General features: G+C 37.9%; 1 protein-coding gene across 7 annotated transcripts; it reads right to left on the bottom strand.

Moving 5' to 3' along the window:
• Positions 1–7,731: 7,731 nt before the first annotated feature.
• KLHL32 (kelch like family member 32) lies at positions 7,732–101,872 on the bottom strand. Of its 7 annotated transcripts, XM_062488684.1 has the most exons (10): positions 101,850–101,872; positions 99,635–99,815; positions 80,974–81,081; positions 70,311–70,409; positions 46,407–46,622; positions 24,040–24,766; positions 14,582–14,640; positions 12,005–12,197; positions 9,709–9,803; positions 7,732–7,893 (listed from the first exon to the last, which is right to left on the bottom strand). In XM_062488684.1, exons 1-10 carry the CDS (start codon positions 101,870–101,872, stop codon positions 7,732–7,734), a joined length of 1,863 nt encoding a protein of 620 aa, XP_062344668.1. The 7 variants fall into 7 exon arrangements, with proteins under 7 accessions (XP_062344668.1, XP_062344673.1, XP_062344670.1 ...); XM_062488689.1 differs by lacking the exon at positions 46,407–46,622; XM_062488686.1 differs by lacking the exon at positions 70,311–70,409.
• Between the last annotated feature and the right edge of the window lie 14,672 nt (positions 101,873–116,544).

Here is a 116,544-nt window from a genome sequence, read left to right as displayed (position 1 = left end):
ATCCCTAAAATCTTGTTCAGAGCAGCTTTCCTTTCATTACAGTATCAAGTTGAACTATATAATCTTCTTGCCTAAATTGGCTATCAGTACTTCAGATAATGCAGTAACTAAAAGCCTCTTTAGGCTACTTAATAGTGCAGAACATGGGGGTTCTTTTCATTATGAAAGTGACTTATTGAGTTTGCATTGTAGCTTCTCATAAGCTTATGTACCTGGGAGTTTTATTCAGCCCAGGAGGATTCTGCTTCTGAAAAGCTTTTTTTTAAAAAAATAAAAACATCCCTCTCCAAGAGACATTAATTGAGATGCCTTCAAAACTTGAGTCCTACCACACAGTAGATCCCAGAACAGATGTCTGACTGTAGTATTACTTCATGCAAGTAAAAACTGTGATTTTAAAGGATAGAACATATATTACAACAAAGCACTTAATGATGTGTTTAGTGGGTTATTAAAGACATATTTAATACTAGCTGTAGTGGTTGGAAGTTTCTGAAAAAGCAACAGGACTTTATGTAAATGCATAGCAGCACCTGCCACATGAGAAACTAATTTAAAGAGTTTGGAAATATCATTCTTCTTTGTCAAAAAAATAATGCAAACAGAAATAAGGCATTTTGTATCATAGTCATCAACCATTGCCAAATGGGTGATCTGAGGGGTGGTATGGACATTTGCAGATGTGACTGATAGTTCCAGTAATATTAATGAGAGGAAGACTTGCAGAGTGCTAGTTTATGCTGACCATACCAAGCATACACCAAAACAGAAGTCCAAAATCAGTTAGGAATGAAAAAAATGCTGATTTTAACTGAAATATAGAAAAAAAATGTATAATGTTTTATTAGATGCTCTCTGCATAAAGGCTGCTTAAGGCAATAAACATTATTTAAATTAAACCTTTCTACCTTATTTTACATTGAACAGTTTGGCTTTCAAAAAGGGTATATTCTGACTAGATATATAGAGGAATGTTTTTATTACGAGGATGGTGAAACACTGGCATGGTTGCTCAGAGCTGGCAGACACTCTATCCCTGGAAACATTGAAGGTCAGGTAAGGTGAGGCTCTAGGCAACCTCACTCAGTTGAAGATTGCTACTCACTGTAGGGTTGTTTTACTATAGGATGGCAATGGTTTCTCCCAGTACATTGTTTAAAAAGAACACTGCTTGCATGGATGGACATTTCTTGCAACTGTAAATTCTGCAAGTGATGGTGAAAAGGTCCTGCAAATAATATTGTAGCTAGAGTACCTAGTTCACCTCATTTCATCATTCAAGCCCATCTATATAATGAAAAGTTGGTAGTATTAAGCTGTTTTGAATAGTGTGAGGGTTTAACCCCAGCCAGCAGCCAAGCCCCACAGAGCAGTTCCCCCACCAGTGGGATCAGGGAGAAAATTGAAAGGGTCTCTCCTTGGTTGAGATAAAGACAGTTTAATGGGGAAGGCAAAAAACATAAATGGGAATGGTAAGCAAATAAAGCAAAGCAAGGGATGAATTCACTGCTTCCCAAGGGCAGGAAGGTGCTCAGCCAATCCCCAGGACAGCAGGGCCCCATCACAGATAACACTAGCACATAAAGTGGGAAGACAAACCCATCACTTGAAATGTCTCTTCCTTTTCCCCACTTTATGTACTGAGCATGATGTCACATGGTCTGGAATATTCCTTTGGTTAGTTTGGGTCACCTGTTCCAGCTGTGACTCCTCCCAAACACCCCTAGCCCCCTCTTCACCAGTACAGCAGTACAAAAATCAAGAAGGGCCTTGGCTTTCTGTAAGCCCTGCTCAGCAACACCAAAAACATGTCTATATTATCAGCCCTGTGTTCAGCACAAATCCAAAACACAGCCCCATACCAGCCACTGAAGAAAATAAACTCCACCCCAGCCAAAACCAGCAGACATCTAAATTAATTGCTCATAACTATAGAATCACTGTTTGTAATTGGAGTTTTAACAACATTTTAAATTTCAGTGTGTTTTTCCTTGCCCTAAGCCTGGTGCCCAGTCTGTGACCAGACTGTCCTTTCAGCTGGAAATGCTATTACTGGTGATGGGAGACCTGTCTGAAGTAAGAGTCATTATAAGCCTTGCCAGATTTTTCCAGATTGATCTCCTTGGCCATAGGACTGTTCCAGGATATAAGAGGACTATGTGTATACATACTAAGCACCCTTTTTTTCCTGCAGTGTATAGAATTGAGGTCTAAGAGGCAGTATTTAATCTTTATATTTCCCCTATTCCAGAATTCAGGGTACCAATCACCTTTGACACATTATCATCCTTTTAATATGAAACACATGTCCAGCACATGATGAACAAAGGCAGGCAGAGGGAAGTCTGGCTTATCTTTCCTTTAGTAACCTTAACAAGATAACATGAAAAAAAACTCCTGCTCAGAATTCACATTTGACTTCCATTAGTCCCACAAAGCTGTCCTTCTGTTTTGTAATTTACTTTTTTTTTATTGTTATTGAAGAGCAGAAACACGCTAATTTAAATTACTCTTTGGTTTCATTTTCAATGAAAAAAAAAAAGTGGGTGGGGCATGTGTTTTGATAATAAGGATGTTCTGAAATAGAAAAATTCACACCTTTTATGCTGGACTAGACCAGTAGACCTATGGAAAGAATAAGGTCCTGGCTTATCTGTTGTAATTGAACAGAACAGGAGCTGCCACTAACATAAACTGCTTGGTCATCTAAGGAACTCTAATAACTCTGCACTTATATGCAATACAGTTCCCTCAGGAAACAAAATAGAGGCTTTACTGCACTCTGGTTTTCCTTCTTTCAGAAGCTTTTTGAAAATTATGTATGCAATGGGTATTTCCAGTTTAATCATATTTTAGAATTTTTAACTATACTTAAAACTCAAATTCAGTGTAATCAGCCCATCTGTTAGCAATGGTTATAAAATTATGTTGAAGATTAAAAATCTGATGCAGTGTCAATATGTCCTAGCATAATTAAGCTTGTTTTATGATGAATGACTAGGATACGGCTTTTGTCTACTTGAGCAGCTTTAAAGTGGTAAACCTTTAGCAACCTTAATGTACAAAGTGCAAAGGTATGTACAGAACAACAAGAAGTCAAAGCTCAGATCCTCTATTCGTAGATGTCGTGTCTTTACAGGCCTTTAGTAATGCTAGCAGAGTAATTCCACATTACAACCAAATTCACTGCATTTGTCAGTCCATCAAACATTATCTTGGCTCTACCCTTCTCCTTGAAGAATGACACCAAAACAGACATTAAAAATGCAAATTTGCTAAATTAATTGTTTTAGAAAGGACCAGCATGACCTGCATAGGCACTGGTGGAAAAATTAGCACAGCACTTGCTTACATGAATTGAGGGTACCGCTAAAAATACTTACTCTATTCTTCAGTACTTGAAGCACTGCAACATTAACGTTTTAAGCATTTTAATTCTGGCATTGCTGTGAAACTGCTATATATAATCATCTCTATTGGAAAACCATTCTTTATGTGGACACTTAATCCCTTTATAACGTGTCCTTGGGGGGAAAAAAAATCCGTAATTTTGCAAAAATAGAACTGCATAAGTCCTTTATACACAGTCTGCACTAAACTTCCTGCAGTCTTCCTCCCCTACAAACTCTGCCTGCAGATGAAGTGTTTTAACCTTGCCCTCTTAATTTATTCTACATTTTAATTTTCAATAAACAGATGCCGCCTCTTTTCGCGCTTGTTTCCACATTGTTCCACATTCTGCCTGGGTTGTTTCTGCATGTGTGAATATTCAATTATCTGTTTCTCCATGATTTGCAACTGATGTACTAAATGTCTGTACAGGTTTGGGGGAGGGTAACTGGGGAAGGCAAAATTTAGATGAAAAAGTGTTACAGAAGTTTCAGCTCTTCTGAAAGTCAGGAACTTGGCTCAAAAGCTGCTAAACTAAGAAAAGAGTAAATCACAACTAGAAGTCAAAGGATTACAAAAACATTACAGAAGCAGAACTGCTGCACACTGGCTCACAACATGAGAGTGTTTCTTTAGTCAGCACTTGGGTGTGAAATGCTCAAGAGACACCAAAGTGGCAGAAGAGGCTGCTGGTGCTGCTGCTTGTGAAAATCAGGCATTTTATGGATTAAAAGCAGAAAGCAGCTGATTCACTTCTGGTTATTTATAGCTAAAAGCTGATAACACATTTTAGGACTCAAAGGTAAATTATATATTTATATATTTTAATTAAAGCTATATAAGGGATAGGATATTATTCTTTATGGGACTGGCCAGAAAAAGATCAGCAAACAGCTCTTTCAGTACAGCTCTTCAAGACCTTGCGGCCCAAAAGTCTTAGCTGCAGATACAAAAATAGCCTTAATGTGTAAATCTAAGGAGTTCATGACACAGAATTTCACTTTCTTCTAAACAGGACAGTCAGTAACTGCTGTATTATTCACAGGTAGAAACAACATTTTTCCTGGAAGCAGTAGTGAGTTCTCACTGCTTGCAACTTGCCCCTTACCTTGCACACTCCTAGCTGGATAAATGAATTGTGTTGGCATCTGTTCTCACAGTGTGATGATCAGACCCTGACACCAGAACCAGCAAGCATGGACAGCTTTATGGCTGTGTGGAAAAACTGAGCTGAACTGTGTGTCAGAGGTACGTACCAAAACTGGTAGGCTGGGTAGGGACGAATGTTTGGTTCACAGTTGTATGTCTGCCCGTAATAGTAAAAAATTTAGAACATCACAGGTGGATCAGGAGGTCATGCACAGGATTCTGCTACCATGGCAGTTTTAGAAGCCAGAGACATTCAATGGAAGGATGGCAGAGCGAGGACATGGTGATTCAGAAACTTCAGCTCACCAGGCAGTCTTTGCAGGAGTCCTGCACAGCAGCTGGTGGTAGGTGAAGCCAGCCTTGCTCTCCCATCCTCACTCCTTCCAGCTGAGACCCCTCAGCCACTGGTGCTCGCTGTCTGCTTTTGTATCCACACTGTTCCCTTTACTTACCTGGCAATAATTAACTGGGTTGTGCAGACCTGGCAAGGGCTACTAGGCATTTTCTGACTTCAGGTGCAGCAAAGCACCCTCATCTGTCCTGTAGGTCCTGCAACAAAAGCAGAAAGACCAGATAGGAAAGCATGACACAAAACCTTAAATGACTAAGAGGTTGCTTTGAAAGACCTCTGCAATCAGTGGAACCTGATGATTAAGAGCCAGAGGAGGATCCTGACACTAATAGGACCATATGTGTTGTCCTGAGGCTCTGTGGCAGAGGGACCCCTAACCAATATAATGCAATTGCACAGCTGTTTAAAACTGCCATTCACAGCACAGACAATTGGTGACAACAACCAGAGCAGCAGAAGTGTCTAAAGAGCAGAAAAAAGACATGATAAATAACCTTCTTGCTTTTCAGACCTCGAATCAAGAGGCACATGCTCTTTTGCAAAGGAAGCTGCCCCCCCTCTGCTTCTCAGATCCAGGCCACTGCTGCCACTTTCTGCTGCTGCTCAGCAGTCATCCTGATCCATCTTAATCCCTCCCCTTGCTCTCCAGTAGCAGCAATTTAGAAATTACTCCATAGCTACAGCTGTGGTAAGCTATGAGACGTAGGAATAAAAGTCTCCAAACTAAGCTGAGACATAGAAAGCACTTAGCACAATTGTCCAGAAGTGCCCTGGGCTTTATAAACAGGAAGTGTCAGTTCTGCCCCCAGAACAAAAGCAGATCACTCATGTGGAGTGGTACCTCTGGAATAAGATTCAAACCCCCTGCACACGTTTTGATTATTTTAGCCGCCCTCCTCTTGAAAATGAGACTTGTACTCCATTTGTGTCCCTGAAAGCCACACTTAAGTCAAAGTTTGAATACTTGCCTGGCTTGGGATCTGCAGACCACACAGGAAAATTTCTGTAAATGGACTGTTCAGAGAGCTGTCCCTCGCATGCAGATTTTCAGGAGATCAAACATATTGAAACAAGAAATTAAAATGTATCTTGACGTGCAGCCTATCCACTTCCCATGCAGCATAGAGAAAAGTCCTGCCTAGCTATAGGCGTGCTTGGTGCACAGAGGGTGCTAGCAACTCAAGCCAGTGTGCCAGCCAAAGACTGCAGCTGCAGCTCTGCTCAAGGCAATGAAAGTGAGAAAGCTCAGCCAAAACAAAAAAAAAAAAAAAAAAAAAAACAAAAAAAAAACAAAAAAAAAAAACAAAAAAAAAAGAAAAAGCCATCATAAAACATTCTAACCTGATAAATATGGAAAAGGAGAGGTGATGTTCCACCAGTACATTGCCCAGTGGGAGACAGGAATGATTATAAAGATTGCCTCCCTGTAATCGGACCCTTAAAAGTTAAAAGATACAGTTTTGATGAGAAAGTGCTGCTCACTGGACAAAGTCAAACCTGTTCCCCCATTCAGCAGGCAAGGGCTACTGCTGCAGCACATTCTTCATGTGGCATTAGCAGGAGCATCAGCAGGAATTTGATAGGTCTGTTCAGGCAGCACAGTGGCAGGAAGCTGATCAGTAGGTAAGGCAGAGAAGTGCAGAATAACCATAAATCACAAATAGAGAAAGATTTAATTACATGCTTGGTTAATATTTACAAACATTGACATTTTTGTTCAATATGTAAATAAAACACAGAGATAAGAGACAGGGGCTGCAGTAGCCAAGCAAAGCCAAAATACACCAGGTTAGAGTATTTGCTGTGAACTGGCATATGCCTGGAGGGTGGAATGGAGACACACTATATAAACTGAAAGAATAAATAAATAAATATTGACATTGTTCTACACCTGTTTAGCCTCTGGAGACCAGTGATTTGTGGGACCATATGTTGGACAAAATGAGACTGTTCACTGATAATTGTAGATGTGGTGACCCCTTGCAAACTGGATATCAAAAATAGTAAGTAAATGGCAGATTTTAATTATACAGTAAAGAGGCTGATCTCCACCATTAAAAGACTGCAGCTGTTAGGGAAAATTGATCATATGACAGAAGGTAACATTTATTTGGTAGTAGACCTTGGTAAATGACATCCCAAACAATCTTTAGATTCTCAGACAAACACATTCAGTTCAGACTTGAGTTTAACCATGAGGCTTCATTTTCTTTGCCTTTCAGATGAGACATTTTTTATCTGTTCCTCTGATCCTATAGGGCTTGTTTGTTTCTTTTGTTTTCATCTGTTTTGAAGTATTTAAATTTCAGATGAAGTATTATTAAATGAGAAACTGTAAACGATGGAGTTCAGAATTGGAAGTCAACACATTTGTTATTCCTTTTGCTAAAGGTATTAAGTTGCATAATTAGCACAGTATCATATCATCTTTGTCAACATAAACAGAGCTTTTTTATTGTCTTTGAAAGCGCCACTGGTGAACAACTGAATGTGCAGACTCCAAAGAGCAGCAGCCCAGGAAGAACTGAGAGCATCCACAATGCCAGATGAAGTTGCATAAGGAAATGAAGAAGACACGTAGCAAGTAGTCAGTCACCAGCAGAAATGCACAACGCTCTCACAGATCTGTTTCTACATCTGAGGCCAAGGAGAGAAACCACACACAGGCTTTGTAACTCCCTTCCTGCCTGCTGTGATCCAACTGTAAGACAAATGTGTGATGGTATAAAGCAGCAGCCCAAGTGGATTGATTCTTCTCACTGACCCAGAGAAACCCTTCTATACACAGGGTCTGATGTTTTCCCCCTCCACTTCCGATTCTGTGAAGCACAAGGAATGTGTCACATTGTGCCAATCCTGTGGTGAGGCACTTGCAGAGTCTGAAGGTTGGGGCACGTGAAATAAGGAGCTGGAAGAAAGCAGGCTGCTATTCCATTGGAAGCGAAGGGGAGCGTAGGCCCATAGAATACTTCTTCCTTCCCCTCCTTGCTAACATCCAGCACCTGCATGGCAAAGCATACAAAATATTTTTGGGATTGCAGAAGAAAGCTGAAACAAATTTGCTGGCACCCACCTCATGTATTTGCTATTAATCCCAGAAGAAAGGCAGTTTCAGATAATTTTTAGATTATTTATGGATCTGGTGATCCATTTGCTGTTCTCATCACCCAACCCAAAACCTGAGTGCTCAGGCACTCGCGAGCAAGCAAAGACATTGGATCCTGCTTCCTGGCAGGAGAATGTGCAGCTGTGCAAGTGGGTTACTCTGCACAGAAGGGCTCCTGTCAGCACAGAGCACAAATCTTTTGGCAGCTCCAAGGTATATAGGGGGCACATAATCCCTATGGAAGATGGGAATGCCAAATAAATTACTGACTTTAAGTAAGTAAAGGTATTTGAAAAAAGTGGAATTTTTTCTTCCAAAGGAGAAAGCAACCTCAGTTTTCCTCAAGTGGAAGATAAAAGGGCTAGTTTTGCTGGTTAAAGCCAGGCACACTGCCAACAGCTGAGCAGGGACGGCACACACAGCTCTGCCAAATCACTCATTTTATTTCTTTTCCCTTTTATGTGGGGACTGTGACAGGCAGGCTGCCAGTTCACGACCAGTCTGGGGACGTGGACAAATGTCCATTTAAGAAAGCAAGATCCCAGGATTATTTTTGATGTCACTAAGCTGTATTAAAACCCAGGTGCAATACTGCAAAGTACCTGTTGATTATATACGAGCTCACCAGTGGAGCACAGCTGCTACCTCTGTACTTTTCTACTACTCCATCTAAGCATTATACGTCAGCTATAACCAAGCCAGCCTGAATCACTTTTTCCAATAAAATTTTTGGTATGGTATCCAGCAACTTGCTAAAACACAATTATGCTAATGACGAGAACATGTTTTTCACTGTTTATGTTGCATTTATCTTAGTCTTTATGAATTCATGCTACTAAGCGTTCAATATAGGACCAGCAGCTTGGCAACCTGTTATACTCCCTTCTTATGCTAAACTTAACTTCTAGTCTTATGGGACAGTTTGGAGGTGAAATTCTAAAATCCAAAAAGTTGGAAGCTAATAAAAATGTTGTTTATCAGCTAAAGTGCAGAAACTGAGATAAAAACAAGAGTTTCTGTCTTTAGCTGCCCAGATGGTCACAAAGCAGTGCCTGTCATGCAGAACTGCTTCACTCAGAAACATGCAGAAAGATAAGAATTCCTAATTTCTGCATCAAAATACCTGAAAGCCATGGATCTGTGGGTGAGCTGCTTTTATAAAAGATGGGAGAGCAGAAGAGTTTATTGGACAACCCATTGCCTAGGGCAGGGATCAGAAAACTTCCACTGAAGCTTTAAAGCACTAAGCAGTAGGGCAGGTAGCAGGCTGACTGCGCTTGGTCAATGAACAACTCGTAAACTCTGGCTGCCCTTCAGAAACACAAGTTGGAAAGAAAAGGAAAGAAAAATCCCAATATGGGCTGAAAAATTCTTAGCCCCATCATCCATTTCAGCAACTCTTTTAATTTTGAACTTGACTGTGTAATTGGTGAATATAGACACATTATTTTATCCAAATCTTGCCAAAGGAAAGACAATTCAACCATGGTTTACTGGAATATCTTAAGAGGAATTGTATCTATTAGCTCATCTGGAAATACTTTTAATGTCTACAGTACTTCCTCTCTGTTTATGCAGGTTCAGTGGCTGCATAAGAAATATCCTTAATCTCTCCTCTTCACATGTATTTTCCTTTTTTAATAACAACTGTGCAAAACTTATACTTGCAAAATTATTGGAAAAGATTTAAAAAAAACCCTAAATCGCTCACCTGGATACATGCCAAAGGCTCATTTGTCCAAATCGAATAGCCACCAACTAAATATATTCTACCATTGTGGACAGCAACTCCAGACTCATTTTGACCTAAAGCAAAGAAGGAAATAGAAACCACTTTCAGTGTTTAATTAACCCTTTTAACACCAAGCGCTGCAGTTCTGTAATGGGATGCAAACACTCCTGCCAGTAACTTGACTGTTTCAGAATTCCCAACATGTTGGAGTGAAGGTGAGGCGTGGGGACAGTTCCTTGCTCTCTGCAGGAGCCCTGCTTGGTGCTGCCCAGATGAGTAATAAGCCAAGATAAGCATTTATGTGGCTGTGCAGGGGACCATCTGCTCCCTCCTCACGTGTGTCACAGGTGACAGGCATGGTCCCCACCTGCTCCTCAGTCTCCATCAGACACGAAAAACCAAACAGCCACAGAGGCTGAGTGCCCCTCACGTGCTGCCCACACCTGTTCAGCCCCACTCCTCCAGGTACAAGTACGGTGAAAATCACAGGAGCTGCTGCACAAGTTCATCCCCATAGCAACAGTCTCCCGACAAGTATGGAAGTTTTGAAGGAAAAATACAGCCTTAAATAAAAACTGCACTACACAGTTCACCAGGCACATTTACTGCCAGTTGTACTGACAGAAAGAAAGGCTTAGGTAGCTTCTTAAGGCACAGGTTGTGGAAACAACCTGGAGGCAGTGGAGAGAAGGCTGCCTCACAGTTTTTAGTGGGGCAGGTCAGCTCCAGAATGAGGAGGGCGCCTGCAGTGCCAGGGTTTTGCAGTTGCAGATCAGATGACATCCTTCTCAAAGGCTGTCAGTTCCTCCACATAATAAAATAATTAACTAGTGAGCAAAAGACACATGAAAAACTCGTTCTGTTTGATCATGTGTAATTCCTTCTTAATCTATGCCTCTCTCCCTAGTGTCCATCAAGTACTCTGATGGCCTGACTTGGAAACCAAGCAACCCTACTGCTGGTGCTTCTCTGAGCATGTGTCACATGCCTGTCTGGAAGCGTGGCCAGCAGGTTCAGGGAGGTGATTCTGCCCCTCTACTCCACTCTGGTGAGACCCCACTAGGAGTACAGTGTCCAGTCCTGGGGAACCTTACTACAGGAAGGGTAGTGACCTGTTGGAGTAAGTCCAGAGGAGGCTACCAAGTTGATTAGAGAGATTGAGCACCTCTCCTATGATGAAAGGCTGAGAGAACTGGGGTCTGTTCAGCCTGAAGAAGACAATGAGCTCCTCTCATTCCTCTTGGGTTCAGTGTGACCTAATTGTGGCCTTCCACTACCAGCAGAGAGCCTACCAGAGAGATGGAGAGGGACTTTTAAAAAGGGCATGTAGTGGCAGGACGAGGGGGATTTGCTTCAAGCTGGAAGTGAATAGTTTTAGATGAGATATTAGGAAGAAAGTCTTTATTGTGAGGGTGGTGAGGCTGCTCAGAGAAATTGTGGATGCCCAGTCCCAGGAAGTGCCCAAGGCTGGACGGGGCTTTGAGCAACCTGGGTCTAATGGGAGGTGTCCCTGCCCATGGCAGAGGGCTGGAACTAGATGATAATTAACATGTCTTCCAAACCCAACCCAACCCAACCAAACCATTCTATGATTCTATGTCTCTGCCTGGGATTCACAGGGATACTGCATCTGGGAATTGTATCAGATGGAAGTGAATTTGGTGGACTGAGTGGCAGGGACAGTGAGCTGCAAGTTTTTGCAAGTTCTAGGTGTAACAGTTCTTCCCAATAAGTCAAGAAGAACTTTACAGATCCTATGGTTGACTAAGTGCTCAATTGATTTCTGACTTGATGGAATTCCAACAAGGACACGTCATTTTGGGTAATTTATTAAGAAGACACTGTTTAGAAATAAGCAAGAGTTAAGAGATTTCAGTGAAAGCTTTGCCCTATAATGCCAGCAGAAACCACTACAAAGGGATGTTACATGGCGAAGATACATCAGTATCTTGTACACTCAAACAGGGAACTAAGCCAATACCACAGGCAAGCTTTTGGAGAATTAACAGTACTGGTAATATTATGACATATTATTTTTGACTGCTTAATTAAAAAACATTTATCTGCACCTTCTTCAAAATTTAATGTACAATGTGCTAAAACAAATGTTCTATAAACCACTGAATGCCAGAACTGTAATGGAAAGTGTCTTCTTGGCTAACAATGGTCCCTAAATTGGAAGCATTTGTAGCATATTCATGGAGTTCCACGTAATAAAGGCATCTAGAGGGAAAAGATGTTTCAGCAGTGAGTTCCCCTTTTGTGCAATGCTCACCTGTCAGCATGTTGAAGCTGCAGCGGGTCCACTGGTCGGTGTCTATGCTGTAGGAGTCTATGTGACGCACCAGGATGCGATCGTTGTTGTAGTCGAGGTCGTTCCCACCTAACACGTACAGCTTCCTTTGGACAGCAGCCATGGAGTGATACACTCTCCTCTGCAGCATCGGGCTACGGCTTAACCACTTGTTCTGGAAGGAGAGAGAGCTTGTCTAAGCACTGCTCAGACACACGTATAGGGGCAGTGCAATCAACAGCAGCACAGTACTGGTTTCTTCTTACCCTTGGTGAGGAATCAGAAGTGCATATACTAGTTCTGTTCCTATACTAGACACGTGTGTTGGTTTTAACACTGAATAAGGATAGTGGACTTTCAACACACAGTTTACAGTTCTCACATTTAAGTTCATTAATTTAATGGCATTTCTTGCGCTATTTATTTTTTTTTTTGTCTAGCTCATCAGGTTTCAAAGGTCTTTTGTTTTCTTTATAACTCACTAGAAAATTCTCCTTAAACCAAACTATTAAATGTCTCCCTTGTATACAGTGTTAAAATTATCTGTACTAGTGAGTTCTGTTAGGAGAGAAATTCATCTGCCTTTTGTTATTCAGAAGCTTATTTGATCTTATCCTTGGGGAATAAAGCAACAGGAAAAATAATTTCCTAAAGAATCTTCTCAAATGATTCATTTGGTCTAATGTCAATCCTTTATTTGTGTCAACTTACAAAGTTACAACTTTTTGCATATTTTTGTTACTCATTAATAACATTCAAGAATTTTACCTGTTTAGAGAAGAGGCAGGAAGACATGGAAGACAAAGCAGAGTATTTTATATATGTGAGAAAACAATTGCTCCTGCTATGCCTACCAAATCTAACAACCTGGATAGGATTAACTTAAGTAGAGGAAGTGAAAAATCTGTGAGGATTTTTTTTGGTGATACATGTTCAGCAACTCCAGAGTTTCTAAGCCTTCTGCCTTTTAACCTCCACAATATATAGCTATACATTTCAATGTGTAATAGTTGAATATTAGGCATTAATGTTTGCATTAGTAGTCCAGTCTCTTAACACCAGACTATAGACACCATCTGCTTTGCAAAGCCTGCCTGCATCCCCTGATTATATCTTTAGCTTCCTCCACTGCAGTGCCTGCCAGGTGAGCCTCAAAGCACTGCAAAGGCAGCGAAACAGAGGGGCCTGGCAGGGTCATTTCTAATAAGGCGGTGTGTGAATACTAATCAGCATGTGGGGAAGCAGAGGTCAGCGCAGCCGGCTTGTTGGCAGGTAGCTGTGTGCTCGGTGGCAGATGGCAGGCATTATCGACTCGCCACAAAGGCCTCGCGCAGGAGCAGGCGCCGGGGCTCCGTGATAGAGCTATTGAGATTCCGTGCGAGATGCGAGCAGATGTGATGGTTTCCAGTACCCACCGTAAACAATATGCCAGCAGAATTTTTAAAGAGAGCTTGTGTGTACAAACACGAAGCAGACGACTTTTGAAGAATGCGTGTGCACAATTCCTCTGTAACTCTTCACTCGCCGCCAGCATGGCATGCTGAGGCAGCCCCAGCAGCGGTATTTTGGGGTGTAAATTTCACATTAGCAAGTGAAGAGTCCAGGTGAATGGTACACAATAGAGACATGCTATCCAAATAGGTGTCCACCTCACAAGCAAAGTAAGGTTGCTGCCTGTAATTGCTACCTGGATTTAGGACAGTCAGCATTTGTTGCCAATGATAACACTGCACCTCAGAAAGAACGAGGCTGGTGTGTTATCTCCTGCTTTCTGCTTCAGGCCCCATATGTGCTATGCTTTAAAAAGTCAGTGGGAACCACACAGAAGTATCTCCTGGAACAATTTTGTTCCAAATACAGCAATCAAAGCCTCTATCCTACAATCAGAAAAGTCAGTACTCTTCCACGTGGGTGTAAATCAGGCTATGCAACTCTGATTGCAAGCCTGGGACTTTTAATTCCTAACACAAAGCAAGAGGGCACAACCATGCCCTAACCCTCAGAAATGGTTACTGAGCCGTGCTAACCTAATCAAAACACATACATAATGTATGAAATAATCCCTAAAAGATATTTTAGGTGCTTGGGTAATGAAATGATAGGCACCCTTGCAGTCAGCAGAGGAAGTCACAGCCAGGTAGTACAGTTCTCAAAGTATACAGGAAACAAAAAGGCCCATATATGCAATTCAAAACAGAAATGCCAATGACAAGGAGCCGTTTTGGAACACTGACTTTGAGTACACATTGTACACATTGCCCAGGGCTGTTGGATTACAAAAAAAAAAAAAAAAAAGAAAAAGAACAAGCAAAATAAATACTGGGGATTTAAAGAACATTTCCGTATTTAATCTAAGATGTTTCCAATTCCTACAGGCGTAAAAAATGTAATAAGTTGTCAGGGTCTCCATTACTCTGTTAAACTCACACATCAGTACAAAGTGAATTGAAAACACCACTAATTCAAATGGTCAGCACTTTAGCCTTACAAAATCTTTGTATGTATTTGACAAGAGATCTGTTTGAAGCAACACAAAACATATATAACACAGATACTCACTTGCTTAGGATCATAGACCATGAGTCTATTTTGATATTGTGCAGTATTTGTTACTCCTCCTATAAAAGAGTTTACACAGGTTACATGTTTTCATAAAAGCAAAGCCAGGACCAATATCAGGTACAGCAAAATAATCAGTTCATTTGCAGATAACAATTACATTATGTACCACCACTTCTGCTTACATTCCACTGCACTTCTTAATCTGGTTACAAGGGAAAAAGCAACTCCATTTGTCAAACATATAGAAACACAGAACAGCATGAGTTAACACCCCTCAATACATTCCTTTCTAGAGCTAATTCCTTGGGCCAAAATGAGTTAAAAATTGACCTGTTTAACTGTGCATTAAGCCTTCATCAAGATACAAGGATAGAACCCATTCCTGTTCCAAGGAACATAGGGTGTGTGACACAGTTTAAAGAAGGAAGAGGTCAGAGAGAAGCTCTGCCTTACCAGAAGCATGACAGTTAGAAAGCTCAGTTCACAGCCTGTGCAACTGTACTTATCTGAACATTTGAAAGAAATTCTGTACTTAGTTTGCATTCTAGAGAGAAAATCTCCTCGTTTAGTTGTAAACTTAGGTTGGAAAGTTCCTCCACAGTGACCAGAAACAGCCCTACCATTTACTTTTCAGTAAGAAAATAAGAAAGCATGGTGTAAAGCACCTCAGAAAATCTCAGAACAGTCTGACCCAAGTAGATGCTTCAAACCATCTGTTTACCTCAACACAGTAAAGAGACAATTAATGGGAGATTTCACTAAGTAAACATGGACAAGTTCTTCAGTCTGTTATCTTACCTGTGCAAACATGTTTTTGAATGTGCTCAGGCCTTCTGGGGACATGGTGTCACTGCAGCACTGCCACAGGTCCCAGTCCCCCTCTGTCACCACGCTGGGCCCATGGGAAGATGGAATCGGAAATAAAACCTGCAAGCTGCATCTCACCTTCATCCTGACATGAGCTCTGGGCAGAACTAGGGCATGTCAGTGGCCACTCACTGACAGACAAACTGTTTATATTACATTTTTAATGGTACCAATAGTGGACAAAATCCACAGCAATGAGAGGAAGGATTTTCATCTTATTGCATTTCATTTTGTTGACGCTTCCCTTTTTGTGAGGGTATATCCTGTTTCAGCCAGGACAGCAGCACAGTGACATACATTCCTGCTGGCTGAGCTATGGCCCAACCCCACTAAGCTTGCTGGGTTGTTTTTTTCCCTTTTATCCCCAAGCTCTGTGCTGGGGAATCCTCATTTTTCCATCCTCTAGTTAGGCCAAGTGCAGTACTTTGGTTCAAAGCCATATTGTGATTTTGAAGCAACTGTGACACCTCCCCCAAGCCATTTTAGGCTGTAGGTTGGGACTGGTGTGCATTGAAGTTAAACCAGAAGCTCTGCTCCAGATGTGCACCAGCTGTGCTCCAGTTCCTAATGGCAGCATAAGGGTGTGAAATAATAGCTGTTTTTTTGGCTTTGTACCATCTGAGTACTGGGAACATTTGAGACAGAGGACCAGAACAAACCTAGTCCAAAGCAAAAAATGTCAAGGGTACATGGAGTAAACGTAGAGAACTTGGTGCCAAGTTGGTTTTACCTGCTGATCTGCTCCTACTGGGCTGAGCTACTTACTGACACAGAAGTACCCTCTGATCACTCAAAGAAACTTGAATGGGGCCAAGAATAGAAAGCAGAAACTACAGATGCATCTATTTTAGAGTCTTTTCTTCAGCTGTAGCAGCAAGGAGTAATGATGCTGTTACTTGGGTGCATCTCTGCAAGCACCAGCCTGTACTGGGCACCTACAGAGGGGTGGCAGCCCGAGCTCCCAGCTCAGAGATGCTCACAGGCTGAGAGATAGCTAGGATGAGATGTAGTCTCCCCAAACTGTTTCCATCACTGTGCCACACCCTGCCCATCATAGCACATGTGAAATGCACGCACAGGAACAGGCACCGGAAAGCAAAGAGTGCTCCTGTGTCTGATCTCACAATCTGTTATTTGTCTCTACACTGTTGTGCCAGCCTTCACATTCCTAGTGGTCATCAGCCACACAGACAAAACAATATTTTCTAACATCTGTTTTGTAATCTGATATTTTTTTCATACAGTTATTTTCACTCCCATCACAATGTCTAAAATGAGACATCAGATTAGTATTTTGAAAAGTAAGAACTACAGGAGACACATTTGAAACACAATGCTTGGCCATACATTTCCATTCAGAAATGACGCCTTAATTTGGGGGGAAAAGATGTGAAGGAAGAAGAGAATGAAGAGTGTTGCCTCCTCATAAAGTAATAAAATAAGCAAATAAGCAAAAATATTTCTTTCTCTTCACAAAGGGTCCCTCACACAGCTTACATCTTTTCCCCTGCAATATTGCTCATCTCTGGTGTTTTATCATTACATTCCCTTCACATACCGCTCTTCACTTTTAGATTAATCTGCCAAAATGAGATGCTAAGGATTTGCATACAGATTTGACTACACAAAAATAGATTTGGAATTAATAACAGTCTCTATATGTTTTAATTTCTTCTAGACTGGAGTACCCTTGCCTCCAGCAGTATTCTTGGCTTTGAAAGTCATCAAGCTGATTTGTCTGCTCTTAGGTTATGATGCCACATGCTGCTACACTGTCCCCGGCAATCAAAGTGCTCGCAGAGATAGATTCCATGCCTTCCCCTAACAAGTATATTTTATAGATTGGCAGTTTTGATCTCCCCTCCCCAGGGGGATAATCTGCATCTTAACAGGTTTCTATAGATACATCTGTCATTAAATATGCCATCTTATATCTGCATCAATTTTCAAACTCTGGTTCCTTCTAACTTTGAAGTGCTATAGCAAAAGTTTAAAATTTTCTGCCAAAATTCAGATTTAACAAGTCTGCAATGTCCTCTTGAACTATTTTTTTAAATACTACAGACAGTTGGGAAAGGGCAAAAGAGCCACAGTATGTCTCTTAAAAATAAGAAAAGAAGGGGGAAAAGAATTTAAATGGTACTAAAAATAATACATGCTTTCTTAGAAAAGAAATGGGGTAATTCTGAGGGAATTTCTTAAACTTCTCTGTCATGTTTTCTATGAGGAAAGGAGAGGACAGAGAGGCATCCTAACGGGAGAAAGCAGTTAAAAATACAAACTATGCTATTAAATTTGATGTCAAGCAGGAACAGCTAATGTGGTAGTAACCCAACAGTTAGAGAAGGAGAAAAAAAAAAAAAAGTCTGCCTGGTTAAATGATGGAAAATTTACAGTTTGGTCAGCATTTGCTGTTTTTATATACAGAGTGGTGATTACACCACTTTAACATGAGCAGCTTGCTTTGAGGACTCCAGTTCCTGGGAGGCAAGGAACATCTTCAGGACAAGACTGTCTTTCTTGCTCTTACAGACAGGAGCACACCCTCATGGAAAGGCCATCATCCAACCCATGGGCTCACAGTGTTTTTACATTGCCATAATAACTGTCTCTTACTCCCTTTAGGCTGTAAATATTTCTTTTTAAGCCTTCCAAGACCTTTAAGTTCCCAACTCATGCAACAGTGCCACTCTATGCGGGGAAATTGCTCAAGGATTCCAAAACACACCTCGTCCATCCCTTTCCCATACTTGATAAACATTTTCTTCCATCCCTTTCCCACACTTGACAAACATTTTGTGTTACTACAGTCTCCAGAAACACTCCACAAACCTCACTGAGAAACCCCTTCAAGACACACTTCTACAAAGAGAAAGGTAGGAGGCATTCAGCATTTAACATTTTCCTAAATGTTGATTCATTTAGGATTCAATGTTTTCTTAAATGACAATTTATAAGCCATATTTATAACGTGGCCTAGCAAGGCCCCCATATGACTTGAAAAATCTAATCCAGTCCAAATCCCCCAGAAAATATTACAACTCTCTCTGCAGTCCCCAAGTGCTAGGCTGCGTGCAGGAATCCGAGTTCAATGAGACGTGTAAAACTACATGTTGGCAAAAAGCTCCCATGTGTGCTCCTTCCAGAAAATCCAGGGAATATATAGAAACCCACGACATGTACCCTAAGTTGCTCTGCTATTTTAAAACAGAAATCTCTCATTTCTTAGGTGTCTGTGTGTTAAACACAAGATAATCCTTCCTCAACATGTAAACCTGCTGCCTCTTACTGCAGACAGCCCAGGTGCAGTGAGGACAGCTGAGCTGGAGCTTCTCCTCCAAGGTAAGGAGTCTCCTGGAAGAGGCCAACACCAGCTCTGGTGCTCTTTGGCTCCAGATGCAATCGAGCCACAAAAAAGAGGGGCACAAGCCCTACGTTTGTTTAAATCATTAAAGCTGAATGTTTACATTCAATCTAAGGAGAATCAATGATCAAACCAATAATGTCCATCACTGAAACGTGTGAGATCATTCATTCAAATACAGTAAAGATGAAGTCCGTATATATAACGAACATCCAGAGACTAAGACTGGGCCACTAAGGCAATTTTGATATACTTGTTAACCTCTCATTTCTAGTAAATCCTCTGCCAGCCGCACTGTAAAACTTAATTTGGATAAGATTCTGTAAACTCCTATTATACCAGATCTATTTTTCATAAAATAATTTCATAGGCTTTTGCTGAGAAAAAATTCTTTACTTCATGACAGCCTACAGATAGTAAGGTCATACTTTTCATCCCAAATCACTTGCAAACTCAGAATAAGTCTTCAAGATATGTTATCACCATCATTTCCTTAGTCAAAATCTCCACCATTAGGGAAAAAACGTCAACAATTTAAAAACTAAAGTAATTAATCTTGAAGTTTGAAAATAAATATGTATCTCCTATATTAAGTACAAAGCAACTGTACAGGGATGGCTTGTTTACCCCCTTCCTCCAAGCTGAGTTTTTATGTGCATGTCAAGATGTTATTTTAGCTGACACACTTAAGGTCAGACAAGTCAGGCCTCTGCAAAACACCAGTGTAACACTTTGTTTTAAACAAGACTTTTCATGTGCTAATCTCTGGAGCACCTAAGGCAAGGGGAAGTGTCATTATCCCAAGATGCAGGTGCAGGGATGGCCCAGAGCTGCAATGCCTGGCAGAGGTTCCCTGCCCCTCGATGTCCCCAGGGGCACCAGACCTATACCAGTGGAGGAAGGTTAACTGGATAGAAAAGGAGGTCTCCAGGTTTGCATGTGCACTCCACAGAGGATGCTGGGAAATGGGCACAGTTCAAGTCCTCGCTCTTATGGAAAATATTCCCCCGCTTTTATAGATAGTGATTGTTAGTCAAGCTGAACTCCAATGTAGTACAAAATGTACTTTGTTTATATTTCACTGAAATATTTCACTCTTCAAGCACTATGGCATGCAATTCATTTGTGAAATTGGTCATGGCATCAGATGTTAACTGAGGCCTGGAAGAATCACCTTTCTATAAAATTTCCAAACCATCTGCCCAATGCAGTGTCAGTACAGAGAACTTATTTGTTGTAGCTCAACCACAGTCAGCAACTCAGCCTCACACAGCCACTCATTCACTCCCCCAGTGAGGGATGGGGGAGCGAATTGGGAAAGTGAAACTGAGAAAATTCTGGGGTTGGGATAAAGGGAATTTGACAGATAAAGCAAAAGCCACGCACACAAGCAAACCAAAATATGGAACTAATTCACTGCTTCCTATGAGCTGGGAGGTGTTCAGCCATCTCCAGGGGAGCAGGGATCCACCAAGCATAATGGTGATGTGGGAAGTCAAATGTCAGCATTATGAACACCCCCCCATTTCCTCCTCCTTCCTCCAGCTTTACATGCTGAGCATGACACCACATGATCTGGAATATCTCTTCGGTCAGCGGCAGTCAGCTGCCCTGGCTTTGTCCTCTCCCAGACCCTTGCCCATCCCCAGCCTCCTCACTGGTGGGGTGGCATGGGGTGAGAACTATAAAACACTTTCACTCTGTAGAAACACTGCTCAGCAATAACAGAAACATCCCTGTGTTAACAGGGCTGTTTCCAGCACAAATCCAAAACACTGCCCAGACTAGCTCCCATGAGGAAAATTAACCCCAGCGCATTACTTCAATAAATTTTCATGTTTTATTTTTCTTTAAAAAGAAAATAAAATAAGGACTGTGGGGGAAAAGCAATAAATAATAACATATATATGAAAACATAGAACTCAGAAAACTCAAGGGCTGAACCCACTTGTGCTGAGCAGAGGGACTGACTAGTTCCAGTGTGCAAAAGTCTCCCTCTTTTAATCTGCTTCTGTCAGGTTAAAAACCCCAAAGAGGTAGTAGCAGCTTAGGAACACTTAGGAACTTAAGAACACCAGCCTGAACACCAGCCACTCACTTCCTACTGCCAGTGTGTAAATTCATACAGCAGTTTGTTTTGTCCATTTTCCTTTCCTGCTGCCTTTGCCATGATTTTATTATCTATTATTTTTGAATCCTTGTCATATTTGCCCCAAAGGAGCAGCAAAGCAAAGCTGAAAATTAATCCAAATAATAAGAAAAATCCCTTAAGTGTAGTTAGCTTTCGATCAGCAAAGCCTTTAAGGGGGCATGCGGCTGTAGCAGAGGCACTGAGAAAGTAAATGGTCAGTGTGCAGATCAAGCTTTGATGATGCTCTCTACAAATAGAAGGGCTAGAAACTTATATTATCACTATTTAATTTATTCCCTCACTAAAATACTGGGCACATTTCCACGGTTCCCTTGCCAGCTGGTAGTAGCAGACTGACTTTGAGAGCTCTTTGCTGATGACCTGTATTTCCCAGAAAAAGCAGCAGGGATACAGCTTAGAAACATTTCTAACTCCGACTAATTTTTTAATTACCTAATTTTAGGCCACATACTTCAAAATTAGGTTCCCTCCTGCATTACTAATTACTTTTATGCTAACATCTTATATGCAATGATGAACAGTGGATTTTCCTGCAGTGACTATGATACAATAAAACATCTCACTGTACTATTCCCCTGCCCCTGAATGTACATGTACCATGAGCTACATTCTGGTCCTAAGCAATTAATTAATAATAGAAATCTAGCTACAGTTATTACATCTACTTTTCTTTTTAAAATAACTCTATTCAATACACAACCAGGCTTCAGGGTGGGAGAAAAAATTCAGATTGATATCTACTGAAGTGCAGTGCAGTAAGTACGCTCTTGTACTTCACAATAACCTGTCATAATTGAGCAACTCAAAACTTCTTAGCATTTTCTCAGAACCTATCAAAATACAACTGAAAAACTGAAAGTGTCTACCTTATTCCACTGTTGGTAGCATTTTCAAATACAAATGGAACTATACTGATAATTTTTTTTTTGTTGTTTTACTCAGTCTTAAAGAATTCATCCAGTAGGCTTCCACTTACCTCTTTCACTGATTCTACAGCTCTGTTAGAGGCATATCCTTGAACACAATATCACACTGCATCATTTTCTAAACACAAGTGGAATTTAAAACACACTGGCATGCATGCATTTCACCTACATAAATAAGCACATGAATTAATCTTCAGGATAATTTCCCCTTTCCTAGCAAATCTGGAAAGATTAAATTTAATCTTCAACCAGCCCCATGTTTGAATTTTAAATTGCTATCAAATACTTTCTTGAGTTCTGATTGCTTTGTTTTGTCGTATTTTTTTTTCTTTTAATGAAATTAAGACAAAAATTATTACTGTCTTTCATTTACTGGAGGAAAGGCCACACTGATGGATTTTTAGTGTACATTCAATGATTTTATGTGAGATTGTTTAACATAATTTTTAAAAGGTCCTATTCTTCATAAATACTGACAAATGTAAACCACAAAACAGGAAAAAAACCAGCAATCAAGACACAACAGTAGTTACATCCATGTATTTGAAGTGCCCACTGCAGACACACTACCCTCTCCACTAATAAAGCAGGAAAAGTAGTGAATAATCAGGATAATGCTCTGAATACACCCAGCTGGTAGCCTAATGCAGCAATCCCGTTCCTGTATCTGGGTCTAACCTCAGGATTCACACAGCACAAACTCTACAAGACTCTCTAAATGATGGTCACTAAAGAAAACGACCCAAAGTATCTTCCAGGGATCTTGGCGATTTTCTGTGTTCTGTCCTGCTTTTAATTACAAAGCCATCATTCTTGACTTTAGTGTGTATGTATTAAAATAGATACCTGCTAATTCCCCTGCCAATGCTTGGGAATCCATTCCCATGAGGCACTTAATCCATAGGAACAGACAGGTACACTAGCCAGCCTGAACTACACACTTTGAGAAGCACAGCGAAGGCCTAAGAAGCTAACTTAAGCTTACATTCATATTCCATCTTCTCATCGGAGGCATTCCAGACCATATTAAAATCCCCAGAGGGTATCTACAGTGAAGATGTCAATCACTGAACATTTACCTCAAGGGCTGGCCCCATTTACTCATTAGCTTCCTTAATAAATATTATAACTATATAACCTTCCATGGCACACTTCTTAGTAAAGAGGGAATATTTTTCTGTCAAATCTTCTGAAGACATCATTGACTGTATTCCAGAATAACTAATACCCACTAGGAAGACTGAGGAAACTAAGTCCTCCCACCCCCATCAATGGAACATAACAACTGAAGACACAGTTGCAAACTACACGTTATTTAAGGTCTATACATTCATCTATTTCTGCCATAAAGCTGTGATTACATCCAGACAGCCTTGTGCAGTTGTTATGGACAGAGCCATGAATGATTTCTAAAAATGGTCATCTTGGCATGTTGCAATATCCTCAAGAGCAAGTGGGACCAAATCATGCATCTGCTTGCAACCCTTGGAACAACACAAGCTAACAAGTGCTTAATTTTCCATTTCATACCAGGAATTAGTGAATTACAGAATACTCTGAGTTGGAAGGGACCCACAAGGATCATCAAAGTCCAATTCCAGGCCCTGCACAGGGTCAGGAACCACACCATGTGCCTGAACGTGTTGTCCAAATGCCTCTCAAACTCTGTCAGGCTAGTTAAGGCCACCTGTCTGGGGAGTCTGTTCCAGGGCCCAATCAACCTGTGGGTGAAGAACCTTTTTTCCTCATATCCAACCTAAACCTCCCCTGACACAACTTCAGGCAATTTCCTTGGGTCCTGTCACTGTCAAAAGTACCAGATCGTATTACAGAAACAATGCCTGGTTTTGTTTGTTTTTAGGAAGCACACATAATTTATCATTGGAAATTTGTCCAAAAGTGCATTATCATTCCAGTTCACTATGATTTATGAATGGCAACTGGAGATAGCACATATCGTATCAGCAGCTCTGAAACACCAAGTGCAACGTATACATTACGCTCCTACACTTCTAATGAGGCTTCAGTTCTTTGTCCTCTCCGAAGAAAAGTTATCATGACATATAAACCAAAGATTTATTACTTTAATTCAAGACAGTATTTTGGTATTTTGTTAGTACCTCAAACTGTGTGAAACGTTTTCTACCTGATATCCAAAGAAGACCATCCACCACATATCCCGCATGGCAGGAGAGCGACCGATCAAAGGACTGTACAAAGGTCCACTTGTTCTTCTTGGGGCAGTAGCGTTCAACTGTGGGCAACACTTGACGCAATTCATTCCTGCCCCCTACGGCATAGAGGTACTCGTCCACGGCTCCCAGCACAAAGTGCTCCCGGCAGTTCTTCATCGGAGCTATCTCCGCCCAGGAGTTAGTGCGGGGGTCATATCGACAGACGGTTCTCACGGCACACGTGCGCCCTGTGGAGTGCTCTACCTCTCCACCAGCCACGAAGAGAAAGTCTCCCATGACAGCAACGCAGTGGTGGCTCCTCCCCACCGGCATAGGTGCCAGCTCGCTCCAGTTAGCGATCCCCGCAATATGAACGTTCTCTTGATCTACTGGATTGAAGTATCGCAATTCCTTCACTTTACAGACTTCTCGTTTTTTCCCACCAATAATATAAAGAGTGTCTGACTGGAAGCGAGGCTTTGTCCTTGCAGTTTGCCAGACTGGCTGTGCATAGACACTCTGGTGGTAAGCCAAGGCTTCATTAATGAGTGCAGTTGCAGTTTCACTGGCTTGGACAAGAGGATGAGTAAGAGCTACAGTATGCAGTGTATCCACATCCATAAGGCCAAAGCGCACGTACTGGAGAAGTTCATCCAAATACTGGTAGCGGCAGTTGTGTTCCAACCACCTCACAGCCAGCTAAAAGTGGGGGGGGTGGGGGATGAGGGGGGAAGGAAGGGAAAAATATGACACACATTATTTGCATACAATTCTGTCAAAATATGGTCTTTTGAAATTCGCTTGCACTCCAAGAGCAGATACATACTTGCCTCAGTCGTGGTATCTATCTAAAAAGCAGCTGGGAAAGCCTATTAGTCCACATAAAAAGATACAGTGTGCATACAAAAGCATTGTATTGCACCAGCTCCCCTAAACAATTTCCACAGCTTTATCAGCTGCTATGCAACACTCCCGTTGTGCAATCTGTTAGTGTTGCTGGAGACCATACTATCCCTGAATCAAGCCACTGGAAAAATAATATAAACACTGGGGCTATGGGATCATTGGATACCACAGGTACACTAGAAAGAAGACTAATGTCAGAAGATTACAAAGAAAAGCCTTTTCTGCCCTCCATCTTTAATCCTGTTTATGACAGAACACCGAAGACTTGTAACACATCACATACTGAATCCTTCAATATTTTTTTCTCCTTTATTTTATTTATAAAGTGTAGAAAGGTGTAAGGGGATAAAAAAATAAAGTCAGAGAAGAGAGAAGCACAGAAAAGGCCCTGCTAGTTTGGGGCAGACAGAAAGCAACAATTCAGCAATTGCAGCTAGTATCAACATTTAAAGTTTAACATAGCATACCAATCACATAAAGCTTATTGAATCCAACTAGTCCTAAAAAGAGGTTAGGAACAGCCTAAACCATTTCAAAGACTGTCGTCTAAGTTATTCTTGAAAACATTCAGCAATAAAGATACCAGAACTTCCTCAGGAAAACCATTCCCATGCTCTGATATCCGCTCAGACAGATTTTCCTCTTACATATGCAGAAGCTTTAAACCCTTAAACTCATCACTCCATTTTCCACCTTTGGGTTTATATTCCAGAGCAACCTTTGCAAATTATTCACCCATACAGAATGAAAAGCATTTTGTTACCTTCTTTTTCTTCTCCACCTCAGATGCATTTTAATATTGGTGTGAGTTTCCTCTTCAGTGAACGAAAAATGTATTTCAATGCATCTTAGGTCATATTTTCTAAATCTCTGTTGCTTGGCTCACAGTTTTCTGTTACTGAAATTTTTAATGCTTGCTGTACAAAACTGGACATAATCTTCCTCTTAAGGCTGTAGTAGCGGTGAATAGGTTGGAAGAATCTCTTTGATTGTCACAATCTATGCATTCTTGCTTGTACATCACTGTATAAGACTGTCAGTGCACTATGACGTTGCTGATTTATATTTAAGCTTGTGACTGAGTACTATTCTCACCTTTATTTTTTCTTGGTTGTTTTTTTGGTTTGTTTAGGTGTTTTTTGTGGTTTTTTTTTTTTTTTTTTTTTTTTTTTTTTTTTGCAGAACTTCCACAGAGTATCATGCTTTCTCTGTCATTACCAAACTCTCTATTACTTTAGGCGACTGCTCCAGTCAAGATCATTCCCAATCCAAACTGTATTTTCAAAAGTGCTAGAAAGCTATTTCACCTTCTGATTTTCTGAGAACATAAATCCCTCATTATTCTTTCATCCAAGTCATTATCAAAGACATTGACTAGTTCTGGATAAGGACTAACTAGTTGATACTTCAAATAATTTTGACACAGAACTTGTAGAGTGGATATTTCTAATAAGCTGAGCAATAAAAAAAAATTTCAGCTAAATCTTATGGCCCTGTACTGTCGTTGTGAATGTCACATAAAAGAGCTGAAAATAAAGGCTGCTTTTATTCATGGCTTTCATATATGATGTATTAAATTTATTACTTTTTCTGTATTCTGTCAGAGAAGGAAGATGAAAAACCAAAACCACCCTCTTGTTAAGATTAATTTGAAACATTTTTTCTTCACTGTGAAATGCTGTGAAACAAAGAATCAATGAAGGGCATCAAAAATGCAACAGTAGTTCAGTCAGTTAAATGCTGTATCAAGCTTCAAATCCATGCATTTGGTTTTTTTACCCCTAGTAAAAAATACAGTAATTAAACACATTTTAAAATGGGTTTGGACTTGAAATCATTCAGCTTGATATTCAGGTGATCTAAGTCCATCAAACCTGTGTGTCGGGTGTCTCCTACTGAATTGTATCAGGCAACTTCCTATTCCGTGTCTTTAGGCATGCAAATGATTCCCGAAAGGCACTTAGCTCTCATCATTCAGACACTTGAAATTGAGGAGAAATTCAGGCTATCTTCAGCATATATCAACTAAATGATATGTGGGTTACTATACTGAGACAGAAGAATTTACAAAAACTGAATTCTTATCTGTCAGTACTTGCATCCAAAAGACTGGTTACTTTTGGAACTCTGATTTCATGCCTTTGCTCACATCCAAAATGGCATCACAGAGGTATCACTTGGGCTGCAATGACAGACATTAGACTCTGTAAAAAACAGGCACTAATGTAAACTAGGACTTGGTAACCACAAGTCTTTTAGAGGAAGTTTAATATTAATGCCTTATTAATATCTTAGAACTACATCCATCTGCTTTCCGTTATTGTCCTGCCTTTGGTTCCCCAATAAATACTGTATAAACACAGGAGCATCACCACATACATTCATAACTTCAAAGTAATGGTACCTGCATTCATTTCGGGATATGGGATGTGTGCTGATCTGCACAGAAGGCATGGACATCTCCATTACAATACATTTTCTCTGCTGTAGGAAGTTTGGCATATGCAACTTGGCTCATACTGATCTAGGTCTCTATGAAGAATAGTCCTGGAGTTGTAAAAAACTGTTTAACTGAAACCAGTAATATTTAACTCTTCCCTAAACCACTACAGCAATGGTTGCAAAGTGATACAAAGATTCTGTTTGCACTTGTGAGATTAACAATCTATTCCAAATCTTGAACCTAAACCTTCTCTATTTATCGCACACTATTTTACCCCCACTCATCTTCCCTGCACCTGTTTTTATGAAAACCTTTGAACCTCTCCAAATTAAGTTTATTGCAGCCTGCTTGGGATTCTCTATGTGCTGCACCTCAAAGTATCTTTGGCCTACACTACTTCCACCTTTCCCCTCTGACAAGCAGCTGCAGCAGCAATGGGAAGGGCAATGTGAATCCCAGCCTGTCTCTTGTGTAGGTTGCTACTGGCTCTTACCAGACTCCATATCTGAGGTCATTTTTCAGTGGAAGACTTCATTTTATTGTATGAGTTTAGAAAGCAAGGCTAAAAACCCTGCACACCTCCTGGATGCTCTGCAAGCATTTGACATAACACAGAGAAGCTTCACTGAGTCTTAGGGAAGCAAAAGAGGTCTGTGAATCACAATGTGTTTAGAAGCTCCTGTCCAAATCAACTCAAACTACTGTTTAAACATCATCTGACTACAGTGCCCTGTGTGACCCACACCTAATCCATGACATGCCAAGGCAGAAAAAAGGCCCTAAGAGCTAAAAGCTTTATTGTTTTTATTACCTTGTTTTGCTATTTGTGACAAAAAATACTGTTTTAAAATTCATTTTGGGTCACTACTTAAAAATAAGTGCTAGGAATTTAACCAAAAAATGTAGGTATCTATATCTATATTCTCTAAATATGCAAGACAAACTCCTAAATGGTGACACAAGGCTATGGAACAGGTCGTCTGGTTTCATGAACACTCACCAACTGTGCCTTAGACTTGTACACTGGTTTTGCTGCACACTGTTACCATGTTCTATAACAGAACAAGATAATGTCTCATACTATGGAGGCATGGAAGAAAATTGGGTGTGGGTGAACCATCTAGCAGCTACTGGAGCAAAAACATTCAAAGGAAAGAAAACTGAATTCCCACACAAGTCTTTTCACTTGTAGTAGAAGTAGTCCCTGGTGGACTGTAACACAGTTCTAACTTTCTTTCAGTGCAAAAAAGGCAAATATAACTCTTATCAACATATGGCAGACACAAACTTCCTTGTACAAGACCAGCACACATCTGTATATTTATCAACACAATTTCTAATAACTTTACTCAGGTTTTTTTTTTTTAAATCTAGACACAAAAAACCTGGTGCCTACATAAAAACTCCAGAACTCTCCCCATCTATACACTGATTATAGTACCTATGCTTTTGCCTCTCTGGCAGTAACAATTAGCAACCATAATCAGCATTGGCAAAATAAACTCAAAGCCATTATAAACTTTATGATGCTGGAAGAAAAGACATACTGGCTTCTCTAAGGAAATAACAGTAGCACTTGAAATTACAACTGTGTTTAAAATGCTAACAAGCAAGCAAGCAAAAAAAAAAAAAAAAGACAATCCACAATTTTGAGGTGTAAAATATTTGTATCAGTGCTAAATAATTTAGAAAAACAAGGAAAGACTCGTACTCTTACTGCCATATAGGCAAATTCTGTTTAATCTGCTAGAAGCTTCTTTTCTATTAATTTTAATGTATGATTGTGTGAGTGAAGGAAGCTACAGCCTAGTGCCTATATCAAATTTAATAAATAATATATTTTGCCATATTAATCTTCTAAACTAAGTAAATGACAAAAGTAGACCCTCGGAAGGACAAGATTTTCAAATCAGAATAATTCTCTTATTCTAATGCCTTAACCCAGAGGATTTTTCTTCTCCAAGGTTGCATTATGTGATTTAGCAATGGAGTGCATTCTCAAAACAGCAGAAAATAGATGGAAAAATATGTTGTGGCACAGTTGGAGCACACATCAAAGTACATCTGCATGTTGGATAGTGAGTTCATTGCTTTTCCAACACCTGCTTCTGCTTCCAGCACAGTGCTTGAACAGGCCAAGTCACACAGGCTTGGAGCACAGTCCTTCCCTCCCTGCTGTTAACAATGTACACACCACACATATCCCACAGCCAGAGAGGCCACAGAGGCAGAGGAGGTTAAAGCTGAACTAGAAATTTCCCTCCTGTTGAAGATAACACTGCAAGAAGTAGCTACCTGGTCCTTTGGGCTGCCAGCTATCCCCAGGAGCAAGAGAGCCCATCACACCTGTGCCTTGCCTGTTCAGCATCCCCCCGCAGTCCTTCTCAAGCCACTCTGCTGGGAAACGTGCCAGACCTCCACTTGACACCACACCAAGTTTTCTAAGCAGAAAAGCCAAGCTACTTCATGAGAGCAAAAAGCTTGACATACTCATATTTATTAGACTCAGGCTCACTTAGAAACCACTGTAAGTCACAAAGTCAACGTCAGGGAAAGTTTCTGTTGACAGAGTTCCAAAAGAGAAAAAAACTTTTCTAAGCCTGGTTTCTGTGAGAGGCAGGGGCCACGGGAACTCTATTAAAGTCACCTCAGCTTGCTCTTAAGTTGATGCATTCATGTTTGTAGACCAAGGACTGTGAATATACTATTTTATATCATCCAAGGTATCTAGCAAATGAGATTAAGTCAACAAGTGACAGCAGTGGAAAAAATAAGGGGGTTGAAAGGTTGTATTTTTTTTTTGTGTTTTGTTTATTTTAGCAACAACAAATAGAAGGAATTTTTTTTAAGGTTTTAACACAATTAATTCACATTGTCTTATTAAAACAAATGGAAATCTTAATTACAATAACCTAGTGAATGTTCTCATTTTAGGAGAAAACAAAATTTTAAGTACGAAAACAAAAGTGGAAAGACGCATTTTCCTAGACTGAGATCAGATATGTGCAACACAAATGACCCAATTTGTGTGTGACAATGCGATGATGATATTAAATCAGGGGAAGAGAAGGAACTACAAATCTCACTTGAACAGTTCCTCTGTTTCTTAACAGAAGCAAAAGTGTTTGGCCAGGAAAAAGAAAATCAAATTAATATTTTTGTATCCTTAGCATATTGGACAGTGCTATAAACCTGATTCTATTGATTTTTGAAGCCAAGAAGAGTCATGAAAGCAACACATTCACTACGGCAATTACCCTGAAGTACCACCAAGGGAACTTCAAAAACTTGGACTTTACTAGTCCACTCTTTGAAACACTAGGAATATATATTTTGACTGTAAGCTTGCACATAATTTTGCCTTTTATTAGATTTTATCTAACTCAGCAAGTCTGAGCTGTTCCAGACTGGGACCTTCTGTCTCAAAACCACATTTCAGCTGGAAATTGTCAGCAACACCCTGACTCTTCAAATTTCAAGTACAGGAGCAGAATCTAGGGATGAACCAGGACATTTACCAAAACTCTGAAACAAAGTCCACTGAGGGCTATGGAAGAACTTTCTCCTCATCTAAAATGAACAGGGATTTCCAAAGGGCCTGAATTTGGATCTCTAAAGAGTCTGTCATCCTCTCTGTGTCCCTAGAGGCTATAAAGGACAAAATCCAGGGGGCTTAGGATATTCATTTAATGCTTAAGCATTTTAAGTAGGATGAACTAAATTGATCTGTATCATCCATTTAGGAAGAAAAATGTAAGATTTGTTGCTGAGGTAAAAAGTCTCACCACACAACAAAACACATGCACACAATTTTTCAAAGCCATGAGTTACACATGAATATTTTTAGAACTTAGCAACTATGCAGCACAGCCTCCACTCACCCTGCAATTTTTTCATTCACGTACTATCTTACAGTTGTGGACAGCATGGAAAGTGTCTTGAGTCTAAATGCAAGAGAGCCTTAAAGATAGAAATCTTTTTTCTCCTTTTTATTTTGAATTTAAAATGTGCATAAAAATAAGACTCTAATGAGCTGCCTGTGGAACAATCAAAATTATGAGGTATTTGCATTTCTTTTGCACCTTGAGCCAAACAACTACAAAATCATGCATATGATTCTCTCAATCTGAACACAGTAAATATTAATAATTTGTGAATCAGCAATTAAATGCCTTTTGCCCTGAACCCTGAAGAGAGACTTTCTAACTCAAAAAGTTGCAGCACAGTGACTGAGACCACATTTACAGGGCACCGAGCTAAGGCATATGCATGTGGCCTGTGAAAAGGAAGCTGTGCCATCCCCCATCCTCTTTACACAGAGACATTTTTAAATTACCTGTTTGTCAGTTTTACAAATGTGTGTCTACGTAAGTAGCTCCTGTGTGGTGCTGCGTTAGCAAGCAGGCGCGCTTCCATTTGCACATTTGGATTCTATAATCAGAATTAAAACATTTGCTCTGTTCAGGGTGAGCTGATAAACAGGGGTTTTAAATTTCCCTTTTTTTTTTTTTTAATGTGAAAAATGAAAGAAAAATGTTCCTCTAGATGTATTATGCCTTTGGGCTCCATGTGAGGGAAGCGAAAAAAGACAGAGAAAGCTACTGTGAAGGTCACAGAGTGAAAGAACTTCCTCAGGGCACAGAATAAATTAAATCCCAAGGAAAAAAATAAAATGTGATTTCCAGAGTGTGAGGCACAAACTCAAAATGACAATGATTGACAGACAAACTATATCCGTGCAATATCGAAGACTGCACGTTCTCATTTACCTCAGTGTAGCCAGCAAGCGCCCATTAAACATCCGTCTGATGCCCAAATTAACCTTCTTGGCAAACTGAAAGAGGCACAAACTATCATAATCAACCTTTCATTATCACAGCAGCCTCTAGTTAAAGGGTCAGAATAATTGTGCCATCAGAGCCCTGATTGTTTTCAATCAACAGACGACTGGAGTGACAGCTCAGTGATGGAGTAGTTTGATGAAACCGCACCAGGCCTAATCAGAGCAGATGAAAGGAAGGCATGATTGGTGCAAATGAACAGTCGTGCCTCTCTTTTTCATTTACAATCTGAAATTACTCTTAAATTTACGGGGTTTTTTTCTCCCTTATGAGTACCTCTGAAAGAATGTTTGACTTATTATGGGTTCTGACAGTGCAGAGTTATAAAACACAGGTAGGGTTTTCAGCCCAGGCTTTAAGTGGGTATTCAGCATAATTTTAACAAATTCACTCTTGAAAAGCACAAAATGACTAAAGACTTCCAATGACCTAACCTTTCAGTGCTGTTTGATTAGCAGAACAATTTATCACAGTTCACATTCTTCATGATAAGAGAAGATTAAAAAAATGGGTAGGGATCGCTTTCAAATGTTTTCTCTTAGCCAATATATTTATTGTATTATTGCTGTCTTGTTCTCTCTCTCACACACACACAGACAAAAGAAAAATATAAATTAAAGAACACTGCATTAATAACCCTTTTCCTCTTTGAATGAATAATAGAATCCAAGCAAGGGTTTGTTTGGAGATGAAAGCAGAGACCAATTATCATGCCACTGACAGCATCAATATTTAGTTTTCTGGTGGGTTGGGTTGTTCATTCCCACATTTTGAAGGATGGAAAATTAATCAATCCCACTAGGTGTTTCTTACCTTACTCATCAGCACTGATTCAGAGTGTTTCACAAATGAACAGGAAAAAAAAGGAAAAAAATGTAGGGGCTGCTTACACAAAATTTGGAAATACTGAAAGATTTAGGTTTCCTGCACCTCCTCTGCTGGGTTCACTTCCTATCCCAGACTCACCTTGCTCCACCCATATGGCTTCCCCTTCTCACAAGGCTGCTGCAAGGAAGGTGAGGTAAATAAAAATAATCTAATTGAATTGTACTTCTGAAAGAAGCAAGTATTCCAAGTAGTGAGTGGTAAATCTTTTGTTCTGTGATCTTGGTCATTATTAGATGTTCTCTAGTTTGTCAAGTATTACAAAATTCATACCAATGTTCACATCAGCATACCAAAGCACAAAAAAGCAGCCTAGAAGCCAAGATTAAGATTTATCTGAAAGACAAGTGGATAGAGAAGTTTGAGCCAAACACCAAAGGCTTTTTTTTAAGGAATTCTATGTCCTGTATCTCTTCTCACACTACAAAAGGGAAGTTTTACTTCCTTAAAAGTTTGGGATTGTAGGCAGAACATTCACCTAAGTGGAAATGCCTTGAGCAAAAAGAAGCTGTGAGCAGGCAGGCTTGCGCATCCTTACTGACACATAGGATGCCATCTACAATTATAGAAGTTGATACTTTTCTAAGTATAAAGACATTGTTTAATATATATATATATATAGTATATATATCTATATATACACACTATATATATATAGTATATATATATATATAGTGAACTCTTGGGAATGAACTAAAACATTCCTCACAAACCAGTGAAGAAGGGAAGCAAGAGTTTGGGAAGCTGCTAACGTGTTTTGCTGGATGCAGCAGAAAGAAGACTCCAAAGCAAACATTTCTCTACTTAAGGAGGGGTGTCTTAGATTCACATTTCCCCACCACAAGGGACCACTGCACACATTCAAAGATCCTGTCATTCTGCTATTTGTCCCCAGCTCCTACCCAGCCAACTCCACACTATCACTGGACCTCTGCTGCAGCAGCAGCACTGGCATTGTGTACACGGGTTCCCCTGAAGTCCATTCCCAAACTGAAGACTGAGATCACAGCTGGCAGGAAAAAAAAATATGCATCCTTCCAGACCCAAATATTAACACTGTGATGCAGTCAGACTATCAGCTTCACAGATGGACAGGGCTTGGAGGACTGAAGGATTGGCTCAGGCAATAAAGAAGGAAGCCAAATATAAATGAATTGACTTCAGGAAATACACAACCCCAAAGGAAGATTAAAGAACACCAAGGTTCATTATCTCTGGAGAGTGAAAGCACTTGTTAGAGTATGTCCTCCTGACCCCTGATCAGGCTCTGCAAAATCTGCAGTAGATTTGTACAGAGTACTACACAGGGAACTCTTGGTCTAAATAAGAAATGCTGCATCTCTTGGCTGGTTTGCTGTTTTGGGATTTATGTGATGTCGTGGTGACAACTTGTGACTTTCAGAACACGAGCCCTGCAGTCTGTAAGCCACTTTGCAAGAGGCAGATATTTGATTTTTATCTTTCAGCTGAAAAGCACTGCAGCAAGCAGAGTTATTGGTTGAAGTCTCTAGCACCAAAAATTATGCATTTCATGATATTATGCCACAATTAAAGCAGAGGCAGATAATGCAGGTGTATTAAAAACATTTACAAAAATTTACAGCATTAAAGTGAATTCACAATGTATTAGAAATACTTCTCAATTTTTCTCAACTGCTGGTAAGATGTAGTTCCTTAAAGCATTTAAACAGTAAAGTATCCATCACCAATTGCTGCTAGACAAAAATATAATCCTGCACAGTATTTCAATAGTTGCAAGGAGGATAACACAACCTATACGTCTTTGGCAGATTTCTTACTCATAATCAAACAGATCCAAATTTCAAATCAATCAAATCAAAATTTCAATCAAAATTTGAACACCTGTATTTCAGCCTCAGAAATTTTTAATAATTGTTTCTGCACAACAACCTTGTGAGGAGAGGAATTCTTTATCTAAAGACAAACTCTCCACTGACCAAGTACAGTCTCTTGCACTGTCAGTTCAGTGGTTTTCTACATGTTTCCCTTGCCCCTAGTGTGACATAATTATAGTGGCCTTCTCAAAATGGACATTATTTTATGAAAAAGGTTTGTGAGAAAGACAGTGCTAGTTTCATTTTTTATGTATGTGCTCCCTATGAAGCACATAGGAAAAAAAAGCCAGTTTTATAATAGCAGTAAACAATAGAATGTGTGCTTTCAGAATTGTATTCACTTCTTTTACACACTTTCTACATTTCTTATATTTACTGGCCATAAGAGTAAGAAGTTTACCCAGAAGACATTGATTAAAGGCAATAAAGGTATAAAAGGTATAAAGGTATATATAATATATATAATATGTTATATAATATATATTATATAAATGTAATACCTCAATAAAGGTATCCCATCTTTTTAGTCTAACAATAAAATAACCATGATTGCAAATCGGATTTATAAAAGGCTAGCTGGACTACATGAATATATAACATATTTGGAAAGTAATCGTATTAAAGCAATGAGTTGCTATAATAGAAAAACTGAATTTCTGAACTACTGGAGCTCAAAGTGAAGTGAGGTACAGACAGAAGGTTAACTCTCAGCTGTTGTAAATTATCACAGCTCATGAAAGCCTGCCTTTTTACACCTTCTGGGGAATCTGAATTCAAAATTATACAGAACATTCCTTCCAAGTATCTAAAAGCAATTTATAAGGAGTAAAACTTAGGCTTCCCCAAGAGAAGTTTACATTTCAACCACTTTCTCAAAATGACAACTAAGAGAAAATTTAGGCATCTTAATTAAAATCTTCTGTACCCTCAATCTGTCCAACTGATTCTCTTTATTCCACTACAAAAAATCCCATGGAAATTTTGGTGCTCATGCCACAGAACAAAGTCTGGTACCTGAAAGTGAGGGCAAAACAGTTCAGTAAGTATTATCTGCCAAAAGTACTTGAGATATTTTTGCAATTGAAAAGTGCATGTCCACACAGGCACTAACTAAACACTGTATCCTTTCTTAACCTTGGAGCAGCAAAGGCAAAACTGTCCCACAGTGTGCTTCAAGAGGTCTGCCCTTGTGCGATCAGGTTCTCAAACCATGGAGCAGTTTCCTCTACAGTCACTTGGAGCTTCTCTACCAAGGCAGATTTAGGAATGTGTTTCTCACACCTAACTTGTTCTTCCCCTGAGATAGAAGGGACAAGCAAGGCCCTGTGCTACCCCTCTCAGTTATACTCCACATGTACAAGTGTGTGTTTAAAAGCTGTGTGAGCTTGTGTGCAGCTCCTATTGCAACAGACTTTACAGCTACCCCACAACTCACAGCCACCCTGTTTTCCTGTGCACTGCAGTGACTGTCACACCTGGGAGTCTACACAAATAAAATAAATGAGCTGGGAACGATCGCATGGGAAGTGCTCTACTTACTCTTGCAATCAAGGCAAATTTTGTTTCAACACGATCATTAAAAAGGAGTATGGAGGGTGACAATGTAAAGCCAACAAAACCAGAGCAAAGCAAAGCAAAGCAAAGCAAAGCAATAAAAACCAAATCCAAAATATGGTATCCAGAGACTCAATCTTGCTTTTTCCAGAGACACAAGCACAACTTTTTCCTTTGAAACAAGTCCAGCCACAGAGAGTTAGATGTGACAAGGAAATCTCCTCATCATAAACATGTTGCATATAGGTAAAACCTTACAAAGGTAAAGCCATGGGTCAGACCTGCTACTTTGGCTAAGCAGAAAAGGACTACTGGAAAGTGACTCCGCTGAATTAGAGGTAGAAAAACAAGTTCTGTAACCATCACATGTTCACATCAGGGTGTATGGTGGTTGGTTGAATTATGTTTGTTGTGAACTGAAGCTATGTAGTTGATAACCAGCTAACTGCTTAAAAAGACTGGGCTTTTGGAATAAAAAGTGGCTCTCCTTTGCACTGCCTGGGGTCTCTGTGTCACTCTGCATTGTCACATCAACATTCCTAAAATGTAGCTTCATTCCATAAAACCTGCCTCTCTTTAATAACTGGATCAAATGTCAAGAAGCTCTGAGGTAAAAAACTTCTTGCCATCTCTTTACAAATGCATCATAAAATACTCAAGTTTGGATCCTCCATCATTTGTTGTGATGGTAGAACCAACATTGCTAGGAGCTTTATATCTGATAAGTTTTTCTGAAGCTGCAAAGAACACAAGCTTATCTCGTCATAAACACAGCTGTTTAACTAGGGCTCTTAACTGTGATTTGATTTCAGTTTAAGGAAATTAAGGTTTATGATAGCTTTTATCTTTTCTGAAACAGGGTAAGGACAGAGAACATGGAAGGTGGAAAAGGACCTTCCTCCAGCAGCCATCATTTCAAAATCTAGAATTGCTCATTTTTATTTTTAGAGAAAACATTCAGGCTGACATCAAATGCATTGAAACTTCATACAGCCACATTTAGCACTAAAGTAAGTTGCTGGTACATAATTAATAAGCAGAAAAGACAATTTTCACCATCACACTTTATTGCTATTCCTCTCTTGTTATTTTTTTTCCTCTGAAATATATTTTAGAAGTGTAGCAGCTTACTAAAGAGACAAGAATCTACAAGCTTTCATCAGTAAAAAAATTGTTAGAAAATGAAATAGGCACAAAATTGACAAAATTCTATAAAAATGCAATTCAGCTCTGTGAAAATTAGTCCAAATGGTTCTTGAATGTAAAAAGATTCCTATTTCTTTCTTCCCCATTGTCAGGGTATAATTTTCTAAGGATTTAATAGGCAAATCCAACAAATCACAAAAAATGTATCATTTTCTATAATAATCTTTACAACAGCTATACAGGACTTGTATGTCATTAGTATCTTTGGTCCCACACAAAAATCAACTTCAAAGTACATGCTCTCCTTTATCTGGTTCATAAATATGCATGTGTCCAACACACTGTGTTCCTACAAAACCACAGATGTCAAATTTTTCCAACCAAAATCACAGAACAGTTTGGGCTGGAAGGGACCTTAAAGATCACCTAGTTCAGCCCTCATTCCAGTGTCCATTAGACCAGAATGCTCAAAGCTCCATCCAACCTCACCTTGAACACTGCCAGGGATGGGGCATCCACAATTTCTCTGGGCAACCTCTGCCAGGGCCTCACCTCCTTCACAATAAAGAATTTCATCTTTATCTCCAATCCAAACCTACCCTTTTTCAGTTTAAAGTAATTTCCTCCTGTTGTATCACCACATCCTCTTGAAAAACATCCCTCTCCATCTTTTGTGTACGCCCTCTTAGATACTGAAAAGCTGCTCTAAGTTCTTCCTGAGACCTTCTCCAGGCTGAACAACCCCTACTCTCTGTCAGTTTTATTGACTTTAATTTAATCCCCACACAATGGGCTTCAGATTAACTCACTGCTTAAATACATTTGAGTCCTGCATTAATTTTTCAAAATCAACTAATTGTTCTAAGAAAGCTATTTCTTTCAAAAAGTGACTTAAACACTTAGAACCACATTAGTAGTTGCATTTGAGATCCCAAACGTATCTGATGAATTGGGAATGTCAGATCTTCTCCACTACAAGATTTAAACAAACATAAATTTGTTATATAAACCTACTAAATAATACCTGAAGCAAAATGAAGCACCTGTAATTGCTAGAAGATAAACCTTGTAAAAATATGACCTATACAGTTTCACTCAAACATTAAAACAGTCTCCACCCTACAGGAGCACTTTGAAAGCTCTTCAGCACAGATTTTCATTTCATAGACTGTGATCTTTCGATCTGTCATTACTATCCCACATAGACCTCTAACTTGGAAGCCACTTCACAGGAAAGCTTCTTAAGATCTTTTTGACAAGTGTATTTGCTGTAATTTCTTCCATTTCTCCCTGGCACAAGGGAGTCCAAAGTGATCAAAGGAGTAATAGGAACCCTTTGTCAAAAGGCAAGGAAACCCCCAGCTCTGCATCTGGAAGCTGCCAAGGGTGTCCCAGTTGGAGTTAGAAAGGCTGTGCAGGAGTGACACTGCTTTTCCATCTCCGTGCCTCCTCACCTGCCTGGAGCCACCAGTCTCCTGATCCTGGGGTGGGAGTGATAGCACAGGGAAACTAATGCCTCAATTTCAGCTAATGATATCTCAGCAGATCTCGTGCTGAACCAACACACTTAGCAGGTCTACACTGCTAACTCCTGTGTTTGCACGAGTGCAACTTCACTACATCTAAACCAGTGCACTTTGGGTACTTAACCCCAGAACTAGATTCTAGCTAGGTTAACACATTGATGACCATGTGCATGGCTTCAGGAAACATGAAATTCAATTTTCTTCCACTATCTTCTTTGGCTTTGTGGTTACAAATAAAAGTAATGCTTCTGTCAGCTCCCAAAGGAAAATTTGTTGAAATACAGAGCTGGGAATTCTCAGAAGAGTTTCTAATTTCCTATCATTTTCCACAGTCTTAAATCCACTGGAAACAGTGTTAAACAGCTTTGGTAAGATTTTGAAAGATTGCTAATATTTCTATCTCAGAGTGGAAGACATTAACTAAGATAGTAACAACAGACTGCCATATTTGATCAGCCATGGTACCCATGGATTTTAGACATTATGGTGTTTTCTTTAACTTAAAAATTGATGTATATTTTCAGCCACACATGGCTTTCAAAACAGCTTCAGCAGCTTTCTTTTTTTTTTTATGTAACCATATATATCTGCATGTTTATACAATTATACTTCGGATAATCCCCAACAGATCTGAGCCTCAAGGAGTGCAATAGTCAATACAAATTCCCCTACAGCAGACAAATTAAAGCGCAGAATGCAGTAACACAGAAGTCTTGCTGTGTGGACAACTTGGTGTCTTTTACTGGCTTTCTAAATCAAAATGCACATACACCATTTAGCTGAAGAAATGACCTAAATTCAAGAGCTGTGAGCACAGCAAACTTCCTAAATACTGGGATGATACTCTGGGCGCTTCTGAAGGCAATATGGGATAAATAAGTTGAGGTAATATTACTGTAGGACAGCAAGACAAAAGTAACACTCTCTAGTAATTCTCCAATTCTCACAACAATGGCAGCAAAATAATCAAGTTTTCTTATTGGAACTGACAAGTATCAAAAAGAAAATTAAAAGAACACACAGCTGCTCTTAACATAGTTTTAATACTGAAAATCGCTTTCTATACTGTTATACTTGATAAATGTAGTTAAAATATTAGCTAACATTCAAAAAACAGAAGTCTGAAACTTTTAAAAGTTCAGAACAGAAGCATATATAAAGTTCACAAGATATTACTGTAAAGGACAAGATTAAGAGCCCATTTGAATTAAGCCAAAGAAGACAAAGGGGAAAAGTGTTTCATAAAATAAGGGAACAGTGCCAACAGGGATGGCATTCATTTTCCCTGTAAGCCAAAATGCCATTAGTATTATAAACGATACAGAAATTATATCAGGAAAGTAGTGTGTGAGCTGAGCACATCTGCTGAACAGGGTGAGTTTCTGCTGCCTACATCCACTGCTTGACCCTCTGTATCCTGCATGAAACCCTGCCAGCCTGCAGTTCCAGTGGACACCAACCTCCTTGCAGATCTTAGGCCACAAGCACCAGCCTGGTCTACTTATAATGGATGTCCTACCAAGAATACTGCACGTGCCTGTAGTTATAAACACCCAGTCTGGAGAGACTGTAAGGAATACACCAATGCACAGAGTCAATTCAGGTGAGATACTTATGTTTATGAGAATTAGACTAAGGAAAAGGAAACCTGCAGTCTGTCACAGGTTATGTTTCCATACTACTTGTATTTGGGGGTAACTGTGTGGTTTTGGTTGCAGCTATTTGGGACACACACAGTGCAACCATCACAGACATAGTACGCTGGATCCTGGCATTCACAGGTATTCGCTGGATACCGGCATTCTCTGGCACTTTAATGTAGACTTTCATGAAAAGGGTACAAAAAAAGAGGTAAAAGCACATCAAAACACACATGGGAAATATGTTAATTTTCTCATTTAGCCTCACCCATTCACCTCAGCCTTGATAGGTATCAAGCCCCTTTTTACTCTTTTATGCCTTTCTTGATGAGAGGCTGACAGCCATATCTTATAGAGGTAGCTTTCTGCTTCGGGTAAATACTCACTCGGAACAAGCATTAGAGTAGACATTATTTCACTTAAAGAGAAAGAGTGCCCAAGAGAGCACTTAAGCTTATTTCTTGGATAGTGAAAAGCTAATATACTGCTTAAACACAGCATTGATTACTGAGATGTTTTCCTTTACATATATTTTATATTTTTTTACTTGTTTGGCAATAAAACTTAAGTTCACATTTAGCAAGGCACTTAGGCCACATTTCATTAGAATATATATATATATACACCTCTCAGAAAAGTACTTTTGCTCTCTCCATATGAAAAATTGCTCTGCAAAACCAAAAGACTGACAGGAAAAAAACCCAAGTATTGCTCTGAAGGAGTAGCAAGCTTGTACCAGAACATGAAAACCCACTTTAGAAACTGCTGTTCTACATAGGCAAACGTGCGCATCATTGGAGATGTATGGAAGATGTCTTTGGATCTGTCATCAGCATAGAACTGTTCCATCATAGCAGGCTGCTACAATGTGTATGCCACAAAATTTTCTGCAGCACTGAGATGTGGGATTTCTGCTGAAGAATAATTTTGGCCCGCCACAAATGCCATTAGGAAATTAAAAATGGAGCTCAAGTGTAAGAAAGGCTGATAAAAATAGGGCACAGATGAGGATAAACAGGAATGTAGTAAGAATTTGCACACTTATTGTTTTTATAAAAGATACATTAAAAACTCATATTGATGTGTAAGACTGCAGTCTTTGTATCCTTATTTTTTCCATTCATTCAAGCAAAGACACTTCTCTGATACAGAGACCAAACATTGTTTTTGACCATCCACAGGGATGAAAGGAATAACTAGTGTTACACTTTCACACATGGAACATGTACTTCATGAACACAAGTTCAGAAGTTACACACAAGGAATTTAACAGGGATGGAATGTCTTAGGAGACTAAGCCTGGAAGAGGCACAACACATTTTCATGTGTTCTAGCTGAATAAACCACACATGCAGTTTTATCTACCAGTTTTTCCTAGACTGCTTGCTTACCAGTTGATTACCAAGGAATCAAGTTGCTTGGCAAAAGGAAACAAAAGGAAAAAAAAGAAACAAAAGAAAACAAAGGGAGAACTTCTAACCTTCGCTTCCGAAGAAATACTGACAAATACTAAAATATCTGCTTTTACTGCTAGCTGCTTAAAAAGTCTATGCATCCTTTAACAACCTACTTAGACAGTAGCAGAGATGGCAGGAACTAATCTATACTGATCTCACATTAAGATTTTTTTCCAACTATGATTTAGAAGTCCACCTTGGATCAAGTGCAGTATTTAATACAGAACCATGACTGCAGGGAGACAGAATAATCCAGTAAATATCTCTCTCTGGAACCACTAGTATGATGTTTGAAATATGAATATTTAAGCCTCATGACACTGACGTTCTAATAACAAACATAACTCATAATTATACCATAAATAAAGCTAACAACAGTTTTTTTACTTAAATCTTTGGCTTGCTTTCTACTTGCTAAGGTTCCAACAACAAGCCCTCTACTGCTATATTTCTCTGGCAACATGCTCCATCTTACAGGGTTGTTTACTTTTTCAATTATCAAGGCAAAGAATTCACCTGCTTCCTTGAAGTACAGCCAATGAATCTTTCTTGTAATGGTCAATAATGAAAAGATTCACTTTTCATTTCACGATAAACTAGATATTTATGTCCTTGTCATGACTGGTTCCTGTGGAAAAAAGAAGGGTACTTCACAGGTCATGATGAACAAACCAGAAAAAAATAGTTTCTTTCCTCCACCTTCTTCATGATTCTTTGTTTTCTTCATTTTTAAAAATTTAATCCTTTTTGCATGTCACTGATTAAACTTTACACATTTTTTTAATGCAGCTGACAAATCAAAAATTTCTTATATATAAAAAATGTTTCGTAATCTCACATGCTAATAAAATGCAAAAATCAACATGGAAACAAATCTTATGTCAACTAATAATCATCATCACTAGTTTAGCTTACCTAACAAAGACCTGATTGAGGAGGCTTATAAATTGATCCAATTTCACAGACTACACAGGTTTCCTGATGGGCTTTTTGTTTTTCATTTGTTTTAAGAAACACATCACTATAGTCCTTGTCTATTGTCTTTTCTTAAAATAAGACACATCAAGCCAAAGAGTCTGAAAAAGCAGCAGGAATTTCTGTAGTGGTTGGCATTAACCCGTATCTTAGCACACTGCCACTAATACTACAATTTAGCTTTCTCAGACTGGGTTTGCTAACAGATAAATTTCACCATACTCACTAGAACTAGCCAATTGTGAATTGGCAGCCTAGAAAAATCCAAAGTATGACAGGCAAGAGCTGCAGTCACTTCAGTTTAAATCATATTCAAGCATCACTCCATGTACATATTTTGATGCATTAAAATAACCACCTTAATCTTTATGTGCACTAGGATCACACCACTCAGTGGACACAGGGAATTCAAACTGTGCTCTGCAGACAGTGGCACCTTTTCCAGAGGTTCTCTGAGGGAAGCATTAATTTGTGCTTAGGGCTTCATGGCAGCCCTGCTAGCAAAGGTGCCTTGGGGACATGCTGAATTCATATTGCCATGACATGCACCCGTGTGTGTGCAGAGGCCACACTAGTCACAGGTAAGACAGATAAATCAAATGGTAGCATCCCCCCACAAGCTTTTCTATTATCTGCCCCACTTTGCGCCAGTTTTCTCAAGCTTCCCCAACACCTCTTGCTTTGCTGTTCTTCCTTAAGACTTGGCATGGGGATTTGTCAAAGTCAATGAGCACTTTATTACAGTGAGAGTGCTCAGTAATGAACAATTCAGCAATTTAATGAGATTCTGTAGATCTGTCTCCAGCCTGTCCATCAAGTTTCACTTCTATAAAGCACCCTGACACTAATCCTCTGGCATACCCAATCTTCACCCTGGGCTGAATATTAGATTCTTCCATGGTATATTGCATTACCACTATAACCTTAGCAAAAATGATGAACTTAACTACACTTGAGGCAATATAGCTGGTCTGATTTGATTTTCTTCTATTGGGTTGACTATGAGGGAATTACTTATTTACTAAGATAAAACAAGAAACCAGTTTCTTATTGCCTTCTGAATGCTCAAATTGGTAAATATTTATATGTGTCTTTTAATCCATTCTGGAGACCTGGAATATTTATAAATACATATTTATTCCTAGTTTCACAAACTGAATTAAAAAGATGCATGCATGTTTTGCCTGCAGCAGAAAACTAGTTTAAAAAAATTCTTCAGAACAGCATTAGTAACCTTTAGAGAGGCAATTATGATAACACTTAAATGGACAGTGTGGAGTTTGTTGTCACTCAGAAAGCAGCATATTACCCATTTCTCCCCAGTATGACCCTGCAACAAAAACAGAAGCTTTGTCATATCTGCCCCATGAAGTGTTCATTGACTGGAGTGCACACAATTAAGAAAATTACTTCTGAGTCTGAGTCTTTCTTGTAGAACAGGACAGTTAGACAGGGTTTAAAAACTCTCTCTTCCCAGACATCATTACAGCAGGTTACACAGGCCATATTACTGAGTAAGTATCATGTTATATTTGTATGGCTTCCCACAGAAACTCTCCTAGCAAAAGTATATCCAAGTATGTAGCTAGGAGATTCCACTGGTCCTGCAGAAAAATGATGATGAAACCCAACCAGCCAATTATCCATGCCCCATGCATAAACTTGTACTTGCTTCTGATAAAGGTAGTACGGGCTAGGACTCCAGGGTAGTGTACCTTAAAAACCTAAACCATACACAACCCATCATCATATACAGTGTACTGCAGTTCTGCTGTACAGGCATCCTCCAGAGACCAGGAGACGAGAAAGTCAAACTTCATGTTGGTATTTGCAGAAAATATCATCTTTGTAACATACTCCATACGCTAAAGTCTCAAAATTTTGGAAAAAAAAGTATGCCTGCTACAATACTGAATGGTTATTGTACATCTTCATACTGGTTCTGTGGTTTGAAGAACTTAACCTGACATTTTTGGTTTTTTTAAGAATAAATATTTTATCCTGCATTACATTATTCATTCACAGAACATGAAGCATCCTACTGATGAATATACGCTTTACAATTTGAGAAACTGATGGCATCTAAATGTCGCTATTTCCTTAGAATAATCCAAAAGATAAATAGATAAATGATAAATAGATAAATAATACGGGTTGAAAAATAAGTAACTTTTCTGAATCACAGTCTTCTCTGTTGGACCAATAGAACACTTCCTAAAAGGAATGCACAGGTTTATTTTCAGCAAGTTTCCTTCTATTTTGAAATACACTGAAATACTTTCCTCTCTAAAACATGACAGCAAAAAAGAAACATTAAAACATCTTTAGGTAATCAATATTACAGATGTTTCCTTCCACTCCATAGTAAATTTTTACAGATGTATGATGGGAGCATTTCTAAGGATAGATTTTGGTTTCATTTTTGTGTTTCCCTTAATAGGCTATATGTCTTTCTCACATTAGGTTTTCTCCGAGCCCACACACACTAGAGGTCACAACACAATGCTTTTATCTTGTTCATACTTTGTGGCTAGTGACCTGGTCTTTTTCTAGATCCAGCTTTTTAACAGCAAATGATCTCATGCTTCTCGCCACAAACCTTCCATTAAAGCCTCCACTCATCTTGGAGCAGAACTGCCTGTATGATGATTCTCTCATTTGCTTCAGACAAAGTCAGCTGCAGTGGCCCAAACAAATTCAATGACTATTGAAGTTATACAGCTAAATTTGTCTGAAGTGAATGAGAGAGACTGCAGAAGCAAGTTTGCCACCACACTAATGGCACTAACCTCATCAGAGGCAATTATAATTGAATTGCATGCATCAGCCATCTCTTCCCACCAAAGATGCTGGATCTGGAGGAGAATCTCTGGCTGTATTTAAGTAGCAGAAGTTAAACAGCATGATAAAATTCTCCTTCAAACAAAGTAATTGCATTAACACAACACAACATTTTTAGAATTTCATTTAGAAATTTCCCTCAGTTGTTATTCACAGTTTTTGCTCAAGTGCTTATTCTCCCTCGAGACTGCTCCAGGGTTTCAAAACAACAGATTACTGCTATGGTTTACAGAGTGTCACACATTCTGGGTGTTCACCAATCTCCTTACCTGCCAGATCTGTTCTTCACTGAGTGAAGTGAGTCTATCGCTTTTAAAAACCTCTCGAAGAAGACAGTATGGGAGTGCCAGAACTTCTTCAGGATGACTCTTCAATAACTCAGAGAGATGTTTTACTAAGAAGCCAATGACTGCATTCTCCAACAAAGTGAGGTTGAAAAGATCCGCAAGCTTGTACAGGTCCAAGTAATTAAAACTATTTAATTCCTAAATGGATGAAGCAAACAAAATACACGTCACAAAAATATCCCAAACACGAAACAGAGAATAAAAAAAATCTACAGGTCTCAGATAATAAAAACAGGTTATTCTTTTGGAGCTCTGGAAGGAAGGCAATATAACTTGAAGTTAATTAACACAGCCTCATTCAAAATGCATATGCGTTACCATTGCATAGCAAATATATATGATAGCACTAATTTATATTGCAACTCCTAAGGTTATATATGCATAAAGCATCTTTAAGAAATATGGATTAGCACACAGTATAATAAACCAGCATGATTTGCATTGTACGTCAAGAGCTCACAAGAGCTAACAAGTGGAGTTAATAAATGTGTTTTTTAACTACAATGGTTTGTTACAAAGCATTTGTTTGTTCATTATGTATTGTTTTGATTGAACTAGAGCGCCCATGTAGCACAACTTTTTGTTCTATGAAGCCTCACAAAATATAAGATGCTGAGCTACATTTTATCATGTATGAATTTCCCTTCAATGAAAAAATGAACCTTTTCTTTTCTCCAACCACTGGCATCAAGATATAGTGGATGCTGGCCTCCTTCTCCCTCTCCTTCAAGCAGCTGAAAATCTGAGGAGACAAAAGCTATAGTAGCTCAAGGCAGGAAGCTTTGTTCACCCTGCTAACAGATGACTGATATTTATGGGCTAATGTTTTCAACTTGGCATCCCACATAAATTAGTATCTAGACAACTAACTACTGCTGTTCTAGACCACACAGCTCCCTTCAGGGAATAGGCCAAGAATTCACCTGTATTAGACAAAAGTACCCAGGGCACCAGGGAAATAATCATGTTTACCCGTTTGCTCTGCTCTTGCTGCATGCTCACACCTCTCTTCCTCTCTCCTCCGCAATCCTGGTTTTCATCTTCCAATTTCCCGCACTGCTCCCTATCAGCCGCCTTCTCCTTGACCAGCCCCATGTGTGAGAATGACAAGGAGTCTCGTCAGTCTCACTTTGCTGGTGAGTTAACACAGGGACTGGAGCAAGGAAGAGAAACAGACTAAATTAAGTCAATTTCACTTTCGCTGCTCTGCTGGATGGAATGGCAGCACCAAATGAAACTGACAAGAAATCTTGTAAATGTCAAATGAGCTGCACGGCTGGCAGATAGAGCAGAGCAACAGGGAAGATGGGAAAGTGCGAAGAGGGTTTTTTTTGGAATGTTTTATGGACTACATCTTGAACGTGTGAATTGGGTGCCTGTCCCAATGACTGTGGAGCTGTTTATGCATATGCAACGGAGAGTGGAGAAAGAATTTTTTAACCTGCTTAGACGAGTCAGTACTCGAGGAAGTGGATTCAAATTCCGGTGGAGATTCCTGCTTGTTACATAATCTCCCAGTCTGAACAGTGCACCTTCCCTAGCAGAGTTGTACACTAAAGATAAATCCTATTCATTATCTACTTAAGACTTCTGCATGAGAGTTTCCCACGGTTTTCCTGGAAGAACAAAGGCAAGCTCTTTACATTGTCAGAACAAGCACTAACAGCCATCATCCCAAAAGCCACTGCTATTCTAGTGTCAGCTCCTCCTCACACTAACACAGAGGAGGTAAGGATAAATCTGCAGGTGCAGAAAGAAAAAGAATGAATTTTACATGAGAAGTATCTGGTCTGTGTGCTTGCTTGGTGATTTAGTATCTTCAGATCACAGATGGCACCTCACAACCCCACTCTTGTGATGGCCATGCAATGGTGGCAACAACACACAGGAGCCTAATCAAAGCAAACATCACAGTATTTGACAAGCACCAACCACAGTTTATTGTCCCTGGTTCAGAAAACTATCTTTTCAAAGAGCTCACTGATTGAATAAATTCCAAGTGCCAGAAAGAAATTTAGAAGAGCTTAGTGTGTATTTATTGAGCTCTTTTGTGGTCAATGTCTATGTCTAGGGACACAAATAAAATAAATAAATAAATAAATAGATAATCAAGTACTGTGAGCTGAGGATCAACAGTCCCACTAAGACACAAGACTGATCAAACCACACTTAGTGTCAGTTGAGAAGGAGAGGTGGCTTTTAGCAGACTTCAGAGGAGGAAAATACTGGAGATAACTTAATATAATCCTTGTTTGAGAGAACCAGTAATGAGACACACAAATGTGATCTATCCCTGAAAATCTTCACATTTTCAGTGAAATCTGAATGATACTAGTAAGCCTTCATTTTAGGTTTGGATACTTTTCATGAGCTCCAAACTCCCCTATCCTCCCAAATCAGCAGCAATTGAAGTCGTTTCTATGAAAGCTGTCTTACAGTTGAAGAGGCCAAATGTATATGGATGTAGAAATAAAATGTTATGGATGTATAAACAAAGTCTCACCAGTTATTTATACTGCATGTAATAACTTACTTCAGATGCTTATTTATGTATGTGCATTTGTTTATTTATTTATTTATTATTGGGGGGATTATGTGTTTACTTATTTTCATTGCTAAGTTTCAGATGATTTTTGGCACTTCCTAACATAATGTGTTAGTTACCCGCTGAACTCACAGTCTACTTCTTAATGAATACTGAAAGCATGTTTTGTTAAAACTGACCTTGTCCTGGAATCAGTAATGTTTATTTCTGATTTTGTAAGGTTAGAGTTGATCTACAGATTTGTATTTCACAGACAAATAGGCAAATACTGCATTACGTTTTATAAATGAAAATCAAGATTGTACAGTACTGTACACTACTGTCTCAGTTACGGTCCTAGAGGGCAAAAATGCCACACTGATATTGCTCGATGCATACCCCAGATCACGTAACTTTGCTCTAATAAGTGATAAAACTTTCAAAAATAGTCTAAAATGAAGTATGTAAGTTAGTTGCAAGAAAAAGGCACCTTATCTTCTAGCTTTCAAGAAGTCCTACAGGAAGAACCAAAGTAATCACTGTCAGCTCAGTCTGATTTGAATAGATTTTTCATGCTAAAACCTTAATTGATTTCCAAACTTTGGTAAATGGTGAAATAGGTAACTATACAAGAAATTTAGGTGTGGTCATGAGTAAGAGTACTGAGAGTCTCCTCTTTCTACAGATTTTATTATATTGCCTTTACTGAGCAACTACAAAATTCTGAAGGAGTGTGCAACTTTCATGTAGCACTGTATTGCAGTATACGTTCTTTGAAAACATGCAACACAAACCAGGCTTATGTAAATTTTTGAAACTTTTAACCTCTTTCTTCATCAGCTTTTATGTATATGCCACTTTTCTTTTTGAACTGAAGGATAGAATATGAACACAAGCAGAACTGTCACTAAGAGCTGAAGGTAGTGATCCTATCTCTTCTAATATGATGTATGTTACACTGCTGAAACACATTCAGGCTAAGAAAATATGTAAAAAATTACAGGCACAGCACTTTAAACTAAGTTGAAATAGTTCTGAAATCTCTCAGTAAACTCAAACCAATTTAGTAAATTGGCCAAATTATTTATCTGTGTCTAATTCTAAAATAAGAAACTGCTTTAGATCCTACGCATCCTAGTGTCCATCCCCCCAATGAAGCAAGGGCATCTATTATTCCACACTAAGGGTCTTCTGATTCAGTAGTATCAACCTTTAGATGCCAAACCAATTCAACAATGAGCTGACATTTAAAAGCCGCATAAAAGAAAATATGTTCTCCAAACAAACAATCTGAAAGATGACAATATTAAATATTCAAAATAAATGATGTGACAGTGTGAATATTTTGATACAGAGGAGTATTTTAATATAGAGATATGATAAATTGTCAAACAGGAAAAATAGATATAAACATTGTGTTTAAATTGCTTCCAAAACCATCTTTATTTGTTCATACTTTGAAGAATAATTGCCTTGCACAAGCCACGGAAAAGGATGTAACAGATTGATAAATTAGAGTTAATCATAACCAAGTACACAGCAGACTACAATATACCTCTATTCCTCTGCTCCGTGTTATAAATAGCAGAAAAGCACAAGGAGAACTAAGGGGAAAGAATGCATTTCTTTATGACCTTATTTGAAAGATAAACTCCTTGGGGAAATACAATTTATTCAGATTATCAAGACCCTGCTGTGCAAATCTACAGTCTGGGAGCACACTACGGAGATCAAACAATATTTACTTTATTCTGTTGGGTATAAAAGCTTTTAATGAATGCATAATTAAAACAGCAAAAGTATATACAGCTTTAGAATTCCACTGCCAAGCCAAGCCATTAATATCCAAAGTACCGTAACCAGTTGTAACTCCACCTGCTTCCTATTTAGATTACAATACTGTTATAAATCAAGGTATTAAATGACTAGCCCTGCTGCTGTAGCAGAGAAGAGTTGCATGGTGACACTATTTCCCCCCTTTCTAAAAGGGGTTCAGCCTCTTTAAAGAAAAAAAAACCAACCAGCCAACCAACCAACCAAACAAAAAAAGCCAACCCTAACTCCAAGTGTGAGGTCTCTGAGACAGGGGCATAGCTATTCAAAATCCTTAAGCAGCAGAGGTCTTGACCTTACATCCTCCAGGTTCTCTGCCACATTAAATACTATGAACCAGCTGCACCATTCAGAAAAAACTAACAAACAAACAAACAAACAAACAAAAAACCTCAACAATTAGACAAAAATCATAGCAAAGACTGATCCTGAGTAGATAAGACATAGTAACAAAATGAACAATTGTAATGACAAAAATATATTTACCTGACGACAACAAAAGGAATCAACCCAATTTTAAGACAAAAGAAATCCAGTTGAGCTAGTTCTAGCTGTTTCCTTGTGCATCAAAGGTTTTAGTTCGGCAAAACCTCACACATTTACCCAAGAATTAACAGCTCATACACACACTCAACGGCACAGCGACAGACACAAACATTTCATAATAAGCATAAGTACAAAAAGTATATTTTAGATCTTATTTGAAATTTGCCTCATTTAAACACCAAAGTCATCCAGTTGAGCCATGAAAAGCATTTTGCTGAAGCCTGGTCACAGCGGAACAGCTGGCTCAGAATTTTTCAATGTACAGAACTGATAACACTTATAAGTGCAGACTGCAGATGTGCTTATAGGAAAAGTAAAAGATGGGTTTCTAAGTGACTCTTTTTATACAATTAATTTTTCTGATAGATCACTGCTTTATCACCACTTTCTGTAATTCTTCCTTTTGTTTTCTCCTTCGAGCATGAAAATTAATTTGCATTAATTGCAAATTGCTATTTGCAATAGCTTGCTGCTACTTCAAAGTAGGTCTAGAGCTAAGTAAAAGACCAACAGTATCAAAACATTTCAGCCCTATTATTTTTCCTCAACCCTATGAGAATTTATTTCTCTTCTCACTTATTGTTTCTCCATATCTGCTCAGTTTTCAGGTTTAATCCTGCTGGCTGGTGCTAGTGAGAATCCTCTTTGAAGGCACAGAGCAGGCCTGTGAGCTTCACAAGCACAGAAGAAAGACATGACATTCTCAGATTGCTCATGTGATGACAAAACGTGTGGCCTTCAAAAAAAGAAAGTGAAACATGCCATATGTAAAACTTAAAAAAGCAAACTTTTTCTAGAAACTCAGTCAGATTGATCTACGTTATTAAACAGTACAATTATCTTCAACTGCAAATCCAATTAAATATTTTAGGTGACCCTGATTATAAATACCTTTTATAATCTGCATACACAATTATGTGCATCATTATAAGAAATAAAATTATGAAATATTAAGACTACATAGGTAAATTTTCACGGAATAACTACATGTAAGGTTCTGCAGAGATTTCAATAGCTGTTTTCCCTTGGTTAACAGATGCTGCTATAAGAATTTTTAAAATTATTTTAAGTGTCCCTGGCACAGATATTCCCTAAATGAAAAGATTCACATCTCACCAGCTATTCCTGGCAAGATAACAGTAGCAATATATTGTATCTAACAAACAAAAGTACAGGGAAGAAGGAACAGGGAGATCTTCTAACACTTCACCTGGCACTTTTACATCATTTCACACAGTAGAAACACAAAGTGAGGATTTGACGAGATTTATCAACATTTACCATTTTTGCTAATTATGGGAGCTTGCCTTTTCTTCAAATATGCTGTTAGGAATAACTTTTCTCATACACATTCATATATCCTTTACTCCAGCAGAAATCACAGAATCTACAGGCGGTCTATCATTTTATATTTTTGCTAGCTCTTTGGAATTACTACAGTGTAAGAGGAAAACTGAAAACTACTTGGCTAATGAATCAACAACCAGTATTTTTTTATGCTAAGTATTCTCTCTCTTTTTGTTTTTGTTGCTAATATTGACAAGTACAGAAAGAGCAAGTGTTTTCCCTTAGAAACCAAATGCTTACAGGAGTAGCAGCCAAAATAAATAATTACAAACCAGAAGAAGAAAAATAGGACTGTATGATACTATTACTTCTTTTTGTTACAGGCTCCCATAACAGTTTAAAGCCATGACAATACAGAATTGGAAGTCCATTCCTTTACTATACCACAAGCTCATCAAAACATCTTTAGCATAAATTAAGAAAGATCTATTTTGTTCCCAATTATTATTACAAGAAGGCTCAGCTGATTTTGAGACTCCATGTCTTAATTTCAAGTTTTATTTACTCAAACAGTTTATATACCTTTGTTTTTGTGCCAAAATTATCTTTTAGAATTAACAGTACAATGTTTCTCTTCCTGCTCCCCCTTCCCTCAGAAATTACTCCCCTGATATACTTACAGAAAACAATGATTCCTCTTCAGCCCTCATCTTACTAGACTAAACAAGGAAAGCTCTTCTAATTTCCCCATGTAAAGTAGGTCTTTCTGATCATCTTAGCTGACCTTTTCTACACCTCTCAATGTTTTGATTTCACTTACTCTACTGCATGGACAAGCTCTTCCCAGTACTCCTGATTTTTCAGCAATGTAGTAGCATTAATACTTCCTTAGCTTCATAAATTATCTTGCATGAAATATCTTAAAAGTCAATCTGCCTTTTCCTTGATGCCATCACATTAGTAGCTCAAAGTCATCTTATTATTTAATACATGAAAATTCTCAGTAAACTTGGTCCTCAAGTAAGACACAGCAACGGCCACTCAGTCTGGCAGGCAAGACAATAGTAATATGACATATTACGAATGGGAATTATGATGCAATATATTCTACTAAGGATGCTCAGAAACTATTTTCCAACCACTTCTCCAACTGTGTTCTGTCTTTGAGTAAAAGATTTTTTTGTCCTGTTCCACTCCAGTTACTGGGGGCAAAATTATTTCAATAATTTTTTTAAGACTTGTTTCAAACAGTATCTGGACTAATGGGCTGAGGCCAACAGTATGAGATTCAACAATTCCAAGTGCTGGGTCCTGCACTTTGGTCACACCAATCCCATGCAGCACTACAGCCTGGGGGCTACAAAACTGCCCAGTGAAAGATGCTGGTCAACAGCAGCTGAATGTGAGCCAGTGAGTGCCCAGGTAGGCAAGAAGGCCAGTGGCATCCTGGCCTGTATAAAGAATAGTGTGGCCAGCAGGACTGGGGCAATGGTTGTCCCTCTGTACTCAGCACTGCTGAGAACACAGCTCGAGTGCTGCGCCCAGTTCTGGGCCCCTCACTACAGGGAGAGAACTGGGGGTGTTTAGCCTGGAGAAAAGGAAGCTCGGAGTGACTTTATCGCTTTCTACAACTGCCTGAAAGGAAGGTGTGCTAAGTGGGGGTGGGTCTCTTCTCCCAGTGACAGAAGAGGAAATTTCCTCAAGGTGCACCAGGTGAGGCTGAGGTTGGACACTCGGAAGAATTTTTTTCCTTGAAAGGATGGTTAAACATTGGAACAGGCTGCTCAGGGAAGTGGTGGAATGACCTTCACTGGAAGTGTTCAAGAAGCAACTGGACGTGACAATTGGTGCAATGGTTAGCTGACGTGCTGGTGTTTGGTCAAAGGTTAGGCTCAGTCTTGGAGGTATTTTCCAACCTTAATCATTTTACAATTCTATTTTGTGAAAAGTAGGCAAGTAAATCCTCCTTAACATACTGAAAACCAAAGTAAGTCTCAAATTAGTATTAAGTATGAAAACTTTTAGATACAGAAAATGAAAAATTATTTCTAATTCACAGTAAGTTCAAGTACAATTTTTATTCTTAATTCATACCTCCATTACCAGCATGGAGGACAGAGGGAGAGGGAAAATAATTAAGAATCACCATTCCTGATATATCTGTTAATAGAAGTATTAGTGCACCTGACAGTTTCTCTTTCCAATGCCTTTTTAAAAATAACTTGCTATTTTGCCAACATTTAGTAAGTCAAGCAGAAGTTTTTCAGCTTCAAGATGAATCTCTTGAAATCCCTTGAAAAGATCCCTAAAAGCATATTATGCATTATTAAGAATGATCCTGACAGGAAAAGATCATTGCTCTTCCATATTAAAAATAATTCAGAATGGAAATAGATCATGGGAGTTGCCATTCCTGTGAATAACTTCCACTGACACCACTAATTAAACCTCTTAAAAAGTTATTTGGATATGCTCAGTAAAAACTTGTTTGAGCTTTTCAGTCCAAAATATCATCATATTTTAGCTACACTGCCCATAATCTATTCCACAGGCAAACAAGATTATGTCTGCATCATTGTGCACTGTGGGCCTGATCACAAAGATAAAATTCAATAGCCAAAAGTCTGTTTTTGCTGTGCTGCTTGGGATCCACTTTTGAGACCCAGCAAATCAGAAAAAGACATTGTTACTTTCAGATGCAGAAGCATGAAAAAAACCCAGACCAAAGAACATGAGAGCAGATCCAGACAAGAGCCCCAGAGATTACAAGAGGCAAACAGTACTGGAGTATAGCAGAAGATTTAGAATCACAATTCAGAGAAGATGTGGCTTCTCAGGGAGGCTGAGTGACTGTTCCTCCAACTACTCTGCATAAATGTAAGTGAAAAATGATGAAGACTGTAAAAAGCATCATCATCACTAACTAAAAAAAGGAAGGCAACATTCACAACTCAAAGACATTACACTAAATAAAAACCAGGGAGCATATTTAAAATTATCAATATAATAATGTTAACTCTCTAGGAATAAATAAGAACAAGGATGTTTATGCGCAAAGAACATATAATATGATTCAAACAATGGTTCAATAATGGTTTAATGACATTTTATCTCTGGAACATTTCATTGATGTATACATGTGCTCTGTATTAAGCCCAGCAAGGGGCTACTTCTCTTAAAAACATGATTCAGGGAACAGCCTGTCACCAAATGCTTGAGAATTACAAAGCTACCAGACACATCTAAAAATTAAGAATTGGAAAAGGGTAGCTGTAGTGAGCTGGTCACCTAATAACATCAGAGAATGAAACAAATTGCCTAAAATATCTGGAAAACAGAAAAATTCAAGTCTCAGAAATGTTTGCAGAAGAACACAAGGCAACAAAACTTTCTTAGAATTTTAAGGCAATATGAGATACTACATCTACTGAAATGCTGGATCCAGTGCAGGATAACTCAATAACAAGCATAACTTTGATAGAAAAAAATCCACAAGGAATCAGTTTTGGTCCAATACTGTTAACAGTTTAATTGAAGTAGAGAATGGTAAGTTTTATCTGCAGAGTCTGCAGAAGACTCTGCAAGGACAGCATGCATACTGTCAGGCTTAACTGGTTAGGCTAAAAAAAAAAAAAAAAACAAGAGAAAGAAAAGAAAAAGAAAAGAATAAAAATAGTGTGGGTATGTCTATATCTATTTGGGAACCAGTAACATAATATAGAAAATATACCAGGCTCTATTTGGAACAACACTGGCAAGCCATCAGGAGGCACTAAGAAGCAATCACAAATAGCAACATCAGATCATAGAACAGAGCTGTGGACAAACAAAAAAAAAAAAAAACAAAACCAAAACCTCACCTCATGAAATGCACACCCAGTACTGCACTACTGCCCAATAAAAGAAACAAGCCCTCTTGCTGCTTGAACATTACATTTTAAATCTACTCTTCAATTATTGGTCCCAGTTCTGAAGCCCAAACTTTAAGGATACTTAAAAACTACAGGTTGGAAAACCAACCTTGCAAGATTTCAGGTGCTCAACTTGTTTTTTTAAAGAAAGACTCCTGGAGGATTTGATCATGAGCAAAGGTATTTATAAAACGGAGAGAATAAATGAAAGGAAAAATAGCTCTGACTAAATTTTCAGAAAATAGCTTCTGGTGCACGAATGCAAGATCAGAGTTGCCCTGGACAACGAACTAGAAAGTACAGGACAGTCTGCATTGGCTTCATGGGATTATGTACATTTTGCAGCTCTGCATTAAAAAAAAAAAGGACTGCAATAAAACAAGGTTTTTTGACAACTGTCTGTACAGGTAAAGAAGGAAATATTTGTGCAATTTGACTGCTGGGGTTATTATGGTTTCTAATTCCTCTCAAAAGCAAGAGACTTGTTGCAGCTGCAGGAAGATAGGAGAGTACTGAGCAGTTAAAAGAACCCAACTGTAAGTATGTGAGTGATAAAAAGGCAACATTTCCATTTTATTTGGAAAACTGTTATTTGTTCAGGTATCTCTGTGCTCCTGCAATATCTGACCTCAGCTCAAAAATCACTAAGGATTTTATTTTTGTTGCTCATAGCACTAAACCAAGGCAAATTCTCATTTTACAGAGGGAAAAAAGGAACCCACTCCAATGCTCTAGTAGTTAGATAATTCCTGTCTTCACCAAATTTAATGGAATTTTTAAGTTATGTATACGGTTCAATATAGCAAAATGTCTGCAATGTGTATTGTACAGGCATTATTCTCCAGTAAAATAATACTCTCTACAACTCTCTTTCCCCAGATTTATGCAGTGAAAAGAAACATCTCTTTTTCCAACAATCAGGAGCTGTGTTATTAGTAGGTTTACAGTGACAATCAGAACTGATTTCAGGAGATAAACATAAATTAAAAGGAATAGTGGTAGTCCATAAATAGGCAGGAAAGTAAAAGAACTGGAAGAACCACTGAATTTAAAAAAAAAAATCAGTACATGTGAAGATCAAGAGGAGTTTGCTTGGATTTCACAGAATCACAGCATTAACTAGGCTGGAAAAGATCTTTGATATCAAGTCCAACCTATGAACTAACACCACACTGTCAACTACATCAAGGCACTAAGTGTCACATCCACTCCTTTTTAAACACTTCCAGGGACAGTGATTCCACTACCTCCCTGGGCAGCACGTTCCAACAGCAAATCACTCTGAAGCATTTTTTCCTAATGTCCTGCCTAAACTTCCTCTGGCACAATTAAGACTGTGCTCTCTTGTCCTGTTGCTGGTGGACTGTGAACAGAGATGGATCCCCAGCAGGCTACAGCATCCTTTCAGGGAGCTGTAGAGAGTGATAAGGGCTTTCCTGAGCCTCCTTTCCCCCCCCAGGCTAAGCATATTTTAAGCATTATTGACTAGGGATTTACCTTTCATTCTTTCAGTCAGAAATTATAAATCTGACTTTCAAAACTAGAAAACCTGGAAAGGGTGAAAACCAAATGCAAAAAACAGGTCTTGACTCAACATCCACTTTGGTTTCCTACATCTGACCTTCAGTAGGGCCAAACAAATCACAAGTACTCCCAAAATTAATACATGTGAATGTTTACACTGCTGAAGGTGCCAAGCACCAGCAGGAATGCATGAGACTTCAAAGATCATGATGACTCTCGTCCATTTGTTTCTAGCAGTTCTTACCAAGAATAAAAAATAATTCAACCCCTCACTTCCAAATCTCAAACAGCTTACAGTCAGAGAGAAGAGGAAGAGGACAACATTTAATCAATGCACCATATATTTAAGACAACCAAATGATGAAATTCTCACCGACTTCAAGATTTCACCTTAAAGGCACCACCTTTGAAAGCTGAATAGACCATTGTAGGCCCAGTTTCTAAGTATTTACAACTATAGTTACATCCCAGGATCTCAATCCTGTAGAGTTTAAAGGCACCTCTCCAGCATTTCCCTTTAAACATAATAGAATCAAGTGAAGCAATGCTCTGTGGAGAAGGACATGGGAGTCCTGGTGGACAACAAGCTGTCCATGAGTCAGCAGTGTATCCTGATGGCCAAAAAGGCAAATGTTGTCCTGGGGTACTTTAGGAAGAGCACTGCCAGCAGGTTGAGGGAGGTGATCCTGCCCCTCTAGTCTACCCTGGTCAGGCCACATCTGGAGTGCTGTGTCCAGTTCTGGGCTCCTCAGGAAGAGAGAGACATGGAACTCTTGGAGTGGGTGCAGCAAAGGGCTACAAAGATATTTAGGGGACTGAAGCATCTCTGTTATAACGAATGTCTGAGGGAACTGGGCTGCTCACCCTGAAGGAGAGATGACTGAGAGGGGACCTCAACAATATATCTGAAGGGATGGTACCAAGAGGCTGGAGCCAGACTCTTCCTGGTGGTGCCAAGCAATAGGAAAACAGGCAACAGACACTAACTGATACACAAGAAATTCCACCTGAATATGAGGAAGAACTTCTGTACAGTGCAGGTGACTGAGCACTGGGAACAGGTTGCTCAGAGAGGTTGTGGAGTCTCCCTCACTGGAAATATTTGAGAATTGTCTGGACATAATCCTGTGCCCTATGCTGTAGGATGACCCAGCTTGAGCAGGAAGGTTGGACCAGACAACCCACCATGTTACCTTCCAAGATGACCCATTCTATGACACTCTTTCACAGAACATTGAAAGGGCATTTAAAGATGTGACATAGCTGATTGCTTCAAAAGAAAGTAATTCTGCAGAACAGTGACTGCTTTCAAAAATTAACTACAGCTTACTGAAAAAGTTCTTAACCAATGATTGTTCTATACAATGTTATAAAAGTTAGTAATTTTCAAATACAAATTTCAGGAATAAATGTTGCTAAAACATTCAAATTTCAATGATTTCAACCACATTTATAAGCAAAACACTATCAACTGCTTATAAAAGGCTACATATGCCTAATATTGTTTGTTTTCCCCTACCTCAAAATACCCACCACACACACACACACACACACACTGATCATTTTTGTTACTTGGTTTGGTCTTTTTCAAGAAATTCTTTAACCTGTTCAAGTTTTGGTCCAGGGCTGAGTGGTGCTACGTAGTCCAGAACTTGATTAGGAATACATGGAAATTATGACTCACAATAGTACCTAGGATAGTCAAAAAATTTCAAGTGTTTGGTTATAGTAAACTTTCAATAACAGTCTTGGGGCTCCTAGACATGACCATTGCATAAAAGCACTTCCTGTATTCTTCAGTTCCCCATGAAGATGGTAATGCTGCAAATATGAGTAAAAATACTAAGAGGCAGGCAAACCCAAATACAAATACATATAGACAGTGATTTGGGGAATGGCGTGTGACAGCAGGCCTATCCCCCTGGTGTTTTTCATGTCCACAACATGCCATCCTAAGTCAGTTGGATTTTTAATCCTAGTGACCACTGGCAACTGAACATACCTGAGGTTACTACAATACCTTCCAATGATAATCAGGTGTGCTGAAATGCTATAGAAACTCAAGGCCCTTTACATATCTATTTAGAATAGACAGTGCTTCCAAATAACAAAGAAAAAACACTGAAATGGAATTTAGAAAAAAATTCCACTATATAGCTTTGAAAACTTCCACTACAAAGGTCAAAGTGTTTACAGGACAAGTTCAGCCAATATATCACTAGCCCTTTAATCCAGAGAGCATAACAGCTCCCATAAAAATTACTATAGAAAGAACTCCATGTGTTACCAGTTCAGCTCCTACTGAACTGCAAATAAAAGTCCTGGTTTAAGATCTAATGATGCCTATACAGCTAGACACAGTCTGTGACAGAAATCACAAATTCTGTTAAACTTTTTAAATAGACAGGAAATTTAGCAACAACTTCCTCCAAATTAATAAACAGATGTTTGAATATATTACAGAAGAAAACAGGTGAATGAAGTTCCAGGCATTTCTCATGTTTTTCATGTTTGAAATAACACACTTGCAGGACGTTATCAATGGTTGTTGATGCCACTAATCTTTAGGCTTGGATCTTTAACTTTTAGAATGAGTGAGAAGAATGAAGACAATTTATAAATTTTAAAGCTCTGATTACATATTGGCTGAAGATTCAGTAAGTCATTACAGCATGTATACATTCATATTCATTCTGGTTTCAAGACCTATTCAATAGCTTGGACAGAAAGGGTGTCTTTATTCTAAGTAGAGTTAGTCTACATCACTATTCTGAAGCAAAATATGAATTCTACTCATGCGGTTCTGCAAACAAAATACCATAAATAATGGGAAGTGCTAAAATGCTGTTTCACTGACTGCTACAGGAGACCTACTGGAAAACATCAGCCTTACATGGAACTTGCTTCTTTCTTTGTGGTCCCCTATAGACATAAACGGTTTAACACTAGTTAACAGTAGTAAAAAAGAAATGATAATCTGGAATACTTCAATTTCTGAAGCTACTTATGTATAACTTGGGCTTAGGTCATTTTCTTTACAAATTTTTCTTTTTAACTATCACAATTAGTTGAGTATTTTGTGAGCAGTTCAGGTAGGTGGATCACACAGTAATGATTAAGCCATCAGAAAAACATAAAAATAGTGGGGAAGGGTATCAACTGCCAAATACACAGGTTTGCATCAAGTCTGGATTTCTTTTGCCTTTCATGAGAGATGGTCTACAAAAAAGAATAAAATGCAAATACTGCAAAACTGGAGAATGTATCTACTTGGATCCGCAATACTTGAGTCCATCTTCACCGTTAAATAAACAAGGTTTTGAAAGTCTCTTCTACTAAGCTGACCGAAAAAGTAAAATAAAATTTACAATGTCTTTTTGACATCTTTTAAAGACAGAGAAGACTCAATTATTCAGTATTTTCCTTAGTCTAATACTTCAGGTACTAAGTTGCCTCCTGAAATTCCATTAAATAATACATTTTCTCAATCATTTCCTTAAGAAAGATTGTGATACTGTATTTAGAATTTGAAATTGACCCCTAATAAATAAAAATAAAATAATAATTTTATTATTATAAAATAATAATAGTGTATCTAAAAATACAAAGTAGACAAGAGATAAAAGATATTTACCTCGTAATGAAGAATGCAAAAAATCAGTTCTATTTTGGGTAAGCGAGTATAGAGGAAAGAAAAGCTGAACAATTGGCTCTCTACCACAGTGATACTTCTGAGATAAAATCAGATTGTAACTCGCTTCAAGCCCAATGTTCTCTTCAGGTTCATGGGTAACAAATGATTTATAGTCATCATTTCGTACTTAGCATACTGGCTTTTCCCATATTGTAAATACTTCATAATCAAAGGATTTTCTTGTTTTAGAAATACCTTTGCTAAAATAGCTTAACACAACTCAAAGTGCTTTAGATGAAAGCAAATTTAAGTAAATTTTTCCCTGCTTCTTTCCAGGAGGTAAAAAATCCTTCTCTGTGTGTGGTGGCTATATTCCTCTTCTTTCACATTAGAGCTGTAAGTCTCCTCTTTCAGGTCACGTCTTCCACATAAAAGTGCTAAACTAATGCCGCTTAATGACAAATTAATGTCCATGAATAAAAAATACACCTCTAATAGCATAGAGTAATTTGCCATTACAATATCATCATTGGACATGCCCCTGGTTTAATACGATGTATTTAATTCATAACTTAATGAGTGATATATAAAAAGAGAGAGATGAACCCTGCAATTACATTTATGTGAGTCTGTCACCTTATTTGTAAAACCTTAGAGTCATTTACATTCAAATTAGAACAAATGAGTGATTTCACAAAGTGCAGTGATAAATGACCATTGCTGCACAAGACAGAACTGTATTTCCTGTGAAAACATTAACAGTTTCCTATTATTTGTTAAAAATTACAATGCATATTGCCCAGTGTTGTGTGAATAATGACTTTTTTACTGATTAGGTCAGAAGACTAATACGGAGCAAAAATAAATAATTTTTCTTTTCATTTTTTCTGATTTTAGCTGGAATTTCTCTGCTCAAACTGTTGCAGACTCACACTGCCACCTGCTGCCCAGACCCGGGGAGGAAGGGCTCCGACTGCCTCATTTCAAGTTCAGTTCAGCCATTCTACCTTCTGAGCATCATTTCTTGCAATAAACAAAATTTTCCTCCAGATTTCTAAGTGGACACGTCGCTGAAAACACAAGCAGATAAAGACAGCTGCACCACTCAGTTACAAATACTTCCATTTTGGGGGCTCATGCATCCAAACCACCTCAACTCATAAGGAGAATTTAAAGCAAATTACACTGGGGACCGGGATGGACAGGGAGAACATAAAACATCAGTATTGATCAGATGGTAATAAAACCAAAGAAGAATTTTGTACTCTAAGCATTCCAGCATCCATCAGCTCCTGTTTGCAGCTTTATAAAAATATTGGAAAGATTCCAGGAGCAAAAATCTTTCAGGGATTGATGGACAGAAAGGTCATCTAAGGAGTTCACATTGGGTAGAAATGACAACATGAGCAGGGCAGGGAGGGAAATTGTGAAGCAACAGAGTTTCCCTGTTCCTATTTAAAACACATACCAAAGCTTCTTGCTCTTCCTGAGAGAATCTACAGAGAGATGCCAGATTCTACACTAACTGCCTCTTGTGACCTCTCCTGTAACTTTGCTGCAGAGGACTGGCAATGTGTATCCACACAATTACCTACACAGCTTGGGACCAATAGTTAACCTTGCCAGCAAAAGTTAACCTAGATGTTGCAGCAGCATTTTTTTTTTTACACATCCATCATCAGTTTCAATTCACACTGCAGATAAACAGCAGCAAGTGGATTACAGTAAGAACGGGGTTCAAAGTGACTGGGTATTGCCACTTTGGTGTATTTTCACCTTCCTCACTGACACCAACTGAAAAATGGAGAAAAATATTTTTTTTCCCCGAGTCCCATTTTAAGTTGGAATCCTCACTAATGCAACCACATTTCATAGATATAAATTATTATCTCTGTAATGTATCAGTATACTGAAGAGATAACAGAAAAAAATTCCCAAAGTTATTTTTGAACTTTGTCCAAGAACTTTTCTAATGACTATCAACAGCTCAATGACAGCAGCTGACAAAACTTGCTCCTTCAAAAAATAGCAGGCTAGCACAGCAACAACTGGCTGCGTAACACTTAAAACTAGAAAAATGTAAGAAGTTGTTTTCATCTACTTTGTATTCTTATCAGGGGAAGGTTATTTCACCACAGGATGAAGTTGGTTGACTTAAGCTTGCTGGTGATGACTAATTCTGGGGGACTGAGGGGAGTGTGCAGAGTGTGCATGCATTCACTTAGATTAAAAACTCAGTATTAGTTAAAAAAAAAGCAAGCCTTGGTTGTTAGATGACCTTTAGATTTTCTTTCCAGCAGTTTAATTCGCTCTGTATGAAAAACCCAGGAGCTAAAATCCCAACTGATCTGGGGCTTCTAGCAATACAAAGGTGATGCTCTCAATCTCTGGTGTACGAATTAATTCATCTCTGAAGGAGTTTATCTTAGTGAAAGTTGGGATTGTCATTGGCACCACTCCAAATGGAGAAGTTGGGTTTAAGAACAATAAATAGCTTTGAAGCTCTGGCCTACCCACATATATAAACCATGTACACTTCCTTTTAATTCCACAATTCCACATGCAAATTCATTTGTAGCTTTTTCCATTTAAAAACAGTAACATATTTCAATCTACAACACATTCAAATAGTTTAAAATTAGAAGAAGAAAATATTTATATCATTAGGCATTTATACACCCGGGGAAAAAATTATTTTTTTAAGCCTAAATTTACCATTACAGTAGAAGGTTAAAAATCAAATACCTCTACCCAAGACATTTTGCCTGCTTCAATTATTACCATGAATTATTCCAGGAGGATTTGTGAGTTGATTAATCTTATTTTTGTATTCCAGGTCTCATCCTCCTCACTCTCTGCTTTTGTATACAAGAATCCAGAGCAGGACAGTACAGAGTTAATTCCAAGAAAATTCCAGATGTCTGGTGTTGTACAATGCTGTGCTTAGGCTTATTTTAGTCATTCACCCCTAAAATGTTATTTTCTTTTTTTCTTAAATTAGCTGTCTATAAGGATGGTATGACTGACATCAGTAGCAAGCAAGCAGATACACCTGTAGCTGAGTACCATTTAAAGCAACCAAGTTCCTAAAAAATAATCTGATACATCTACCACTTAGCAGGGAACAAAATGCACTTAAAACTAATGGGAAAATTGGCATCAAACTTTCAAGTTCGTTTGACACAAAAACATTTAGGATCCCAAGAAGAATTTTTACAAGTCAGAGTAACTTCAGTGGTAATCAGGATCATCACTGCTCATGTCTACCATACCTGCTGCTCCTAGGAACTGTGAGAATAAAAAATCATCTCCAGCATTAAGTCCAAGCACAGTCACTTCCAATAGGTCTGTACTGAAACTATGCCACTGTCGAACCAATACACATAACATAAACAATGTCCCAGACTCTGTCCAGTGTGTAAACTTCATTTGTTCTTCACAAAAAGTGTCTAATCTGGCATCAGAAAATTAAAGGGATAAATGTTATCTAACAGTCATGGCACGTTCTGCCTCCCAGAAATGAGTGCTTTGCTTTTGGACTGTTATACAACTTCTAAACTCCTTGCCCACAACTATCAAACCTTGAATGTAAATCAGGATGTACCTAGAACTCCACTGGAAAAAAAAAAAAAAAAGTACTATAGAATACACAGAAAAATCACTTAGCTTTAAGATTTCAATTATGGACAGTGCAATATCCCAGAACCCTGAATACCAGTGGAAATCAACCTCTGCTTTAAAAACCAATTACTACCCACACAATACTGAGCTGATGTTGATCAGTAGAAGGAAATTCCATTAAAAACTTATATTCTCAGTAGCATTCCCTCCTTATTAAGACTCTTTGATTGTTGAAATAATTTGCAGTTTGTGGCTCTCTGGTACTGAATACACAAACAGTTGAGGAAAAAGACAAAACTTCTTAGATCTACATCCAGTTATGTAACTCAGACATACTCATGAAACAAACATTTTTATGTTCTGAATAAATGTTTTAGCACATTTATTCACTTGCATAAGAATAAAGTTGCTAAGTTGTCATGCATCCTTCACAAAAATATTCACAAGCTTTAAAGTGCAAAATAGGTCATTGCAAACACACTACCTATACCATGTTCTCTACAGTTCCATTTAAAAAGCCCATTTTCAGATGTCCATCACATTTAATGCATTTAACTAGCTATCTCTTGCTTTCTCCTACGTCCTATGACAAATATGGTCCACTTTTAAAATGGAAAGGAGATATTCAGATAACCCATTCCTGTTATATTTCAAAGTTTGCCTGTTGGCTGCAGCTCCCTGCATTAGCCTCCTTTGAAAAACCTCAGCCAAAACTGACAATCAACCTGAGCTGGAGGAGGAACTTGGGCAAGAAGAAGCTAAGGGAATTGGATGTGCATGCTGCAAGCAAATGCTGTGTGAATAATCACAGACCTTAGTGCCACTGAAGGTACACAAAGTTCAAGTCTTTAGCTCTCCCACACCTCTGTAGCAGTTAAGAAAAATCACATTGCCTTACCGTTTGTTCCGCCTGAGACAGATGTGTGCGCTTACAAGCCTTGTTTCAATGTTTAATGTACCTGAGAATTATGCAGATGACATGAGAGATTCATGAATATGTATGTATCTCAAATAAAATACATCAGCATGCTTCAAAAGAGTCCCCTTCTACAAATGAAGCTAGAAACAAAACCCCCGAACAGCAGAGGTTTGGAATAATCATAACTCAAGGTATGACAACGCTGATATGGGGCAGAAGTCTGCACTACACAAAGGTGGAATTAAGACCCAAAGTAAGGCATACTTGGGCATTTCTCTTGTTTGCAAATCAACAAAGTATGATTTACCAAAGTTTTAAAATAAAAACTAGTAAATTATCAATCTAAAATGAGGATGAGTTTTCAAATGAAAATATTGAATCAACATTAGATGCTACAGAACGTTTGATAATGAGAAGTTTATAGATGATAAAATGCATTTAATAAACTAGCAGTGTTGTCAGAAACCTCCAATGCATTACCTAATTAAGGGTAATTTCCTGTCTTTCCTTTGATTGAGAACTCTTAAAAAAATTGCCATAAATCCAATTTGAACAATTGGTTACAGAAATGTTTTTGAAATTCATCAAAAAATTCAAGTCCTCAAAGCTATTCAGTCAATAAGAAATAGGATCTGTCACAGTAATAAAACTATAATATAGTAAATAAAACTTGGTTTATTCTGAGACAACCAAGAGGAAATTCCTTAAAGACCAGTCAATATAAAAGCATTGGCTGGAAATTATTCTGTCCCCAGTGAACTACAAATAATTCTTGACAATCAGACACTTCAACTATCATCTTAGATTAATCAGATCATTACAGTATTCTTTGGAACTCATAGACTACCAGTGTGCTTTGAAACAGATACATGAATGGGCAATGCCAATTGCATTTGTAGCAAAACACCCCCATCCTCATTGAAATGCATGAAATTATTACAGGTCCCAGATAAAAGTATCAAGAAGAGATTAAACTGTTCGAGGCAGTTCCAATAAACTGTCAGGCTGGAACATCTAGAGAAGAGCTGGAACAAGTGCTAACAATAAGAGCAGCACTCATACAGTAAAAGCTTGGTGTAATCAAAACAGTTAAAGACAATCCAAATTCTGTGTCATCATTACACGACTATAAATGACAGCTAGATCCCACACACTGTATTCCCTGAATTCAGGCTAAACTGGTATCTGATATCATGATATCATATCAGATATCATGATATCTGGACAACTCAAAACAGCATGAAAGTAATTCAGTAGCCCTGTAAATGAAGAACTTTGGCACACCCATTCATCAAAGAGAAGACAAAGGGCAAGCACTATTCCCTTTCCAGCATCTGTATCACAGCATATGGGGTGACAAGACACCCCAGTTACCAACTGCAGAGAGCAAGCAGTTTTAAGGAAGCCTTCTTCAACTATTTGGATTTTATTTGCAAATAGTACTACAATAAGGCGAGAGCTGCTTTTTAAAGTTGCACAGTAATATGTAGAACATAAACATATATTTGATTTAATTAGTTTGGACCTGAAAGCTATCAGCTTTAATGTGCAGTACCTTGTTGACCTCTGTTTAAAAGACTTAGAACAACTACTCAAGGCTGATTACTTGCATGGACTGCAACCGTACAAAACAAACAAGATGGGTAAAGTCTTACTGTGATCTATTCATACTGCAAATCTGTCTACATGTATGCCTTGCTTAAGCAAACTTGGTAAAAAAAATACTGTAAAAAGAGTAAAATACAGCCTAAATCCCAACATGATGTAAGCTACAGCCACCCCACAGATGTGCATGCAGATTCCAAATTTTTACAATGATACCCTGATTCAAAAATAGCTTACAAAAGTAACACTGCTCTCCGTCTTCCAATACATATTTTCCTCTTTTTTTCCCCTACCCTTCATCCACTACTTTATTCCCTACCTCCACTACTGAAATTCTTCTTAATTTTTACAATAGTGTAGCTCCAGTTGTCCTACCCTGGCACACTATTCTGGGCACTGCAGTGCTTTTTCACATCTTTCACACATCCTTCAGCAACTGCAGGCCACAGAGCTGTGGTTTCTATGACTCATGAAAGACATGGTAATCTTGTAAGTTGTAGAAAGAGAAAAAACATGCAAATAAACACATGCACAAGACAAAAATGCATCAAAAGGTATGAGATCAACAGGGAAAGCATTAGCAGGAGAGGAATTAAAACACCTCTGATTCTTTTGAAAGTTATTCTGTGGGGCTTTTCCAACCTAAAGGTTTCTCTGACTGTCATGTCCCGAGAATTTTTACTGGTCTGTTAATTACAGAGTAATTTGAAAGAAATATTTACTAACTCCAAAGTGTTGGGTTTTTTATGGGGCTAGCATGATTTTGGGGTTGATTTATTTTTTAATTCATCAGCAATCTTTTCCTAAATAATTGACTACAGCTTGCACATTAAGGACAAGATTCAAAGCTCTGCTAACTCTGTAGCTGTCTGTCTTTCCCCTGCAATGTCCTTGGGATTAAAAGTATTAAAATGGTGCTAAGAGAAGAGCTACAAATATCACAGGCTACTCAACACAGGTAATAGAAAAAGTTAGCACAAGGATTTATGTTGAGTATGTACCTGCACACTTCCTACATCCTCTCACATCGCTATCTGACAAGCACAACAAACAAACTTTTCCCTACTCTTTAATATTTTCTGTAGCTTCTTTGCTGTAATAGTCTCTTTAGTTCAGTTTCTGACAAAGTCAGAACCATGTAAGCATCAGACATAATCACACTGACCAGTTTGTTTGAGGACCATTAAATACACTGTATATGACCACCAGCGTTAGATTTATATCTTTCTCATTACAGTAACCCCTTCCTATGCCTGCCTGACAATTAGTAGGTTGAATGGTTTTGTGGCTTATTTGGCATCTCACAGCTGTTATTTCTCAAGCCAACCATCTTTCCCATCAAAATCCATGTCTGTTTTCTCAGAAAAATTAAATCTCTTCTTGCATTCCTAAGAAAAAAATTATACCAACTGCAGCACTCTGTCAGGTCCTTTAACTTTCTAATCAATTTATAATGCACAAATTAATACCACCTTATTATCTGAATATACATTTTGAAGTGTCTCCTAAGGTTAACACTCAAAGAACAAATTCTCTCTCTGTAAGACACAAAGCCTTCAAGTGCATCCTGAAGTTCTTAACACGAGATCCTGCATGCCCCTGGTGCTCAGTAGCTCAGCATGCTGCTAAGCACACTCCAACTGTTCAAAGGCAGTTATGCTGTTGGAAGGCAAGAGCGTACTAAGAGTACTGTGCTGATGTGCATCTCCATGACCAAGTGGTGCCCAGGAGCAGTTAACACATATGACTTTAGAAACAGTGCTGAAAAGTCACCAAAAGGAGGAAACAGTTCCGTAGAACTGCGACTGCCATTTTATTTTTAAAAGGCTTTTCTCAGATACCCGTCGAAGTCATGTTCTTGCTATCATCATCAGGCTCTTCATATACAAGTCAAGAACAAAAAAATCTTTACTGCAACTCAATTTTGTTTTTTTGCTTGATAAAGACAACAGCATTACAGGTGTAAGGCCTACTGAGAATAAGGTACCACTGTAATAAGCCCTATTTCTTCAGTGAGAGCTTGCAGTGCTCTGGAATACACATCAATATTCTGTTGTGAATTACACATCTGAATTCGTCACAATACTCATGAGCCCAATAGGGAAATATCTTCATATTCATAGTGGTACACTGAGGTAGAAGAAAGCAAATTCCCTGCTAAAAGGGGGAATCAAACTCCCATGTGCTGATATTAATCAGTGGACCATTCTTGTTTTCAGGAATAAAATGGACAAAATGGATGGAAGGATAAAGCATCTACCATAAACTGAAACCTAAATTACATCCAAAATTCAGATCTCCTGAAATCCAGTTTTTGCCATTTAGATTATAAGAGATACTGCACTAATAGCTTCTGACTGAAATTAGACTTGAAACAAAAGTGTAGCAAACAGAAACAGCTGATCAGGCCAAAAAGCCTCACCTCAATGAGATAGTGAGAACATAAACTGAGAAGCTCCAGCAGCTGCAAATGACTTCCAGCTGCTAGGACATCCTGTATCACCCCTGGCTCCAAGAGGATCTGTAAAAAAAAGAAAATGGAAGGTTTGTCATGTGAAAGATGTACTCAGAATATTTATAGAAAATATTGAAGACCTTTGTTATTTCAGATTTTTGTGGCAACATAAAAAACAGAATACAATTAAGCATATAGAGAAGTCCTTACAGAATAGGGACATATTTTCTAAAGTTCATGTGAACTTCCTAAAGGATTTTTTAATTTTTTAGTGTTTTTTTTTTTTTTTTCCTAGTGAGAGTCCCTGAGTCACAATACCCCCTAAATCCTTTGAAACGACATGTGTGCTGTTTAAGGAAGAGACTTTTCAAAACAAGAGACCTTCCTTTTGTTATCTGTATACTTAGATCCTTCCACATATACTGGATGAATCAGGCCAACAGAATTGACTCAGAAGTCTCCACTATTAATATTATTCATGCATGTAAAACATATACAGACTAGGAACACCCTGCCTATTCTGCATAGTGCCACTTTATAATTTTCCTAACCACTGTCTTCATTTTAGAGAGCAGGGCGATGAAAGCACAATGAGCATGTTGCTGGAGAAGTGCCAGAAAGAGCTTGGAAACCAAGACTGATTATTCAGGTACTGGCTCACATGAAACTCCTACTCATTTCAATTAAAATCATGTACAGGCAGCAGTAAGGATAATTGGGCCACAGCTCATAGACTGCTGTCTTGGGGTCAGCTTGTTAGAACATCCCTTTTGGGATACAAAAATGTCTTTGGGAATATGGACAATGGTCATCTTCTATTAGCAATCTGACTACAAACTATCCAGATGAAATTTTTTTTAATGCAACATCAAGAAAATATCAGAAATGCATGAGAAAAATTAAACTTTCGAAGATGCTTCCTTTATTCAATTTTAACCTTGCACTTCCCCTGGCAACTTTGGTCTCACACCACATGAGGTCAGTCTTTCACTGCTCCACAGGGAAATAAAGCTTGCTTTCAGATCCTTTTCTTTTTGCCCACACAATTCGGTTTTATCTCACAGCATCATTTGTATACCTGAAGTTCAGGGGAATAAGGAAAATGGAAAACAAAAGGAAAGACACTCAACTTCATCTTTTGTAGTTTTACTGTTTTTGAGGGAAATGAAAAAAACGTGAATGCATTTCTTAAAGCAAAACCACAAAATATCTCCAACATAATGGATACATTAGGAGGAGGAGAGAAGGCGATTGATCCTTGCTTACATCAAGAACTCATTTACCTTTAGTTCTGGCAGTGTATGACATCATTAATGCTTGTGCAAATCATTAATGCTTGTGCAAATCACTACATTTATTAATATTAGGCTTTAAGTTAACATTATATGCGATGTACATACTATATAAAATATAAAGGTTCTTTATCTACCCAGAAATCTGTGTAAGGATCCTACTGTAATTGAGAATCAGCCATAATCCAGGTTTTTGGCTGGTGCTACTGAGGTTGCTGCGCAGAAAGTTAGAATGGATTTCAATTGCAAAAGTATCTCCAACAGACACGGATATTAAAAATAAACAAGAAAAAAAAAAGGCACAAAAAGCACATCACTCTCAAGTATTTTCAAGTGAGAATTCAAGGTCAGACTAAACAGGCTGGTATAGACCTTAGAGTGTTTTTTATTCAGGCATGGCTGACACTGAGGAAACTGCCATCCTATGGCACATTACCTACTGAGTGTCAGCCAGAGAACCAGAACCCTAAGCAGATTAGTACCTTCTAAGCATAGACAAACTATATTTACCTGTGATAATATTCATTTATTTTAAAGCTACAGCAATCCATTTACAAATAATACTAGTAGCACTATGAGATAAGAAGTAGGACAAGAGGCAAGGAGAGGACAAGAGGCAAGGAGAGTGATTGGCTATTGTTTAGAGATGATTTGCACCAAGTCATCAACAAAAGTTAATTTCAAAGTGGCAGATGTATTTCCTACATATTCTTCCACTTTTACAGCCCTCTGTATCATGCAAACTGTAGTCTACTGAGGAAATAGATTCACTTTTGTTTTTCCCAAGATAACGGAGGAAAGTCTAATTTATCTCTTCACAAAAATTTGTTTAAATGGAACTATCTGAAGTTTTACTCAATATTCATTTGAATATAGGCAAAAATACCAATTCATCTATGCTAAATGCTCACCATCAGGAAACCGTATGCTGGGGAAATTCACAAGGAAAAGAAAATGCTAAGTAAAGAATGAAGAAAATATTGCAAGCCTTCCTTCTACTGAAACTGGGGTAATTAAATTATTCCACACCTCTGAGGTTTGATACACTAAAACAATTTCCTGTTTTTTATTAATTACCAGCATATTAATTACCAGTTTTAGTATGTTATAAAGGCCATCCAGCTCAATATTAACAGTAAATGCACATAAATACCACCAAATGCACACCTCAGTGACTGATTCTCCTCTGCTTGTCTAACTCTCAAAACAATAACTCAGAGTTCTACAGAATGATGCTTATTGTAAATTAAGGAGAGTGACACTAAGGTCTATTTTGGATTCACATCTTCAAAATTCATCATAAATTTTAATGTGAAAAAATAGAGAGAAGCTTAATAATTTTCTGTAATCCATCCTCAACCCAAGCATTATGAAGCATAATTACTGGGGCAGAAACTTAAGAGTAATTTGGACCCATCAAATTCAGACAAAAACTGCAACCTTCACCTGTGAATAATGTGCTTTCTCATGACACAGGCTATACAAAGACTGGTTGCTTTACTATTTTTACTTTAAAATTAATCAGATGCAGTTCAGGTATTGAACCTGGCTGCATCTTACCATCAACCCTCTATTCAATCCTTATTTCTAAGTACAATTTTCATTATACTTTCAGCTCCTCTCTGGCATATGATGGTACCCAAGAAAATCCTCTTAAGCACCTTCTCCCCGTATACAACAGGCAGATCTTACGATGCACGAGTAACTTCCTTTCATAAGCCATCAAGCCTGACACACTGCTCATTCTCAAACTGATCTACTTTGACAAACTACTTTGCTCTTATAAAGACTGTTTTCAAACAGGAAACCTGTTCCTCAAAGCAGCCTTTCTACTCTCCATCATGCCACAAACCATCCAGAGAGGATGCATAGAATACAATCTGGTTCCCATTGTGGTCAGAACCACAGCCCAAGGAATTTAAGCAATGCAAAATTTGGCTGTTCATAACATAATGCTGAGACCACAAGATCCAGAATGGCAGACTACACAATTTCTTAGATCCTCTATTTTTAGACATACAATTTTAATCTATCTGGAAACTTATCCACTTATACTTTGTAGATATATGGCAGAAAGCTTCTCTGCAAATGAAAGAACTATAAAATGGTAAATTAAACCTGACCTTGTAAAGCATAATATTGAGGCAGAAAGGGAAATGTCATAACCAGCCCCATTGTTACAGAAACACATGGACCTTGACATTCCCTGCCCCATATTTTTACCCTCCAGCCAGCAGTTCAAAACTAGAATTTATTCCCTCTTACCCCAAGATTTCTCTCTTCCTTTCCCAACTCAACCTCTACCCCCTCCAACACCTTTAGGACTGTGGGTAAGCATGGGAAAATATTTAACTGGTATCATGTATCTTGCCTCTCTCTTCAATCTTCTTTGAGATTTGTGGCAACAGAGTGTGTAAGAATCACCAACCTTTCCTAAGAACAACTATTCAGGCCTCACCTCCACACTGTCCAGGTCAAAAACATCCTCATACTCTTTTAATGCCTCCTGTACCCACCCTCCTACAGCCAACAAAGCACTACAGGTCTACAAAAAATTGTAAGGTGAGAGTAAAGAGGGCAATAATAGCCAAAAAAGAACGAAAAGTAAACTCCTGAAAGTATCCTTTCCAAGAAAGCAATTTATAGCTTGAGGGAGAAGGTAAAATCCAGATTACCCATCACCTCTGTGGAGTCTCATGAGGTTTATATCTGGAAAGAACAACTAGAACATTCTATCCCTCTATACTGCAGGCCGCTATATTTAATCCACACATTTTTAAAGACACTAAACAACAGCTACTTGGCCTACTAAATAATAAACAATAAACTATATAATAAACTAAATAATAAACAATAGAAAATAATAAACACTAAACAATAGCTGCTTTAGGCCCAAGAAAGCTACACTGCATACCCAGACAAGGATCAAGAGATTTGCAGAGGAAGATGCGCTTTTATCACCTTCATTCCTGTTACTCATGTATCACCCGTATGTTCTCATTTCCATAGAGCTGTTAGTGGGACAATGGACAATTGAGATGGTGGCATGATTCGCATTAAAAATAAATCAGTATTATGTTGTAACAGAAAGGAAATATGCAGTCATATTTAATTTGGGACAAAATAACTTTCCAAGGACAGCACAGCACACTAGTGGGTTCTTAGTGCTTAATACCAAGTTCTCTCAAGTTCCATTTTCCAAGAGTAAGGAAATATGCAGCCCTGTCAGAATATTCTAGAAAGTAAACTCTATGGAATTTAACACAGAAAACAAAAAAAATAGTTCTCTAAGATTCCTGCCACTCTGATGAAAAAGAAAATTCCTCCTTGACTCCACTTGCACTGATCAGCATTTTGAACAAGACAGGCATCAAACATAAGTATCAGTTGTTTTTGCCTGATGGAGGTCATTCTGGGTGCTTGAGAGCAATCAAATGCCTTAACTTTTATTTTAAAGTAATTTAGACTGCATTTCACTCTCAACCAGATAGCACTTCTGCCTGTCTCCCTGTTCATTCATGATTCAGTTGAATACTGAGCTCCTTGCACATTGACAAGTGCTGCTTCAAAAAAGTGAGCGAGGAAAGAATGTTCAAGTCCCCCGCAGGCAACTGCCCAAAGCCCTGGCACACAAGGCTTGGTAGCACTTACTACAGAATCCAGATGTCTCACTAGCCAATGCCAGAAAGCATCATGACTGGATTTTTTCTGATACAGCATAGTATTTTTCCAGAAAATTAAAAGAAAATCCATGCTAAACGCACAGCATACACATCATAAAATCATAGAATATTTCAGTTTGGAGGGCACCCATCATCTGGTCCTCTCTCCCTGCTAATTGCAGGACTATCCAAAACCAATCACATGTCCAGACATTCTGACAAGCTTGGTGTCATGACCACTTCCCTGGACAACCTGTTCCAGTGACCTGCCACCTTTTCAATACATCCAGCCTGAACTTTTCCTGACATAGCTTCACACCACTATGAAATACCATTACTATTAATTAAAGAGAGTTTAGATAAGCAATACTCCAAGCAAATACACTCTTCTTTGGGAAGGTGTTTCATTACTTTAATCACTTTCAGCACTACAAAAGCTCTCTTGTCCCTAGCTTAATTCCTGTCCAGAGCAAATAAAGTGTAATGTTTAATTTTCTCTACAACGAACTGCATAAAGTGAGTTAATTAAAGCTCTGTATTAGTCTAAGTCTTTTAGTCAATCTGTATCTGAACTGTGAACCTGGGACCTAGTAGCTATAACCTAGTGCTAGATACAGAAACCAGATTATTCTGAGAGAATTGAAAAAGGAAGTGCCCAAATCTAAGTATCTAAATATTTTTTTGCTTTGAAATTGCATTGAAAAATTATATTACATATTTACAGTAAGACATACACCTGCTGTATTCAGTTATCCATGACTTTGGCATATTGTCCCCAGCAGAAAAGTAGCCACTTTTGCTAGGCACAGCAGGTAGTTTAATTGATTAATTTTAATCTAAAAGCAGCCAGTGGAACTGCTGTGCACAGGATGCAGAAGGTCACTTACCCAAGAAAATCAACCATGACAATACATCTCCATCCAGGAGAAAGGATTAACACAATAAGGGGCACTAAGATACTGACAGCTGCCTTACCCTGGCTTTAACTAAAAATGGCAGATGAAATCCTGGTTGATCACTAGAAAAAATATCAACATCAGATGAGGAGGGGAGTCGATTATAGATGAAAGCCATGATTTTACAAAGGAATCAAAGAAATTACAGGGAGAAATTGTTGTACTTAGAAATAATAATTATTTCTATTATTTCTTTGCTATCTAAGAAGATCTTTATCATGGTTTGTGTTAAAGAAATAACAAAGCTAAAAGAACAATTTCAAAAAGGAGCTGTAAGATAATACTTTAACTAACCAGAGGTTTACGTGAATGAGTTTGAAAAATCACGTGGTGGAACTCTACCAATTCCTGAAAGCTGTTAGGTAAAGTAATAAGAGCTGTTAAGAGGATGACAGGTTTTAAACTAACAATACAAAGTAAAGTCAATAGCTAAACAGAACTCACACTGGTAATGCATTAAAGTAATACTGAGAGCAACATACCTGGAAATAAAATGAAGTTCTAGATTTATAACTGGGATAATACATTATATTTATTGAAACACTGCTACTCCATTAGCATTTTGTGAGTAAAAGAAAACCTGTTAAATATGCTAATAACAGAAAGTTTAAAGCCTATTTTTGAATAATTTTAAGTGCAACTTTTTATGTAGCTTTTAATAAAATGAAACATTTCAACATGCCATAGTTAGGAAGTAAGGCTGTGTTAATCTTGGGTTAAGAAGGCATCACAGGACAAATTACCCCAAAATTCACCTTGGGAGAAAGAGCTGAACATAAAAAGACTCGTATATAAGGGCTTCCTCCCTAATTCTTTCATTTAAGCTTTGCTAATTCAGGATAATATTATAAATTAAGGAAGATGTAATTTATATTAATACACAAACAAAATACTAGAGTTTAGGGAAAAAAAAAAAAAACAGACCAGCCACTTAGGAAAATGGGACTTAGGAGAACTTGGTATTAAGCACTAAGAAGCCACTAGTGTGCTGTGCTGTCTTTAGAAAGTTATTTTTCTTCCAAATTAATTTCCTGTCTGTGATGCAACAAAATAGGGACAGGGATTACTTGCTTTTGCAATGTGCTTTGAGGCCCTCAAATAAAATTATATTCCAATGCAAAATATTTGTAGCCATAGATTAAAGACATGTGATAGAACATATTAATAAAGAAATAAAATCCAAGTCTGAACCATGTCAGTACATGTGGGACCCTTTATTTGTATTTTTCTTGAATGAGGATCACAATCATACACTGCAAATTAAAGCCAGTGCTCCTCTGACTTGTCAGCCAACTCCACTGGCCTGTTTAGTGGCTATCCCATTCATCCAAATAAGATTATGTCCCTTTCTAACAAATGAGTTAAAATTTAAAAAGGCAGAAAAAAAGACTAGATAGCAATGCACATGAGTCTCTGAGACAGTGATTAAGGCTTTTATTTTGACAACACGAATTTTGAGCACCAAACTCTGCCTAGAAATGCTTTTCTATATGGATAGTCTAAAACATCTAGTTTGTAAATAGATTGTACTCGATCCATCTCCCTTCCAAGGCACATCTGACACTTGCAAAATGCCCTTGTGAGAAGAAAGGGTGAGTAATCTACCCACTGAGACTTTGGCCTGGCCTGACCACTGCTAACTTTGAAGTAAAGGAGAGAATAACCTTAAAGCCATTTTGGGAAGAAAGGATACAGCAACTACAACATAAAAAGAGTCAACCAAACAGGGAAAGAGTTGTATCTCTGAATTCTGAATATGGCGATTACATAGTAAAATGTCTATGGACAAGATGAAACATATCTAAGACATTATTTGCTGAAAATTTATTATTAAATCATTACTGAGAACATACATGCAAAGAACAAAATCAGTGTCTACTGCCATTCCTTTTATCAGTTTTTATTTATTTCTCTACCAAAATTTCTTTCTTTGTAATTATTAAGGACCACAGTAATAGATTAGTTCAGCTGGAGTTATTTACACTTGAGTTTTAAAACATTATTTTCTTCTGAACAGTCAAATTTTTCGTAAAAAGCAAGATACTTTCAACAGTAATTACAATAAGGTACTGTCTGCCTGTCTAGACAGAAAGATGAAGGCTGTATTTGAAGTCTGCAAGAAGATTTCAAATTAACAAAAAGAGGCAAGGATGACAGAGTTTAATTTCAGATTTCATGGTCATCTTAAAAATTAAATTTCTTCATTTTAATAACTTTCAAAAACTGCAATATTTGATAATATTGCCATCATGCAATACTAAGTATTTCCACCAGATGTCTTCAGTATATTAGTTTACACAAAAAGTTGCACTAAATTTGAAGTGTAATGTGCCAAATATAAGTACAGTATATTAAAGAAGTAAAGAAAAGAAAGCTGCAACTCATCACTTACCTGTTTCAACATGGATATTTTAGGGAGTTCCACAGCGTTACATAAAGAAACACCAATTTTTTGAACCAACATTTTGGCCAAATATGATTAATAAAAAAACCACCGAGAAACCACCCAGGAGAGAGTTCATGGTTTCATGGTTTTCACTTGTAAGAGGCAGTTCTTGATACCCACATTTTCAGAGCAATATAAGGTTATATTTGGCACAAGTGACTTTTGGATTACTGAGAAATACTTTGTTCTGTCTTTTAAAAACAGGAAGAATTTGCAAACCAAGCTAAAGACAATTCTGCTTTCAGAACTCTCGGATGTAAGCACGGAGTAATCCAGTTATTTATTAATAGCCTTTGTGGATTACTCCCACTCACTACCAAGAAATGTTCATCCAAATTCTGTCAGTCTGAGTCGGAACACAAGCAATGCTCAATATATACACAGCGCCAGAAAATAATTCCAAGGATGAAAGGGAAACGAGACACTGCTAATTCTGAGACCCACATTTCACCGAGTTGTGCTTCAAAGGCATCTTTACATGAGAACTCCTACAGAATCCTTCTCATTTGTCTGTGCATCAAAGTGGCACTTGGTGTATCTGACAGACACACAGAGCAAGCCTCGCCTTACAATCACTTGTATGCATGAGCAACTGCACATACAAGCACACCTATATTTAACTCGGGAAACCCACTCATTTATTCAAAGTAGGCTACGCCTGAAATTGAAAGACTCTAAAGTCTCCAAAGGGCCAAGGACAGAAGGTACATATTTCCTAGGGATCTAAGGATATTATCCTGGAAGCAACCTGGGGTCACATAAAAAAAAATTCATAAATGCCATATCCAGCCTTTCAAAGCTTCTCAATGTATTTTACATGGGTTTGTTAGACTTTGATTTTTGCAGAAAGATAGGGAATACCTCTAATCACAGCAGATAGGATGGGTCAGATAGAAATCAATTACTACCTGTCTTCTAAAAAGATACTTTCATTTAACCAGAGTTTTCCCTTCAGAATAATCAACCTACAGCTTTAAATTACTAATACAATGATATATAGGTACCTAACATTTTCATTTTTATCAAAGACATTCCATTTTTAACAAAAGCTTTCAACTGAAAGGAAAAAAGCTTACCAATGACAAGTCATGTACTGAGATCTTCAGCTAATTCACTAATACAGTATGACATCTCTGTTTATTATTTATATCAAAGGTATCTTTGAATAAATTATGTTTTCTAAAATAGCAAAACTCAATTTTTTCCAAATAAATTTAAATGATAGTCTCCAAGACCAATGCTAAAGCATAACTCTATTCTGGGCTGGTGACAAAAATAGCTCCCTTTAAAACAGGTAACTTTTTTTTCCTTATTTCTATTTAGTTTCCTTTCAAAACAAAAGCAAAAACAAACAAAAAAAATCCACATAAGGCCATATAGTCAATTCACAGTATGGAAGCAGATGCCTTAAATTTTTATGACCCAACAACTCTTCAAAATATCATAACATGGTTTTAAGCCTTCCTTTTCAAAATTAACTAGTAAGCGTCACTAATGCGTCAGTGGACTCAACTGCTGTAGTGGTATTCCAGAAATAGTTTGGCTATCTAGAATTTTCAAGTCCAAAGCAAAAATAGCCGGGTGTCCTGAGCTCACTATCCATGATATCTGAACTGGGACAGAGTCACAAAGCAACACTCTCCAAGCATGCAGTGTAGAGAGATATGGCAAGCCATAAATACTTCTTTTTTTCCTTTTTTTGTTTTGTTTTGGGGGGCTTTTTTGGCACGGGGCAGAGAGAAAAGGAGCATCACTCTGCATTTCCTGAGTTACTATAATGTGATACCTAACCTGTGGTCTTACAGAGGGCCAAAATAAAGATGTATAGTACCTATAAGAATTCACAAAGATCCCTCAACTGCATCTGTCCAGAGAGTAAGAGACTAGTTTTCCCCTCAATTAGGTAATTTCTCAATCTCAGCGGTTTATAAGTATTTATTATAAGGGAAACACTTTTCTTTACATTTAATTTAGCAAGTAGATTCTACTCATGTTAAGATTTTATGAATAGTCAGGCAGCCATAAAAAGGGCTTGCAAGCCCTACATGGTTCCCTACGTGACAGTGATGCACATAAAGCAGTGTTTTTATTAAAAAATCCTTCTAAAGAAAAAATCCACCACAGCATAAGAAAATTAAGATCTGTTAAATCAAAATACCTTGTACTGAGCAGTGCACAAGAATAATATTTTAGAGCATCTCCAAAAAGGCCATACTCCGTTTTTATTGCAGTCGCTTTTGATTGTGTTTCTTAATTTGAAGAACTGTACAATACCTGTCCAGTATATGCAAAGTCCAGGGCTTGTTTTAAACCAAGGCTTGTGACACCATGTAAATTCACCTCATCAGCTTCACTCTCAACCATGCAAAGACTGAACATTGCCTATGGAAAAAAGCAGAAATGCCATTAAGCCGTTTTGCATAAGAATTTCAAATAGCAGCAGCCTTGGAAGTTAGAATGAGATCTACACCAAGTTTTCAGTAACACTACAGCAATCAGTCTTGCAACTGAGTCCTTTTATCATTAAAGAAATACAAAAACTTATTCTAGATAAACTGAGGTAAATCCTTTTCTTCCATATATACATATATATATATATATATATATATATATATATATATATATACACTTCTTAATTAAGTAATTCAGGTGAAATCAGTGAGAACAGCCACACAATAAGGTATCATTCAATAAAAAAGATAACTGGTCTCTGGGAAAAAGATAATCTATACAAGCACCACTAAAAGTAATATTTACATATAGTATCATTGTATATAAGAAGGAATAATAAGCCATACACAATTACTTGAGATGGAGGGGCATTAAAAAACATCTTTTATAAGCAATCCTTTTCAAATAAGCATCACAAACTGGAATGTGAGCAATGCAATAGTCAACATATTAAATGCAGAGGAATGATGGAGACGCAACCACCTAAACCGACAACCTCCCCTTACTTGATATTGCTCTGGTTTCTCATATCAAAAAGTCTAAACCAAAGATAAGCAATGTGCTATGGAATTTCCCTGAATATACCACTGAGAAGAGCAACTCTCCCTTTCATCCAGCCTTGCTTTCCAGATCATTTGTCTTCAGTGTCTCCCTGGTTGAAGCAATCCTACTCAGTCTCTGGAATCCTTGTGAGAATCTTTTTCTTCTCATCTCCACTAAACTTTGCCCTTCACGCCTCCCTCTCAACCTGCACTCCTGCTGCACTACCTCTACTCCTTCCCTACTTATCAGCCCTATTCTCCATTCCTTGGCACCCTCCCACACTATTTGAACAAAATACTCCACTCAGAGTTTTTAAACAGTAAACTGTGAACAAATAAATGGAACAGTTCTGCCATCTGCCACTAATAAAGAAGTCTGAACTTATCCCCAGTAGGTTTTGTGCTATACTCAACGACTTTATGGAGGCTACCAAACTACACCTTGGGGAAGTCCAGTAACAAAGCACTTCTCATGGACATAAACCCTGCTACCGTCTTTCTGTACTCTGGCTGATACCTGCAGAAGCTGAGATAATCAACAGGGTCATTGGATTTCATACGTGCAATCTTTCCACCAAGGAGTGCTGAATTTAAAGGGAAAAAATATGCCCTATCCTCTCTAACTATTTAGCATATATGAATGACTACATCATCTTTACCCAAACTATTCCATGATTCACCTAAACTCAGGTGACTTCAAGAACTGAGTGCTTCCTGCAAATAAGCAATTTCTACAGAAAATATTAGTTCTTTTAATCATTAAAACACCGTAATTTACCATAGATCTAATTTCTTTTGGAAATCATCCAATATAAACAAGAATGGCATTTATCATACAGTCATTCCTTCTATTTTTACAATTTCTATTGAATTAAAGTTATATTAGGCTTCTTCCAAACTGGCAACAGAAAAGAAGCAACAAATAGTTTAAAAGCGTTATAAAACAAATACAGTAAGACACAGCCATGAAATGTATCTAGGGAGAAAAATAAACTCCTAACAAGTTCAGCCACTTTTCTTATCCATTGAAAATGTAATCAGAGTTGGATATTTGTTGTCATGTAGTAGCTAATGTGAGGCTTCAGAGCTTGGCAGGAGCTGCAAGGTACTCATCAGCCACCTACTCTCTGGAAAAGGAGACCTGCAGTCACTGTCTGGAAGAGATAAGCTTCTCTTCTCAGAATTTCACTACTAGATAAATGTTTTGGAAAACATTCCTTTCACATATCAATTCCTTAATAAAGAGAATAAAGTCTTAAAGCAACACCTGTCTACCAAAGAGTAGATCTGCACACCTTCTGTTCACTCAACCCTGTCACTGACTGCCTGCAGAAAGGCTGGAAATGCTCATAGGTGAAAGATCCTCTGTGTCCTCCAACCATGCTACAGTAACAAGCTGTACACTACAGACCTGTACGTAGGAACCATCTAAAGACAGCATGGGTACTAATATAGCTCTTATTCTGATCAAGGGATAATACTGCACACAATGAGTAAAGCTTACAAATACAAAGAAACACTTAACTTTAAAACATACAGAATTTTATCTGTAACCAGGAATAATTCCCATGTGATTTCTGTGTACACTTACTAACTTCACCTTTAGGAGATTATTTTAACACAGAGATTCCAACATGGTTTTTACACAGGGTTTATTACTACACCTAACTTAGTGAACTCAGCAGGATCAGGCCACTAACTCAGTCACTGTACATAATCATCCACACAGTTTAAGAAACACACCCTCCAGCAGACCTATGACCCCTGCCAGCTAGCACTCTCCCAGGCACTGCCTGGAATATGATCCAGGAGATAACTCAAGCCACAGCTGTTCCAAATAGGTAGCACGGACAAAGCCAAAATATTCACAGAGGTTTAGCCATACTGTCACAAGCTATGTTATGCCAGTCTTTTTAGGGCCAGAAAACAAGCTGTCATTCATTCACCTTATTTATAACTACAGAGACAATCTAAGAGTGCAGTGGGCTATCAGAACTGTTGCTGCCAGTAAGACACAGAACCATGGCTTTGTGGAGAATCATAGAACAGTCTGGGTTGGAAGGGACCATCAAGATCATCTAGTTCCAGCCCCCCTGCCATGGAGAGAGGCACCTTCCACTAAACCAGCTTGTTGAAAGCCCCACCCAACCTGGCCTTGAAGACCTACAGGGACAGCGCACCCACCAAGTCTCTGGCCATCCTCACAGTACAGGATTTCTTCTAATATCTAATCTAAACCCACTCTCTTTCATTTAAACTGAAAGCCTTCCCCCTTGTCCTATCATTACATGCCCTTATCACAAGTCCCTCTCCAGGTTTCTTGAAAGCTCTCTCTACATAAAGAAAGGACACATACCCTGAAGCCTTCTCTTTTTCAGGCCAAACAGACACAATTATCCCAGCCTTTCCACATAGAAGTGCTCCTTCTAAGCAATTTGGTGGCCCCTTCTAGACTCATTCCAACAGGTCAAAGTCCTTCCTATACTGAGGACCTCAAAACAGGATGGAGCTAGCACTCCAAAGTGGGGTCTCATGAGAACAGAATAGAGGGGAAAATCCTCTCCCGGCTGGCCATGCTATTCTGGATGCAGCCCAGGACATGTTTGGCTTTCCAGGCTGTGAGTGCACATTGCTGGCTCATGTCCAGCTTCTCATCTCCCAGCACCCCCAAGCCCTTCTCAGCAGGGCTGCTCTGATCTGTTCATTCCCCAGTCTATCCCAATACCAGGGCTACCCAGACCCAGGTGCAGCACCTTGCACTTGGTCTCACTAAGCCACATGAGATTTCCATTGGCCCATTTCTCAAGCTTGTCCAGGCCCCTCTGGATTGCATCCCATCCTTCAGGTGTGTTAACTACAACACCCAGCTTGGTGTCATCTGCGAATCTGCTGAGGATGCACACCATCACTTGGAGGAATGTATTAAATAACACTGGTCCCAATACAGACTCCTGAGGAACACCACTTGCCACTGATACCCATCAGGACTCTAAGCCACTGACCTCTGGAAGCAACTGTCCAAACACTTTCTTTTCCATCTATCAGTCCCCTCACTGAATCCACCTCTCTCTAATTTAGAGAAAAGGATGGTGTGGGAGACTGGGTGAAAGGCTTTACAGAAGTTCAGACAGATAATGTCTGTGGCTCTTCCCTTGTCCACTCAGGTAGTCACGCCTTAAATATTCTCTGAAGGTTTTTGAAGCTGAGTAGGAACTACATCTATTTTTCAGGAAACAAGGCCAAAGAATTTGATCAAAGGCAAGGCCTGCAATGGTCCTCAGACAGTTCACATTCAGCTGAACTTGATTTAGCCTCCAGGAAAGTAGTCTCCCAGTTAAATGAACTTCATACTGCTCACTGATCCACACTGCCTTCACCAGCAGGCAAATTTCCTTCTTAGCATGATAGTTTTTGAGGTTTAATCCAGCATTTTAAAAAATTCTTTTCTACCATAAGCAGAAGTTGAACTCAAATTCAGTCTTTCATTTGCACTCTTGTACCTGAATATTGTAGTTTTAACTGGGGGAAAAGAAAAAATGAAAAAAAAAAAAAAAGAAAAAGGACCATTACATTCTGATTTGAGACTTCACCAACACCTGGAGAATGAGTTATGGCTGAGCTGTTAAACTCAATTCATCCCTGAAAACACTCTAAGGTTTTGTGAGCTTATGTAGATCCATCAGTCATGCTTTTAATACAAGGCTACAAGCCTACTTTATTTTTCTCTTGGGTACATTAAAACAAGGAAATAAGATAAATATCTCAGGTGAATGCAGAAGTGACATATAAGAAAAACAAATTAAGTACAAAATATTTGGACAAATGTACAACTCAAAGTGAAGCCTATCAGAAAAGCTACCAGATTTGACTAAGCATTAAATGTTAATCATGCTACTTATTGACTTCATTCAACAATGCTATTATACTTTATTTTAAAACACTTCAGCTTGAAAAAAAATCTATTTCATTATGCCTCTTTTTGGCTTCAAGACCTTCATGAGACTGGAAAGTTGCCAATGTTAACCAAAGATGCCACTTACAATAAAACCCACTGATGAGCGGACTTATCACTTTTTCCAGCTTCTTTAAATATCCAGATCTTGTTCTGCCACCCAATCATATAATTAGCCAACACTGTGATAAATAAATTGATTGTTTAAATTATGATATTTCAGTTGAGACTTTAAGTAAGTGTACCATATCCCCCAATGCAAAGTAAGTACAATCCATTTGCCATTTTTTGGCAACTGCTCCAAAATTCAGGTCTCAACATACTGACACAAATAGATGCATTCCATTTGTGGAATTCCACCTGAGGTCACATATTGCAGATGCTACAGATTTGGATGGCCTTATTTTTGTGGAGTAGGCAGATACTTTATTAGCTCCTCTTTTTGGAGGAAGGAAGCAAATAACCCTCCATTCTTCATCTAATCTTGGCCTGCAACAGAAACAAAGCTACAGAACTATACTCAAAGGAAAAATAAAACAAAACACAAAATCCTTAGATAAAAATATTCAAGCCATAAAAAAATCTTCAGACTTTTGAAAACTTGACTTCAAAGTAATGTGGCAAGCTGGTGGGCATTTAACACACAGCACACCTGTAGTTTCACAAGGTGGCCCTCAGCAGTCAGAGGCACCTTTATAAAACGTTTTCTTCTACAAACATAGAATACAAAAGACAACAAGAGCTCAAAACTGAATGGCACACAGCCACTGGGTGTGTAGATTCTGATGTGATCAGATCTGATGCAACCAGGCAGAATAGTCAGAGATGCATAGCACAGTCATTGTGTCTGACTTTCAATGCTCAGCATGTTATCTTTCAAAAGCAAACTGCACAATAGCTGCAAAATACCACCAAATCAGAATAATGTATTACTGTCCAGACACATTGATTTTACCAGTCAGGCAGCCCTGCAGCAACATATGGACTCCTTCACAACATATCACTTCAGGTACAGATACCTGGGAAACAGACACACAAGATGTGTGTCAAAATCCCCAAAATACAAATTGCTCACTGTCACAATGGTGACATACAAAATTGCTCCTTGCCTTTGAGTCATTTTCTTACTCAGATGTTCCATATCCATGAGGGCAATGAGCTTTTCCTCATTTGTACACATGAACCTTACAGCAATATCAGTCATAGCAAACAGCAAATGATCACAGAACAACTTAATCAAGTTGTACATATTCTAAACAAGCAAATGTTATCAATGAATTCCACATATCCTAATGACGTTTTAAAGGCAAGAAACAGAATCAAAACATGCAGCGTCAGGAGACAAGTAAATTATTTAAAATGAACAAATGGTTATGCTTCATGCTGTTAAAAAGATAGCACAGTGACTGAAATCTTAAGTAACTTACTGCTGTGACCTGAGGCCTTCAAGAAATACCCTCCCTCTTCTAGAATTAAAGAACATGGTTCCGGTGCATATCAATAACCTCAAAAATATCTCAGAGTTCCCTTAGCAAGATTGTGAAGAGACGTTCATCATTTTCCATCTTTCTTTGATTCAACTTTAAATGCAACATTCAAAAGAAATCCAAGCTTTCAAAAATGGGCAAGAAAGTGAGGTAACAGCAACCTACAGAAACTCCAGGAGTAACATTTCCTCCCTCTGTTTTCTCAAACATTGCTTTGGTAACGACCAGCAGCCCTAGATCCAAGTCCACTACAACACAAAAAAACCACATTTGGAACTTCCCACCAATGCATAACCCTGACTTACACAAATTCTTGTTCAACCACATACTTAGCTGCACAATACTAATGTCCTGGGATACTTTAGAAATACCTCCACTTAGCAAACTAAGTGCTAAAGAACTGATCAGTTAAGTCACCAAGGTTTTCCTTAGCTATTCATCTTGTTGCATTGAATTTTCTAAGTAATTAGCACTATCTAGCATTGTTTTAGTCATTTAAAACAACTGATTTGTCATCTCAAATTTCTGCCTCTACAATTAAAAAATGACACTGATTTGAGCTTTTTTAAAAATTATTTTAAAATAGACAGGCATTTTCATTAAGGGCAGTGTTTTATTCAAATTCACTTCCTGCATCATATGCACTTAATTCTATATTCATCTGTACCATAGCCTTTTCTTTTGTACCATAGCCTTTTCTTTATGGGAAATTGATTGCACTTCTCATCTCAGGCATCAGAAAAGCTATGAATAAAGTAAACCAATACCTTAGAGATCTCAGATCAATTTCTCAGGGAACTCAGTTTTGATGTGATACCTCAAGACTGTTTTCCTTTCATGTGTAACTTTAAGCCTGTGAGAAATCTTACTGGCATCAATGATCTGTTGATCAGTGGCACATTCTTTCTGATTTGGGACCTAAGCTTATCTGTCACTTGGGCTACTAACTATCCAGCCCTGACATAATCTCTTCTATTTGAGCCATAGACTTTTTCAGGCCAAAACATTAAGCTTTGCAGTTAGTATTAAATATAACAATTCCCTCTTCATGCAACAGTAATGTTAAATAAATAAATCATAATCTATTTCATCTACTTTGTTCTATTACTCCTGAAATAACCTTTATGTGTCCTTAGCTTCGTGTTCTTATTCTTCATTACATAAGCCCTGTCATATTTCCTTTGCCGTTTTCACCTATCACAACAAAAAAGAACACATTCAGAATCTATGAACAGGAATCAAAATACTGCTTTGACAGTTGACCATGCTCACATCAAATATCAACTATGCTCTAGATGTGCAATGCATGCTTATCCAAATAACCAATTTAATATGTGAATGTTTCTTTACAGCATGTAAAAATGTGCCTTGTTCTTTTTAAAACTAGCTTTGTTTCCCTCCCAATTCAAGCCTGTCTATCCTAAATCAATCATCAGCCAACCAGCCATGTCCTCTGGAGTCTCTTGCACGCTGAAAAACATATCCATCAATACCAATTACATGAAATATGATTAAGAGGCTCATTACACAATTCTTTTGAAAAAAGTTCTATATAAATTCACAAAGAAAATGTCACATAAAATCAGTCACTGATAACTGAGCATACAGTAATTCATCTGCTCTATGAAATCTACCTAAATATTGTTTTTTAAGCATTTGCCAAGCAACTAAAATGAATCGCATGAAATGGAAAGGTCAGCTATCATTCATAGTTTAAGATAATATATAGTTAAATAAATAAAACTGAGCAGCAAACTATATAACTTCATGCACAGTATTCAAATGTCATATATTACTGTCAGTAAAGCAAATATCACTGAACCTTTGGAAGTTCTTTTAGTATGTCAGTGTCAGACAGGGATACATAGTTACATGGACCCAAAGAGCTTACCAAATCAAGGACATATACAAGGCACTTACTACCTTACACTCTGGATACAAAAAGATATCCCTTTCTTGGTATCTTTCAAAATAAGTACTGAAACTTGCAATTAAGATCTACCCTACTGTTTAGAGAACCTAAAGTGTGAGATTTTTTCCTGTTTGTATATTGGATATTCTGTCAAGAACAAAGTGATTTTCTTGGTTGAAACAAGGCACAGGGTCTTCACTCCCAATAAAAATTTCAAGATAAAAAAAAAAAAAAAAAAGAAAAAAAGAAGAAGCAAGTTTTATCCTTGATTGAACGTGCATCAAACAAGTCATGTTTTGATAGTCAGAGTTAAACAGTGAGTGTAATGTGTCTTTCCCAAAGCTCTGCTTAGGTACACAAATGTAATTTAACCCACATGGAAAAAGGAACTCTGTAGCATGCTACTCATAATGAGTTGCTGCATCATCACAAAAAACACTCATATTCAAAATCTGTCTAAGTATTGCCATAGAAACAAAATAATTCTACAGTTTCTATGTGCAACTCTGTATCAGAATAAAAAAAAAACCACACAAAACTGTGAACTATTAGAGATACAGTAAAGTTATTAGTTCAAATTTTTCAAAATGAATAAGTCATCACAGGTGGTCCTGAATATCAAAATTATTGTTTATTTATGGCAAATGCAAGAAAACTGAATTGCAAGGACACTGCCATTAAAGCACCACATAAAACTCCAACAGTGTACAGTCTTTCCTAACAATAGACACCCATAAGGAGGCCTGCATTTTGGAGAAGAAAGAAAGCAGCATAACTAAACCCAGATTTTTTCCCCAGCATTTCCAGTCAAGCACAGAAAAGCATGAGTCACATTTGCAAATTTTGGCTTAAATTGGTTTAATGCTTCCCAGTGAATGCATATGCCTATTGTTCACGTCCTTTGATGATTTTAGCAAGTGATATCAAAAGCAAGCCCAGAATAAAACTGAAATAAAAGTCACTTAGCTCTTGAACTAGCATTTTAGCTTCCACAATACATTTAATTCAGGAAGGCAAAGCTTCTAGTGATTTTTTTTTTCCCCCTCCAAGGAAAAACCACGACCCAAACTTGGACACCTTTAAGGGACTTCATTTTAAAAACATACTTCATGCAATACCATTAAGACACATGTCCCACCTCAGTGTATGCAGGGCTAATTCAACAGTTGTACAGCAAGACTTAATCTAACAGAACTATAGTAACAATCTCAGATGTTATTATAATCAGCTTTTTAAGAAGCCATTTATATAATGGGATGTGAATGCCATTATACACTGACATCCAAATGTTCCAAGCAATAGTAAACTATGGCAATTACTTCTATTCTGCATCGTAACTGCAAAAGCACACTTGTTATGTGAGAAGTCTAATGCTGAAATTTTAAAGGGTTCATTTTATCAGAGTTTGCACTAGATATCTTTCCTATCTGGCCCATTCTATGAGGGTTTTGAACTAGATAACCTTCATATCCTTTAAAATAATTATACTTTCCATTACAATTCTAAATCTTGTTTTCCATTAAGAATATAGTACAATTTTGATAAAGTACCACCCTTAATTCCCACCAATATATTTGTTAAACTCTTTTACATAAAGCCAAAGTAATAAAACCAGCTTGCTGACTATTTTTCTTTGTTTTTTTTCACATCCTTTTACCGAAAAATTCCTAAAAAAAGTAAATAAACACTAACAATTTGCAAAATAAAAGAAGAATGACTTGAGTAACCAAGCTTGTGTTAATGTTGCAGCCATTTGTCACAGTAGTTTTCATCATCAGCTAAGATCTACACTCCATCAGCTATTTCCTCTGAAATGAATGCCTCTATAAAATCATCTCTTCATTTTATTTTTAGTTGTCTGCACTTGACCAGGCTCATTTATCCTTTGGCTTTTCCTTCAACTCTAACAAACAAACCCCTTCTGAGCTAACAGAACACAACAACATTAATTTAATTATTCCCATAAATTCTCCAGGTGTGACACCTATTCTTTCTCGGCTGAAATCTAACCCTGACAAGGTACATGATTAAGTGCTGGGTACAAGAGCTCCTGAAAATGCAGATGGACATTTCATAAGTTGTCCTAATATTCCTATTTTTTATATAAAATGAGCTTTGTGTACATTTGTTACCTATTTGCATAACTGGCACTCTATGCCTCTGAAAGGGTAGGTTATTTCATCAGTCGCTAAGAATGTCCTACATGTCTAAGGAGATGGCAATTTGATTTTTACACATATGCACACACAAATTTGTGTTCTATACGTATAGAAGTAATGGTTGTAAGCTAACAGTGAAAAGTATGTTATGCTGGACTGTAGCCATTACTTGCTCACAATGCGGATTCACAAAAAGCTTTTGACAGGCCTTTAAACGCCTGGAAGGCAAACTAGGCAAGTGAAAAAAGAGGATAGATCTTTGCCTGGGTAAGTGACTGAATACATAAAACAGTGAACAAGATCAGTTTTCACAGGGAGTGATGGTTCCAGTGGAGCAACTCATGCTTAACATACGCAGAGTAGTTCTAGAAAAGGGTGAGAACAGTGCAGGTAGAAAATCCATTGAGGAAAAGCTATACAAGGTAGTAAAGGCATGAATAATGAGATAAACTGTAAAGGATTGCACGGAATAAGTGGCTAGCTTGGAAAATAGCAACTATAAAAATGAACATAAGAGTTTAATTTAAAAAAAAATCATCCCAGTCCTCAGCAATAAAAATTAAAAAAAAAATAAATTAAAAAGGTAATCAAAGCTTAGAAAATTTTTTTTTGCAAGAGACAGTGGAATGGAAATCAATCCTATGCCCATACAGAAATTTACACCTTGCCTACTGCATGCAATTCCCCTACCCTCAGCTCACAAAACCTATACCAGAGCTGTCAAAACTTTGGAGAAGGGCAAGAAGCTTCCTCAAGCATCCTGCACAGCTTCCATTTAAATAGCATCTGATTAAGCCAAAAAAAGACAGGATTGAGTGACATAAGAACCAATGGTTATCTTTTCCAATAGAAGAACTAGAAGGCATCAAATTAAACTGATAGAAATCAGATTAACAATAAACAAGAGTAAATCTTCACACAACAGGCAATTGGCCACCCTTAAGGTAGAGGAGAAATCTTACAGAGGCCCAGTGGGAAAGAAGATAAAAGCTTAGAAGAACGACCTAATAAGGATTGCTCAGCAGACAGGAATTGCACCCAACTCTGAAATGTCCCTGAGCTGAAAAGAGCTGGGGGGTTCTCTGGAACACACCACATAGACTTACCCTGGATTTACTCCTTTTCACCAGACACCACAAAGAGCTACTGCTAAAGCAAACAGGCATTGGTCCAACTCAGTGTGGCCGTTCTCATGCTCTCACCTAAGGCTGCTAAGGGCATCTCCTTCCTTTGAGGCATTACCTATTGGGTAACAGATTGAGAGGCAGTTTGATTCATTGATCACTCATGCATTAGGTCATTCAGCAAGAGGGGACTGGGATTTAGAGAAGTTTTTGATGTCTAAAGTTTGCAGACTGGCTGGCTCAGACAGACTAACTGCTGCCAAAGCTAAGCAACCAGCAGCACTTTACAAAGCTATTGAGGATAGTCAAATGCAAAGGTTCCCCTGCTTAAATTCAACCTTTCACAAGATTAAAGCCTACAGCGATATTAATTCAATTCACCAATATTACATTTCAGTCTACTAAAAATAAGGTGTTTACAGGATGTAAAACAATGGCACTGTTGACAAGGAAGCAACAACGGAAGAACTATCTAAAGAAAGGTATCTCTAAACTTCAAATAATCATGTTGTGCAACACAAAAGCCAGAATTGCATTCTAATGGACTTCTTATACAAACAAAGGAGATTGGAACACTCCTTGAGGGAGTACTCAAAAGAAAAACAGCTATTTCAAAAATGTTAAAAGATTTCAACACCTCTGTCTCTTTTGTTGGATACTTCTCATGTTATCAAAATGGTATGTGGCTCCTAGTCACTGAAGCTAAAAGTATTATGCTGCCCAAATAATTCCCTCGGGTATTTTCAGCTTCACTACACCCACAGAATAGTTTTAATTCTTCCCAAGGTTGTGTAGGAAGATACTGACAGAGACTACAAGATATACAAGAACATCTACTGCATCCAACAATACCCTGAAACACAAGACTTCTTCACCAGACTATAGGGACTGAGAAGAAAACAGGTACAAAACGCTCCTCTGCCACAGGCCTGCCCCAATAAATTGTTTTCATGGGCAAACACTAAGCAATACAGAAATGGAGCTGAGCCCAGTCCAAACTCAGAATACTTGTTATGGCAGCACTGCAAAACTGAACTGAGGTAGCCTGGAGCAAGCAAAGAAGATGGTAAAGCTGATGTACAACCAGAGGAACATGGCTGTAATCGCTCATTTCATTCCTGATTTTAAACAGAGAAAATGCACCAATTCAGTAGCCAAATACCACATGGTGTTATCACACTAATCTGGGACAGTGAGCCACAGCCTGCTATAGCCTGTCTCACTAACTGCAGAGTTGACTTTGCCATCTACAGCCATTGTACACACACTTACCACACTTACCACACACTTACCACTTCAAAAAAGGAAAAGAAAAAAAACCAAACCAAGATGATACCACAGCATATTGTCTACTACCCAACACTGACAGAACTGCAATGAATTCATTTACAGACTATGAGAACTGCAACAGAAATGTATTTATGCAGACAGAATAACAACTGTTGGGAATTTGAACACAGAATTCAGAAAAGAGAAGGCTCTTGTAGATGTTTTTGTTAGCACCAACACTGCTGAGCTGTGGGAATTCTGTCTGCAGCAAAGAAAAATTGCTTCAGAGCCTCACAGAATAAAAACTCATTAAATACAAAGATAAGGATAAAAAAATAAAATAACCCAAACACATTTCCTTTTTTTTATTATTTTGAAAGAATATTAAAGTACTTATTTAGAAAGCTTTAAAAAGTCTGCAAACCATTTTTGTATATACTCCAGAAATAAAAGAATTTGTTCAGATAAACATTACACAAGACACCTCACACCTGTCCATGCTCTATTACTTCCAATGCTTTGATTTAGTTTAGTAAAACAATTGAGGTGCCTGTATGAAACAATATTTTGAGAAGTGAAGGAATGTGCAGCTTTCTTGATTAGCTGGATTACTGAATAATTAGTATCAATATTCTAATCTGTATTTAAACTTTTATAATATCCTATTAATGAAACTCCTTTTTTTCCAGGCCTCCTCCTATTTTAGACAAGTTCCCTTTTTCTAATGAGAAGCAAGCAGCACTTAGTTCTTACTCTCAACAGGTGGCAGGTAAGCAACATGCTCACAACATCACACAGATCCAAGACCTCCCTGGACAGCTCATTCCAGTTCTATGCTACCCTCAATGTAGCCTTTCCTCAGGTTGAGGTGGAATGTCTCTAATTTAAATTTATGGCCATTGCTCCCTTATCCTGTTGTCCAGCAAGTTCAGAAGCAGCCATACCTATCCTTATAAGCTTGGGGCTAGGGAAGGACTGCAAGCAGAACTACTGTTTGTTTGGAAGAACAGAGCTTATTTGTCCCAATGGGAAGAGCTTACATTTTTAAAGGTTATCTGGAAAGACAATTTCTAAGTAGCGTCACTTTTAGGATACCACAGAAAGGAAGAAACTGGTTTTTTAGTAGACACATACCAATGGTAAAATACTGAAAGACAAAATCACATTATACTGAAAAAGCAGCAAGCAACCCTGATTTCTCAGAACTAGGTCTTGGTTCTATCTCTAAGCTGTATCAGGGAGAGCCTTGTGAGCCTCTTTATGATTAATATAACAGGACTTCAAAAGCTATTTGCAGCAATCACCATTTCAATCCTCAGGGATTGGTTTATAAAAATTAATTCCCTAACCTTATCATGAAACAATATACTGTAAAATATGAACAATCAGCAGTGCTGTGGACAAAGGAGGAAACCATCTGACAATGGGCAGGAAAGAGAGCACAGAAAACCTCTGAGAAGAAACTGCTTAAGAATCAACTGTGACAGTTAGTAGTACAAAGCCTGTGTGGAAAATTATTATCTACTAGTTCATTTCAGATAAGAAAAAATCTTCTAAGAATTGAGCATGTGAAAAAATAATATTATTGACATTTTTAATGTATTTCAGAGAATTGCTATAATTGTTCATCTAAATTAGATGGAAAATCTGCATCTTTTTGAGAAAGATCAAAGTCCTGCAACTAAAAGCCCACTCATGAAAAGTAGGGAAGAATTTTTCTGACTAGAAAAACCAATGCATTTTGTACAAGAAAATCTTGAGGTTATATAATCACCTGCCAACACTGTAAATGCCTACTTATGAAGTCATGCAGTAACATTTCATTTTTCTCCCAGAGGGGAAAAAAGCAGAAAAATCTTTTAATTGGAAATGACTTAGCTTGCTAGAGCTATCACAGTTACACGTATTAACTGAACTGCCTTGTCTCAGTGCAATAGATTGAGACAAATGGAAAATCACAGCATGTCAATATGGAAAAGTTTGCATAAAATGCTGTTTGTTGCTTTAAAAAGAATGCATAAAAACGCAGATGTTTATTATTCCTTATAGTCATCTTTTGGAGTATGGAGGTAACTACTATATTCCATAGGACATTTTGAAAAAGAGGTAATCCAGGAGCAGAAAGAAAATTAAAACTTCTAATTTTCAAGTGTCTAATACTGCAGTTAAACTCTGTATACAGAGTCTTTGCATCCAATTCCCCAAGGGATTTTTTTTTTCATAAAGAGAAAACCCACTAAATTTTGGTGTACAAACGTAACAAACTTCCAAACTAGGAGTTATGCTTAGGATTTAAACTTCAGTGTTTCTGCACAGTAAGAAATGTGAGACTAACTGTACAAACAGGAAGAATGGAAGGCCTGCTGTTACCCTAGAAGGCTGGCCTTTGAGTATTTTCCTGAAGCTCAGGCCTCCAGCTTGTTTTAGGAAAGCAAAAAAATTTACTCCAGACTATAATCTCAAAGAAAATTTGGTAAGGAAACTTCTGGCCTTTTCCGTCCACTCTTCCTCACACAAGTGGCTGCAATTGCCCCAGTCAGTAAAATGACACACAGAGTCACCCTTCTAAAGCGTTAAAAAACTTTTCTTTCCACTAAAAGAAAGACGTAACTACCAATTTCTAAGAAAATATGCTGCTCGAGGAAACACTACAATTTAAGAAGCAGATCCATCTGAATCAAAGTAGACAGAGAACAAAACTGCAGAAAATTATACAAACCTTCCTCCGTAGAAAGCAAATATTCAGTCACTTGCAGAAGCTGTTTGACAATAGTGGCAAAAAAGGGAGAACAACCTATTCATTCTGACAGACCCCTGCATAGAACTGAACATATTTTTGGAGACCTGGAAAAAAGACTGTAATGGACTGATGCTGACTGGATGCCAGGCACCCACCAAAGTTGCTTTCTCAGTCCCCTCCACAAATGGACAGGGAAAGAACATATAAAGAAATGTTCATGAGTTAAGGAACAAGAGAGAGATCATTTACTTTTGCAGGCAAAATTGACTCAAATTGGGGATATTAATAGAATTCATTACTAACATAATCAGAACAGGACAGTGAGAAGTAAAATAAATCTTAAAAATAACTTCCCTGCACTACCTTCCCAGCTTTCCCTCCTCCTGCCGTGGTGCAGGGAGACAGGGAATGGGGTTATGGTCAGTTCATCGCCGGCGGTTTCTCCCCCTGCTCAGGGAGGGGAGTCCTTCCCCTGCTGCACCCTGGGGTCCCTCCAAGGAGAGACAGCTCCTTGAACTTCTCCAGTGTTAGTCCATCTCACAGGAAACAGTCCCCTCAAACTGCTGCAATATGGGGTCACTCTTCCACAGGGTGCAGTCCTTCAAGGACAGGCTGCTCTTACCTGGCTTCCCCACAGGGCCACAGGTCCTACCAGGAAATCTGCTCCAGTATGGGCTTCTCTCTCCATGGGTCTGCAGGTCCCTGCCAGGCTCCAACACAGGTTTCACTCTGCTATTCCCCTTTATAAGCCTCTGGAAATACCTCTTTCTTTTCACAAATTCTAAAATTAAACTTGATTCATTCTCAGAAGTCTTTGAAAAAGTAGTTCAAATTAGGTAAAATCCCCTTAGATGTAAAAAGATCAATGACCACAGGTTAAATACAAAATATTATTACTTTTTAGTCAATTCTTGCTTCTTCTAAACTATTAGAACCAGTAACATAGTGTAACTTTCTTGCCATCCTCCTCCAGAATATAGATCTTACTTCACAATATTCTAAAAAAAGATTTTATTTATTAATAAAAAACCTGTTTGCCCGATTTCAGCAATATACCACATATAGCTGATTCCTAAAGTCTCAAGAATACATCCTGGCAAACCATAAGAGTTTAGAGGCATACCAAATTACTCAAATGCTGCATAAAGCATTCTCTCAACACTTTTTAAACAGAAAATATTTATGTAGCAATAAAGGGCATTGAGATTTTAATTTGCAATAACTGTCCATTCAATACCAAGTAACTCAACTGGAAATAACAGGATAAATCACTGTGCCCCAAATCTCAACATCAGTCAACAAGTGACCAAAGTAGAAGCTGTTCCTACCACCCTGTTGGAACACTGGGCATAGGTGCCCACTCCATGATGTTTATATGCTCAGGGTACAATGAGCTCTGGAAGAGTGTCACAGGTGCAGATGATATGGCACCCTTATGAAAACATTTCAACCAAACCAGGATAAGAGGCACTGTAACTATCACTGGCAAGTATACATCGCAGTTGCTACCAGTAGGAAGGTCCAGAATACTTCTGTGTGCATTGGGGTGAAAGGAAATAAAAATTCAAAGTAATCTCTGTTACAGCAGGGCCCGGGCGTCATGATGAAGCAACATCAGCAACCGTGGCAGTACAAACTATGCTGTAGCAGAAGCCATAAGCATACAGATAAGCTCAAAAAATGAACATTCAATTGCCTCAACACCATCACAGCAAAAGTCACATCAAGGCTAATAACATTTCTTAAATACACAGAATAAATTAAGTCTAAATTCTAACCAAAAGTGAGAGAGAGTTGACAGGAAGATAAAAACCTTGCTCAGGTAATCAGAGATATAGAGAAGTTGTCATACACTGCATTACTGTTGTAACAAGAAAAAAAAGATCCCCATAAAGAAGTTCATAGCACTACAATTACTGTGTAGACAAAATATTTAATAAAATTTACTTTGTTAGAGAAAACAGACCTTTAAATTAACTTCAACTTTAGTCTCTGATTAACAACAGGATGACTCACACTTAAAAATACTAGTCAACTAGAGAGCTATAGAGGGTCCAACATTTTGAGTGGGCACATTGTAATAAAGGTTAGTAGAATTGCTTCATATGAAGAATACTTTTCCTATGAGCAAAAACAATTTTTCAGCTACTCCAATTTTAGATTTGAATTAGACTGGAATTTTCTGAATCAGATTTCCTAGGGAATATTTTATTTTACATCTTGGAAACACTTGTTTCTGAAAGTAGGTTTTATCACATTTAAAATATTACCATGGCTTCTTCTTTGAAAGCAACCATTTACATCTGACAATAATCCACTCTCAAGCTGAACTAAATTCCATTTATCATGGTATTATAGAATGGCTTGGGTTGAAAAGGATCTTAAAGATCACCTAATTTCAAACCTGCTGCCATGGAGACCTCCCACTAGACCAGGTTGCTCAGAGCCCCATCCAACCTCACCTTGAACACTTCCAGGGATGGGGCAGCCACAAGTTCACAGGGTAGCCTGTTACAGTCATACCAGCCTCAAAGTAAAGATTAAATTTAAACTCCCTCTCCCCATATTTCCATATGCTAATCACAGAATCATAGAATGCATTGACTTGGAAGGGGGTAACCAGGATCATTGAGTCCAACTCCCGGCCCCGCACAGGACACCCCAAGGGTCACACCACATGCCCAAGGGTATGCTCCAAATGCTTATTGAACTCTGTCAGGTTTGCTGCTGTGACCATTGATTGCATGTGTCTCCCTGGGGAGCCTCTTCCAGTGCCCAATCACTCTCTGGGTGAAAAACTGCTTGATATCCAACCTAAACCATGCCCTGACTCAGCTTCATGCTGTTTCCTTGAGACCCATCACTGGTCATCAGAGAGGGCATCAGTGTCTGCCCCTTTGCTTCCCCTTGTGATGGTGTTGAAGACCATGTGAGGTCTTGGCTCAGTCTCCTCTTCCCCATCCTCTAATCACAGTTCTTGTATGTTCTACAGAAATGCCTACATACTAAAATACCTTCCACTTTCTCACTTTACTGGGGCATTACATTCATAGAAAGATGTGCACTGCCTATCTCTATTGGGGGCAGAAGGAAGGGAATAATTATTAAAAAATTCTTAATTGTTCTCTTAACATTTCTTTCCTGTGGATTTTTCAAGTTGTATACTCTACTGAGTGTGCAATAATCCTGCATTTTCCAAAGGCTCAAATTTAAATCCTGTTCAATATGATATCTATAATCATCTCCATCCTCCACAATGATAGTTTTTAATATATAAAGAGAAAAATCTTGGGACTTACACGGAAATAGTCACTGCAGGCTGCCAGGACTGCTTTATGTGCGTGGAATTTCTGCTCTTCAGCAATAAGGGTAATATCACAAAGTATTCCATCACTTCTTTGTTGGTTCAGAGCTGCCAGGACAGCATCGTTGTGGGAGCTAGACTGACAAAGCCTCTGACCTGTCAGCATTTCCTGAACACTGAGAGGGGAAAGGGGAAAGATTCTGTCAAAAAAAAATTGCACAAAACAAACACATTCTGTCAGAAATACAGAACAACTTTTTCTAAGACAAGACAGTTTGATAATTCTTGGAAAGCAAAAGAGTCATGAACCCTGTCTGGCAAAAATCTTTACACAGCATAGACATCAGAAAAGATCAATATTAAAATGCATTATGAAAACTGATTATATACTCAAATTAAAAATCCTCAATGGTTCTGATTTTTCATTTCCTGACCAGAAGTCAGCTGAACTCACAGGATTAATTCAGAATCATTTTAGGATTAAATGAGAACAACAGAGGGCTTAGGTCAATGGGGCACCAGAAAACTTTTAAGTGGTTCAATCTGAACCACTGGTGAAAAGGAGGGCATGTGCATATATGCAAAAAGTTCTACTAAAAAGAATGATGCCTCATGGTCTCAGGTGGCCCATTTAAGTCTGATGCTGAGTTACAGAGTATTTTCAGACCACTTCAGGCTATTCATATTTATGAAGTGTTGTGGTGGTTTTTTGATTGTCTGTTTAGTGTTGGGGGAAGGGAGAGAATGTTTGATTAGTTTTAAAATGCCAAGGCCTTCTCCACCTCTGAATACTTCCATGTATGAATATAAGATTTGCATATAATCCAGTCTAAAACTGATTGCAGCTTCCTTTTTCTGTAGCAGAAGGAAGAGACAAGCATCTGCTGATGCAAATGGAAACAAATCAAAACATATCAGCAATTCCCCTTTGGTACAAAACAATGCAATTGATTTGAAGTCTGTGAGACTACCATAGTAGTCTCACTACCATTCTCAGAGAATCCATATATGTGTTTATAGAAAGTGAGTTTACAGAGAGTCATCTCAGCATAAATCAAAGTGAAGTTTGTTTCTTTTACAGGATGAATAACCCATCATCTTTCCAGCACAATCACTGCATGTATGTACTATACAGCAGCTGTATGGCTGTGATACTCTCCTTTCTCTGCCCATCCTACTTCTACACCTCAGGCACCTATAAGCTGCCTACAGACTGTTTGGTCTAATATAACTTGCTCTTTTAGAAAGAAAACAACTAAAACACTGCTTCTAGAAGCAGGCTGGCCAAAGAGGAATAACACAGGGATAGTGTGTATCTGAATTTTACCACCTCTCTGAGCATTTAGGTTTCACATATGGACATACACTAAATACATTTCAAAAGGACTCATTCAAATTATTATTTTTTCTTCAGCTGTTCTGTTTGTGGAATCCAATTCATATTCTAAATGACAGTTACCAAGAAATCCAACTCGCAAAAACACAAGATAATTATTTTAATGCTTATTTCCATTCTGTAATTTCCATAGCAAAGTGACTAAAACTAGTGCAAGTACAATACATTAATGATACCCTGAGATGGTTTCTCTTAACTTCTGTTTTTATTAGCCTCTCTCCCAGAGTTCTAAATCAAGACCTTCATTCCTCTTGCTTTTTCATCATCCAGAGGACTATTTCATTCAATAGAAACATATCTGGGATTTAAATCTGAGTTCTATCATAATCCATTTTTCAATTCAGTGACCAAAGTGAAAAATCAATTGCCTGTAACCCTTGGGCTAATAACATATGAAGAATGCATACATATGAAAGACAATTTAACTGGAATTTATGAATGAAAATACACAGAATCCTGAACAGTGGAACACTACACAAAATTATCACCAGCCACCGTTTCAGATGCATAAATGTAAAATGCCAGTTGCTTCTGAAATCAAAAATCCCAAGCACAGACTAAGGCATAAATAAGATAATGTATGAAGAGACTGTGGGCCTCTAATCAATCCCAGACACAGCTTTCCTTGCCCGAGATAAGAAGCAACAAAAAGGCTATATTTTGCAGATTATAGCATGCATATGTATTTAATAACATGAACTCCTATCTAATGAACAAAATTATCAGTTTTATTTTTTTCTACTTTCTTAACTGAATCTTTGGTAAACATCATCTTAAATGCTAATAACTTCCTACACACTACCAAGCACTATACCTCAGGCACCTCTCAGATGGCATCCTTCAGTCTTCTGAATATCAAAACTTATAATGCTCTAGGGAAAGCTGCAAACGTTCCAGCTAGAAAAAGAGAATGGAGAGGAACATTACAATTCAAAGCATACATAGCCTCAGCCTTAAAGATCAATACTTTCAGGATGTGCAATTCAAAAGCAAGTTTCACTGTCTAGATCTGAGTGCAGTCTGAAAAGTGGCCTTTCCTCTAGTCTTTTTTTAGAGATTCGCACCCTGCCATCTGAATGTCCCACACCTACTGCCCTTGAGGAATGCTTTCCACAAACTCAGGAACAGATATAATTTCAAAAAAGCTGAAAAGTGGTAAGGAGGGAAGTAACTGTGCCGAACATCCTTCAATATGAAGAGTAAGTCAAAGGCATGTATTAGTGTTTGCTTACTTCCCAGAATAACACACAGCTTTTATGTTCAGTGATACTAAGGGCCTTTTCCAACCTAAATGACTCTATGATGAATCATTCTGGCAAATATAAAACAGTATAGTACAATCATTTTTATAAACACAACAGCTTTTTTTTTTTTAAAGTCAAAATACTAAAGTGACCATATAAATAAACAGAGAATAGCTAAGGTGTACAAAGACCTGAGTTATTGAAAATGAGGTTGTACAGCAAATTTTTAACTGGTGTAGCAGACAGCACAGCTGACATTTCAAATTTGGTTTAAATGGAAAACTTTAAATCCATCTAAATCCTCCTATTATAGTGAAATACTCCCTAATTGTAGAAATTGACAGAAAAAATATAAGCAAGACAGAAAATGCTCCAAGTTTGAGATACATGCTAAAATTGCCAAAACACATTTTTAAAATTATTATTTCACTCTTTGTGATTTTTTGATGAACACTAAACCCAATATGATAATACTTTAAAACTAAAATTTATTTTCTTATTGCTTCATTAATTTTCCCACATCCTAGAAAAGTGCTAAAATTAAAAATTTGAGAATGATTGAAACTAGTAATGATCCAGCTAGCACTGGAAGAAGATAATATTTTTGGTAGGGTATTATGTACCATTCCTAAATGGAAAAAAGAAAAACCTGCAACAGTATTTTCCTCTGTAAACACAGTGTAACTAAGGATTTCAAAGGTAAGCAATACAAAAGAAATCACACGGTCCATGCAAATGATTATGACAAACTAATACATCAAAACAGTGTTTGCTCTGTTTGCCTGACGAAATGTCAGTCTTTCCATGTATGTTTTTGTCACAGTCTTATGAAACAGCAAAATAAACAGCAGGTTTTTTGCACCCCCAGGAAATCTTGGAATGAAGCGTCACCCTGCTGCAACCATTGCACATTGTTAGGCTGTGCCACTTCTTCAATCTAAATTACCAGTGGAGTTCAGGAATTATTTATTCAAAGATTGCTAAAAAAAGGTGTCTAAGCAAGCAGAATTTTTTCCTTTATTTTAACTGGATATAACACTGGTTTGGAAATATTAGACGAAGTGGTTTAGTATACAGAAGTATTTATTGGCAGAATGCATGTGCCCTTTTCCAGAAAAAGTCTAGCTCATTTAAATTAATCTTGAGGAGCCAATACCATGTTCATAGTTTATGAATGCATAAGAGGCATTGAAATAAATTCAGTTACATCTTTTCTCATCCTTTTGGTGGGTTTATTTGGGGGGGGTGGGGTATTTTTTTTCCTTGTATAATTTAGAAACAAACTGAAGGCAAGAACGTATTTCTGATTAATTATTGAAAATACAAGCCACCAGAATATGGATTAGATGAAATGAGGGAAGGATGTAGGTGATCAAAATAAAACTCATTTTCAATCTACTTTCTGAAAATACCCTAAGTGTCCCAAAATTCACTATTCCCCCCCCCCCCCAACTTCAAGTAGCAAGCTTTTTTTTTCTACTTCACATATCTGATTTTACAGAGTTGCCCAAACCATAGTCCAGATCATCACAGAACTTATTCTGTTGCATAAACAGGCTCTGTATTTTATATTGGGTACCTAAAAACATTTTTACCACTCTAATTATGCTTCCTTTGTCTTGCAAACTAGTAAAAAATGTATATTCATAATGAAAATTACAATCTATTAATAATGCCTGAAAACATACAGGTTTTCTACATAACTCAAGCTTATATAAAATAATTAGCACCTTGGTGGTTTCATCAATAATTTTCCCATTTGCTCTAAGTAAATAAGAACTGAGTTACAATCAACTTCAGTGTGAACTCACAGAACATGATACAAGCATTATTTTTGCCAGGTCAAAAATGAAATTATTTTAAAATCCTGATTTTAAGTGTCTTCTTAATACAAAAATAAAATAGCATTTGACACAAAGCTTGCACTGTTTTCTTCATTAAGGTAATTACTTCTTAGGCAAGAGTTACTAAACTATCCCACTCCCATCCCCTGAGCCCCAGCCTAGGTTTAGGGGAAAGCAAGGGTTCTATTACCTACGTAGGAGTCAGAAAAACCCTACTTAACTGCCTCCATGGTTCTAGGGAACACACTGGGCTGTGATGGGACAGGTGAGACTCTGCCCTTCTCAGATATTTGGTGAGACTGACAAATAAAAAAAGGAGAAAAATCAAAGTGAAACACATGCAACTATCACTTCACAGAGTTCAGCTTAATACAGTATTCAAGTGACACTAAAAGACGCTTTTTTAGACAGAAGAGATGCTCTCCTGCAAATATGGCCAGGAGCAGAACTCTTTTAAAAGACAGGGTGGAAAATGACAGAGCATTTGGTGCTTTTTATAACACATAAAGAAAACAGCTCAATTGTGAAAAGCTGCAACACAACATTTGAGTTAAGTATCTTTCAAACTGTTCTCTGACCTAGGCAGCCAACACAGACAAATCTTCACTGCAGCCAGATGCAACCTCTGCTCTTGTGATGATCCACATTTGGAGGGAGGTAGAAGAGCCAAGAACCCTCGGGGATGTCCTCAAGCAGCCCGTGCTGCCTCAGAGCCACTCACAGAGTGACAGGACACCGACTTGCCTCTCTGGGGAGATCTCTGCTACTCATTTCTTAATACAGCATGCAGTGAGGATTTTGGGAACTGTGGAATCCTTTACACTGGTACCACTGGTACCACTTAAGGCAGCTTTCACCTAGTTCATCACAAACAAAGCTGCTGATCGTCTGTTTAGCACTAAACTTCACAGAATGACACTGCATTATTTAAGTACTGCTCTGCCTTTAAAGTCCTCCAGTGTACGAAAAGCCCCCTAATTTCTCCTTTAAATTTCTTCTTTGCAATAGGAAAGCCAGTCATTTATCTAATACCACATTACTTAAAACAATACTGCTTATAAAAAATATATTTCAAATAATTAATTTTGAGTATTTAAGTACATATTTTAATCTCATTTCACATAGGTAGCTTTTAGTTACATTATTAAACTTCATTTCACATGTCAGTAACCATAAAAAACTGTTGATACATAAAACTTCACATTAAATTGGGGTTTTTTTTCATTTCTCTGAGCACAGATAATGTATCTTTTCAGACAGCAATATTTCATTTAGACACATTTATTAACATTCTTAATTATGACTGCTATTATGTTGGAAAACAGTAACTCAACATCACTTTTGTTAAATTTCCTGTGTGCCAAACTAGCTTGTTTAGAAATTTATTAAAATTCACATACTCGAGAACTGGTTAAAAAGACTAAAAATACTGAATATATAAATAATTTTTGAAATATTTTGCATTTTCAAGTAGTTTAATTAGTTATTTTCTTTCTCTGAAGTCACCCCTTTTTCAAGTATGTATTTTAAGTATGGAAAAACACTTCCACTTAAACCCATACCACTTCAAGTTAGATGCATGGACAAACTGAAGGAATCAAGAGCGCTTTCCTGCAAAAAAGTAACATTTTGAACAAACTGGGTAAGTCATGAAGACAAAGCATTTGCATGCAGTGAAATGGTATTTTCACTTTGATAGCTGCAAATATCTGATTTAAATTTGGCTTTTTTTTTTTTTTAAAAAAAAAAACAACATACAACATTCTAAAGCTAACAGAAGTACACTCTATTAGTTTCATTCCAGAATGGCATCATAGCACATCCTGACAGAGGCTGTCATGGATACAGAACTAGACCATTAAGATTTACCCATGGCAATTTTCTGTTCTAGCTTGGCTCATTATTCACAGGAGCTTCTGCTTTTGCCTGTGGTTTTAATAAGTCAGAATAAATCAACCTTTCAAGCTGTACTTTACCTTCTCTTGAAGTAAGAGTCTCTTTAGAAACAAAACTATGAGTTTACTATTTATAGAAAATAAGGACAACATTTTCTTCTACTTTTTTTTTTTTAATTACATCTCTGCCAAATTAATTTGTCAAAAGGAAAACGAAAGGAAACTTGGAAACATTTAAAGTTTGACTGCAAACCTGCTCTTCTGAGTATATTAACACACTTTTCCCATATGCCTGGGAGACAACACTTTTTCCCTTTTTAATTGAGATCTTTGAGAATAGAAATATTTTTCTCATTCCATAAAAAATGTTCAAGAATGTCAAGTGTGAGAAAAGCTCTGCCACAGCCCAGTGTTGTCAGTGAAACCATCACTCAGCTCAAACACAAGTTGCACAGCTAATTTAGTGCCTCAATACAGTGACTTTCAAGAAAAAGCTTTCATAGTAGTGAAAAAAACCCCTTAGAGTTAATGTAAATTACAACATAGATGGAATAAAAAATTGAAAACCTCGATTTGTTTGGGAAAACAGAAGTCAGTCAAAACACCTCAAGAAAAATTCAGCAAAATAAATATAAAATAAAAACACAAAAAAATTCAAACTGCTACAGTCTTCTGGTTAATTACAGACTATTTTCTTGTGAGACTGGAAAGGTCATTGTTATCTTCAGGCCATCAGCTACAGTCAATTAGAATAATGAGGTTTATTTTATATTACTACCAAACTACCACCTGACTTCACAGAGTAATTAGGATCTTAAACCAAAAAAAAAAAAAATTAAATCACATGGCTAAAGGCTGTATGAGTAGAACAATATCTTTATGTCTTTATATCTTCTTTGCAGTGTTTTATCTCCTACATATCTCAATATATCAGCATTCGGAAATTATTTTTTGAGAACACAATCAGATAAAATAAAAAGCCAGGTTTATGGTCATCTGTGTAACTTAAGGCATATTTTACCTAAACTACCATCTGAGAAAGAGATTGTTGCATTCCAGTGATACAACCATAGACAATCATGTAACTCAACAAGAAACTATACAGATGAAGTTTGATGATTTTGAAGACAAGGTTTGCTTCCAGGATGTTTGCACACAGTTTCACATATTTCATTTCAAAAAATACAAGTTTAATCCAACTATTGTAAGATACCTTTGTGCACTATTGTCTTAGCTTTTCAGAGCAATCACTGTTGCTGTCATTTAAGCTATGACACTAATTACTCACCTTCTGTAAGGAGCACAACATAACTTAGAGCAGATTCATTTATCTTGATTGGGAGAATAATACTACAACTTGATCCTGATCTCATTGAAGAAATCTCAACTCATGGCAGGGGCCTGGACTAGATGACCTTCAGGAGTTTCTTCCAACCCAAACTATTCTATTTTTCTATTAACTTATTTTCTAGTTTTTCTGAAAGGCAACAAATATGCAAAGCACTCTCAAAATGAAGTATCTAATCCATACATTGAGTTCACGGTTGTTATATAGGGAACAAGTCAAAAGGTCTCTGGTCAGTTTTAAGGCATCCTGCTCCTGGCATAAACCAAAATCTTTGTTATTTTGCAAAATTATGCTTTCAAGATTTTTCCTGTAGACCTTCTAAAAAGGCAATAAAAGACAGGGCAACTTTAATAGTTTGTAACTGCATGTTATTTTGGAATTTGATTTGTATTTTCATTGGCTTAAAAGAAATATATAGCACCCTGTTCTTCAAGCCTAAACTTTAGTTTTTTAGAATAACATGTCATGTTTGCTGTAAAAGGAGGGTGCTGAAACTAAATTAAACCTGCTCTCTTGCAGTTTAAAATCTTTTGCCCCTTGTACCTTGTCCTGTCAGTACATGCTCTTGTAAGAAGCCCCTCTCCCACCTTCTTCCAAGCCCTATTTAGGTATTGGAAAGCTGCTAGAAGGTCTTGGAGTGGAGCTTTGTCTCCTCGTTGATGAACAAGCCCTAGGTCTCAGCCTGTCTTCATAGGAAAGATACTCCATCCTCCTGATCATTTTTGTGGCCCTCCTCTAGATCTGCTTCAATAGGTCCACAAATGTGGAAGGCTTCTCTAAATCAAGTCAGAATGTTTCATAGCAGAATGCAACAGAAATTTAACTAGAAAAATCATAATTACTTCTCCTGACAACCCTATAAACAAACATGGAAAGGGACATACAATAGTGAGGTGTGGTCAGAAATAGTGTCAACTTCATCAGGCCGTCACTCGGATAAGCTTTAGATTTTTAACTTTCCCATCATCAAGATGTTTTTACTGAACATAACAAGTATTCTCTTCTAGAGTATTAAGAGTCAAAAATATATATATAGTAGTTTTTGAAACTACTTCAAATCTGCATATAGACTACCTACACCTGATAGGTATATACATTACTGTAGTCTACAATCTTGGCAACTGGGCCACATGAACCTTTCATACCTATGACTGAAACATGAAAAACTACAAAAAATACTAAGAAAAGTGTGATTCCTCAATAGCATATAGTCTTGTGTAACTGAGTTGGTCAGTTATGTGTCTACATGGCATTTCCAGTGAACAAGTATTTATATATTTCAATAAAATCACGAAGTGAAGAGTTCATACATTTCTATGGGACCTGCAATAGCCCTTCAACTTTCTCTGTGAAATAGCATTCATGAAGTTAAAAGTAAAAGCCTGTGACTACCAGCTCTTAAGTAAACATGTACCTTCTAAGAATGGCCTTCAGTAGCCACAGGGTGGCAGAACTATACTTCAATATAACTTGTACCTCCAGGCCAGTGACAGTATTTCAAAGAGTGGGGCTTCCTCCCTCCCCCTTCCCCTTACAGCATAATTACAAAAACATAAAATACTTGCTCTGTGTCCAGTGGGTGGTTTCAATGCCAGGAATCAGAGGGGGGAAAAAAAGTCTGTGCATAAAAATACAACTACACAGCAGTCCTATAAACATCAAAACACTGCAACAGATTACTGACCTCCATGCTTCTAATTTGAAAAAAATATTCAAGTCACACAGTAACTGATCACTAAAATCCCTATCAATTTTACCCCATACAGAATCAAAGAATCTGAGAATGAATGGGGTTAGAAGAGCCCTTAAACACCATCTAGTTCCAACTCCCCCTCCCATGGGCAGAATCCACTAGACCAGGTTGCTCACAGTCCCATTCAACGTGGCCTTCAACACTTCTGGGAATCATGCATCCACAGTTTCTCTGGGCAATCCGTTCCCGTACCTCTCCGCCCTCTGAATAAAGAGCTGCACCCTGGCATCTAACATAAACCCTGTCAAACCATTCCCCTTGTCCTACCATAACCTGCCCATGTAAGCCAATCCCCCTCCTTTCTCTAACGCCCCTTACTCTAAGGCCACTGTGAGGCCAGGCTCCAAGCTGTTCTCCAGGTTGAACAATCCCAGTTGTCTCAGCCTGTCTCTGCAGGAAAAGTGCTCCAGCCCTCTGATCATATTTGTGATCCTCCCCTGGATCCTTTTTAACAAGTCACCATTCCTTGTGTTTAGGACCCCAGAACTAGACACATAAATGGCTTATGGACTATTCCTCCACTCCTCAATGTAAGAGAACAAAGATATTTGCCAACACCTTTCTGTTAAGAGAAACAGGCATCAAAAGATTTCTGACAGCTTTAAGCAAATTGGGCAGTGTCATTCACATTGATGAGGCCAAGAGGGAGATGTCAAGTGGGAAAGAAGTAAGAAGAGGAAACAAAAGCATGGAGGAAGCTGGTGATGAAGACCAGCTACAGTTATTTCCTGGCTTTTCCTCTTTTGCAGAGGGGAAGGGGAAACAGTGAAATAGTACACAATACTAAAATCAGATGAGTATCTAGGAAAATACATGAGAAAGCATGGATTTTTCTATAGTGCAATCTAGGAAGAGAAGCCAGAGGTCTTCAGGATACAATTCTAATCACTGGACAAGAAGACTGAATGCTCAGGAGAGAAGACTGCGAAAGCACACAGAAGAAAGACAAAGAGACAAGGGCAGGGAAGATACTGGCCTGAAATGTGTGTGTGAAAAGCCATCAGACTTAGAAGAAAGCAACTAAAAGAATCAATGGCTGTTAAAGCCCATTCCACCTAGATTTTAGACTAGAAATCAAGATCACCAAGTTTTGCACCATTTTTTGTGTAGAAACAGCTGCAGAAAATATGCTTTCACTTTCTGCTGACTATGATGGATTATAGTGAATAATTCCTGACAGTTTACTTGATCTTAGTGCTAATGTTTCCAATCATGCTGCTCGTCCATTCAGCTTACTACAAGAAAAGGCACAGGTATTCCTAATTCCATCACTTCTTAAAACATGAATGCTTGAACTCCCTTAGGGCCCTTTAAGGTGCTTCAAGTACAAAAGGAATTTCCACACATAGCTTTTCATAATTGACTTAGAAGTTTAAGTAGGAGTGACAGGACCTGAAGTTAGCTAGAGCTCTGAAGTAAATCCATCTCATTTAGACCTTTTCCTTATAACACACTCAGATCGACTGAAACACTTCTTTACTGAAAAGACGTATTTGATTTAAACATTAAAGAAATCTAAATTGAAAATCAAAACTAATTAGATGACCAGAACAAATAAGACTTACAGACAAATTCTGTTTGTGGGTGAGAAGCAGAAGGAGAGAGTGGAAAGGGTTGCCCATCTCCAAGTTCTATTACACACTGCAATCAAAAAAGCCATAAGCAATGAAGCCTGCAATCATCTCTGCTTCTAGCTCTTTACCCTGTTTTACACTGCCTTCTGCAGATTTAAAAAAAAAAAACGAAACAAAGTCATAATTTAGGAAAAATAGAGTTTCCATCATGTACATATTTTGTTACTGTAATGAATTCTTACATTCACCAGCAGTGACATGTTTATACAGTAACCTTAAGGAGCCTAGCTAGACAAGTACACAGTACGAGCCTGGTCTGGGACAGTCAAAGTGGCACTGTAGATGTCAGATGGATTTTCTGCACCCACAGACAAAAATCTGCAACAGCTTTGCTATACACACAGGACTGTACAAACCTTACCTGGACAAAGGTGAATGCTCTTACCATACCAGTGGAAGGAAAAATGCTCTCAAGAGGGATATCAATTTACTTAATTCAAGGGGCAGATTTACTTGGCGGTCATCTCCCTGCTCCCTATGAATACAATCTACTAGAGTGTGAGCTTTTGAAACATTAGGACTGTTGGGAATGGTACAGTTTCTACCAGAGAAAGCTGTGGTTCATGAATCTGCTGGGAACACAAGGGAAAACATCAGGACACCTGATCTCTTATGCTGGAAAACAGCTGAATGTCCTGCCCAAGCTGATGATAGAGTTAGTGGATTCTTTTTCTCCAAGGATTTTTCCAGAATCTAGATTTTCACACTGGAGTATTTTACTGAAATAGGAGATCTCCTTTTTTCTCTTATCCTTTACTCAACATATGTTCAATTTCTAATCAGAATTCATTCAACGTTCCAGAGCAGCTACCTAGAAAATGCTCTGACACTAACCACTTTCATTAAAACCCAGTGTTAATACAACAAATAAAAATTCCTCTCAGAGCAGAAGGGACATACCAGGTAGGGAGGGGAAGTGACAGGAAATACAGCCAAAAAAACCTCACACTGAAGATGCATATGATATACTTGTAGTGTGAGTCATAACTTTGACAACATGTCTTAAGAAACTCAGTTTAAGGAAACGCTTTTTACTGAAGTAAAGTATCACTCCAATTAAGTTCTATCAAATAAGTTAATAGAGAAATATATAAGTTCTCGTTTGGAAACATCAGATTTGAATGTGCTCTATTCTCTGCTTTTCAGAGACAATCCAAGAATTCATACTTCAAATTCTTTGGGTATATACAGGCCTAAAGACAGACTCAGATCCATTTTTAGGTAAATGTTGCATCAATACTTCTTAGATTATTTAAACAAATGAAAAAAAACCCAAAACAAAATCAAAAAACCCAAACAAACAAAAAACCCAAAACAAACAAACCAGAAGGTAAATTTCAGAAGGAAAGTATTTTTTTTTAACACAAGTTGCTGTTTAAATTCCCAAGGGCACCTCTGAAAGATTGCATAAGGCTACAGATAGGTGCTTACTTGCAGAAGTGAAGAATTTAAAACTTGTATACTTTTTATATTTTCTATCAGTCAAATTGACATCTTGTTCTTCCCTTTATATAAGTGCAAGCAACTTGCAGTTCATTGAGTCGTTGTTCTGAAGCATCTATCACTATCCAGACATTAAACTGGTAAGCTCAGCAAGCCTCTAGTGTTTGTGAATACTGCTCCTAGAACCAAACATCAGTGATTTATGGAGACAGACCTACATGCCTAACTGAAGTTTGTGAATTGAATGCCAAGTACTAGAATCCCACCATATATGAGAGAGCTAAACAGTGCCAAGCAGGAGGGAAAAAATAAATTTGTTTCTAAAATAACATTTATTTTTTAATTTTAAGGGTAGTAATTACCTTAATAAAAACCACTAAGTGCTACAAATAGATACTTACAATTCAAGTTAAAACTCTGTTTCTTCTATAACTTAATTGGCATAAATTAATGGACATAGAATTCCTGCTGAACATTAGAAAATGCTATAAACTGTGAGGAATTGTTAAACATCAGAACAGACTGCCCAGAGAGCTTGTGGAGTCTTTATTCTTAGAGATAATCAAAACACCTCTGGACACCATCCTGGACAATCTGATCTAGCTGACCCTGTTTAAATAGAGGGCTTTGACTAAATTATGTCAAGAGGTCCTTTCTACCTTGACAATTCTGTGGTTTGTGGGATTCTCTGTGGTAGAGCTGAGAAGACCATGAATGTACTGTAGGCATGCAAGAGCATATTAGTCTCATATGACCTATTTATTCCACATTCCAATCTTCTTGAAGACATTTTATCTCTTAAAAGGAAACAGAAGGGGCAAAATAGGGAAATTCTATCAACACCATAGCAAATACACATGCCTCCACATCCCTGTTAGGTGTCCCAGTAGGGCACATTTATGAGCTTCAGTCTTTTCCATTTATTGAAACTGCCTAGGAATCCTTTTAACTCCTGTCTAGAAATAATACCAATCCAAACCAAATGTACTGTAGCACTAAACACTTCCTTTTGTCATAAGCAAGTAGTTTTTTTTTCTTTTTTTTTTTATGATAGGAAAACTTGGTAGCAATGCAAGTGCAACTACCGTTCATATGAAATTTGATGATTGTTTCACTTGATAAACAAAAATAATACTCTGTAAGTAACACATGCATGCACTTCTTAATTTTTTCCAGTTAAACTCAATTAAGATTTGAATTCAGTTGATGATAATATAAAGAAATTTACTGTTATTTCAGACCCTACAGACTATCTAAGCATCTTCCTGGGAAGATGAGAAAGATGACATAGGACACACAGGACATCCATCTCAAGTGGCACTAGACATTCCCAATCCAGAGAGTAAGTTGAGCCCTGAATGACTCCTGACAAAGAGCATAAGAACTTATTTTCTTTAACTAAGTTTCAGTAAGGGTATTTTCAAAGTTTTCCAACAGATGGTCATCAACCAAAAAAAAAATCCAAGCAATTTAAAGCATCTTGAATAAATTTCCAACAATCACTAAAATTTTTACTTTTAAATTTAATGCTTCTGATAATCAAAAGTTAAGGAAAAAAATCAGAATATACCAGAAATTAGTCACATTAACAAGCCTTCTTGCAAGATAATTCTACTAACTACGTTATCTGGGAAAGCCACTGCTCCTAGAGGTCACAGTGGACATCTCTATCAAAACTATTTCTCTACTGCCAGGTAGAGAAGAAAATCAAAACAAAAGGAAACCATGAATTACCAAAGGGACAACAGTGTCCTATTACTGTTACTAACATATCGCAGAACACAATTAAGATTTTCCTGGATATTATAGCAAAACTCTACAAGAGAGCCCTGAAGAGATTTCTTCCTCCAAATCTGTTCTTCATGGACACATGTAAGGTCCTTAATTCCTAAAAATGTTATTAAAGTAGTTGAAGAAGTCAAAGCTCTAAATAAAATTTAAAGATCCACAATCTTTTTAGCAGAGCACAGTTACCAAATCTGTATTACACAGATTTGTGCAGGGGGGGTAGGGGGTGGTTTACTTAAGTGCTGGCTGGTTTGGAATTTTTTGGTAGTGGAAAAGAACTTCCATCAAAAAATTCATTTGACTAGATCTTATGTTGTTAATTGCTTTAACTGTGCACTTTATCTATCTAGAAGATCTCACATTAGCATTTTTAATTATTTAAAAGACATTAAATATTGCTGGTACCAGCAGGATCAGAGATTAACTTCTTAATAATCACTCTTGTTTGAGAGTAAAGCATTTGATTCCAGCTGCTATGAACTTTCAAACAAGCAAAAGCAACACTTGCTGACATAAAAGGGACAACCAACTCTGGAAAAGAATGGTGATAAAATTATACTGCCTAGATCCATCAAAACAGTATTGTTTTATACTAGACTCTTTGCAAAATTTTAAAATGTTAACTTGCTTGGAGAAACCTGAATTACTGTATTTTACTATATTATTCTGACTTATATGCTGTTTCAGAACACTTCCACATTATTTTTACTCAAGCTACTTTTTAATTAGTTTAGATTCCCAGCCCCTAACCCACATGGAAGCTATCTAGGTTGCTTTTACATTTGGATCACAGCAAATAATAAAATTTAAATACATCATTGTTAGTACACCTCTAGAAGAATCAAGGGGACAGCAGGATCCCTAAAATCAACTGAATTTCTAGATCAAAATTAGACACAGACTGATTTAGGAAGGAAAATGCTAATTCAGGGTCTAATATTAGAGAATAGCTTTTTTTTGCAATCACAGATAAGTTGTGATCAGAAAATAAACACATTTTAAGGTAAAAAATAGCCAAAATAAACCAGTCATGGTGGCTTCCTTCCTAGTCACCAGATGTATCTACTGGAATAAAACTGTACCTGAAACTCTCACCTCACAAAAAAGAGTAAAGTTTATCAGGCTGAAGATTACTCAGAGAAGCCTGAAAACATAATGTAACACCAGGCTTATTACTTCTACTGGGAAATACCTGAATTAATGTGATTGTTCTTGTCTGGGAACTGACTTTTAGACTTTGAATGCTTGAGAATGACAATGCTAAGATTAAAAGCCATTCAATGATATAAAAAGTAGAACCTATTCATCAGTGTCTTGAGCAGGGAACAGAGACACGCTGACCCAAAAAATGCTGACTGGCATAAAGATGGCCTGAAGCACCCATTCATCCCCTCCTCCAATGGCCAAGCCCAAGGATACTGCACACATATCCAAGGACTAAAAGGATAATGAAATTGTGTTTGATTTCTCTTTACCAAATGGCACACACAAGAAGCTGGATTTGAATCAGAGAATTTGCAAGGGACAGACTGCTCCTCACCTTGCCAAGGAACTGAGCCACTGTATTGTACATATTCCAGCACTCCAAGCACACATTCACTGCTTCTTTTCCACCTTTGGACAGTAAGATGCCTAATGCAGCCAAGAACTGCAGGACTACTTCAGCAGGATTATTCATTCACCTTAGTTATTCAACACTACAGTCACCCCCATCCAATCAGGAGACAACTCATCTCCAAAGAGCAGAAAAATAAATAAATAAAGTCTAGAAGATCTCTCCCCACCTGCACTTTAACTTGCAGAACTGACAGCGTTGCCCATTACTGAGCATACAGATGTATTTGCATCACCACTAGGACTACCTTCACCACTAGCTTACTCTCAGGCTATTTCTTGCCTATATTTGAAAAACAAATGCAAGCTTTTGCCTCTGTATTCATACCAATTTCAAGATTACCAAATAAAGGCTCTTGCCACCCATTTTCAGGAGAGAAAGAGCACAATCTGCACACTAACTAGAACTGAATGCTATTTATGAAATTCCTTCAGTAAGCGCTACTGTCAATACAAACCTCAAAGATGAATCAGAATCCGATGTAGCAAAACTATTAGAACCCAATAGTTTCCACAACTTATTACCATCTAATGCTGGTCTTTGAAATCTATTTCTCACAGAGAGAGAGAATACTGAATCTAAACTGGAATTTACTGACCTGTAGTCCCCAAGGGATCACCACCTCACCTGCATTCAACATAGCCCAATGCAGAGACCTGTGCAGACAAGCAAATAGTTTCTCAACATGTTGCTCATACCAAATACTACACCACAAATAGTAGTCCTAAAGCGCTTTGCTAATTTGTTCAGAGCTAAGTGGGTATCTCTACACAGCACAGTCAACTTGTATGCCCCAATGACAGTTTATGTGGAAGGTTTCATCTCTTCTGTAAAACATATTTCTTTCTCCTACTCTCACAGGTCACAAAGACATTTGAGCTATTAATACAATTTCCCTGCCTACTTGGTTCCAGTGGAACCCTACAACCAAGAGATTCTCTGTGA

This window comes from Cinclus cinclus, chromosome 3, assembly GCF_963662255.1.
Source record: "Cinclus cinclus chromosome 3, bCinCin1.1, whole genome shotgun sequence".
Lineage (NCBI taxonomy): Eukaryota > Metazoa > Chordata > Aves > Passeriformes > Cinclidae > Cinclus > Cinclus cinclus.
This window is presented reverse-complemented; position numbering and strand designations above follow the sequence as displayed.

What these genes read in the sequence shown, in the direction of transcription:
- KLHL32 (XM_062488684.1), bottom strand. Translation starts at nt 101,872, where the DNA reads ATGCCATCTGAGAGGTGCCTGAG. An exon ending in CCTGCAGTGACTATTTCCGT is followed by an intron (nt 81,082 to 99,634) that starts GTAAGTCCCAAG and finishes TTTTTTCCATAG; the next exon opens with GCAATGTTCAGTCTTTGCAT. An exon ending in CAGCTTCAACATGCTGACAG is followed by an intron (nt 9,804 to 12,004) that starts GTGAGCATTGCA and finishes TCTTTGCTTTAG; the next exon opens with GTCAAAATGAGTCTGGAGTT.